Source organism: Leptosomus discolor, chromosome 7 (assembly GCF_034619465.1).
Source record: "Leptosomus discolor isolate bLepDis1 chromosome 7, bLepDis1.hap2, whole genome shotgun sequence".
Taxonomy (NCBI): domain Eukaryota; kingdom Metazoa; phylum Chordata; class Aves; order Leptosomiformes; family Leptosomidae; genus Leptosomus; species Leptosomus discolor.
Genome location: NC_141397.1, coordinates 4,150,640 through 4,285,152, shown reverse-complemented (window position 1 = coordinate 4,285,152; position 134,513 = coordinate 4,150,640). Strand labels below are relative to the sequence as shown.

At 43.1% G+C, this 134,513-nt stretch overlaps 2 protein-coding genes across 2 annotated transcripts; one reads left to right on the top strand and one right to left on the bottom strand.

Moving 5' to 3' along the window:
- The first annotated feature begins 63,462 nt into the window (after window positions 1-63,462).
- On the top strand, window positions 63,463-103,087 carry VWDE (von Willebrand factor D and EGF domains). Its single transcript, XM_086468157.1, has 29 exons — window positions 63,463-63,577; window positions 68,174-68,358; window positions 71,311-71,542; window positions 74,498-74,757; window positions 76,246-76,335; window positions 77,459-77,603; window positions 78,290-78,504; window positions 78,827-78,900; window positions 80,943-81,216; window positions 82,456-82,664; window positions 83,101-84,095; window positions 85,271-85,407; window positions 88,338-88,493; window positions 89,100-89,204; window positions 89,578-89,692; window positions 91,578-91,828; window positions 91,945-92,164; window positions 93,447-93,509; window positions 95,004-95,672; window positions 95,971-96,066; window positions 96,152-96,247; window positions 96,776-96,871; window positions 98,181-98,276; window positions 98,618-98,713; window positions 99,229-99,324; window positions 99,424-99,519; window positions 100,781-100,876; window positions 101,413-101,545; window positions 102,886-103,087. Exons 1-29 carry the CDS (start codon window positions 63,463-63,465, stop codon window positions 103,085-103,087), a joined length of 5,613 nt encoding a protein of 1,870 aa, XP_086324283.1.
- Window positions 103,088-107,901: 4,814 nt separating this feature from the next.
- Window positions 107,902-116,866, bottom strand: LOC104340255 (uncharacterized). Its single transcript, XM_086468390.1, has 5 exons — window positions 116,644-116,866; window positions 113,902-113,997; window positions 110,052-110,156; window positions 109,556-109,651; window positions 107,902-108,011 (listed from the first exon to the last, which is right to left on the bottom strand). The coding sequence occupies exons 1-5, from the start codon at window positions 116,864-116,866 to the stop codon at window positions 107,902-107,904; spliced, it is 630 nt and encodes a 209-aa protein (XP_086324516.1).
- Between the last annotated feature and the right edge of the window lie 17,647 nt (window positions 116,867-134,513).

Sequence of the window (134,513 nt, the reverse complement as noted above, 5' to 3'; positions counted from 1 at the left end):
CTTGCTGCCACGAGCTGCACACTAATGCTGCTTGTTCAGCATTGGCCGTGCCCAGTGTCCCCCACCAATGGACAAAGGTTCAAGACACAAGAACAGTTTATTTTGCTGATAAACTATGGCTTTCTCAGAAGGATGGCAAAGGCCTAGCGCTATTTTAGCCTTTGAGTAACAAAGGGAAATAATTTTGCCTCACCCTCTTTTCTCAGCGGGACAGGGGGATGTAACAGTTGGCTGCTGTTGCAGAGCAGGAGCACAGTCGTGGAGTTGAAGATGCACAAATTTCTGCCTGTTTGACTGCACTGCTTGAGATATGGCCATCTTGCCTGATTTTTCTCCCAAGGCCTGATTGCCATCCTCTAACAAGTCACACAGGAGTGTCAGAAGGTGCTTCTGCTCCTCATCTAGTCCTTACAACAGCAGAGGTTCAAATATATTGAGTTTAAAGCTTTGGTATTTGGACTCAGAGAATTTGAAGACTTATGGAAAACTTTGCCATTTAATTTTGCTAATTTACTTCCAAAGTCTTTTGTTATATCAATTAAGGGATCTTTCTCCCTTAAAGTACCATTGTCCTATACTGCACATATGCAGGGCATGGGTGTGTATACACACGGGAAAAAACAGAAGGCAATGTACTGAGTTCTGGGTTTTGTACCTGTCTGGATTGCAACAAAACAAGGTGGCACTTCCAAGTGATGTGCACAAGGACCCCGAAAGAGCTCCCAGAAGCTGAGCTCCAGCATCCTTCCCAGTAGGAATAATTTTCGGTATGGATTGTTTAAGCCTAAGGTTTAAGTCCTTCTACAAGGCTGATGCCCTGTGTTGAATTGTAACAACGGAAGGAACAAAACGGGAATATGAGGAGAGAATATTTTCAAGTGTCACAAGTGTTTCCTTCTACAAAGCTTATTTCTTCTTTACCACATATGCCAAACACCCCTCTGAACTTTTTGACTCTACCTCAACAATGGGACTACGTTTGGGTTTTCCTCCAGTCTCTCCTTACAAAGTTTGTGTGTACGTGTGTCAAAACACACACTCTCGTCCAAGCTGTTGCAGATATCAACCCCTGTTCTCATCTGGCCTGTTGCTGAATTATGAATCAATAGTTATTTCAGGTTTACCCCAAATACAGTGAGGGAGTTCACAGATCGGAGCTAAATTCTTATTTCCAATATACTTCTAAAAAGAATTAAAAATCACTGATACTGTATGAGCAGGAGAAGAACTAGACCAAGAACTAGAACTAAAAGCCAAGTTATCAAAACCAGGCCATAGAATTATGTTACCACTCGCTAATTCTCTCCATTCTCTCCTCATCCCTCAAACCATCCTGCTCGGTAGCCCAGCTTCAGCAGGAGAGGCTTTAGCAAAGCCAGAACATGCCGAAGAAAGACTGAAAACCTGCTTTCCTCCTTACTGGCAAAGTTTGAGTCACGAGGCTACTAGATCAGAGGTAAGCAGAACCTCAACCAGGCCCCTGACATAAAAGAAGAAAGACTCAAACCCAGCTTTCCTCCTTGCTGGCAAAGTTTTGAGTCACGAGGCTTCCAGATGAGAAGTATGCAGAATCTCAACCAGTCCCCTGACGCAGAAGTAGCAAGTCCTCCTTTACCTTCAAGAGAGGAGCCTGCGTTTAATCCTCCAAGTCCAGAGTGAACAAAGGGCCTCCGCGTGCAGCTTTGAGGGAGGTGTCTAAGGTGCAGAGAGGGCAGGACCACAGCCACGCCATGTGCTCCACTTGGCAACCCGCTGGCCCCTACCGACGCCCCGCTCTGCTGGCGCGAGCGCTCTCTCCCTCACTAGGGCACTGTCGGTCCCCGTACAGGCAAGGAGGGGTCCCTCAGTGGCACCCACCGCTCTCAGCTGCACGGGGAAGGACACCGCAGGCCCAGCAGCTGAGAAGCTCCGACTCTCCCAAATGCCTTCTTCGGCCATGGCGCTGCCTAAGCAGGGCGTGCGGAGGAAGCAATCTGAATGTTGGCTTCAGAGAATCTAGGAAATCATTTTTGACGCCGGGCTAGTGAGAAGTGAAGTGTTAATTATTAAGTATGTTATAGCTCCGTGCATTTTTCTTATGTTCTTACCCTGAAATAGTCAATGAGCAGCATAAAAGTTTAATCAAGAAAATCTGATTATGTGTTTATCCTGAGCCACAGTGTGTTATATCCCAAGGAGTCAGAGAGGGGGAACTGAAGCGCTCCTTCAGCAATCCCCCATCTACCAAGAAACAGAAGGTCTCCTTTGTGTTTATACGACATGGCATTTCACTGCATGGTCATGGGAGTAGACAAGATTCAGAAAACCATTCTCAGACTCACCATTTTACCCACCTTGGCTACCTAGACTGAGATACCGTCTTTATTCACATCAGTGATTTATCAGCCTGTCCGTGTTTCCTTCTCACTTGGTCTGCCATGGGAATAAATCATACCGTTCTCTACAGCTACGTGGCTCAGTAAGTTTCACCAAAATCATCCCACTGATCCTGAAGTTTGCTTCCTTATATCTAGATACAGTGGTCTCAAGGTTGACGGGGGAGATCTCCAGGTCTTTGCAAAGAATTCCAGTTTTCAGTGAATCAGTGTGTCTTGGATGGAAGTAGAACAACAGAAAGGTCGTTCTTTATTAAGAAAGTTTCAGAGGTATTGGTCAGAAATTGTTATTCAGAAGGCTTAATTAAAACAAGACTACTTGATATCAGTTGATAACTTTGATTATTGCTCTTTCACTCTCTTTTATCAATTTTCACAGTACTGCTGGGATCCAACTGCACGCTGCTTTGCGAAACAAGATGCCCCATGAGAAATGGTTGGTTCCATTGTCTTGGTTTGAAAGACAGGTGTCTGTGGAGGAAGGCAGGAGCCTGCCTTGAAATGGAAAGTGCAACCCCCTTCCCTCCAAATTATTATAATTTTGAAATTAACGGGCCTTCAGGCAAAGATATGGGGAATAGGAATAACAGTTCTTTACTAACATATATATATATAACACAAGACAGGGAAAACCAAACACCCCACTGGTTTACACTGACAGAGTCAGGAATACAGCCTGACCCCCTGTTAGGGTGGCAGTAGCAGTCCGATAAGATGCTGGCTGCAGTCCTCCTGAAGCGATGGGTGTAGTTCTGTGGAAGCAGCGATCAGGTAAAAGAGTCTGGTCTTTCCTCCGAAGGTCCAGTGGTAGGTAGGTAGCTCTTGTCTTCTGGAACTCCAGTGGGGGGGAAAACTCCTCTGGGAATCCAGTGGAAGAAGGCTGCTAGGGTGTTGGAGATCTCCGTTTTTATTTGGCATGGACTGCTTGGCTCCTTCCCCCCCCTCCCCGGGCGGAGCATCTCACCATGGGATGGGGAGTCGTGAGGCAGTTCCTCGATGGGCCATGAACAGGAGATAGCCCAGGAGGGAGTTACCGATGGGTCAGGCGATAAGGCATTGTTGTGTCCATTGACAGGAGATAGTCCAGAGGGGGGAGGCAGGGAGCACTGCCCCACCTGGTCTCAACAGCTCCTGAAGATGGTGATAGAATACTTTTTTTTCCTTTTGACACATTTTACACTGTAACCTAGGACATCCATTCACGTCATTTACGTGGTGCGCTACAGGTTATGCCCTGTCCTAACCACAAGCCAGCATCAGCTGATTGCTCCAGCTCATCCATCAGTTTTGCCTAAGTGGAAGCGGCAGTGTGTCAGATCGGTGACTTTTCTCCCATTACAAAAGGTGAACTGACATCGCTTTACATTGCAGAGGACAGAAGGCAGTAGGGAATTAAACCCTGGTTTCTCTATTTATTTACTGTGTAAAGTTCAAATATGGAGCCTGAAAGGGCTGTGTATGAGGTAGTTACAGAATTTGTCTGCATAGATGGACATCCTGCACGTGTCAAAGAGCATTGCTTATCCATTTTGAACTTGAAAATACCGCAACTTTGGCCTGACTATCATTTCAGAAGGATTTTTTGAGTGCCAAGAAGTGATAATTATTCCAAGTGCCAAAAAGTTTCTCATTTGCACGTTGCAGTGTGCAGGCTTTGATGATGGTTTAACTTACTTTTGAACGCTTGGAAAAGAGGGACACGAAAACGGCCACATTCCCACTTATGATCAGTGCAATAATTAAAAATAAAAACATCTAAATAAAACCAAGGAAAAGAGGTTTACCCAAACACAAGTAATCAGCAACAATTTGAAGAAAGCACAATCATCTTCTGGAGCCATTAATTAGATATGCAACACCCATTAAGCTCATAGATCAAGTCTCCAACAACAGAACCTTAAATCCGTGGAAGGAGTGCCTGGAGAATTGGATATGGCCAGCAGGGGAGTGGAGAGGACCCAGGGAAAACCTCCTTCTCCACCTGCCTAAACCAGTGGCTCTTTTAGACATCTGCTCACAAAGGGAGAAGGGGGAACAATCAAATCTGTAGAAAAGTGGTAAAAAAGCAAAGCTGCTGGTAGTTTATGTAAACTGAGGCAGGATTTCAGTTTAATTTATTTCATTGCATTCCTCAAATGGTCAATGTTTCCTTCGTTAATTCCTTGATACTAATTCATCTGAGAGGGTTACTAAATTTAACATAAAAAGGAACAGTCTTTGTGAGACATTAAACTAAAGTCCTAAGGAAAGGGTATTTTCGCCAAGATTCTGATTGCAGGTGTATTTTGGAATAAAGTTATTCGGAGAGAGCTTTGCCCCTGGAGTGAAGACAATGCTTCAATGCCTTTATGCGTTGAAAGGCAGCGTGTGGGAAAAGCAGAGTACTCAGAGCATGCCCCCGTTTAGCAAGTAGTGCCTCTGAACGCTCAGAGAAGGAACAAACTCATTCGTTGTAGCTGATTTCAGTGGTAGATACCCACGGAGTAGGCCATTCTCTGTTCCAGGCAAAACAGTTGTAACATTAATTTAACTATGAATAAAAATAGGGTTTAAGCTTCTTTACATTTTCAGAATAACCCAGATCACTGTAGTGGTATGGCTGCTTTTTAAATACAGACCATTTCCTCATTAAGAGATATCTGCAAGTTTTGAGTACTTAAAACTACATTTTTCATCAAATCTCCCATATAAACTTATTCTGGATTTGGAAACCGTGTTTGAAACTATTTCTTTGAAAACATTCATTGACCTTCATATAAAATTTGAAACACCTAACAATTTTTTTCAGTTTTTAATTCACTGACCCTGGACACCTGAATCACACAAATACCTGCAACAGAAAAGACGGGGAAGGAAATGTGTGAAAGAAAGGGAAAACTTACTGTTTTCTGACGTTCAGAAAAAAAAGTCTGTTTGAAGGTTTCTTGAGTTTGGCACACCAACCTGGGAAAATAGCATTTTCTAGATTGTTCAAAACATCCAGCTCTTGCCAAGCTCATACAGGAGAGTATTTATGCCTCCCACTTGTTTTCTTAAAGCATGAGTGTATTGTTATACTTCAACTAACGAAAGGCTAAGGCGGTTTCAAACTCTCCAAGAATAGCACATTTGAGAATTATGAATTTTGTTACTGTGTCAGCTTTTATGTACTAGGCAAGCTTAATTATACCAACACAAAACTCTAAGATCACTAAGAAGAGTCCTGTCACAGCATTTTAAAATTAATACTCTCAGCATTGCTTCAGCTTGAAGAGGGCAGGAAAGTTTCCTTGATCAGCCTTCCCAAATTAAGTCAGTCGTTTCTAAGATTTATTGGGGATCTGCCCACTGAGTTTAGCAGATCTAAAAGCAAAGCTATGTGAAGGAGCACAAAGGCATCCATAAATTTCTTTCTACATCAGGGTCACCAAATTCATGAAATTAACTTCTTCCTTTTCTCTGAAGTATTGAAAGTACACTGATTTGCTAAAAAGCTGCTGAGAGCTGCAAACCTGCTGGAGGCAGCTTCTCAAATAGTTATCTTTCGATAGCGCAAGTTCAAGATTTGGTCTTGCAACACTTGGCGTTGCTCAAGAGGTCTACAGAAAGATCTGTTTTAAATCAAAGCTTGGGACTGGTTCCTGTTTCAAGAGGCTGAGACATATCTACTGGAAAAGGACCCAACCTTTCGGTTTTCTGATTAGCACTACGCGTAGAAAGCACGGAGGTGCCTCGACATTAAAAGTTGTACTGTCAGCGTAACATTTACTTCAACGTTGACTTCATCCACCTAAGTGACAAGGCAAGACACAGAGCGGTATTTTGTTAGGTTTTTGCCACTCATCAGCACAAGTTTTTCTCATGAGAAAGTCTGAAGCACACACATTTCATATCAGCTCGAGTCTAACTAGCAAATCATGCGACGCCCTCAGCCCTGGACTCCAAGGGAAAAGATAATCTTATGGGAACCAATACCTTTTCTTAATGTCTTGGTTTAAGGAGCCTATTATTCTAGAGAAGGCATGTCCTCAGGGACACAGGGGTATTATCTTTGCAGAGCCTCTTCTCCTGATTCCTCTTCCAATTTGTTTGTCCACTGACAAAGGGCAGGTATCAGATAAAATAGAGTGTGAGGTTAAATGCATAATTGATGTGAGACAGTGAAGCGCACAGATTATTTACACACCCTCAATCCTAGCTAGCATTAGGCACAGTTCCCAGAATAAATGAATCCTCTGCCTGTAAAAAAAAAAAAAAAAAAAAAAAAGAGCTAATGTCTCCAATATTTATCATCCCCTCATTTCCTTCATGCCAATAATACTGTATATGCTTCGGCTCTGAAGCAGAACTACAGCATGCACGCCTTCCAGAATAAAACAGTTGAACGGCTACAAAGCACCCTTTAGCTTCTCCCCCAAAACAGTTGTTCAGGTACCTCATTTTCCTGGGATTTATCAAAAATCCTGGCCCTGGTCCAATGCTCTCAGGTCTCTGACACCATCCTGTCCCATGTCTCCAAGTTCTGCTCCTGAGCCTTCTTGACTAGATCTGTCCGGGAGCCAAACATAAACGTTATCTCTACCCCAACCATTCCCCCTTCCTTGCTTTACATATATATGACTTCTGGGAGCACATTTCTATAATTTCTGCTTTTAAAAATAAAATCCTGAACAGCACCACAAAAGACCAGGGGATGCCCAGTCTTATGGGACCTACAATGTTGTGAAACTGTGATAAACTGTGTGGTGCTAGAAAAAAAAACCACAAAAACCCAACCTTCTCCTCCCCAAAAAACCCCAACCACCCAGATCAATTAAGTCAAAAAATAAATTTGATCAATTTTGTGCTCTTTTTTCTTCAGGGACACAGCAGCACAGCACAACGTGCATGGGCTGTGTGCTTGAAATTCCAGATCTGGAAGTCGCTTAAGGCTTCCTGGATTCAAGAGAAACCTTTTCCTTACTCCACGCAAGGTAGCCAACACGCTGTGGTGACACAGCCTCAGTGGGCTCGGGCTCGTCTTTCACACAGGGCATGCCAGCCAGCTTTGAGAGACGTGATCAAAGGGAAGGGTACGTATCGACACATTATTTTAAAGTACACCAGGCCATTATAGTCCCTTTCCTTCTTTGCCTTTTCCACAAGGCCAGAAAATTTCCTCTGCTGGGAAAAGAAAAATCCCTTTGGTGTGTCCTTGGACTTTCTCGGTTTCCAGTTGTTTTCAACAGTGACACTGTTCGTTATTTACTTTCAAAGGTACATAACCATCAACAAGAACAATTATCCTCTCAGGAAAACACGTACGGGAAGGGATTAGTTTATGGGTCCGTGTTTTGACTTTCCACTGGCTGCCAGGTGATGGCTGTTTCCCTGTCCATCTCTTCAGACGGACATTCCAGGAGTATCATCGCTACTTAGCCACCATCTTCTTCAGCTGTGTAGGAAGCAAGTGAAAATAAACAGTTTCTCTTTGCAAAGTAAAAGACGATGGGTAAAGAGCCAGCCGAGGAACATCCCATTACACGCCAGTTTATTGTGCCCAGTATAATTTTAGTACAACCTACACGACAGGCGCTTCCTGGGTTTATTTTTCCAACTAAGAAAAGGCCTCTGTGGAGGAAAAGTAGCACTTCAATGTTGACAAAGCTTCATGTTTTAAACAGTTACAGAACAGACCTTGTGTGCTTCACGCGCTGCCTGTCGGTAACGTGAGGAAATCCCGTGGTACTAGAACTAACCCGGCTCTTGGTTAACAGAACCTGCAGCCACGGCGGCCTTTCGGGCTGCGCTCCTCCGAGGCCCTCTCCCCACGGCTCCCTACCCCCCTTCTCTCCGGTCTCCTCTCTGCCACGGTGGGTGCAAAATTCAGCCAGAACATCCCCAGCACTTCCCGAGCTGTTACAGCGGTTGATGGCGAAGAAAAAAGGGGGTATTAGTCGTATCTAAATGAGAAAAGAACAATATTCATTTAGGCCTCACGCCTCTACTTAGCATTGCAGAGCTCTCCTATGTGTCTTTTTGGATGGAGTCAGTGCCTTTTTAAAAACAGTCCTTTATTGGTGACAAATTGGTATTTTTCTTCTGTCTATGAACTAAACAGCACAGTGTTAGCTAACTGCAGTTGTGTTATTAAGGTAATAAAATTACCCTACTCCTGCCACCATAACATGATAAGGTATAATGCAACGCTCAAAGGAATGTTTAATGGAGCAGAGAATTATTTGCCAAAAAATGATTCTTTACATTTTTTTCCAGTATGTTAGTTTTAGTTGTGGTCAATAGGAGGTTTTTTAATGGCAAACGAATCTGCTCTCTTTACCCGCTTTTGTAAATCGGGTCTCGGAAAGTTCTTAATAAAAAAGTAATAATTCTTTAAACTTTAGATTATTAACCTATTGTTAGTCAAATGGATTTATTTCATGTCTTTTTATGAATTTGTTCCACAGGAAAGGCACAAAATGTGGTATTTCAAAGGCTTAGTGTGACAAGGATATTTACACTCTCAACACGACCACTATGATCCTGGGACAATTTACAGTACCTAAAATTTGCTGACCACCCGAGTACTCCAGGTGTATGTGCTTAACTTTTCAGATGTATGGCTTTGCAATGGAGGGAGGATATAGAGAAGTGTATTTTAGTTGAACTTGGGCATAAATTCATGGCAAATAAAATACAAACAGAGTTACAGAAATGTTGACAGGTTAGGAGTCCTGTGTATAATTCAAACACTGATTTTAATCTGCATGGTAATCATTCACATGAGTAGGATCTCAGTTCACGAAATCACAGGACCCATGGCTAAATCTAACCCAACGTGCAGCAGCTTTAGAGATAACATTGAATTTGAAGTATATGGGGGACTGGGAGGGCAGAGGATGTCCTGAACAGAGACCTTGAGATCTTTCTGTGTGTTTTATGACGAAGATACGTGGGATAAGGTCTATACATACACAAAACATTAGGATTAATAACTTACAGAATCTACTGATCTGTCTTTATAGAGTCAGTGTGCGTGGGTGGCAGATCTGAACATGCTTTTGTGTAACACTTGCTTCTGCTGGTCCTTTATGCGGTCACGGTATTTACAGTTGACCTGTAACCCTGCTTCTTCCTTTTGGTATTTTAGAAAGAACCCACATTCGCTCTCTGCATTTATGTAAGCTGCAGAGGTTGTTTTCATACAGCAATTCTAAAGGAACAATCCAATAGTGCTGCCTAAAACAAAAGAATTCACCTCCACAGGCCTGTTCCAAAGTGCACTAGAGTCAATGAAAAAATACTGACTGACTGGAACAGATTTTAGATCATCGACATTTTTGGTAATGGATACTGGTCATTTCTCGTAGGCTGGGCTAAGAGGTGTCCACACCACAGCTGAGTACGTGCCCAATGGCTGACATAGCTGCCAGCAAGACTGACGGTGCATTTGCTCCCCCACAATGAGAACGCAAAAGTCAACAGGATGAAGAGATTTTGCACCTTTCTCCAGCTGCTAAGGCACGAGAACACCCCTTTAGCCAGTCCTTGGTACAAAAAACCACATGCTGAGATTTAAGAGCATGTCAGGGGAGGTGGAGACCAGCCTGAACAGCAAATATCTCTGAGGGGGAATCTCCGGCCCCCTTGGGCTCTGAAAGAACTTAAGTGTGCAACAGAGGGAGAAGAGATGCCGAGCTGGGGCCAGCTGGGTGCTGGCGTGCACCAAGGCGACACGGCAGCGGAGGCAGAACTGCTCCCTGGAGAGCACCCACACCTCCAGGCTGCATGGCAGCATCGCCAGCTCCTTCAGACCAAGCCGCTGCACTGTACCGGCAAGCCCGGCGGGGGAAGGGGGGCTCCTGGCTGCACGGCTGCCTGGCGGCACCACAGCTGCCTTTCCCCAAAAGCTGCAGCTGGGTGTCACACCCCTGTGGGAATTTGGAAGCAAGGTATCTGTCCTGACAGCAGCACTAGTGCTCTTCAAGCTGCTTCCTAGCAAGGATGTGGTGGTGGAGGAAAAGAAAACTTTATATTTCTTCATAGTGCTCTTACAGGAACAGTTATTTTTTTCTTATATTCATTGCATATGGGAAAGGTATGTAGTATATGTAATAATTACATCAAAGTGAGTGAACAAACCGAACCAGCGTTTTCAAGTAACTCTTAGTTTAGATTTTTAGGATATCTCATATTGTAAATTTGGCAGTGAAGAGCATTATCCATGCAAACATTTATTGCAGGTACCTTAGCTTCCTTAATAGCCTTTGTACCCTAGAGGCTCTGGCAACTTGCACTCTCCTCACTGCTGAGCAGCCCCATGTTGGTTTTTTTTCCCCCTGGCTCCTCTAATGAAAGAGGGAAGTTGCCCAAGCCAGGAAAGGAGTGTCTGTAACATGCCCCTGTGTCTCACCCCCCCACTGCAAGCAAGGACAAGGGGTACCCCCATCTCGTGGGTCTGAACGAGGCAACACCTGTCATCTACAGTTTTAAAGATGAGGCGTCGTGCACGGAGGTTAAAGACAAGTTCATTTCTCTTTTCCTCAGGAACACTGGAAATGCCTCCACGCGTGTTGCAAGAGATCAATTTTACCGGCAAGAGTTTGTCTGAAACCGACTCTTCCCTCCTGCTTTTGGGGCAATTCATTTACGTGCTCTGTGCCGCCCTTCTCCCGTCTGCAAAAAGACGAAGTCCGCAGCATTCCTCTGAAGCACTGCTACGTGCATCACTTCATTACACTGTCACCCCTATTGCTATGGGGAGGCCCAGCTAGAATTTTATCATTATCCATGATTAGCACAGATACAATGCTATTTTATTCTGATTTCGTCTACCAACAAGTGGTCCAGATCTTAACAGCCTCCGAAATTGAATTTTTCCTAAGTCTTTCATTTGCCACGCACAGAGCGAGTACCATTCACTGGGCTGGGTTTGCCTGGCATTCAGAAAACGAGGAATTTCCAGGCAGGTTGGGGAATTTATTCTTTCGAAATGCAAACTTGGGGAACCCCAAATTTCAAACAAGTGTCTGGAGATGCAATGCAATTGCTCCCTGACTGGTAGGAAGCTCTCTTTAACAAAAATATGCCCTTTTTTAGTGTTAACATCTTACAAATTTTTTCTTTTCCCTAAGGGTTGCATCTGGGAAATCCCGGAGAAACACCGAACTCCACAACAGCATGCAGAGTTATGAGATCATTGCTTAAGGGATCCTTACTACTGTCCCAAATTTTCCGCGGCGGTGCGTAGCTCACTGTCTTTTGGAAAGGGCAAACCACTCCAATATGCAATTTTCTTATGCTAAATCGCTACCTGGGGTGCATCTACTGTGCAGCTTGCTTACAGCTTAAATCTATAGAGATTTGAGTCCAAATCCAGCTCTGGATATGCCTCCAAAGCCCTCAACAATGCAGACTATGACTAAAAAGCTCTTCCCCCTGTTACACTCAACACCCCTCCACACTGTTTATAAAAGGAATTGAAACTACTTGACCATGTCAAGCTTTCAGCAGTCAATCCCGTAGTAATTAGAGCCAAGCCGAAAGAAGAGGAAGCGTGGGAGGGTTCCTTTTGGCACGGCCTGCTGATCACCAGCTCTTGGGTGGAGAGGACAGGGAGTTTCCAAAGTAAGCTCATGATGGCACTCAGCCTCTCTAGTTCTCAGGAGCGTGATTGGGTTGTGCCATTTCTTTTACCTCCAGATGACTGAGGGACTGGTTAGAGAAGAGCCGGTAAGTAACCTTTAGCAATACAGAGAGAGATTTAGAGAGAGGAATTTGTTAAGTAGAAAGAGATCTAATGGTGCCTTCCGTGTTATTTCAGAAATCAGGACCTCAGGGAAAGAGGTCAAATACTCACTAATAAACCAGACAAAGCGTATGTAGCGTGTTTCTGTTCCGTGCTGGTGTTTATAGTGAAAACCAGATATTTTGCTAAAATATTTGAACAGCATTGATAAAGGGAACTAATATAACCTTTAGTAATGTTAATGGGAGGTGTTTTATAAGGAAAATAGAGACATTCTCTTTTTGGAGATCTCTACATTTAAGTGTTTGGTGTGTACACATGAACCAGAAAAGCAGCCACCCAGTACCTGCATATTCTGAAACAGCCTGTGTCTCACAACAGTCTAATAAGGACATCCTAATTCCTACAAATGAATTGCCATGTTCAATGCTGTATAATTTTCCGCTAAAGGCTGAAATAAGAACGTGTTCCCCAAGAGATTGTCTTCCCAGACTCCACCAAAGTCAACAAGACCGGGAAATAGAATTACAGTCTTGAAAAGTTAAAAGAAATTGGTGATTCATGTCCCTAGATCTCCAGTACAGTGACATTTCCCTTAGGACACGCCAGCTATCCCCTCAAGTTCAGCTACTGCATGATCCAAGACACTCTGAAATAAAAGTATATCAAAAGTAATAATAGTAGTAATAATAATAATAGTAATAATACTTATTATTATTCTTTTAAAAGCTTTTGATGCAGAGAAGAGCAGGAAGTTGCCTTTTAATCTGACTAACCGTAAATGAAGCAGATTGAGGTGGCCAGGGATTCTTTGGTAGCAGCAGCCGTGGATCCCACTTGCTTTCACAAGGCTTGTACGTGAGAAATCTCCTACCGGAGTCCTTTTGCTTTCCTTTCAGTGCTTCAGGTCCAGGATCTGACAATATTAAGCAAACAGTATTTATACAATTGATTACAGGACAAACTGCCTGGACTCCAGGATTTGAAAAGCTGTGTTTATTGTTAATCAGACAGGATTCCAAAAAAAGGAGCACCCAGACATACATGGTAAAGATTAGAGGCAAAAAAACATTCTGTCCATGGCCTTGCTGTGAATGTACGAAGAAAGTAGTGGTTTATGCTACATGGGGTGTGTGTGTGCACTTCAGCTCATGTGTAGTCAATGATTTTCAAATAAGCTGTCTTTAGAAGAGGTGAAGCTATAAAAGCTACACTAAAGGCCAGACATCCCATTATGGACTAACCACCACAGTAGGAACGAAGATACGGACTACTGGACCTACAATGAGGACAGCAGACACTGGGCTTGATTCAGTTGCCTGGGAATAAACCACCATCACCAGTTTGAAATTGCAGTCTTACCAGCAAAGCTACGTTGGCACGCAGATTTTTTGAGCCAATAATCCCGCTTGTATCAGGTGTGCTTAAAACTGAGTGGTTTTGCACGAGTGAACTAGCGTACGGTCTGTGATCTGAGTCTGTTATTTAGAGCTAGGAAGCAGCCCTTCTCTGATATTGAAACCTAGGGGAAAACAAAGTTCTGTTTGGTCTTTAAGGCCACTCCTGCCAGCTCCCTGGCGATAGAGGGGTTCTGCTCTTACTCCTGCTCCCTACTCTTCATGTACTGATTCCTAATTGCTTTAACAGCATGAATGTGCATGCTGTCAAGGACTTACCTGCGTTTAAATGCTGTGATTTTAACTTCAGATTTAAAGGATCTCTGGAGTAACTTGTCACAAGATTTGGTAAAGTAGCTTCATGCTGCATTTGAAAAGAAAATAGGCTGTAACATCAGATAAGCCATCATGCCTAGAGCCAAGAACACTGAAGTTAACTGTAGAGTCAACTTTACATGTTGGATTTAGGTAAGGCAAAAAATATACCTGTAACATTTCTGTCCAAAAAATGCAAGATTTAGGAGATTTAATTAATTGTTAATAAGTTAAGCTGCTGAGCTGACAAGAGTTACGGTTTTCTGTTATTACCCTGAAGTTCTTTATTTACACAACTCCTACCACCATAGTCCTGATCTCAAATGAGTCCAGTGGCCTCCTGTTACAACACAAGTGGGGACTAATGACAGAAAAGGAACTCCTCTCTAGAGGAAGGAGGGGTGATACTAAAAACACAGGGGAGGCAACTTCTTGGAATAAATACGTCGCATGCTTCGGAGTTATTTGCACGATTTTTCAAACCTGCCTACTGAATTTAATCATTAACACACCCTGCAGTCATCTGCATTAATGCGAGCTTAAGAGCTTTCTGTTGCAGGAGAACTTGAGAGGGCTAAAAGGAAGGCTGAAACGAGGTGGTCATTTAACATCAATGACGTCGGGTTTTAGTTATGTATCCTCATTGTTTGGAAGCAAATGTGCTTCAAAGTAGATCGGATTTTAAGTAACTTTGCAAGAGGAAACGCTGAGTTTGGCGGCTGGCAGCGCTGCTCTTCACCAAACCACATTCTGCAGAGTCAGATAAGTGTAGGACAAGGTACGACACCAGCACATTGGTCTTAAAATCTTTCCAAGAAAAGGTGTCCTAGAAGAGTTTGCTCCATCAACCCGTGCTTGACAAGCAATTCACTTCTTCGTGTAGATCACTGATCCTAGACTACATTGCCAGGTACACAGATCTGACTGACAATTTCCCCTGATCTTCACAGGTTGAAATGGATATCACAAAACAGTTGAGTTCTTGTGCATTACAAGATAGAAAATCGATTCCCATGATGTTCTGGAGGGATCAGTATCATCTGCATGAATAGGAAGATATGTTTGCTTTGATTAACTGATCAAGATAAAATCAGAATGGCGGGGTTAGGCAGCGGGATGAGTACCCTGCGAAATCAGGGAGGGAACATAAATCGTGGGTGAAGTCACACGGTGAAAACGTGATGGTGATGAACGTTTAACTGTGGATTGATGGGTGTGATGCACCTCAGAAGTGGAGAGCAGAGAATGCCACAAGGAGAAGGAAACACTGTACACTAGTGATTTACATATCTTACTTCTTGTCTTTCTCTTAATGCACCCCTTTTTCTAACTTCTTTCCTGAGTGACTTCTGATTTCCACTCAATGAAGTGGTGACCTTAGGAAGCACAACGTTAGGGTTGTGGGACAAACATGGGGTTTTTTTTCCCTTCCACTGGTTTTACAAATTTACATTACCAGTCAAGACTTGATAAAAAAAATAAGGCACATGTATTTAAAGATAAAGGTTTTGTTTAGCAGGTGTTAAGAGAAATCAGCATTTAATTGCTATTATGAAAACTTGATCATGAAATAAAGCAAATTTTCCTTGAGACAGAATATTACTGGACAAATTTCTTTTGGCTGCAATAGCTAACTAGAAGTTTGCTTTTAATTGCCTTAGGTAAACTCAAAAACAAGGAAGTTAAATTCCTGCTATAGCAGGTGGCAAATAAACAAAGGCAGATTTATACTCTTATGAAGACAGAAGGTGGAAAAAAAATACTGTTTTCCATGGAAATGTAACACTGGCTATATTCCATTTATGTGGTCCTTCAAGAAACTACCTGTCCGGGTATAAAAGTTTGCTTTGGAGAACAGAAAGGGTTTTGTTTGCTGTTTCAGTTTTGTTTCTTATTTTAAAAATAGTAAATTTGCTGAATTGCTTTTTGGGCAAGATTCTCTGCAGGTCTCAGAGGAGAGGAGATAGGAAGTTTTATAATTAAAAGTTGACTGAATATGGATATAATACTGAATTTTAACAAAAGATTCCTCTTTTGTCTGTTTTTATGGCATCTGACTTTAAAAGATATTAAAAAAAAACAAACCAAAAAACCCATGAATGACTCCCCAAAAGAAAAAATAATAAAAATATCTGAACAAAACGCACTTAAGATTGACGATTTCTCTTCCTTAGCAGTTTTAATGATAAATGCACTGATTTTGTGGGATTGCACTGATCCAAGTTGTACCTTGGATTATTTTAATTCTCCTTCCCACTTCTTTGTACTTAAGTTGAATTTTAGCTGTTGTAAAAAAAAAAAAAAAAAAAAAAAAAAAAAAAAGGACAGTTTCTTGCCGTCTATTAAGGACAACAGCTAGCAAAATGAGATGCTGTTCTCAGTTCGGGCTGCTAAATGGAAAAATTACCATAAAATACTTCCATCCAGCTTGTCAAGCAATTCAACTGCTGTCTGTTAATATCTGGGGAAAGCAAAAAGTACAGGCAGGCGTGTCACAGAGAGCAGGGCAAAGATGAACTGATTAGCCCTGATGTCTGCACTTCAGTCTGCTCCGCCAAAACGAAAACCACCCTGTCAGCTACGAAGCGAACGAAAACATAGAGCTCCAAACCTGGATTCATCAGCTTTCCCTGTGGAAGTCTTTTGGGCAAATAACTCCTGACTACAACGGAGTTACCGTTCCAAGTCAGATCCCAGCTGCGGTACAACTGCTGGGTTTTCTCTATTTTTGGCTGGTGAGCCTGACATCTAGTGGCTTCATTTAGGGATCCCCAAGCATCCTCTCTATTTCAGAGTTTGTTTTATAGAAGTGGGGGAGCCAGGCACTTTACCTGCCTATAATCATGAGGTTTGGGGTCTTCATACACCCCTGTCTTGTACCTGCTGTTCTTCACAAACAGTATTTTGGCCTCGTACGAGCTGATCCGTGGAAAGCCAGTGACAAGCTGAGGCAAATCCCTTTTCTGAGAGGGAAAGGAGCAGCCTGGGCCTAAGCCTGGAAAGCTGTTGTGTGACTATGGACTCAGAGGTCACTTTTGGCTTCAGTTCCTTTTTTCCTTTTCCTCATGGCTTCTGAGAAGCGTTGGATGATCTGTAGAACCAGTAGCTAAAACCAGGAGGCTGCTTTAGCCGTACATCTCTATGGGTTTTGGGTTGCTGCACTGAAGGTTTGTTGCCAGGAGAAAAGCCCATCAAGGCTCGTAGAAAATTGTGTTTGACTTGCACGTGAAAACTGTCGCTCGTCTTGGTGGAGGGTGAACATAATGGCCTGATGGTGGATTTTTTTCTTCTCAGATATTGTAAGCCCTGGCAAAAAGAAAAAGAAGAAAACCCAACACACACACATACACCACGGAACTTTTATTACTGATTGTTACCCGCAGTCTGGCTAGCCCTGTCTGTATAACCAATATGTTCATTGAAGATAAATATGTACTGGTACTTTAATATTACTTTGTACCTGTGCTTAGATGAAGAACTATTGCTTCTTGATTCCCTCTTTCTGTCAGTTCTGCAAAGCATCCTGAAGAAGCAAACTCCTAACCCTAGAGAAAGCCCATCTGAAGCCAGAAGCATGGACGGTCAGGAATCTACACGTTCATACCAGCCTGGAGGAACAGGAGCTTGGATTTTTTATTTTGCCTGAAATACCTGTCACTAAGTAGGAACAAAAAAAGATCCTCTCCTTCGTGTGTTTATCCTCGTCTCACTAAACAGCACATCCCTGAGGGGAGAATAAACCTGTGCCCACGCAGCACAGCACGGCGGGGGTGTGGCTGGGCAGCGCTGGATGCACACTAGCCTCACTTTGCACAAGCAGGAGTGACAAAATGAGCCTCGAATCAGGGAAATGTCAAAACTCCCGTCTCCACCCTTCCTGATGCATTTTCACGTTTCTCCACATTCCCGGGCCCACCCAGGCCACAGCATTAATTAGAGCTGCCCCGTTACTGTCCTAATATGTGCCCGGGTGTTATGTCCTGCCCTGGGCTATCTCACCAGCCAGTGCCACTCGAGCTTCGCCTTTTTGCCCAGAGGGAGAGGGAGGCCCTTTCATATACCTCAGGATGCCTCTGGGCAGGGTGGAAGACCAGTGGAGCAGCACTAACGCCCTAATAGGCAGTAAAATATTTAGCTCTGTGCACAAGCTAAATACTGTGCTAGCTCTGTTCTGTCTTAAAGATGCTCCCAAACCCTGTTACCTTTCTTACACTGCATCTGCAATAGCAGCCTTAAAGAGATCCTCGTATGTCCTGCAAAATCCAGAGGAAAGGCATAGACCATAAAGGTGTTGCCACAGGCCCCAACAAAATACAAACCGTTCTTTTCCTACTTCCTTTAACATCCAATGTGTTGGAAACCTGAAGGAAAGCCATAACCTTACAACTTTCTCTTCTTTGTGCTTATTCATTCTAGGACAGGATGGGTTTTTTTTCTGAGAGAAGGTGGTGGTCCACTGAAGGACAAAGGCAAATGGAGATGTGTCCTTACCAACAAGACTGTGTTTCTGAACGAGGATTTGGGTAGGCAGATACTGGGGATAAAGTAAGTTCCCAGAAACTGGTTTTGGAAAGTCACATGTCTGTGCTGCCTCTTTCAGATGATTTTGGTTCCCAAGCCGTGCTCGGCGGTGCTGTGCTGTCAAGCCAGGCTCCTTCCAGTCCAGGACCCCACTGGCTGGAGCGCTCTCCGCCGCAGCACAGCCCCGCTGCAGGACAGGCTCCGGGAAAGGGGCCCAAACTCACCGTCCCTACTCCAGAACTCATCCTTGGGCTATCCAAACACTGGAGCACAGCCTGGCCCTGTTCCTGCTCAGGAGGAGGTGAGCAGCTTGGGTGGGACTGAGGGGGGCACTCGGCTTTTGTCCTCTACAGTGGCCCAGCCTTCCCATCAAGGCTGTGCTGGGGGCAGTCTACAGGCAAGCCAGCTCTCCCACCATGACCAGCTGCTGCGTTTATCTGATCATTTAATAAACTGGGGAGAAAAATTGACAGCTGATAGTTTATAGATTTAAAGCAACCTTTTCTTTGCAGCTAAACAGAGACCCTGGCAGACTCACCAGGACAGCTTTAGGTGCAGGTAAAACAGGGAGATGCCAAGGTCAGCAGAATGAATAGCAAAGGAGCGGCTGCTTTTCTCGTCTGTGCCAAAACGGCAATAACCGGGCCTTTGCATTGCTGCTGCTGCAGTCCTGAAGAGACTAGCTCCGCACTTGCTCCTCCGCAGGCGGCAGGAGCCGAAAAGTTCAGCCCTGCGGAGCTGTGTGTCCTCCTCTGCCTGCTTCCCTCTCCCTAGCACTCCTCTCTCTCCACAGCAATGTCAGTCCCACAGTCTGGAGGCAGCAAAATCCAGATTTTTGCCTATCTTGCCAAGAAGTCTCAAAGCTGTGCAACCCTTTGCAGAGATTGTGTTGAAAGGGCGACTCTTCTCCATTTCATACACTGGGGAACATACAGCACTAATTTACCACCAGTTGTGTGACTACCCATTTTCTCCTTAACTCTCAGTCCTCCACCTATTTGCTCCAGCCCCGGGTTTTTTTCCTAAAGCCAAGGCTTTGCATCCAGAGGAAGTTTCTAAAGCGATGCAATTCTATGATTCTCCGTGAATTTCACCAAAGCAAAAAGTCTGTGTATTTTCACACATCCCACCTCCACCAGCTTTGTTACCATCTATTTTCCACGTGTATGGTTGTATCCTAGAAACAGAGACTCACTGATCCAAAGTCCCTACAGAACCATAGGCACAGTGATGAATAAGGACCCCGAAGAGATGCAGTGAACAGAAAAGACAGGGATATCACTCACCACTCTGCAAAAACAGGGACTTCCTGACAAACTTCATATGCTGTTTCACAGAAGGCTTCTCTTTCCTCTCTTCTAGGGGAAGTTAAGCAAAGGGATGAGCTTACAGCACACCCTTATTGAGGGGATTGTTTATTCTTCCATTGTAGAAAAGAGTTGGAATATACAGTCTACCCATCTCCGTTGCTAAGAAACAGGGCGCTGTTGCCTTGGGACTTGATTCAGAATTCACAAACAAAAAAATAATGTCTCAATAGACAGCATAAATGCAGCTTGAAACCTAGCAACAAGGCCACAAGTTCAATGTGATTCTCTTACATGTTAGAAAACAAGGGTATTAGAAGGAAAATAACAACCGAGGAAAAGAAAACAGTAATCTGAAAACAAAACAGAGCTGTTGTAGCACTGCTTATCCTAAGGGATGGAACTATCTTTTACTAAACACACTTTTATGACCTGTAAGATCTGATGCTTTGCTACCCTGTGCTTTGAGCAGGTTCGTATTTACTACAACAAGCGCATACAAAGCAGCACCAGTATTTACACCGGTATTTCCTGAATGTTCCCCTTGTGCAGTGTGAGTGACAACACGAGTCAGGATAGCAGAATTCATTTCCCCTTTGTGTTCCAATTTTCAAGCACTCTGCCAACAGAATTATTTAATAGTTGTTACACACGTCTTGAAATGATCACTCTTAACCCGGCATGGATGTTATACCGGGGAGCAACTGCATAACTACATACACACAGACCACTTTCTGCATTTGTTTCTGTGCAAGTGAAGTGTAAACAGAACCACAGAATCATCAGGTTGGAAGAGACCTCTAAGATCATCAAGTCCAACCGTCAGCCCAACACCCCCACGCCCACTAAACCGTGTCCCAAAGTGCCACATCTACACGTCTTTTGAACACTTCCAGGGATGGTGACTCCACCACTTCTCTGGGCAGCCTCTTCCAGTGCTTGACCACTCTTTCAGTAAAGAATTTTTTCCTATTATCCCAATAGCCCTAAACCTCCCCTGCCACAACTTGAGGCCAATTCCTCTCGTCCTGTAGAGCACAGTATACATAGACAATTATAAGTACATTATAGCACCCTTCCACCTTAATAAACGGTCGTTATGCACTGTCGGAAACTACACTGGTTCAATCAGCTATTGCACCGTAAAAGCTGTTCCCTCTGGTTGCAGAACTTCATTACACAGCTGAAACTTTGGCCAGTGCTCCAGCAGAGCAGGCCAAATTTGGACTGGGGTACAGTTCTCAGCTCAGTAAACAGTTGTTAGTTTTTCTTTTCCGATGCTTCATCAGAAGATCACAGAGAGCTGTTCATCAGCCGTGTGACGCGGCTGTGCGCACAGCAAAACTCAGTGGTGACAAATCACCTAGAGCCACCTGAACAGTTTTCACGTTCATTTCTCCTTGTTGGTCTTCTTAGAAGGATATTATTTCCAAAAGAAAAGACAAAAAAAGCTTTCTTCCTTAATGATTCTAAGTTTGCAGCACTTCCACGCAGGTCCTTCAACATTTATATAGTTGCAATTGCTCAGATTCAGGGCCAAAAGAGTATCTGGGAACCCGCCTTTGCTTTTTGGTTGGTTGGTTTTGAACGACCCTTTAAGAGGGCACACTGTACACTGATATATTTTTTCTGCATTTTTAAGCAAATTAACATTTCTTCAGGCTTTCAGCTGGAGTTGGAGGGTGTAGCTGAGATTTGTGGTAGGACTTTGTGTTAGTTCAAATACAGAAGGATCTCACAGCGCTCCTAAAGGAAATGATAAGATATACTGGGGTGAGCCTTTGCAAGTTGAGGCGGCTGAGACACCTACTGAAGCAAAAATACCATCAAACAAAATGCCTTAAAAGCACTTAATGACATACAATCATGTCGCATTGCCAGTAGGTGGCAGCAAGTTACTTATTTTACGACGTAAAGGCGTTTTACACCCCAAGAAAGCGAAGGGATCTATCTCTTTGCTCTACCGCAGCACAGCAAGAGGGCTTGAAATTTTCCTACACAAAACCACCTCGTGTTTTCAGCTAAATATAAGCCCTTTATAGACTTAAATAAGATTAAGGAGACCTTAAGAGTACAAGCTGGAAAAGGGAGTAAAGCTAGTTGGGATCCTAGTGTGAGCTGCAGAATCTTCTTAGGGACAAGCAAGCACAGATGGAATATTATACCCAGATTTAAGCTTGAAAACCGTAGCCAACGGTATCTATACTTTCTACCTTGAAAGAAGATATTCCGGGGGGGGAAGGAAAAAAAAGGAACATAAAACCTGCCCATTCACTATGTAAAAATGGTAAAAGAAAATGGGATGAAAAATAAATTTGTTCAATCACCATATCCTACAGAAGCATTATCAGACTATAAGAGAAACAAGTCACTTGACAGCACCGTTAGGATGACCTTTTGAGAGTGTTGTGTTCTCCAGTGTTTTTTAGGATTTTTTAAACTTGAATTGTTCCATACTGTATTGATTCTGAAGAGTCATAAAAAAAAAAAAGGAAAAAGAAAAAAGAGAAAAGGAGATTTACTTTTCATTTTAAAAACAGACAATTTTTATTTCCAGCCTATGTGAGACATAGAATCTTTCCTTTCCTTAGGCTTTCAGCTTTTTGGGAGAGTTTTCCTGTATTTCTGTGGCAGCTAAGCCAAATAGGTGCAGGGCCCTGGTTTGGGGTATATTGTAGCCATGCTCCAGTGATTACTCACGAAAATCAGGAAGGCTCACTAGGTGCTTGTAGCTCCAATTTAGTTCTTTTACATTCATGCAGAATCTGAGGATGGCCTCCAAAGTCGGTGTGAAAGCGGTGTGAATCAGAATTAACTATTTAAAACTACCTCTGGAGTAACAGAAAGAAAGATTAAATTATAGAGGTTTGCATCACTGTGCAAAATGCTGCTCAGTATGTGATAATGGGGTAGTATCTCACTTTTCCTCAACTAGGATACAGAGTGGTGTTTGAGGGCAAATGGTGGCTTAAGTGTCCCTTGCTGTAACTGATGTAAGGAACAAGCCTAGATTTCATAAATCCACTTCTTGCTTCTGAAATCTCATTAGAGACGGAGTAGAATAAATCCTGGTTTACACTTAAATAACTGTTTCATTTCCCTTATTCTGAGTAGTTGTCCATCAAGCCCAGGAATTAGAGGCATGTCTACCCCATGCAGTGCAACTCTGAAATAGCCCAGGATCAATGCCTACAGGTCCAGGTCAAGGTGACACACCCTTTGCAGCTAATTAGTCTTCGTATTCAGCGTCCTGGAGTTGTGAGGATAATTCCTTATCATCCTTCCTTCCACAGAGATGAAGGAAAAAGAGAACAGTCTCAAAGGCGAGGTAGGGGCAAGTACTATTTGTTAAAAATGCGACAGGCGGGAAAAACAGCTGGGATGAAAACAAACCACATGAAAATCTAAAGCAAAACCTGAAAACTAGCTCCCACACTTGTCAAATTTGAGTCCTTATAATATTCTTCTTTTATCTGGTTGTGCCTTCAAACATCTCCATTATACTTGACCTTAAGACATTGTATACACAAAACTAAAAGCTTCACCTGTTTTAGCTGCGAAAATTATCACACAATTACTTTTAATGGAAAATTTAGAAAGTGATTTATTAAAAATAAAATCATAAGAAAATTTATTTTGTCTTTTCTAACGCATTCCAATAGCAGTCTTTCATTCTGCTGTTCCCAAACCACATAAAACTGAAGACAGACACACAATGACGAGTAGTCAGCAGTCGAAATGATAGCACAAAGCTCTACTTAGGATTTACGATGTCCTTTTAAAGCAAAATTAAGCCAGACAGCAATTTTCTTCTCCTCATACGTCTCTTTTGACATAAGAACCACAAAATGTGCGTGCATGTGTATAAAATCAGCTTGTAGATATTTGGTATTCCTATACCTTAAAACAATTATCACCCCATAGTCTCAGTGTAAGCCCAGTTATGGCCTCAGCCTTTATCACCAAATTCTAAATCCCTCACTGACAGGATTTAATTTACCCAAATTGCTGACAAAACTAAAACAAGGAATTTACATCGCTGTGGATGTGAGTCATTACATTAGCTGCTGCTGAAGTAACAGTGTTCCCTTTTCCAAGTCTGAGTCCAGTGGGATTGGATTCCCTGAATTTTGAATTAATCCAAATCCAGAAACTACAGCAGATAGGCACAGTGGCTCAACACACATAGATTACATTTATTTGGTTAATTTTTCTTACTAGGTAGCTAACTTTATCATCATGCATTTGGCTTTTATTTTCCTTTTCCCACTCCTCAAGGGTTTTAGGTTGGTCTTCTTTTGTTTTAGTTTTTTCAGACAGCCTTTTTCAGACATTTCCATGATCTCCATAAGGCTGGAAACCATCCCCCAGGAGGCTGGAAAATAACCACCAGAACTAGGGCCTTTACAGATATATTTCCATGAGGTTATGAAATTGTTCTGCATTGCCCTGAGTAGAAATGCAGTGTAGATGAGTTACGTGGAATAAAGTACCTCAGGTTGAAGGAACAGACACATCCAATATCTGCTAGAAAAAAAAAAAAAAAAAGGAGGTTCACAAATTATTTTCTAAACAACTTGTACAAGACTGTTTCTGTCACGAATGACAATTTTCAGTGGCTATAATTCCATTTTATGACACTTAAAACGTTGTTTGGAGTCAAAAAGTCGCACAAATGATACCTAAAAATAAACATTTACTGGTAGCTGTTTATTGCTGCCTCGTTTAAAGTATTTCAGTCTTCCAGCCGGGGCGCACACATTCTCCCAATAAGGCCGTGCCTTTTTATTCTGTACTTGCACAGTTCCTACCGACCAAATCCTGCTTCAGGACCGCAGCTTTTATGCTCTACTACACCGGAGGCAAACACCTACGTCACAGCGGCAGCGAAGTAGGAAACCGAAACACTTGAAGTTACCCATCTGAAGTTATCAAGTCAGATTGTTCAGTCATTGGGAGCCACCTGCAGAAAAGGTATGTGTCTTATTAAAGAAGTGCTGGGAGAGTTCACTTAGGAAAAAAGTCTTGACTGAGGAAAAAGGTCTCACGGAGATATAGGAGGAAAACCCCTGGGAACAGCTTCTTTTGGGACGAGAAGAGGGCAGCCCCGGCCACTCCCCACAGAGACCACCCTGCAGCCCCCACCCAGCACCTGGGCACCCACACCTGGTACAGCTTTTTATATAAAACCTCACATATTCTGATGATCTTGGGCCTAACGGTAAAATGCACCATGTAACCCCGTACACCAAAACACACCAAAAGACCCCCTTGTCTCCCAGTGCTAGCAAGCCACTGAACCGAACTCAAGTAGACCACTGTTACATCAAGATAGTGGTGGGAAGTGTACGCTCTGATCCAGTTATACACTGGAAAATATCTGCCATAAATTAATCAGTACCATAAATTTGGGGGCCTGCAGTTTCTACGTTTCTGTTCATAGAAGTCCTCTTGACGGATGAGAGAGGAGGACTCAAGCTTCATCTCAACATCCACACACAACAGATAGTTTAACGAGTTCATGTACAACATATGAACTGTGTGTAAAAAATAATAAACACTCTGAAAACCTGCAATTCTGTGAGGGTTGTATATTAGTGAAAGCTATAACGCCATTCGCAGTCCCTGAGCTAAGTAGGGGAGGGGTGGGAAATAATGTCCTTAAGTATGTAGGAATACAAGGGTCTGACCTCTCCTTACACACCTTGGTTTCTTAAACTGTACAGAAGTGTATATCTGTATCTGAGCTTTATGATTCAGGCCAAATTCTACAAATCAAGAGCAATGCAGAACAATTTCATAATCTCATGGAAATAGATCTGAGAACGGCATTTCCTTCAAAAAGAAGAAACAACACACCAGAAGAAATGGATAATCCTCTTGCTGGAATTAGATGTTCATACTACCCACTGGATTGTTGCAGATTGAATCCTGGAGATGCTCTACCTCAGTCTCATGAATCACTTTTGTAGGCAGGTACGTAACCTGGAGGCATTACAGCGGTGTGTAATACAGTTCCTATAACATTATTTTGGATACATCCTGCTGACTCTTCAATATTGATAAAACACATACAGTAGTATTTTCCTGCATCCACAAAGGCATGCAGTTTTGATGGAGGGATGTCTGGATACCAAGCCCTATGACAGGGACACACGATGGTGTCCTCACAGGTTGTAAACTGAGGAGAGGAAAAAGTGAGCTGCAAGAGAAGGGAGGGGGAGCGAACCAGTCCCAGGGAGCACCGTAGGCATGGACGTATGGTATGGAAGGAGGAACTGAGACCAGTCTTGATAAGCACGGCACTCAGACTTCTTGCCGATGGTGAACAAGAGAAAACCCAACTGGTTCTGTCCACTGTGAATAAGTAGGGACCTAATAATCGCTCCCTGCAAATGGCTTTGAAAGACAGTTTCAGATCATTACCTTGTCCTCATTTGCTAAATACAGATGAAAGCAATTTTCTGCAGGACGTTTTGCCTAGTAGGAAACTAATTTCTTAAACAGCAGACAAAATCTACTAGAATTCAATAATTGCTTAATAAAGACAATTCTTCAATTATATAATAAGTCCTTTACTCTTTCAAATTAATTTTCCAGTAATCCTTATATTTCTCTAACAGATGAGAATAATTATATTGGCTCTACTGAATACCTTTAAGCCGTTACATTCCTTTCGCTGAGCAGAGTTGTGTGAAAGGGCCAAACGAACATTGTCTTTGTAATGAAGATCTGCAATCCCGAATGCCTGATAGTCCAAACACAAAATTCTACCCTTAGAGCCTGGACATTATTTCAATCAGCCAGGACTCTTTCGGGTGACTTGACTAATCATTTTTTAACACACTCAATTGTAAGCTGTACAATAAGGAGTTAAAAGTTCTGAATTCCCAAGATTCTTGGTTCAGTGTTTCAGAAGCCAAGTCCTGTATAATTTGCATTACTACAGAGGTGCTAATAAATATACACTGCTTCCAAAGGCTTAATATCAACTCAAATAGATTGTGTATATGCACAGCTCTAAATCACGGATCCATTTATAAATTGAAATCATTAATTCAACAGCTATATTACAATAATGTGTCATATTGTAGGACTTACAATATATTCACATGAAGGTGGATGGAGTGTGCCTTCATTACTCAAGATGCTTACCCCCAAAAAATAAATGGAAAGCTGTAATGAGTCAGATTGATGTAGGTAGATCAGTGCATGAAGAAGCCTGGCTTATATTTATTTAGCAATAAAATAAATTTTAAAAGAAAATTCTTATCTAACAACACTCAAATGTTCTTTTTGTTCTCTTAATTACCCCTGCCTTTTATTCACAATCTTGTGAAAAGAGTGTTTGGTGAAAACACCCTCTCACTTATGAACTAGAACTTTGTATTGGAGCTCCCTTGTAAAAGAACCATGAAAACAGGTAGCCTCTACCATTCTTTGCTGAAATACCAATTTTGACCGGTTTCTTTATTCATTCTTTATGTTTTTCTTTCTCCTTCTGTCTCAGTTTTAGGCCCTATGCTTTTTTCTCCTTTCACCTTATCCTCTCCCACCACAGGGCAGGCAGGATGCTGTAGCATCTGTCAATGTCTTTGCAGAGGTTGGGCACCTTTTTTCTTGGCTAAACGGAATGTTCAGAAATTAGATGTACAGTTTTGCTTAGTGAACTGCTCCTGAGTGCACGTCTTGATGGCCCACTGTGCAGGGACTGCTGCAGATGCGGGAAGGGAAAGCAAGTTTTGGTACTTTGTCCTATTCAACGCGGGTTTTTTCAAAGAAAATCCCAGATTCTACAATTTTGCCAAGTGAACTTTGTTCTCTGTTCAATTCTGATCCTTTCTTGTATCATCTCAAAGATGTTGATGTCACATGGAACTGGTACATACTGCGTTGCACACAGAACTGTGCATCCACCACACCTTCACGTTGTATTTCTGTCCTCCTGACTTTGCTCCTTCAAATGTCTCACGTGGTTCTCATTGAAAGGAGGTCCCACCTCTTAGAGTGATCTGTAATTTGATTATAGCAGCAATACACTCAAAAAGACTTTGTTACTATCCACTGGTTTAGCTAAGGCTCGTTCAGCAATTAGTCGCTAATATGAGAAAGGAGATGTCAACTCCATTGCTTGGGAAATGTCAGCATCTATTTAAGACATTGTCTGAATAAATAGAAGTTCAGTTCCATAGCTAGGAGCCTTACTGAATCGAGTTGCTTGCCCTGAAACATGAACTATGAGTGGTACGTTATTAAAACCTAACAGTGCCCAGTATTTGGTGTGCCAAAGCTGACAACAGCATTCTGTACATGGTATCTGCGTACGTGCTCTGGTTCCAAATTAAACTCTTCTAATGCAAGTGCAAAAACACACATCTGAGCTTGACTCTTAGTTCTCTTGGCCAAAAGGTAGTGAAAAATTGGAAGTAAGAGCTGTCCAGTGAGCATCTTTATTTCCACAATTTTATGTAATCTATTTAAATAAAAAGAAACCAGGACGTCATCTTTGGCACTCACAATACTGCATATTTATAGTCCAAAAAGTAAAGTTAAAATCTTCCACTGCAAACTAAGTGGTGAGACATGCTCACGCTAATAGAGATCAAATAAAAATCAAGATTCTTTTGCAGCAAGAAGGTTTAGATCTTATGGCCGACTGACTGACAAACTCCCCTTAATAAGGGCTGATGCAGAGGGTTAGATGTTAAAGGCCAGGGCAGTGCAGCAGAGTTCAGTGAAACCTTAGGAGTGAAACCACAGAGATTAAGTCCTAAATCCAGACTGGGATGTGTCATCTGGCAGGCAAGGCTTATCTGGGTGTATATCCCTCACTAGACATAATTTGAGCTGCCCAGAATAGCCAGGATAAAGCCACAGAAAAATCTTTTCTTTTTTTTTTTTTTGTCTCTTAACCTGCATAACTCATTATGACAATAAATTAATTTGCTGATATGACTGATATTGTTTTAATTTCAGTATGGTCAGATATTTACACCTCAGAAAATTCCTTTTACTGTTTGCTCAATGCAGTATTCCTGCAGATCTGCTTCAGTCAGGCTGACTGAAAGAGACTTTGCTCTGCATGGTATCGCTCTGCCTACAGCTGCCCCCCAGAGTTACCGCTGGCATTTTCCTCACAGGGAACAACAGAGATGTAAATATCGAAAAACAAATTACGGATGGACCAAGTTTCCACATCGGCTGCTACCATTTCAAGAGAGGCACCAAAAGGCCTTGTAATCACTTCCCATCTCTGTCTGTAGACAGTAAAATACCTGCTTTCTGCCCAATTTTGCCTTGGTGTCTAGGTCTCAGAACGTAATTCTGACCTCTAACAAAACTGAAAAAAACTTAGCAGAATAAAAGAAATGTTTCTCCACTTTGGGGTAAGAGTATTGTCTCATTTCCTCACCCCATGTATGCTGCAGAACACCCAGGTCTGGAGACATATTTCATTGGGGTGCTGAGTGAAGCTGGACCACTGAGAAATCAGGAATGGAAGAACCAGGAATGAGAGAATGAAAAAGTAGCGGGCTGACTCCATCACTCAGTGAAGGTCACTGTCCTGCGAGATGGAGCTGTGAGTCCTTTTATGAAGACCATTTCTCCATATGGGTCACTGGGGTAATCTCTTTCCTATCCTATTACTCAGCCTCACTAGACGGCACGACTTCCCCTGTGCTCTTCCTGCTGCGTCTGTCCCAACCAGGCAGTAAAAAGAACATGGGATAGGTCACTGAAACTCTTCACAGATTTATGTTCAAGCAAAGCCAGTTTATTCCTGGTCCAAGGCTTAAGACTTCGCGTTACATCTAAGTCAAATGTGCTTCCCACACAACTACTCAGTGACAGGCAGGAATCCAACAAGACTGTCTATCAGATCCCACACACAGAGGTCTTGACACAACTGAATAGATAGGATCTTCTTAAGTCAACAGATCGTGACATTATGGTTTACCGTGTCAGGAATTAATAGAATTACACGAAAAAAAGAGCACAACTTGTTTCCTGTCACATAACTCTTGCAGCTTTGCATTCTGTTGGCTAATCAATCCAGAATTTCACACAGAATGGATTTCAGTTGAATACTCAAATGGACAAGTTACATGCATAAAGCTGGGTAGGACTGTGCTCTTCGGTTCTGTGGCAAAACCCAAGTCCTGAAAGATATATTAATCAAGCTGGAAATCACAACACAATCTTTACTCTCCTTTTGAATTCACGACTGGTTTTACGCTACGTGAATTTAATTGAAAATTTTGAAATGGATCGACTATCCATCCCTCTTTCAAAATTAGAAAGTTTTCTAGGTGTACCAGGATCACTGGAATAGTCAAAGCTTCCCTGTGTCAAGGACCTTAAAATGAATTAAATTTTTCAAAAAGATTTACAGCAGGTCATTGGTTCACAACTGACTTCAGTTCACAGCTGAATTGTTCCTGTTCTTGAGAATCTGTGTACAAAGCTGAAATCCACCTAACTAAGCCCTGTGAACACCAGAAAGCTTTTTACAGCTCCATGGCAAAGGGCACTTCAAAAGTTAGTCCTCAGTAAGCAACACCTCTGCCTGTTCTGACCCGGGACACCCGTGAAAATGAACCTCGGTTGTGATGACAATGATGTAGCTGTGATTTGCTTTTTCAACTTCCTGAGGCCACTTTTTGATTTGTTAGCAAAGTGGCAGACAGATAGTACACCAAGAAAAATACGGTTTAAGATATAAAATAGTCCCGTTTAGTTTTGTGTGAAAGAAGTAGTAATTTACTGTGCTGTGGTTTAAGTCCAGCCAGCGACTAAGCACCACGCAGCCGCTCGCTCGCTCGTCCCCGCTCCCAGTGGGATGGAGAGAATCAGAAAAAAAAGTAAAACTCATGGGCTGAGATAAGAACAGTTGAATAACTAAAATAAAATTTAAAAAAAATAACAATAATAATAATAAAAATCAATTGCAACGAAAAGGAATATAAGGAAAAGAGAGAAATAAACCCCACGAAAAGACCAGTGATGCACAATGCAATTGCTCTCCACCTGCTGACCGATGCCCAAACAGCGACCCGCCCCTCCTGGCCAGCTTCCCCCAGTTTATACACTGGGCATGATGTTCTAAGGTATGGAATATCCCTTTGGCTGCTTCAGGTCAGCTGTCTTGGCTATGCTCCCTCCCAAATTCTTGTGCAACTGCTCACTGGCAAAACACAGGAAGTTGAAAAGTCCTTGATTTCCCATCAAGAACTAAAAACATCAATATATTATCAACATTCTTCTCATACCAATGCCCATACTGAGTCCAAAACACAGCATTATTCTAGCTGCTAAGAGGGAAAATTAGCTCCATCCCAGCCTAAACCAGGACGTACTAAAAAATCGTCTTTGACACATCCCAAATTCTATCCAAATTATGTAGTGTAACAATATACTTTGCTTTTTATAATGGCTATTTTTCCAACTTTGTTTACAGTCTGTATGTTAACACATGGAGAAGCCACTCTGATTTGGCCTGTTAGACGAATAGGTCTCAAGAACTTCCTTGTTTTCTTACTGCCTATTAAAGCAAAGGGTTAATAAAATTATTTTACACTGCTTGTTAGAGAATTTTGGTGTTTGTTGTAAGGTGAGCTGCCTTAAAAAACATAGTATCCTCCTTCATAAATGGTGCAAATGAAGTAAATAAAATACAGATCGGATTAGCACAAATTCATGTAGCAAGCCTGAGAAAGAACTGGGAATTTTAAATTTAATTTTCGAGATGAAAGCAGCTGTTGGATTTAAGAGTAAAGGGCACATTGCAGAGGGAGCACAGGTGCCTGACTTACCAGCACCAAAACCCAGATTGAGCAGAGCCTCACACCAATGCCACCGCGGGGTCTCCAGAACTAGACTCACTTGTTTGCAGTTCTCTCTAACATTTCGGCACACGGACATTTCTAACGCCTCAGTAAGACATCTACGACAAGTGCTGTTGGGATTAAAATCTGCACTTTCTCACCGAAGCTCGTCTGAAGCAAAGCCTGGATCCCGACTAGCACAAAACCACAAGGGCAGCCATATGGGGTTGCTCATTCACTGTTTCGTGTTTCTACCTGCAGTGCCGGACTGTCTTACACCTTATTGCCTTAAGGTGCCCCGAATTCAGGGTGTAATTGCCTACATTTTACGTAAAAGCATTCGAGACACAGAATGCATTGGTCAGATAATGTGATTAGAAGCATACATTGAGGTTAAGGCTAAAGTGAGTTTTCAGCAAAACTAGGGATATATGCAGAAAAGCCTTGTTTCTAGCAGGAATAATAAGTTGTGTTTAAAAAAAAAAAAAAGTGAAAGAATGGGATGAGCCTAAACTGGCACTTTCCTTAGTGTATCCTCCTAGTTTTGGCAGTCTTAACACTGGGTGCTGCAGACGTCTTTCAAATCTCTGTCTTTAATGGTCCTCAGGTAACTCTTTCTTTGATTAACTTCAAATTTATTTTTTTGAACTATTTAAACATTTGGTATGCCAAACATTCATTTTAATTACGCAGTCTGAAAAAAGACTTTTTTTTTTTTTAAACTGGAAACTTGATTATTTTACCAAATGCTGTCTCATCCTTGTTTTATGAGCAATATTTTTTTTTTCCTATTTGTTTTCTTCATCCCACTCAAGTTTGAGAAACCCCTATCATAATCTTCACCCAAGTCACTTCTTCTCCAAGCAGAAGAGTCCTAGCTTCACAGGGACTCTCTCCTGAGCTGGAAGCCATTCCTTACCATGAGTGTCTTCACTACCCTTCACCGTCCATGAATGCACACAGACCCATGCAGGATCATAGCAGTGTTTTCTGCTCCTTTCTCAGTAAAGCCAACCATCCTGCTCGCTGCTTTGTGACTGCAGCTGAGCATTAACAGCATGTTTTCAGAGAACCATCTACAATAACATGTTCTCTTTTCTGAGTGGCAGTAACTGATAAGAGCCCTTCACGTAGTTAACGTTATTGCCTTGTCCCACGTTCATTATTTGCATTCATCAAAGCAAGATTTCATCTGCCAGTTTACCACCCAGACGTTCCCCAGACTTCTTCATGGTCCATTTCATTTTGACTACCCTGAATTATCTGGATCATCAGCAAACTGTCATCTTCCTATTCACTTTTTTTTTTTTTCCAGCTCATTTATGCCTATATTGAAACCTGTGATACAGGTGCAGATTTCTGTGTTTCTTACTGAGAACAGTTCTTTCTTATAATAACTACTAATTTCTGCCCAGTGTTTTTTCAAATATTTTAAACAGTTGTTATCCCGTAAAAACTCCATTCCTGCAGGAACATCTGGAGCTAAGACCAGGACATCAATCACAAGAACCCCGTCCTCAGCTTCGATTGCCACACACTCCCAGGTGCCCAAGAAAATCCAAGGAGCAATAAGTCTACAAATTTATGTCAGCATTTTCCCAGTCCTTTGGGAAATGAACAGCTTGGCATCCAAATCATGTCATCAGAGTCCAAAGACACAGAACCATTACACCTAAGATACCGGTAGGCTTTATCTGCTGGATACTCTTGCATGTGCCTAATAATCTTCTGTGACACATTTCCTTTGAAAATTCAGTATCAGCTTCCACTTTCCTTCCCAGTGCAAGGTCCAGGGCAAGGACTAGGTGCTTTCAAGTCAGTGTTCACATAAACATCGGCAGTAAACCCGGGCTTGGACCTAATCCCTAAAATCATAAGGTTTTTCAGAGAAAGTCCAGCTTTCAGTGTTTCTCAGTGTCTCTAAGCTCAATGCATTTCTCCCATGTAGAAGAGTCAACGTGTCTTTTTTGCTTTCAGGCATCTCAGGCACAGCTCCACAGTCAGCCCTGTAACAGTATTCAGCGGCATTCCAGGGTTACCTCTATGTTACTGATTTCCAGCAGTTTAGCCTATATCTTCTACCCGTACACCATTGAGAAAGGGAAATGTTTTTGATGGAAATAAGAGATATTCCCGGCCAAAAGTTTGCTCTCCTGCTGGCATCACACTAAACGAAACATGAAACCAATACTGAAGTAATGAGCGATAGAGACTGTCAGAGTTTCAAGGGGCTGGTTTTCATTAAATGTTCAAAAAAATGTTACATTTCACATTTGCATTTCAAATGTTTAAATTTTGCATTGGATGAGCCTGGTCCAGTGGAACAAACACTGTCTGTCTAACAGGATGCAGACTCCTCTTGTAAAGTGTTCTGGTAAAACAGACCCATTATCTGAGAACCATGGGGTCCACCTACTTTGCGAATCCCTCGTTCTTTCGTCTGCAACCAGAGAGACTGATTTTGCCCAGCGAACACTATTCATTCAATGACCCTTCTCTTTGGGAGAGAGATTATACAAAAGGAAAAAACACCTTAATCCAAACCAAACATTCTTACTCTACCAAGTTCCTTCCTGCCCTTGGTGTCAATGGCTGTTTTCACCAAATAAAAATGAGATATTACTTATATAGGGTAAGTGCAGAACTGCAGAAATGTTTTCAATAAAGCCAGTGTATTTGGCATTCCAGAAAAGAAACTTACTCTTCTCCTTATTTCAGTACAATTCTTCCAACTAAACTGTTGGAGCTGGGGAGCCAAGTTGTACGATACACCTGACACACTATCAAAACTCTTCAATTTGTAGATAATACATGCAATTTGTAGATCAGCTTCTCTTAAATATGGGAGAACTGACCAGTATTGCAGAAGCTTTAGAGAATTTACAGATCAGTACCACAACAACAAACATTTAAAGATCAGGTGCTGTGAGTCTAGGAGGAAACCAAGCTCAACCTACCGAGACCTTGGGTCCCAGTGAGAGGAAAAAATGTGTATTTTCTTTCCTCAGCAGTGACAGAGAAGGTGCAGAGGCAGGTGCTGCTCCACTCTGGCTGACAAACACACTCAAGAAGAAGCCAGCGGTATATTATTTACCTTTGGAGGGGGAAGGCTGCAAATGTCTCTCATGATTTACTACTGCTTCTGAACGAATGTGATTCTCACCACCGCTACAGTCGGTGTCAGGTCTTGGTCCACAATGGAGTTCATTTTTTTCTAAAGATGGTGCACAAATGACACCATAGCTTCTCTGTGGTTACAGCTTGTGATGTTACGAGACTGTGCTGCCTTTCAGACGCCGCCAATTAGCACGTATCAGGGAAATACATTGCACGTCAATTAACTATAGGAAAGTATCGTTTGTTGGAAAAGAAAGCCGGACAATTAACGCTACAGAAACCCAGCCATAAAGGAAATTATTCTAGCTTAGGTGTCCCTGACTCAGACAAGCAATTATTGAGTAACAGACCCTAATCAGCTGCTATGCTGGAGTCAAAAGGCTACACCTCAGCAGTGATCTGATGCGGCAATTTGGCGGGGTTTCTTTCCCACATCTCTAGCCACCCCCCTTACCGCAGTACCTGCTTGCCACCTTGTCACCTACCTTTCTTTCCAACGAAACACAATGGCCCCTACCTCCCTTCCCTGCAGCAGCAACCTCTTCATCTACAGAGACCACCCAGCCCTGACGTCCGCGTGTCACGCAGCACGCAGGGACAGAGCTGGGCTGACCCTCGGCTGCTCGGCCGCCCAGGCAGGCTGCCTGGTGAGCAGCAGCGCGGACCCTTGCCGGCCGCTCCTGCCTACGTTGTCTGCTCACAGTAAGTGAGAGAAAATGCTCAGCAGGACATATGAGGCCCATCTGCCATATATCCTACCGATATGTTCTAAGGGAACGTGCAAAAACTATACATTATGCACACAAACAAAAAGACTTCCTCCTAGGCAGCTTTCCATAGTTCCACAATCCATTCGATTTCGGGTTTTTTTCCCTTTTCTTTGCAAGGTAAAACTTCCAAGAGTGTAAGGACTTCAGAAATAGGCTAAAACATCCAGACGGCTTTGGAAGCAATTACTCAGTAGGAACTGCAAAGCTGAGGAGACTTCTTTATAGTATTTCAGGTTTATACTGTAAATGAAATACAGTACCTTATGTGTTGTTCTGCATATACGAACAGATGTGTTACCACAGTTTAAACACTACAATAGGTCACTCAGATGAATTAAAATACACTTGGAAAAACAGAAGGTCTGTCATTCAGTTTCTGTTTACAAATAGTGCCAATACAGTGTTAATCTGTATTTCTTTGTTTCCACATACCCCCCCTCCCATAACGGTTTCGCATTAATCTTATGATTATATTTTCTGACTCTTTGTAAAGAGGAATAAAAGGCGCAAAGCATCACACACATCCAGTGATACAGACTCATGTTCCAACACTTTTACTTAGATTTAGTACAATCTTATTTTGGAAGAAGGTACGTTAAAAAAATAGTACAACTTGGTTCTTCACAACTGACTAATCACACACAAGCATCAGCTACAATTATAGTTACAAAGCATTATGTGCAAAAGCATGAAAGAAAATGGACAATAAAGAAATACTCCAGGAAAAATTATAAAGTAAGTCCTCAAGCACCTCCAAATAAAATTTGCTCTATATACACTTATTAAAAGGTGATGACAAGAGGCACACGCCTTTCACAACATTACCATCCTTTAGGTCTACAATCCATATGAGATGCAATCCAAAAGGTTTGTGTGCTCCATATACATGCCACATACCACTTCACCACCGGTTAGATACTCTCTTCATGTCTGCTATGCAACCAACAGAAGATAAAACAACTTCCAAGGCTACTAGACAGGCATCAGCCTCTCCTCCTACAGCGCAGAGCCACTCCTCCCGGCAGATCCATTCTTCATTCCCAACCCAAATGCCATCTCACTATTTTTCAGTCTTCCACTTCCACGCCACAGAGGCAGTCTCCATCTTGCATAGTTCAGCACACCCCACCCTTGCAGGACGGTGTCAGTGCAAGATCTACCATCCATTTCACACTTTTCTATGTCCTTTTACCTCTGAAACCTTTCCCACCCATAACTAAGGACTTCCTCTGTCGTTAGTAGGGATCTATGAACAAAATCACGCAGAAGGCATGAAAAGTAGGATTGGCACTCAGTCCCGTCCCCGCTGCACTCTATGGTAAAACTCACTTGGACTTTAATGTGCTCAAACTTCTTTTGCCATAGTTTGAGGCATAGAAGAAAATAATAGGAGGGTCTGAAGTGATCCAGGATTTCAGAAAACTGAGAAGTCATACAGAGTGGCAGAGATCAAGGTGATGGAACTGATGTTCTCTCTAAATACGAGCCCATTGCTAAGAGCTACAGCGAGCAACTTCTCCCATGAATTTTAGAACAGCCTTGTGCTGTTTGTACTGTTGCTGTAAGAAATTGCCTAGCCAACAAAAGAAATTGTGACAGAAATCTCATGCTTAAAGAGATTATAGATGAGGTATTTAACATGCATAGCACCTGGGATCCAGTTAAATGAGGAATGTAGACTGCAAATGCTCGAGGGGATCCATTAGCAACAATGTCCTGCAGTGAGAGTACCCAGCAAGGTAACAAAATCATTTGTGATAAGGGTATTCCCTAGAAAAAATCAATCATTAATGTGTTCCTGCTGTGCTAGGAGTATTCATGACTTATGGAGAGACAGCGGTGGGTAACTAGGCTGGAGGAGGAAAACAAGGGGTCCTTTTTACAAGATTGATGGTGTTATTTTATACCAACCAGGTACAGAGAGGAAGTAAAACCAATACGTCTAATGACAGCTCACTAGAGAGGTTATTTATGCTGTGCCAAAAAATTTCAGATGCTGAATTTAAACAGCCACCCACCAAGGAAGTGTGGAGTAAGAACAGTAAGTTATAAGACTGAAGACTTAGTTTAGTTTCCAGGCTAAAAAGATGCTTATTGTTTTTATATAAACAGTGAGATTTGATGGGTGTTTGATCTTTGAGTTTCTCTCTTAACCAGTACCTGACCATGGTGTAAAGACTGGAGTTCAGCAGAGGCTTGGCACATGACCCAGAGACCTCAGAACCCTGGAAGGCTCCTACCTTACAGTCACTACTCCACTGTATATGACCAAGGGTAAGATTCCAGTTCTAGATTCAAAGAATGCCACCATTTGAGCTGCTCTTGCTGTAACGATCAGGCCAAATATCAGAACTCTTTCTGAATGTGGGAGTCAAGTCCCATGAAAATGAACGAGAGGATTCCTCCCAACACTAACGAGCACTTAATCAGAACCTAAAAGGAAAGGAAACCAACTGCATACATCAGCTCTTTCTCAAGTTATACTCTTTTGACAGTAAGAGTCTGTGTAATCTGTGACTGACTTTCTTCTAACGTACTCCATTTTTCATGGGCTTACTCTGGGATGCTCTTTGATAACAGAGAGTTAATGGAATTCCTGGCACTTACAGGCTTTTGAAAATTCTGACTATCTGCTTCACAGAGAATTACTTAAATTTGCTAATGTTTTCTGACTGGTTTTGAATCCTCTGAAGGAAAGCTTTAGATAAGGCAATGGTATTGTGGTGTTCTTCATCTCTGATAGCTTAACTTGGGATTTGCCTTGATGCTGAACAGAACATTCAGCATATAGCTATAAAGCTTCCAGACTTTGGAAAGATTCAATCTTACTTCTTAAGCAAAAGAAGGAAAAAAAGTTGGTATTCATTATTTTTAACCCCCTGACAACATATGCAGTTATAAAGAGTTTCATTTTTAAGTTCTGAGAAACCAAACATTCAAGTTTGACAGCATCTCTCAATAGTGTCCTTTGAAAATGGTCCTGGGCGGGGGGAACAAAGTATTATTGATTTATTCCAGAAGCTCAGCATTTACATGAACAGGAAATACACCCCACGATGGTCCCTTACGAGCAGCTGCCTACAGCCAGGAGACTGAATGCATTACTTCATGCTTTTCAACCTGGGATTTAGGAACTTAGAAAAAGAGTGATTCTCTTTATGGAAGAACATGAAAACTTCTCATTCCCCATTCCTCTTGAGATTTTAGTTTCCTTTTTTCCAGTGCACTAATGTTGTTGGTTTTCCTATTCATTCATTCCATCATGTCAAAATATATTAGCATTCTTTTGAAAAATTATAGAGAGAATGAAAAGACAGATGCTTTCAGCATGCTCATTAACTCGTTCAATAACTTTGCTTTATTCCTCTCTCAGGTTTTGCTCCCAGAGTACAGCAGGTTAGCCATTGTCTTCCCCTCCAACAGAAAAAGAGAAAATATTGAGTAAAAAGATTGATTTTTTTTTTTTTTTTCAGCAGCAGCAGCACCATGACGGTACAGCATCATTTCTAAACCTTTCTGTTCCAAAGATGATCCCAAATGTTCAATGTTAAAATGTTTAGTGCAGCTCTGAAGATTCTAAAACAGTTTCCCACCAACACCTTCTGCTATTTTTTGACTGCTCTGTGTTTAAGCCACTCTCCATTCTGAAAAATCCAAGACCCTGTGTCAGGATAGTTGCACTGAAAACTTTAATATAATCATTTAGCCATAAACAAAGCAAACACTGTCTCCACGAGACTATGAGTTAAGGAATGTCTGTGAGCTGTGCTCGTGAACTAACGTCCTGCAAAGTCATGCAAATCCCACCAGAAGAGTGGAGACAAATGTAATTGAACCATATAGGCTGGGGAAAGAAAGAAAGAAAAAGAAAAGAAAGAAAAAGAAAGAAAAGAAAGAAAAAGAAAGAAAGAAAGAAAGAAAGAAAGAAAGAAAGAAAGAAAGAAAGAAAGAAAGAAAGAAAGAAAGAAAGAAAGAAAGAAAGAAAGAAAGAAAGAAAGAAAGAAAGAAAGAAAGAAAGAAAGAAAGAAAGAAAGAAAGAAAGAAAGAAAGAAAGAAAGAAAAGAAAGAAAGAAAAGAAAAGAAAACTGTTAAATGCTCATTTTCTGTCTTACAGCTTCACTTCATTTTAGAGAAAGCATAAGTGTTTTCCAGACAGCTATATCCTTCTTATTCTTATGATATATGTATTACAGGAACCAGAGATCAGGTGAGAATCTGTAGGCTAAGCGTCTTCTTTTGTGTGACACTTTCAGCAACCCACTTGTTTACGGCTGTATTTGCAACCGTATTTCTACAGACCATTTGTAGAATGGTAGAATGGTAGAATTACAAACCTTCTGTAATCTGGATGCACGTTCAGGGACTTCAATGGAAATTCTGTTCATAAGCAATTGCAGAATTAAGTCCCAGATGATAAAGTTGGAACACACCTATCAAAAAAATTACCATTATATACAGAGCTGAGACTGAACTCTGGACTGCCTTGTACTATGCAAGGCATAAACCAGACAGCAAAATCATGGCTATTTCAGAATCTATCCAAGTTATCCGCTATTCAGTTTTCTTCTGCTTTTCATCTAATTTCTTAACCTTTTGGACCAGAAAGCGGACTGACACTATGCCTAAGAAGTAAGTAATGATCTATATCGTAACAGTTATAGAAGCAATTACAGTTCTACATGGAAGATTCTGCAATGAATATTGTTTATTAAAGTTTCAGAATTGCATCACAGGTACCACTGAAGAAATAAGAATAAGGAGGAAACTGCAAAATGTTAGGAACAAGAGAAGAGGACTGAAAACAGCTGTGAAAATAAACACTATCTCTACAAATAATATTTTTAATGTCATCTTCCCGTTCTTTTATGTATGGCAGTATCTGCTTGAGGCAGTGCAGAAGGGTGCAAATGAATCTATCCCCAGCATGCCAGCTGCTGCTCTACAGTCAGAGATGCTATTTTATGTCAGGCAATATTGAGGTTGATAAGAAAGCTCTACGCATTGTTTTGGAATAGGTGGCTCAATGGGATTCCATCGCCAGGAGCAGCAAGATCAAATGTACTATCCCGGATTACAATTACCAACTCCTATTGCCGAAGCAGGAATGAAACCCACAGTCAAGAACAACAGGACGCAGAGGCAATAATCCCACCCAATGGAGCCACCCCGCTGGTTCTTATTAAGCAAAATTAAATGGGTAGATATGCATTAAACTGTTCGGAACGTGGTAACCTGCCAGGTCCACTGACCACACTTGATTTGGGTGGGTGGGCACCTCTGTGAGAAATCTGATTAGCAGGAGATAGCTCAAAAGCCTCAATGAAATGTTTTGTGAAGAGAGACAGCCCTGCTGTGCAAGATTGTTATATGTCAGCCATGCCCCGCTGGGATAACAAATAAAGCAGGAGCAGTTATAGCTATAAAAATTTACCATATGACTATAACGCAGCAAAAGGATTAAACTTCTTTAGCAACGGCACTCAACTTTCCTTGTACCGACATCACCAGAAGGCGGAAAGGCTGCTGAACGGTGAAAAGAGCCACAGTTTTCACACCGTCTTCAACGTGGCTACCAAATAGGTGGCCCCACTCTGGTGTAACCAAGTTCTTGGCTATTTGGGGGTTTTATACCTGGGAAATTATTTGTTGCATATGAAGATGGTTACCTGGGTAGTATGGGTATGGCAGAATTCAGAGTGCAAAAGAGTACAAACTTTTGAATATGCACACTGACGTAAAACTACGTCTTACGCACTTTCACCTGCAGTGTGCTTTTTTGTCCTAGGACAGGGTACATTAGGGTGCAGATGAACAACTTCCACTCATCGTGTCAAATGCTTTGGCTCAATCTCTTTGAACAATGTCACTTGTACTCCTGTGCTGTCAAACCTGAGGGCTTTTGGCACTCACTTTTGTAAATTTTTAGGGAAAACGGGACAAAAATACCTCTGTGAAAAGCTATTTTAAACCCTAGTGTCCCTTAGTGTCCCTCCTGCAACTGCTGATATGACAGTAAGAAAGATAAAAGCATAACCAAGAGAAAAAGTGCCTTAAGCTCCTAAGACAAATTTTACCTGTCAACATGCAGCATCTGGGAATATCAGTAACTCGGCGAGCCCTGTCCAAGTTTCCTTCCTCCTTTAACCATCGCGGCAGTCTAAGAAATGTCAGACTCTCAAATTAGATCCAGACTAGATAGGGCCAGTTCTACATTCACGGCTTTGTTAGGTTCACTCTGAAGGAAATCACAGCAGCGACGAAAGCTTGAGTGAACACTACTTCATTATGGAAACCCAAACAGCTGCACGAAGGCAAAAACCAGCAACCGGACAACACTCTTAGATGTGTCCGTACGGGAAATTTGCCATGCACTGAAGTGTTGGAGCTTCGATTGCCTCAGGTTGCCTGAGCAAAGCTGCTGAGAAAAATCAGGTTCTACAGAAGTCCTGTTGGAATTTAGCCCCCTCCAAACATCCTGTTTAACAGTTTTTCTACATCATTTGTGAGACAGGGCTCTAAACCGCAGCTTGTAAGGGTTAACTTTTTTGTCTCTAGTTTCTTCTTGCAGGAAATGAAAGTACAGAGGTTTTTTAGCAAGATACAAAATACACTTGCAGACGCACAGAGGAGAAATGTTAGAAATGTTGTCTTTAATAAGATGTGGAAGGTGACCTTAAGATCTGGGAACTCACTTTCCTCCTGAAGACCTAGGATAAATCAGCAATGAAGAAAAAGTCCAAGACTGTAATCCCTAGGGAGACTGCTGAGTTTTCAGCTTAAATCAGGAATTGTCTTACCTCTAGTTTGGGAACCTAACGAAGTATTTAAGCCACACTTTCCCTGCAGCAATTAGACCTGTAAGGGAACTCTGTTCTAAAAAAAGGAGCCCACTCTGTAAGCACTAAAACCTACATGATCTAAACACTGCAAATCAGAAAGTCTTAACCAAATGGAACTCAAATGTACTTGGTTGAGGCTCCAGGTGAAATAATGTCCTCATTTCATGTTTAATGTCTATAAAAAAATGTTCTCATATTTCTTCAAACACCCAGAATCGATGATGTTATATCTGTTATGTATGCAGTCAAAGAGAGGATATGGATTATTGTATTAAAACCAACAGAGATCCTCCTTTGGAATATGAAAACTGGCTTTTTAAGAACCCTGTCTGGGAGACTCCATTTCAGGACTGATTACTTCAAATGTGTTTATGCCATTTACATGTAGATGTAATGTTAGATTGGTAGAAGCCCTAGGCATTAAGTTAAAACACATCCCATCTTCCTTCTAGCCACACCGTAAACATCATACGTAGTGCTGCTATCTAGTTGTTCCTGAGAACCCTCTCTTCTTCCCTGGGTCTTATGATTTGGTAGCTTGTTTCTAAATGCAACCTCAGCTTTTGTACATACATGAAATGAGATTGTGATTTGGCACTGAGTTGGCACTCAGGGCAAAGTCAACAGGGAAACTGCTGAATCTTTTATTTGCCCCTTGTTCCGCCCAACTGTAGAGCTGGGCAACTGGAGAGCTTCGAATGTAAGAACTGCAGACAGGAAACCATCACAGATTGAAGAGTTGTGGGGCCATGAAAACACTTTGTCTTCTCCACGCCAACACCTCCTTGGGACTCTGGAAATTCAACCACGTGTAATACGAGTTTCAGCAGAAGATTCAGCTGTACGCACAGGCGGTTCCTTGCAAAAGCGGGGCCCTACTTTCCTCTTTACCCCGTTCTGATGTCTACATGAGAAGGCGAAACCCAGGGGACTTCCCACAGAAAATAGATGTGACATCAAATTAGACGGTAGTGAAGGAGGTATTTTTGCGTGGTACGTTTCTTTCCCCCTCATTCAACAACTTGCGCTGTATTGGCATCTATGGCTAGTACACTAGAGGGTTTACAATACTCTTACCAAACTTGAGATAGACAGCTCTATTTCCACTTTCGAGAACCAAGAAATAATTTTATTCTCCTTCAGGAGAATAACTCTGATACTGTTTATAGTGATAAAATAGCTGTTCTGTTCATTGTAAGGGATCTGAGGGATCATCATAAATGTCATTCTATGTATTATATTAGCTTATTTTTGTGATAGTACTTGTTTAAGTCTGCTCCTCATGCTGTATTTTTTCCATCAAGGTTAGCTCACATGCTACTAATTATACTTTTTAATTAAGTTAAATTTTTAACTGTGTCATCCATCAATTCTGAGAAATTTAATTTTCTGTAACAATGGCTTTAGGAAACTGGTACCATCTACAGACAGAATAGCCATTAGCATATGTAAATGGAAAAACATGGAAAAGAAGATGAGACCTGTCTGTGGGCTCTGAAATTATCAATCTCCAAGACAAGATAAAAGAACAGCTTCCCTGTGGGAGACAATGACTGACTTCTTCATGATAGTTATTTAATGTCAATGTACTTTATTCAGATAATAAATAAGAGGAGTTCCCTTGAGCCTGATTGCTTGTGTAATGTGTTCGCATTTATAATTACACAGAGAATGAAAAGCCAAGCTGGTGTGTGAGGAAGCAAACTAACGCCACCACCCACCAGCTCTTCCCATGTCGTTGGCTGCTCACCTGGGCAACTGGCAACGAGTCTGTGGCTGATAGAGAGTTTGTCACCTGCAGGCTGTATTACGACACATCTGTGAACTTCATTTCTTTAACAGAACAATCTTTAAAAAAAACCCATGAATTTGTTCCTAATAGAAGTTATTAGTACATACCTTAAAAGGGTGCAATAACCCCTAATTCGGGAAACTAAAAGAACCTTTAAGGCCTGAGCCTACACTACAAGTTAGATAACCACCACTGCCATCAGCAGAGTTCAAGTGGGATTGATTCCGCTTGAAGATAAGAACATAATAATCTTAACATCCCAATTCTGAAAGCCACATAGTACCAGATGTTTAAGACACACAAAAATAAAACAGATGCTAACATCCCCCCAAGCTGTTTAACTTCCAGTGAACAGCTAGGTATTTATATTCAGCTAGAAAGTCAAAATTTTAAAAGGCCTGGCCCACAGTCCACACTGTGTGAAAGTCAGTACAAAGCTACTGCATCATTTAAGTCCTATTAAACCATCCGTCTGTAACTTCAATGATACACAAGCCTCACGCCGACTTCTCCTGCAGAAATAACTCTCATGCTGCATTCCTTCCCTTCCTACACTACCAAATTAGGCAGGTACACATCAAATATGCAAAAAAAAAAGGGGTTGGATACTCAGGCAGGGGAAAAAATAGTGAACAGTCTCTAACATCTAAATTTAAAAGCTGTAAATAAGGGATCCTTTTCCTAACTTCTCCCTTCTTTGGGAAACACGCATGAGAAGGAGAAGTTATGACTGACAAAGAAGTTATTTGCGAATACGAAGCCATTACTGTTTGCGAGCAACCACCACTTCCTAGTGAAAACTGGGCAAATTGGCAATATCCTAGTATTTTCCTCGGGAGCTGGGATGTTAGTACGGAGCAAAAGTAACTCCCCTAGAAAACAGTTACAACTGACACAGCTTTTTGGCGGAATGCAGGGCCAAACACTTATTAAAAATCGTATTGTACAGGAGCTCGTCAGGATGGAGCTAATTTTCTTCCTAGCAGCCCACGGGGTGCTGTGTTCCACCAGACCAGTGTTTTGGCTGCTGCTGCAGGGTGCTTGCAGAGCGTCAAGGCTGTTTCTCCAACCACCCCACCAAAGGCCAGTAGGCTGGGGCTGGGCAAGAGGTTGGGAGGGGACACAGCCGGGACAGCTGACCCCAACCGGCCAGAGGGTCCATATAATGTCACGTTCACCAATAAAACCTGGGAGGAGTTTTTCCAAAGCAGCCTTCGCACAGAGAACGTCTGGGCACGGGCCAGCTGGTGGTGAGTGATTGCTTTTTTTTCCCTCTTTTTCCTCTTTGCTTACTAAGCTGTCTCTATCTCGACCCACAAGTTTTCTCACTTTTGCTCTTCTGATTGTCTCCCCCAACCCACTGGTGGGGGCTTAGCTGCCAGCTGGGGTCAACCCACCACACTTAGCTAAAAGTCTTCTGTTCTTCCAGCTTCCCTGGTTGCTGCTTGGGAATCTCAGCCTCAGAAGGAGTCACGATGGAGCCGTCAGGGCCCGCCCTGACTTAGGAAACCTGGTCTCCTCAGCAGCCTGCCAGGCAAAGAACCAGATTATTGCTTCACTGAAAATTTCAGAGGAACGAAGGTATTTTTCACCAGGACAAACTGCTTTGTTGGAACTTTTGCCAACCTGCTCTAATTTGGACTAGATGATTCTCATGCTATGCATTCACAGACCTCCTGGTAGGAAAAGGAAAGAGCTGAAAATAGGCACAGTTGGGGACCTAATTACAGCATAATTGCAGCCCTGTCCACGTTGGTATTTTGGAAAGCCTTAGAATGAACACAGCATAATTACCTGTACCCCAATGGAATTTTATGTCATTCCCTCAGAATATTTCATCTGGCTTTTTGGCCAATAAAACCCTGAGCCCACTGCCATCCCGCCCACACCAGATACAAAGCAGCACACAGTGATGTCCTGTGGTTCGATTTTTTCCCCTTCCTTACGTTTCTGGATATGAAAGGCAGTAACATGTCTAACAAAGGAGTCACGACGTATTCATCTCCTCATGAACCACATGCAGCAACAATTAACGAAGCTCCTTCCGAAACAGCAATGCATGTGAGAATATGCATTCATTACTAACAACATGACGACAGATGCATGTTTAAAATGACTGAGCAGAATTAAATACGTATATCCAAAGCTGAAGTCAGGGATATAACCAAAAGATTTCAGACAGAGAAGTACATAGCTCTTTGCATACAAAGGTACAAATCAGGTTCCAATAAAGGTATTTTATTTTTACCACGCAACTAAAAACCAGAGAGAGAAGCTTTGGCTGAGACAACAGAAAACTTGACAGCTGCTTCTAGCCCCAAAGCACTTCAGATGCAGCAATACTCACTGGAAGATTTGAGCTTTGTTCTGAGACCTGCTAGAAGCGCTATCTCACAGGTACGACACTTAGAGCCAATAACCAGGGGACCAGGACACCAGGGTTTGCTGGGGAGATGAATTCTTGTGACAATGTTTGTGAAAAAATCGTAACAGTGTGGTTTAGTACTAACACTTTTCAAAAGGCAAAAAAATCTATTCTTGCTCTCATCAAAGGTAATCCCAAAATTACCATTAATTTTAGCAGAGACAAAAGGGTATTTTAACTAATGGAGAAGTCAGTGGTACATTCGCAGTATGGTTCAACCAAGACACTACAAGAATAATCAACTACCAAAAGAACCAACAGTTTACAAATCTTGAATCCTCTTAAACCTTTGTTGTTCAATTTATAATAATTCCTTCAAAAATAAGAGTATCTCAAACTAGACGTAAAAGTGTATAAGCCTGTCAGTTTAGGATATATTTTTCTTCATCTAGAAGAACCCTTGAAAATCTTTTTTTCGGTCTTTCATCCAACAACTGGAGAATTCCAAGTATTTTCTATAACATCAAAGCATTTAAAGATTTCCAAACTTAATTGTGAGTTTTTAACCAATGTTTTAGATTTTCCCTGAAATCCCAACCTAAATGCAACCCCAGATTTCAATAATGAAACTGTTCAGTGTAGCATATTAACAAGTCAAAGACAATGCACGGGCCCAATCCTTCCTGGAAGGTACCTTTGTTACTTAGCTGCCCATTTTATCCCAAGAGGACAGTGAGCCCTTCAGCTATTTCCAGTTTCACTCCAAGCCATTTTTTTTTGGCATATCTAAGCAATGTGAAGATGTGTTTTGCACAACTTTGCCTTTTCTTATAGGTATGTGTTTGTGTGGTTGTGCCTCTTCTTCTATGCATAGGTAAAAGATATTCTCACACTTATATAGCAGATCAAGGACTTCACTTGCCAATTGCTATTTCTAAGGTAATATTTGCTGCAATATTTAAATTAAGCCTATCACATCCATAAACGGCACAACAGGAGAACAGTTCCTTTTACAGGCACTCCATAAAAGGTAGAGGCGAGATGACTGCAGTGTAGACTCCTCGAACAGGAGCACCAGAGGCTGAATAAAATTTTGTCCCCAGTAAATTCAGTTGCTGCTGGTGTTGTTGTAAAGACAAGCAGCGACAAAGACACACATTTCCTTTGGAGTGGTAAGAGCTGAATAGCAAGATCAGCTGTGAGGGATCACATTGCTCCACTCAGTAAGCAGGTTCGCCCTTTTGTTGAGCCCTGTGTTAGAATCCTTCATCAACACCGCCTTTCATCAGTGCTGGAAGCAACCCCCCACTCTGTGCTCATGGCTGAAAGAAAAGATGATCAGGAAAACATCTACCCTGGAGCAACACTCTGCGTTTGGCTTGGTCAAGAAAACAAGCCAGTTTCAAAGCCATCATTATTGTCTAAAGATTGTCATTAAAGCTGCTTTTTAAATTGCATCCTTCACAAGAAGCTACTTGTGCTCCAAATCCTTACAGCATTCTTCATGCTTTCTGCACTTCTTCGTAGTCCCATTTAGAAAGAACTTCTGAAATATGTGAAAAGTTGTTATAGAACTTTGATTGTCTGGTTGGTTTTTTTTTTAAGTATGAGGTCCTCATCTAGTTAAATACTGCCATCTAAGTAAAAGCATGCTGTAATACGTAAGGAATGATTTTCCCATCTAAGAAGTATTCAGACTTTAATTAAAGTCAATTCCAACTATAGCAATTCAGCATATTACAATTTTGCTTTCTAGCAAAATGAAACAACCACATGGGGTGACCTCCACGCCCAGTCATTGCCTTCACCTAGATCTAGTTTAGAAAGTCACACAAAGTTAGAGCTTTTCCTATATATATAACAAAGGAGGTCTGGTCTGCGTGACTTCAAAAAAACTGTCTTCAAACTGAGGCAGAAAATTAAAAAAAAAAAAAATCTTGTATTTCATGCGGGATTTTCATTTAATGGGATCTGTAGTCTCAAAGATTCTTTCAAATGTGCCATTCTTTAAACGGTGGTAATGCTTCACTCCATAATTCCTCATGGTGAAATCTTCTAAATACCAAAGTGTGGGTGGGTGAAACACGTTGATACTGTTCCAGGTTTGTGGCAGCTCTTTAAAGAGCCTGAGGATCCTCCAGGAGATGGTGTTTAGAAGGGAGCAAGAATTATTTCATGGCAGGTTGCTGCCGCAGCTCTGAACACCATCTACACGAATGAGACAGTTTGTAATCAAAATGTTTATTCTTACATTTTTGTAGATTTTGGGCCTAAAGCTCTCTGTCTACTGGAGAAAACACGACAGAATCTGTCCTTGAGGTATTTTGTTTGCAACTACTTCTAGAGACCACGAAGCTTTCTGACTGAAAGGTTCTCTTAGCTTCTGCATTTTTACAGAGGGATATACCCAAGAGACAAACACGTTAATAGGAGGAAAACCCTATCCTACCAACGGCAAAAAGGTAGCTTTTATTTTGTTATCATGCTGCTACGAGCGTACACACCCAGTTTTTTGGTTTCTGCTGTTTTGGTTTGGTTTTCTGGAGTGTATGTTTGAAAGATCCATGATAGCAGGGCTTTTAAAAAACCCCAACAGATGTTTTTATTTTCTAGTGCAAATGAGCCTCAGTGGCTTACAGCTCTCTCATCTAGGGTTTTTAAAACGGCTTTAATGTTTATTGGCTAAGCTTTTATGGAACGCTTCTTCACTGAAAACCACCCCCAGAGCTACCACTGAAACAACCACCAACACGCATGCACCCATGCACACCTGCAGCCCTCTCAGTCCTGCGGAGTTCCAGTGCGGGACATCTTCAATCACGTCTTTGTACCGAGCTGCTGACAAAACACGCCGTTCCCAAGCAGCTGGGAAACGTTTCTCTAAAGAGTTTTGATCATTTCTATTAATCACTTGACTTCTCGAGAGCCCGTGGGTTATAGCAAGGTAAAACAGCATATTCTTTGTGCCTATATTAGTGAAGATCTATAAAACCTACTTACTGATTTATGATCAGTTTATTTAAAAATGAGCACTTTGCAGGAATATTCCAGTACTTTGTCTCCATTCATGGAGATATGCCTAGACAGCTATTGCTATCCTGCAAGCTTTAGGAAAAATCAATCAAATTCATAAATATCGTTAAAACTAATGATTTTGCACTTATACACGAAGCTCACAGTAAAGTGGAAGCAATTTCTTGATGTGAATTTTGTCCTGGAACAAGACACAAAGTCTCAGACGTGAACCCCGATTATCATATTTACACCTAGCAATGTTTTGCACCATTTGACACCGCTAATGTGCCCTATTAGACTGACAATATCTTGTTCGCTACATTTTAATTTTACTTAGATAAATTTCCACAGATTGGAAATGCAGCCTGTACAGAGAATAGCTCCAGAGAGAAGGAAAGCTGAAACAGCTGAAAGAAAGGGCCTCTGGCTCAAGAGGTTTAATGTTTTTATCCCAGTGGGCAGTGCAACTGCAGTGTTTGCAGAAACTTGAAGATTTTCGTAGAACATTATTAAGATTGCTTTACAATAACTGATAAAGCTTTATTCAAGCTACCAAAAAGCCCAGAAATAATTGTAGAAAGTACCAAAGGTGCTAAATTTTCAAAATCTAACAAATAAAGCCAGTTAAATCATTTGGATTTAACGCTCTTTGAGAGAGGAAGATCAGGTTAGGGAACATTTAAACAGACTGGACATAAACAAATGTTTGGGACTGAGTGGGATGCAGCCACGTTTTAAAATTTCCACAAAGTGGGGGGGGGGGAATCTTTTAAGGAACATTTGGCAATTCCTTCCCCTGCTTTCTTTTTTCCCCAGCAAGCTTATTCTGGTCATTACCACGTCTACATATCTGAGTACACACGTACACACTAAGGAGATTAGATCACCCACACCAGATGAGAAATCCCAGATGCAAGCCATGGATGTTCTCTATTTATACATAAAAGACACCCCCTTGGGGAATCTAACCACTCTTCAACTGCAAAACATTTAATGGTGCAGAGAGGATGTGGATCTTGATCCTGCCAGCGCTTAAACATGTGCTGCAGTGTAAGCTGTTAAACAGTCCCAAGAAGTCAAGTGTGTAAAGCTAAGTATATCATTTAGTTGCAAATTGAAGGTCTTAAAACACTGCAGAATGTATTGCTTTTAAAACTTCCCGTATTTTTTTTTTTCCTTCGCAATGCACGGAAAGTTAGGAAGCGATGCAAAGCAGGGAGAGATAATCACAGCTTGAAAATCTTTTAGCAGAGTTCTTGTAAAACCAAAGATTACACTTAGAAGGGGCAACTGTCATAACCTTTATGTTCACAGATGCCGAAAAGATGCTGGTGGTCGAGGGATTATCTTCAAATACACAATGCTAAGGCTCCAGGCGAACAGCAGGATGTCTGTTCTCAGCACAGCAGCAAGTCTGGAAACAGAGGTAAGAGCGTCACTAAGAGTCACAGATCTACAGAAAGGGAATTCCTAGTTTTACAAATCAGCAAATGCCCGATCTCTAGATTAAGTCTGTGTCATCAAAGAGGAAAGATGTGAAATAAGGACTGACTGATCATATTGCCTTTGAAGGCGGCTTAGAGACTGGATGTTTTAACTTCAGTAAGCCTGCTGTTGATGGGTTGTGGAGTTTAAAATGACCCTTCATCTGCAAAATACAGATGAGCTGGCTTCTACATATGCAGGGGTGCTTTGAAAAGAGAAGCCAAGGAGGTTATCAAGGACTGAGTGCGAAAGAAATGCTACAGAAGACATCTCCTGCTTAAAAATATCAGTTTAGTTCCAAGACTGTCATTATACAGAAGGCAAATAATCATCTTTTTTGCCTCCTCTGCATAATCTTTCTTCCTCTTGATTGAGAGTCCCTTTTCCTATGACCAAGTCTATGTCTCCACGTAGACAAAAATGAACAGATTTTAAACAACCTGTTCCTTTAGAATATATCTAAGCTCAGACCAGTCTAAACACAGCAGAAGGACAGAAAGGAAACGTTTCATTGTATTGATCGCTTTTACTTCTAAATATCTTCACTCCCGAGCCATAATCACTTTAGGTTAGGAACTAAACAGATCCCATTTGCCTTCCGACAGCTAAAGAACAGCTTTGACCAGGATAATTATTCTTTTCACCTCAACGCAGAGGGCATCAGCTCGGAATAGCCCTGGTGGGACACAGTATAGAGGTGTTTGAGACACGTGTTATCCGTGGATCTGTATGTGAAGATTTGCACTCCGATATTTTACATTTTCACAAGGGACTTGGGCATTAATCTCCATCACATTTCAGGGCAGGCTACAAAACAAATTTTTAACAGGTGTTTGAGGACTGCTGAAGACACGGGAAGTTTTATCATCCAGTGTTTTTCATCAGCGCTTCATTTGATTTTATATTTGTGAACTGTAGTTTGATCCATGACAGTAGATCCTGCAAAAGTATTACATGTAATGGAAAATTAAACCCACACGGGCAGGACTGAAAGGAAACCCACTTAAATGCAAAGCCTTCTCTCCCTAATTACTAGAATTGTACTAAAACCATATCATTTCCATGACCAACTTTTACCAGCACAAATTCATGTAGCTCACTGGGGCCCCACCAATGTGACTGGGACTACTACAACACCCACCATTTTCCATTCTTTTCAACCTTTCTCCCCCAACTTGCATTCAGACATTGCTGTAGTAGAACAGCAGAATTCGGCTCTGCTTTTCACAGTTTTTTTCTGTTTTTTTTTTACGTTGATTTCATCTGACAGTTTCAGCAATGACCTGCTAGAAGCATTCTCCAAGCTCATGGGTGGTCTCTGAACCATACAACAAAGGAGCCAAAAACTGAACAGTATTACAGACCAACAGGCTTAACAGGAGATTACTAATAACAAGATACATATATTTGATTTTATATTTTCATACCTCAGGCTCATAAAGAAGAACCCTTAGTAGGATGCTCTGCTCCTGACAGTAACACAGTATTTCCGTAGCTCCTTAAAGCACAGCAGCTCAAAGCTCTTCCAGCTGATGAATTTCAGTTAATTGAAAACTGAGATACAGCAGGAAATAGGACTGTGTTTTACCAGCACTAGCCTTTCTTCTGCTGACAGAAAAGACACGGAGGTTCATGGCTTTGTTCTGCCAAATCCTTCAGTTATTTGTCAAAAACAATTTTCTGCGTCAGAAAGAGCATGAGCTGCTGGCATGTCTTCTGAATATTTTCAGGTTTGAAGGAGTGTTGTATGATGCTAAGAGGACGAGGACTCGAATTTAGTAATTACGCCAAGACAGCAATACTGAAACTTAAAAGTATTACACTTCTAGCAGCAGCACTCAGTATCTTTCTATCAGGTATATATCCTCATGTGTATGTCGTTTAATACATCCAGTTATTTAACAATTAGTTTAATTTAACTAATACTTCCCTATTTCCAGGTAGAAATCAGAGGTTTTTATATCCTTACAAAATATTCAGTGCACCATAAAAGTAACACCTATGAAGTCAGATTAAAGATAGTATCTTCCTTACTGCAAAGGAGATCAGTTGCCCCAACAGGTTGGAAAAATGAGTCTTTGCTTAAGGAATGCAAAGAAGGGGTTCACTCTTAACTCACCCGCTTACCTGTTTGCTCAAACACAAACCATACCCTACCAAAGGCAACAAGTTAATCATGACTGTCCTTTGGCAGGACCACAGATAGAAGCAGAGCAGCTCTGAAGCCAGACAGCTATGATACAGAAAGGGTGCATTTTTAACTGGAAAAAAATAAGAAATTATTGTTATAATCATGGGGTTTGGGGAAAGATTAAGGCAGAGACAAATGTCTACAGATAGTCTGTGTAGGAGAGGCAGCCTCAGGGAAGCTGATACGCCACAGTCTTGTTCTGGAGAAATGAAGTAGCTGGTTTGTTGGGGTTTTTTAAGCAGTACTACCTCTGTCTAAATTTTATTGCTGAAGTTATCATTGGAACAAAACTTGTATGATAAAGATGCTACAAGGATTTATTTTTTCGCCATTAACCGTCTGGCTTTGATTCTCAGATCTACTTACGATCTATTTCTGAAATGACAAAACTGAGTTTATTAACAATACGAAACATTAGAATACAGCAGTTACATTTTCTTTATCCCTTCCCAAACCTCTGTCTCCATAAACCACTTCATTATCTCACACAGTTCATATCAAAATTCCTAACCATAAAGGAAGAAAGGTAATGGATCAGAAACTTCAAATCACAGTAACACCGAAGAGAGTACTTACTTAAATCAACGTTATGCCAGAAAGATATTAAATTAAAAAGATAGCATAGCATTTACCATAGTTCCTTATACTACCAATAAAACAAGAATTAATCTTTTAAACTAATTGAACTAGATTAGTTTCTCCCTTCCATTTCCAATCGTAGGTAACCGAAGCTTACATACAATGTGTGCTGTTGTGCCCAGAGATCACCAAGCAGACCGCCTTCCGGCACTTGATTCATACAAATGGTGACACCTCATTAAGAAAAGCTACCTTTTAACATTTTAGTTATAAAATTTAACAATAATTACATCATACAGGGAAACCACATAACAATCTCTTTTTTTGTCAGAGTAAGATTTTCCTTGAAACATATTCCTGACTGCAGTTCCAGCCCTCTATTTAAATGGCTTAACTGAGGCTTTTGCACTTCCATCCTAAGAATTTTCTAGATTTTTCCCACTCTCCCTTTCAGAACCTTTCCTAGAGCTTTCCTTTCTTGACTTTGCTGCTTCTTCCTACTGTTCGCTTCAAAACTTGAGGTTCTCTTGAAATGTAATGTTAAATGCACATTGACAACGCGGATCTACTCCCTTCACTTTTTGAAAGAGGTGTGCCACGAATAAAGCCACTGCCCTGAACAAACCTGCCAACAGAGCGTTTCAGTCCGGAGGGATCCACTGAACACTCAAGGGCTGCTTTCCAACCCTCGCTAACAAACTCATGATCTGAAGCAACAGCCAAAACTCTAATGTTCCCCAAGAAGGGAAGAGAATGAGAGACACAGAGAAACCAAACCAAACCAAACCAAACCTAACCAAACCTAACCAAACCAAACCTAACCAAACCAAACCAAACCTAACCTAACCAAACCTAACCTAACCTAACCAAATCTAACCAAACCAAACCAAACCTGACCAAACCAACCCAAACCAAACCAAACAAAACCTAACCAAACCTAACCTAACCTAACCTAACCAAATCTAACCAAACCAAACCAAACCTAACCAAACCAAACCAAATCTAACCAAACCAAACCTAACCTAACCAAACCAAACCAAACCAAACCTAACCAAACCAAACCTAACCCAAACCAAACCAAACCTAACCAAACCTAATGTAACCAAACCAAACCTAACCAAACCTAACGTAACCAAACCAAATCTAACCAAACCAAACCTAACCAAACCAAACCAAACCTACCCAAAGAGCATTAATGATTCCTTGCAGTAGGGGATTGGTTGAGACCATTGCTCCCTATTTCTCTGCTGTGTGGGTCACGTCTATGCCCTAGGCTTCCTCGTTAACAATGTGACTCAAAGAAAAAAACCTTTCCTAACCTCAAATATTGTGATTTGTTTAATATTGAAAGTATGAGCAAAACACCCCAAGCCAGATCTTGGACCACCTTGCCTCTTTATCATCAGTTTCTACAGAGATTCTAGTAAATAAATCTTCTGTGTAGTGTTTATGAAATCTACCTTCTGGAATTATTTTTTTTTCAATTATGAAGCACTTTGCATGGGTAAACTTACCCAGTTTAGTCAGAAAATGTGGGAATGTAAACCAGGTATAAATCTGACAAACTTGTAAAATGCTCAACAGACCTGACGCCGGAGGCTTAGCTGTGACTCCAGTGCTCTGAGCAGCTGGATGGTCCTCCTTTCCCTGGATACAAAATTGTGAATACACAGATGTATGTACTTTGGAAAGATCTGGATGTCAGCATCAAATTCAGTCTCGGGCAAAGCCTCGGCAAAGACTGTCACCTCTCCCGGGCACGCTGAAACAAGCCAGAGGAGCTACAAATGTTGATCCCAACCTGCACTGGTTTGATTGGGGATGCTGTTAGGAGCTCGGCTTTGTTTCTCTCCCTTCGGATGCCCATAACTGACCTGACTTACAAATATGAAGCTGAAATTTTCAGGCTGACACTTCTCTCCATTTTCCCCCTGTAATACTTCCTAGGATTACCTGGCCAGACTTCTCTTCCCATCCCATTTAGATCACAGCTTCTCCAGCCTTGCACCTACATCCCCTCACCATTTTAAGACACATTTTTACAACTCCAAAGTAGTTAAGGCTGCGGTCCTGAAAATTCATGTGCACGCTTAACCTTAAATTCAATGTCTGCCATTATTTATCTGTCAACCAAACCACGAACTTGTTCGCAAGACAGGGGCAGTGAGACAGAGAAAAGTTAGATCCACAAGCCATCTAAGGTTTCCCAAGTAAATTTGGCGGTGGTTAGGTAGCTGTTGCTGCCTTGTTATTTTGTGTTTCCCTTTTTTCTATAGGACCACCCCTTGCTAAAGATTAAGAACAGAAGGAAACTCAAACCACACAGCTCAGTGCCAGTGCCTGAGAGTGACCAACACCATATTGCTTAGAGAAAACAGAACACACAAGTTAAATAATTCCTTGTCCTGTTCTCAATTTTCTCCAGTCTGCTGCTTAGGGCTTCCTGAGCCAGACACTGTAGCTGCATCATGTTTAAGATTTCTTGCAATTAATAGCCCTCAATATAGTTCAGTGTAATTAATTTAGCATGAGGCTTTTCAATCTGTTCTACTACTGAAAGAACACTGCAGTGGATTTTCACAGTGTTTCGTTTTTTAGAAATCCAGCCAGCAACACTACCTTGCACAATTTTGTAAAATAGTTTTTGAACTTTTTATTTCTGCTTCAAAACGAGGTCTGTGCTTTGTTCCTGTGTCAACAGAGGTCACTTCAAGTCATGCTCTGTTCTTTTAAGCATTTTAAAAAGCAATGGTGTTAACCTCAAAATTCAGATGGCCAAACTATCAGAGAGGGAAGTTAACAGGGCACCAGACAGAGATTGTCCTTCCTGTTTCTTCCAACTGCAGATGACAAAAACTATTTTCATAATTTGCTGTGCCAAGAAAGTGCTATCTGCAGTGAGATATCTTACTCCTATTCAAGAAAAATACATAATTTTATCTGAGGAACAGACAGAAAACCTAATTTCCATTAGTGCAAGGCAGGGGGAATCTGTATTCCTCTAAATAAACAGAGCAATAAGCCTTAACAAAGCCCAGTGGAAAACTGGGAGCGGAAAAAAAAGTCACATCTGCTTCTCTCTGTGAGGATTTATTTCTCAGTTTCTTCTTCCTGTATAAAGATACACATGATTTTTTTCCTTGTCGAGCTAGCCACTGTTTCTTTATTTGCATGTTCAGTGCTGTCAGATACTGAGTGTGGGTAGGATGCACCTCTCATCAGGGGTGCCGGGTCAGTATTTGGACACAGCCAGAGCTGGCTGCTCAGTAATCTCACCGACTTACAACCCAGCGAGCTGGTCCCGCACAGAAGGCGAAAGCCAGGAACAATAGGCCCAGGAAGAAAAAACACAGCTTTTAGCACTAGGATGTGGGAGGTTTGGTTTTAAATCCCTCTTCTGGAGGGATTTCACTAAAACATGTTTTAGCCTTTACTCGACCAAAGCCTTCGATTCCAGCAAAGGTAATCCAACAATTTGAGAAAAGTATTTCATTATTCGTTCATCATCTGAAAAGGGTATGTATTTTAAGAATATTTTTTCTCACCTGCATTTTAGCAGAGCACCTAATCTAGCCAAGAGTTTTACCCAGTAATGTTAATTTTTATTCGACTCATATCAAAACTAGCAGCGCAAATACAAACAGGCTAAAGTCAGTGAGACTTGTATGAAGTACATGGTCACCTACAAGATCAATGCTTTGGACCTTACTCAGGTATTCTTTATTCTACTTAGGCTAAAGAATTAATTCCGGGGTTTTTTTTTCTACTTTTTTAAAATTACAACTTACTAAGCTGTACACACACAAAAACCAAGAGAAGAGATAATACTTGACAGCTGGATCACATGCAAGTGGTCAGTGTAATGACACCTCAGTGCCACAGTTCAGCATGGGTAAAACAAAGATTATGGCATTCATATTCCACCAGCCAAGGCACTTCCCACACTTCAAAATATTCTGGCACATTCTGAGTAATTAGAGCTGCCAGACCTTTGAGTGAAGTTTTTCAAGCCACTACGTAACAAAGAATATAAAAACACTTGAGAACCATAAAAGAGTAAGGAGCTGATCCAAAGACAATTGAAGTTAATGGAAAGCTTACCACTGATTTTATTTGCCTGTTAATAACCCCTGGAGATAGATTTCCTACGATTTATATTAAACCTCATACTGCTTATCCAAGCCAAATTACGTTAGATTTTTATACTGAAGTCCTTTACTACATCAGTCAAATATAGTATATACAAGAGGTCAAATATGAAAGAGAATTAGGAGCTAAAACATTCTAAAGATGTCATTACGTCTGAAAGCTAAACAGGCTGTCAGCGCTGAGTACATTTACGTGGCAGTTTAAAAAATACCCTCTACAAATTTTAAAAGCATTCTGAAAAACAAATGCCACTCAAAAGTTATGCAGTTTTCAGAAAAAGCCGCCAGCAGAATAAACATGAGCAAATTGAACCTCTTGTAATGCTGTAACGTCAGCCACAGAATGCCTGAAATAAATAAACGCAAATGACCATTACTGACGGTCTGTTTCTATTTATTTGGTGTCAAAGACAGGGATGGGGGATAGATTCGAGTATCTCATTCTGAACTGGAACAGGCAATGTGTCTTAGTGTGTCTTCCTGTGTCTTAGTGAGGTTTCGGGACATTAGTTTCAGAGTTGTTAAACCATGTTTTTAAATCAAATGAACCGTAGCTAAGTCAAAAGTCACACAACCCACAGTTTGAAGGGAAGACTGGAATTTGACTTTAAGGACAGAATTGATTAGATTAGACAAAGAATGTTAACAATTTATTGTTTCAGAAAGGACAAGTTCACTTACCGTTCACATACACAAACTGGTACAATCTAAACAAAATTATTTTCACAAACTGAAAGAACTAAAAACATTAAAGGGCAAGTGCAAGAGAACTCATCCCTCTCTGAATTTTTGGATCTGCCCAGAGCTGTGGGCTATCTCTCAGCCATCTGCTCCTTACTGGAGGGGTGTTATCTGCTGAAGGCAACTCTTTCCAAACATTCAGCACTTGGCATTAGTACAATGACCCTTTGAAGCTTTGCAGGGAAATTTCTCCCAGCTTCCAAGCTCTGCTCACAGCCTGATTTGGATTTATCATCCATGTTCCATCTCTGCACAGATAACAAATACAGCAACAGAGCTCTAAAGGGCTCATTCAGATTCACCTTGCCTACCACACAGACAGGCTTACTGCTACAGCACAGAGGATCCATTTCAGAAAGACTTCCATTCATACTCTTAGCTAGGGAGTTCGAAAGAAAAGGCTCATAATAAATCACATGTAGTGGGCAATTTTAGCTTAAACTTCATCAGATTCTTCACTTAATTGTTTACCTTAGTTGACAAAACATTGCTAAGAACCTCTAAGTGCCAGAGCTGGGGGATTCATTGTTCAGGACAGCATCCCCCCACCCAGCTGCTGCCCGCAGCTCTCAACCCCTGCTCCCCCTCTCCTGTGCACCAGCATCCACACTAATTACTTGGTATTCCAAGTAGCCGACCACAGGCACCGCCTTTGTTCTAGGTGATCCCCTTCTTACCTTTGAGTTTAGGGCTTGGATACAGCTACAAAAAACATTGTGGCTTTGTCTGGAACCAAATGCCTTTAAAACTCAAAGGTGGTTTCTCACTTCCAGTTCACCCCTGAACAGCTACTCGCACCTCCGCGGGAGTGCAGGCATTTTGGCCAGCACTGCTCATTGTTCTTCCTGACTTAGGTACCTAAAATACTTAAAGCTATTACTCCTTTATCTATCTTTAATCACCCTGCTACCCACTTGCTGGCTGCCCACTCCGGACTGCTCCCCCAAACGCAATTTGAGGTAAATTGTTAAATACTGTACCCCACTGGCAAGTTGGCAATAGAAGTGGCAGCTGAAACAAGAAGTTGCTATGTTGGCTGAGTTTATGAGAAAGTTCCTTTTTTTCTCTTTCACATTTTTCCTAGGGTTCCTGTTACACACACACACCCCCCGGAGCTGCACAGCCACGAACTTAGGCAGACAACCGTTACACCAGAACAATCTAGTCACGGCACCAAGGACTTAGCATCACCAGAGCCACCTTCTTTTTCATCTGAATCTTTAAACTTGTGCAATGACTCTATTTTCAGCATTGCCCAAATCCCTGCTCCTTGTCACCCAACACGTCCGTTTGCTCCGGTTTATCACTCTGCTCTGCCCTCCCTAATAAGTCAGCCCTGAGTCAGCAAAAGCCCTTCTACCCAGGCTTCGTTCAAACAAATGACTGAGTTCATTCATAGATGAAACTTCAGAGCCCACCTTATACTAAATACATATTTAAAAGCTTTGCTGAACAGATTGAGATTACTAAACTGGAAGTTACCCTTGGGATAATTTTCAAAACCAACCTGACATCTCTCTTTCTTCATTGTTATTCATAAAATCCGCTCTGGGAAATGCTGCTCTGTGCTGCGACGTCGAAACGCTCCCTAGCATTGATACCCTTGCTCCCTGTGTCGTGTTTGCAGTCAAACTTTAAACTGTTTACAACAGTAATGACTTGGACTACATAAGCATTTATAGTCTCTTAAAATCTTCCTGCATTCAACAGTCTGGGGTTTTCCTCCCAAACATCCTGCTACTTAATAATGAACACGTACAAAATTGTAGCTTGACTTCATAGTCCATCGTAAGTGAAGATGTTTCCGTAGTCCAAACCGCTTTCACTAATTAATTAAAACTATCTAAATTACTGTCTAAAGCTTTCTGAAACTGCAACCTGCTGGAAAGACCTATACTCCTACTACAAGCATGAGGCTGCCCTGGAATTGCTTCCATTCTCCGTAAGTTCACTGTCACTGACACAACTCTCTCACCGTGAGCGCCAAGTACCACTTTTGGCAAGCTGTCAGCTCTTTCAACCGCAACGTGCTCTTGCTCGGCCGTCGCTGTAAGAGGCTACAAGGCTGATAGTAGCAGAGGGAGCCGGGAGAGGGAAAGCAGGGCAGGAAAGATGAAAGGTATCTTTACTCTAGCAGCTGTTATTGCCACCTCTTTCAGTCTCCTGCATGATCCCTGATGAAAGGTGTTAATCTTCCTGTAAATATCACTCCATCATGACTAGCAGGGCTCAAAGAATTAGCTCTGTGTTTAAATTTTGTCCAAGCTTCTCATGTCTCTCTAGGTCCTAATTTTGTAACTTGTTTTGTAAAAACACCTCTTTCTTTCATCTTGTTTATAAACATGCAGTTTGGGAAAAAATAAAAATAATTTCAGGTGTGTGCAGCTTTTCATGGTACAAGTTCATCATATCTGGTAACAAATAACCCAGACAGTTGACTAAACAATTAACAAAACTCATCCTGAATGCTTAGAAGAAAAGTATCTGCCTCAGAGAACCGACAAGACTCTGAATTCAACCCTCAGGCTGTGCCAGTGAGTCCTTTTACAAACTCTGCTGCTGTCATGGAGCTGAACTGCTTCTCGCAGCAAAGAGGCTCAGGGTGTGTGAGCAAAAGGGGATCTAGGTTACTCACACAACCCTGCTGTGTCTCTGCCTCGACTCCGAGCCCCGCTACCTCCTTCTGCAGGGAAACCTGCTCTGCAAAGAGCCACCCAGGTCACTGCCTGTCCTCACTGAACATTTCACCCTTGTAGATGTTCGGTGGACAGCAGTAAGGTCTGTTTTAGTGTCAGCAACATTTATGGGTTTGATTTAGGTCTACATATCCTACAGAGACTGTGGAACATTCCTGTGGACTGCTGTGCACCCTGGTGTGTGCACGGCAGTTCAGTGCCTACTCTTGAGGCCTACAAAGAAAAATACCAGCATTACCAAACTTTAAACACTGAGATTTGTTGTCTTCTTTGTGCTCTGCTAGACTTCTAAAGAGCAGCATCTCCCAGCAAGCCTTGAAACTTGGGTGCCTGAAGCTGTTCAAATATTTGCTGAACTCATTCTGCATTAATAGTATCAAACACAGCAGGTTGTAATTACTACTAAAGCAGAAGTATAGAAAACTCTTCGTGATCTAAGGAAATGACCAAAGGATTCACAGCAAACAGTTTGAAACCACCTCCTTTTCAGCATTTTACTGTATGTTACAAAATAAATACAATTAGGAGTCAGAGGACAGTAAGACATTGCTCTTTGATGATGCCGACCAGCTTTGGGTCTGTCTGGGATACAGAAAAGCATCTTCATAAAACTGCTGACAAGCATCACTGTTTTGTTTGTTTTCATAGAATCACAGAATAGTTTGGGTTGGAAGGCACCTTAAAGATCCTCCAGTTCCAACCCCCTGCCCTGGGCAGGGACATCTCCCACCAGACCAGGTTGCTCCCAGCCCCATCCAGCCTGGCCCTGAGCACTGCCAGGGAGGGGGCAGCCACAGCTCCTCTGGGCAGCCTGGGCCAGGGCCTCGCCACCCTCACAGGGAAGAATTTCTTCCCAATATCTCATCTAAATCTCCCCTCTTTCAGCTTAGTTACTACCCCTCATCCAGTCACTACCCTCCTCAATAAAGATTTCTTCCTCACCTCTCCTGTAGCCCCCTTTCAGCACTGGAAGCTGCTGTAAGGTCTCCCCGGAGCCTTCTCTTCTCCAGGCTGAACAACCCCAACTCTCTCAGCCTGTCCTCACAGGGGAGCTGCTCCAGCCCCCTCAGCATCTTCATGGCCTCCTCTGGACCCGCTCAAGCAGGTCCATGTCTGTCTTGTGCTGGGGTCCCCAGAGCTGGACACAGCACTGCAGGGGGGGTCTCACCAGAGCGGAGTAGAGGGGCAGAATCCCCTCCCTCGACCTGCTGGCCGGGTTCTCTGGATGCAGCCCAGGATGCAGTCGGCTTTCTGGGCCGCAAGGGCACATTGCTGGGTCATATTTAGTTTTTCATCCACCAGCACCCCCAAGCCCTTCTCTGCAGGGCCATCCACCCATCGCCCAGCGGTGCTGGGGTTGCCCTGACCCACGTGCAGGACCTCGCACTTGGCCTTGTGGAACTTCATGAGGTTCTCACGGGCCCACCTCTCCAGCCTGCCAAGGTCCCCCTGGATGGTCTCCCTTCCCTCCAGCGTGTCGACCGCCCCACACAGCTTGGTGCCATCGGCAAACTTGCTGAGGGTGCACTCATCCCACCGTCCATTAAACAGCACCCGTCCCCACCCCGACCCCTGAGGAAGGCTCTTGCTGAAAATCCCCGCCGTGGAGCACCCGGGCAGGCGACACCCAGGCCCAAACCCCCCTCGCCATGCCCGGGCACAGGCCGTCGCCGCCTGCCCCTGAGCGGACACCGCCACCGCGACCCCCGGCGGGGCCGGGCCGGGCCGGGCCGGGGGCCGGCAGGGAGGCGGGCGGAGGGGCCGGGCCCCGCCGAGGACCCCCCGAGGGAGGAGCTGCACTGAGGCGGTGGTTGAGCCCACCGGAGCCTCCAGAAGAACGCGGAGACACCGCACCGACCCGGGAGAGCACGGCGGCAAAGCCTCCCGACCGCGGGGCGACGGAAAGGAGCAGCGGAGCGGTGAGGCGAAACCATGGCGGGAACCGCCCCCGCAGCCCGGCGCCTCTGGCTCTGCGCCGCCCTGCTGGGGTGCCTGGCGGCGGCGAGACCCCCCCGGCGAGGTAAGCGGCGCCGGGCCGGGGCACCGGGAAGGGGGCGAACGGCTGGAGGCGGGGGGCACCGCGGCCCGCAGGTGAACGGGAGGGCGCGGAGGCGGGCGGCTGGTGCGGGGCAGGGCGGGCAGCGGGGGCCACCGCGAAGGGAGCGTCGGCCTTGTGCGGTGCTGGGGAGCGACGCGGGTCGGGCCCTTGCCCTGCCCGCACGTCGCTGGGCTTGGGGCGAGCTTCCCTGGGAGAGGCTCAGCGTGGCGAAGGGGCGCCATGGGCATGGTCGTCGCTGTCACAGCGCACCTGCGGGGACAACCTGCGGAGGGGAGAGCGGGCGGCGGGCGCGTTGGTTCTCCCGCTCGCTCTGCCCGGGCTCGCCTCGACCCGGGTGCGTGGGACACCCGCACCGGGGCCTCGGCGTCTTCCTGGGCAGGCCCTGGCCGTGTGGCTTCGCGTTTCTGAGTGAAAAGCCACAGAAAGGGTAGATGAGATAGCGTATTGCACTGAGAACGGATGGAAAATATTCTATTTTTTTTTTAAAGCGGCGATTTACGACCTTTACCAGGCACCCCTGAGGGTGGACGTGAGTGGTTGAAAAGCGTTTTAACACCCATTCGAACGAGGTTGTTTATCAAAGTGTCTTAATGTGTGTATGTGGATTCTGTTTTCTTCGTGGTTCCGTGTGTGTAGGAGTCTTCCCATTGCTGTTCCATTGCATTGCGGTACTGTCATTGCTGCAGCCACGTTTGTGATCCCGTTCTTTTGTGAGTCTCATCCAAGCAGATGGTATCTTTTAGACTATTTATTTACTTTAAAAAAATCAAATAGTTACAGCCATTTCTAAATTTTGCTTCAGAAGTGTAACCCTAAATAATTATTCCAGGGTAACTTCTTCCAAAAAGTGAACTTCTTCCTATTTCAGTAGTTTGGAAGAGTTTAAATGCACAAATACATCAGAGGGCTTTTGGTAGATGCAGTCCTGGTTCTCAATTTCTGCCTCGGGATGTTGGTATGCTGCATCCTTTGGGGTCAGTAGATGCAAGAAAAAGCACATTGAGGATCAGAGTGGGCACTGACTAATGGCACTGTTTGTTCTATCTGTAGTCATTTGCCAAACCCTGGCCTTTGGACAGCGGGAGATACAAACTGATAAGCTATTCCTACGTGAGGAGCTGAGTTGCCAGTCCTGCCACTGTGCCCTGGCCTGCCTGTACTCTGCGAGTAGCTCCTTTTCCCGTCGCTCCCTGGTTTGCACCCAGCAGTCCTCAGCCCTGGACTGCTCCATAAGGCTGGAAATGTTACGGACCGGTGGAAAAACATCGGCCCCTCTCTGCACGTGGATTGGAACAGAGATGAGAACAGGGAATTGAAAAGCCCTTCCCTTGTGGAACCTGTTTTCCACCCGAGTGCCCCAGAGGCAGCCCACGGGAGCCACTCAAGTATCTTTCTGTGGAAAACGAGCTCCTGCGTTGATTTCAAGAACCTCTTCGACTTTTAGTTAACGTGTGTGGGTCAGCGTACCTGTTACCTGACCCAGTTTGCAGCAGTCGTGGTACAAACCCCAGTGTGTTTGCAGAGATATCATCTCTATCTCTTCCAAAAGGCTTATCCGCCAGCACAATGCTGTCCTTGTGTTCAAGATGTTGCAAATGTTGAATTCTTTTCTGGCTTAGGGTCACGTTTCTCAGTATCTGGCAGGACCACGTAGGTCTGGGGTGGATCCAGGCAAAGCTCACGGAATTAATCCTGAAGGCAGTCAGGAAAAGGCAAATAGGGAATGAAATTCTTCTTGGCATGCAGAGACCTCAGTTAAAGAACTAGAGAGCCATACACGGTATCTAGGGTGTTTGTGGAAAGAAGCACAGAGTATGAAAAGTAAACTCAAATTCTAGGGAAACAGCTGCTTATTTTCCCAGGAAGGACTGCTTTTTCAGCAGACTCTATGTAGTATCTGGTCCTCCAAGAAAAAATGGGAGAGTTCGACTTTCTAGAAAGAAATCTCTCCTCATAGCTGGGGTAAATTAAACCAATGCTGCACAATCTACAAAGGAGGCTGGATTTCATGGTCTTAATTCTCAAGTATTCATTTGTGTATTTCATAATTAGAATTCCATTCTTCTAAAGGGAATATTTAAAGTTAATAAAGCACTAATACATTTAAAGATTTAAAAAGAATATTCCCGTATATATGGAAAAGATTTCCATCAAGAAGAGTCGTGCTTAAATGATAAATTCAGTTAAAACTAACACGAGTTTTGCATTTTGTGTCGGAGCGGGTCAGAATATGTTGTGATTGTGGATGGAGTCGAGTCAGCAGTAGCACATACATCTTCCCGTGTGTTAATGTTCCTCCCGTAGCAGGCAGAGCTGGTAGGTCAGCGTGCCCTGTGGCTGGGCTTCCTTAGCACTTCCAAGTTATTAGACCCTGTTTTCAGTTCCTGATTATTTTGACAGACTTGACTCATTGGGCTGAAAATTGCTGGGTGTTAGACACAGGCAAAGCTTTTCCAGAGCACTACAGCAAAATCAGTATTCATCATGCTGAGAATAAAGTTCGAAAGAATGCTCATATCAAAATTATTTTTTTAATACATCCTGAATAAGGAAATCGTTATTTCAGTCGAAAATTTAGCCAAGTCCCTGCTGAAATGCCTGTGATTTGAGCTCTGCAGGGGTAGCTTTTTCACAGCAAACACCACGTTCATTTCTTGTGTATGTGTCCATAAATAGGAGAGTTTTGTTTCTGCTGTTGCTCGAGTTGGACGGCACATCAGTTGCACCCAGATGTGTAATAAAATATTTTAATTTGCATAATTGATGGTGACAGTTATTTTCAGTTGTTTTGCAGAATGGGTAAGGAAGAGAAAAGAAAGGAAAAAACAAAAGTCAACCCGTGTTATGCAACATGAGATTTCCAAGCAACAGCTATGGAAATAATAGCATACGTCTAAAAACGACGGAAGAACACCCGGAGAGCTGGGTGACATTTTAAAGTGATGTGCATTATAATAAGAAATGTATAATTTGATCTTTAGTAGGATTTATAACCCTATTACAAGTGAGTACAGTCAGCTCTTTTGAAGATCTATCAGATGATGATCTAATTAAACTGGAGGAAAAGAAAATAAAGGCTTGTCTCATGTCTAGCTTGATTTATTAATGGAAAAGGTAACAGATATTAATTGTTTCAGGAGTGATTCAGTTACAGGAAACTAACGCGGGTGCTGTATGAAAGGGAGAATTCCTATAAAAAATAGAAGGCAGGAAGAAACTTTCACCATGGTTCATAAACTGCTTGTGCTGTAGCTTGCTTGGAAAACATTTCAATAACACACATGACTGACCTGTGATTCTTCAAGGGCTTGTCTTCAAATTCCAGTGAAGGATAAACTCTCAATAAGGTCAGCTTGTATGGACACGAATAGCCTACAGGTACTGCAAGCAACTCAGAAGCAGAGTGGTGGCACAGTCAATCACAGTGACTTCCATCTGCCCTTAAAGGACAGAAGATAAAGCTATTGTTACCTGCCTGGGTAGCCTAAAGCCATATCAGATTAGATCTTCAGGCTTTGAAAGACTATAGGATTCTCATACTGTGCTTGAGAGAAATGAAGTCTGTTCTTTCACTGGGGCATCTTCTTTAAAGGAGGGGAATTACCTGATTTTGAAACTGTTTTGTAATTGTGGTTATCTAGAGAATGACCTGAAAAAATGTGGAAGATAGTGCATTATTGCGTGATTTGAACCGAAATATGCTTGTGACCAGTGACACAATTACACCACTGCAAAATACGGGACAAATACAGAAAAACAACCTGGGAGGGAAAACTGGAGATCAGAGTATTGATATTCAAAATGTAAGATTATAGAGCTTTGCTAACAGCTGCATTTTTTTAATTCATTGGTAACATAGCAGAGGCAGGAATTAGGATTAACTGCCTCGTTCGCTATAACCTGAAATTCCATTCACGGTCAGCATCAGTTGGTATCCATTTTTAAAAGCAAGGTAAATAGATAGATGTATTTTAAATATCGTTTGTTTATAAACATTCTCGTACTTTATTTTCCCCTGCTTTCACTTCCCAAGCACATTCCTGAGCAAGAATGGCCATTCAGGATGTTGCATGCAGATACGGCATTAGCCAGAGCTTTTATTGCCACCGTCTTTGGCAGGAGTCAGCTCAGCTGCCAGGTTAGACTCAGAAATTCTGGCATTCTGCTTTATTTCTGAGTGAGTCTGCATTTAAAAAAAGCTGTCCTAAAGACTTCTTCAGACTCTGATCCTTCATTCTACCTATCAGCAATTTTTTTGAGGCCACAAGGTCAGACTTAGATGTCCAAAAATATGTTTGTCAGTTGTATTTGCTTCATTAAAATTCACACGTCGGTCATGCAAATTGACTTAAAATGTGTAACTAAGCGCCTGCCTGTTTCCATACGCACTTTTGCTGTGCAGACGTGCAAACTGTCTGCAGCTACATCTCATCCGCTTGAGGGGATTCTTTATTTCATATGTAGGAGCCCTGTAAATATTGGTAGCCTATTTACAAAAGACCTTTGGGATAATCCTTACTCCTCCTGAGGTAAGATTTTGATCCTCTCATGTATCTGACACTCCATTTGTATTCGGCTTGTTACGTTTCATAAACGTTAGTGGAGCTAGAAAGTCAAAAGCCAGAGAAGGTATAAACATACTCCTTTCTGCTGTTTTAACATCTAGAGTAAATGCCTAATGTGGTTATTAATTTGCATTTATTGTCCACTTAAAGAAGGGGAAGTTGCCACATGATGAATTCTGTTGAGTTTCAGAGTGCTAACAGACCTGTTTGTTGTTGTTCCTAAGACTTCAATGTGTTTTTCAGTAAAAGTAGCTTCACATCATATGGCGATATATCCATATTTTCCTGTTAAAAATGCTTAACGTCTTTTCTAACACACTTGTCAAGGATTCTCTCTTGATATTTGGAATACTCTTGCTCCACAGCTCTTGAATGCTCTCCTGGTGGACATCAGATCCTGCAGAGCCCTTACCGAAGCGTTGAGTTTGATTCATCCCGCCTCCAGCAATCAGCTATCCAGGATTTGATCTGTGACCATTCCCTAACACCAGGATGGTATCGCTTCATGGTTTTTGAGAAGCCTGCTGAGATGCCCACCAAGTGCGTGGAGGTACCGTTACAACTCATTTGATTATGAGAAATACGTATTTTTTCTTAAGAATTTTTCAGTAGGATAGGTATAAAAAAAGAATACGGTTGTGGAGACTGGTGTGGAGGAATGCAGAGTACCTGTTCTCTCTAAATACTTGAGTAAATTAGAATGTGTTAATTGGGAAATTAAGTCGTAAGCGTTGAAAATTTTACACTGAATGGGGGGTAGCAGAGGGTGATAAATGGCATCGCTTTGCTTTTAGAGCCCTCAAAGCCTGTCGTTTGCGGTCAGGCTAAAGCAGATTTTCTCAGTGGCAGCCTAGCAGGGGTGTCGTGTTGTAAAGCCGCAGCCCTGTGGTGGTCCCTCTGGTGGGAAGGCCGCGGGAAAGCGGTGGAAAGACTTGCAGCCACTTCAGTCCCGTAATTGTGGAGCTTTCAAAGTGGTCGGGTTAGAGAGAAGAGATTCTTCTTAAAATGGCTTGACCTGATAGAGCTAACCGAAGATTAGTTGCCTTGTCATTGGCAAGTCCCCTAAGACTCAAAAATTACTTGGAATATTTAATATTTTAGGCTTGTAATGCTTTATGTTGGAGTGTACCAACATCTCTGCAGTTGTTATGTTCTAAGGAGATATATCTTTGGAGTTTCCTGTTCTAAACCATTTTTTTTTTTGTTAAAAAATTAAAATGTCATTAGAATACTTTACCCGTGGTTTTTCTAATGAACTGAAATTGCCTGGTCACAGTCTCTTAAAGAAAAGAAAGAAAAGCCCAACAATGAAACACATTTAAAGGAATACAAAACAGTTTAAACATGCTAATAAAATTAAATCGAGTTTATAGCAGTCCCTCTTATTTTTATTTATTTAATTAATTCATTTTTAGTTAAATCTTTACAGCAGTGTGAAGGCACTGAAGCACCTTTAATGTGCAACTGACTCAAGGACTCAGAGGGCTGTGTTGCAGAGGCTACTGTTATCCAAGCTTTTATGCTGAAAAAAACAAGCAAAAAGTGTGATTCCTGAAGGACTTTCTTTCAGTTACATTTCATACAAACAATAGTGGTATTTTCTCAAGTATATCTCTCTGTATATCTCCCAAAACGAATACTTTCGTGCAAAGAACCAGCATGATAAACCAGAGGAAAAAACAAAGTTTTTTTCAGAACAGGGGTTAGACTCGCAAGATACCTGCTCAGACAATCTAGGAAGGCTTTAGAAATCTGACCAAAGTTCTCAGAGCTTAGTAAATATTTGCTAAAAATAGGCTACCATCTTAGCATAGGAGAGTCCAGATAATGTCAGCTGGAAAGAGATTGATTCAGAACTTATTCAGCAAATGACTCTTCGGCGTTGACAGCTGCTTCTTTTCATCTGTTGACAAAACCAAGACATTTATTTTAAAGTCTCAAAGTCAAACCATTCAAACCAAACTGAAATGGATGTCTTGTTTGGGAAGTTTCCCTCCTTTCTCTCCCTTCAGGAGAACTTTATTACAGCTATATTTAATCCTTGTCGAAGATTCGGACTCTGTTAAACAATCCATCCCATTTGTGTCTACTTCTCATTAATTCTAACTGTCTGATGGATTGATGGTGGGCTCAGATATTCTAGATTAAGGAAGAAAATTGCACTTCTAAGATGAGCAATTGCTCAATGAGTCTGCAGTCATCTTTAGAGCAAGAGGTCTAAAGTCAGGATGATCCGAGACCTTATTTCACCATCGGGTCAAAGAAAGGAATACTTGAGGCAACGTGTGAAGGAGAAGAGGTTCTCAAAGTCTCACGATTTCAGATTGAGAGTTCCCATGTAAATATTTTCCAAATGCTGGCTTTATCACTCTGTGTCATGGAATCATAGAATGGTTTGGGTTGGACCTCAGAGATCACCTAGTGTGTCCTTCTAGGTGTTTCTCTTCAGTTTCCTTTCTGCAGCACCTGAAAGACAGGAGGTGATCTTTAACTCGCTCTGGAAACCCATGAACCAGATTCCTTCTCTGTCTCCTTTTCTCAGGATTCGTTTTTTTCTGAATTCCCCTGGTAGATTGGTGTCTGCTAAATCAAACTTGCACTTTGGTTACCGTGACCGATGCTGCTGTTCAGTGGTGGCCTGCATGGCAGCTGCCTTGACCTGAAGACCTCACATAGCCACAGTGGGGAGGGGTGGAGGAGACTATTCCACAGCACAGTTCTCACTCCATGAGGAGAAGCACTGAACAAGGCTTTTGTTTGCGAGAGAGGGAGCAACAGCCCTCTTAAATCACCTGTTGAATCAGCATCTGAGCCGCAGACCTTGTGAAGCCGGCTGCTTTGTAAACACCGAAGGATTTAGGGTTGCTGCGGAGTCACTGTGGTTGTGCTACAAGTGTTACCTATTTCCAAAGGTGGGGAATTGAAAGGCAGAGAGGGCTTATCGGGTGTCTTGCATTTTTTGGCTGGGGCTGCAAGTTAGTAACGTTGCCTCAGCTGTCCGCATCTCTTAGAAGAAATCCAGGAGGTTCGTTGAGCCTTCAGTCCGCGGCAAAGGGCAGAGAAAACGTGTCGGCTTTAGCACCTTCAGTTGATACTCAGTGTGTGTATGTTCTGCCCTGTGTTTGCTGTGCTCTGATGACGTTCACGCAGTCAGGTACTGTAGGTAAACGGGTGTAGCATAACTCACTAAGCCATAATGCAACTGTTTTTTTTCGGGCAAAACACTCAGGTGTGGCTCCCAGTTAAGTTCTTCAGGCACTAAATTATAGCCTGTCTTTAGGAACACAAATTCGTTAGACTCAGAGAAGGACTTAAGCCTCTTTTGTGTGTGTTTGTATCCGACCTTGAGGAGGAAAGTGAGCAAGCCCTTGATTATACTGGCTAAACTTTGCTAAAAGCTCATGCAGGAAATTAGCTGAATACATACATACCTCACGTTAAAGCACAGCAACAGCTTGATCTAGCATTAACCATTTTCTGATGTTTTTCTCTGGTGCTGAAGATGAATCACTGTGGTACTCAAGCCCCTGTCTGGTTGTCTCTGAGGGAGTCGGAATCCATGCCTCGCCCCGGTGAGATCAAGCAGTTAACAGCTTGTGCTACATGGCAGTTTTTCTTCAGCGCTTCAAAAGACTGCTGTCTTTTCCGAATCCCTGTCAGTGTGAGGAACTGCGGAGATTTCTTTGTTTACTTGCTGCAGCCCACCCAGGGGTGCATGGGGTATTGTGCAGAAGGTGAGAAAATGCATGCTCTGACTCAACGGCGCGCGAGGGTGCGCGTGAATGTGTTCCCCTGATATTTGGCTGAGTGGGAATGTCTGGAAATAGTTACAGCTGCTAAAATTTCTTGCAGTCCTTAGTTTTAATATTGATACGATAGAAAAACGAGTTGGTATGGTAAGGGGGGTTCACACCACCGCTTTTTAAATTACATTTGCACTCAGATATTGTTCAAAGCCCAGGAACTTAAGAATTAAAATTTTCCATATGATGAGGTGCGGATATAAGACACGTCTAGAAGTCAAAATTCAGAGTACCGACAGTGGCACTCGTGTCTGCAAATACCCATCACTGAATGGGCATAGAATTACGTGTCAGTAAATTCCATTTAACAACTTGACCAAACTGTATTTATATCAATTGTTGTTTAGCATTATTAGGAGCATTTTTCTTACTGTCACTCTTTTTATCATCTTTCTGGAGGGTATACGTGTTCTTTCTAAGAGAAAATTCAACACAGGAATGTTCTGCAGACTTTATTACTACTGTGAGAACGAACTGGAGTCCTTTTGCAATTTGTGTTGTCTTGGACCCTTGTGCTGCAAAAGCGTGTCAGTGTTCACAGCTCAAAACTACAGTATTTCATTATTCAGGCCAGATGTTTTATATAACTTAAGGAAGGTGTTACAAATACTGTGAAAGAGTGGCAAATTAGTGTAGTAGGAAATTCTTATCTTGTATAACACCGCTGTGAAAATGCCAGCAATGTTTTTACACATCATATACTGTATTGCTCTAAGTCATGTTCTCTATTACTGACTGCTTTCAAAAGCTTAATAGCAAAAACGAGCGGTGGGTTTTCTGGTGCTTTATTGGCCTAACATTATACCTTGAGGACCAATTGTTAAGGAATTCTCCAAAGGTTTACTGACAGCAAAAAAATGCCAGAAATGGGACTTTGAGCATGCAGGTGACTGAAGCGATGAAGAGCTCCTGCACTATAGGACTTTGCGTTTACTTTGGGTGTTGGCCGATGATCGTAAGAACCATAGGCAGGGAGCTAGCAAAGTTTTACTGCCTCAAAACAAAGCGGGCAAGAAACATAACTCTGGTTTGGCTCTGCTGAATAGTGTAAATCTGAAACACGTTTTGAGTTTAAAAGCCTTCTTTTAAGATGATGTTTTCAGGCAAAGCACATTGTGCTTTTGTGCTGCTTTTCATACCTGGTTGCCACGTGTACTGTGTTTTCTCTTTAACACTTGATAGCTGTGGACACTTGATGCAGATCTTGAACATCTCTCAAACACGCTAAGGAATTCAAACGTGGTATCACTGAAGCGGGGAACGTCAAAACCTGCTCTTCATTCTTTTTTGGTGAATGGGGTTTTCAGTGTTGCTGCTGCCATTTTGACTTAGTTTGAGCGGAGTGACTAACCTCTTTCTACCCCTGTTACAAATGCTCTGGTATTTTCATGTTTAATATCGTATCATAGAATCATTTCATAGGCTGGTTTGGGTTGGAAGGGACCTTAAAGATCATGTCGTTCCACCCCCTTGCCCTGGGCAGGGACACCTCCCACCAGACCAGGTCGCTCCCAGCCCCATCCAGCCTGGCCTTGAGCCCTGCCAGGGAGCAGGAAGGTTGGATGAGGCTTTGAGCAACCTGGTTCTGCTTGGAAGTTCCACTTTTTTTTTTTTTTTTTTCCCCTAACATGCAAAATACCAAACAAACCACTGTGCACAAGCACTTAGGCCTCTGTAGGAAAGGTGATTTTTTTTCACAGCAGGCCTGCACTGAGTTTGGCTGTCCAGGGTTACAGATAACGAGCAAGCATTTGGGGAGACAAAATACATATTCAAGAGAATAGTTTAATTCCTTTTTTTGTTCAGTAGCAACATCTGTAAGTATTGGCTGGGCACTTCTGCAGTAAAAGATGTAGAGGTAGCATATTCTGTACCCTTCCTGCCTAGTGTAGCCAATCTACTGCTGATTTCCAGCACAAAGCTTTGTACTGACGGCCACCGTAATTGTGTATGGATTGGATTACAGAATTGCTTCTGTTCTGCTAATCTACACTTCAGTTAGTGTCTTGTGATACTTGGTGCGTTTTTAACATAGGGCAACAATTTCAGAGTGTTGGTGTAAATACTCTGTGTGTGAATATATGATTTAAGACCAATTTATAGTTGTTTCAGATGCAAAGCCACAGACCTGTGATCCTGAGGGAATGGAAATTCAAGGTGTCTGTAGCAGTGAGTATTTCATTTTGTTTTTCAAGCTTTTCTGTGCATCTGTGACCCAATAATGTCAACATTTAGTCATATTCTGTCTAGAATAAAAACATGTTCATGTTATCTACAATATTGCTGGGTCTGTTGCAAAATGAGTGGTTTGGGGGTAATTTCAGACCTTGGATTACAAAAGCACTTTCTCAGCATAATGTTCAGAGTAAGTACTGAAATGTTAAAAAGTAATTTTCATAATGCTGATTTACAGATTACTTTGATTCTTTGGGAGTCACATATAAGATGAAGCTACAAATCATACTGTTGCTTATTCTGTTCCTTTTTACATAGCCTCTTTTTTTTTTTTTTTCCTCCATAAATGCAGAAAATATTCTTCTATCAGGCAAATTCCTTTGCATGTTGCTCTCTCCTGTCTGGAAAAAAAAATTAATTGTATTTTATTCCCTTTTTTGATGTTTTTTGTTTGTTTGTTTTCCACCCTCTTCAGCACCTTCCAATTGGCTAGGATATAATCAAAGGCTGGTAGTTTTTCGCTTCTAAAAATGGATAAAAAGAACATACACATGTTCTCTGATTCTCTAAGCAATTATGTAATATTTCCACATATGAAAAAAGGTCAATATTTTTGGTGTATCAATTGGCAAGATACATGTCAATGTAATTTCATCTGAGAGTTATTTTATTGCAGTCTAAAAAGCACGAACCCCACTTCTGTTTGACTAGATAACCCGGCTCCTTCCTCATCTCCATCCGTGTCGCCGCCGCTACCGGCCGTTCCTGAGGTTGCAGCGGAGCTGGCGGCGGGCAGCGCTTCCCTGCGGTGTACCTTCGGTGTCCCTTCCGCAAACGGCTCGCTCGGCTTCCGTGTGACTTGGTCAAGACTTTCTCCTGAAGGTATCAAAGAAGAACTGAAACATGAAACAGCCTTTCGTACGTTCTCACTTCTAGAAGTAGACGGGGTAAACGTCAGACTTGGAGACAGGGTATGTTAAAACGTGATTATAATCTCCTTGTGTCTTTGTAAATACAGCTCGTAGGCACTTAGCAGTTGTTAGAGACGCAGTTCCAGCACCTTGCTGTGTCATTTTTCTTGGCAGAAACCTTCTGCCTCTAGTTGTTATTTACACCATCAGTGCCCATGTGAACGTAACAGTAATTATCACTTCCATCAAGGTTTTGAGAGGGACTATCTCAGTACAGCATAGTGTGCCTCCAGGAGGTAGATGATTATTCAAGTTGCGTCTTCTTCACCTTCTACTGTGATTTTGTTTGACACTGTAAATGAAGAAGCTTTTTGGATGCAACTGCATCGAAATGAGAGGCTGTAAGAGCCCGAGGTTGTGAGAATCTGTGTGGTTGATTCGTTAGCTAGATTTCTTTTCTCTGAATCAATAATGAGCTGCGGCTTGATGGTTCTGTCTCTAGGACTGGATTTAAATGGTTTCACCTCTGCCATCAAAAGCACTGGGAGTACCTGCATTACCGTCCGTGGTAGCAGAATCAAGACCTAGGCTCTCATGGTAACTTTGAGAAGCCTAAGCATCGGAAAATCAATAAGCTTTCTACTTGTATATGCTGAAATACAGGTTAATTTTTCCTGGCTGAAATAAAAAAACCCAAAACCCCACGTGGTTGGTGTGCATGTGCATGTGTGCTCAAGCCAAAGCCATGGCTTACGGGCAACAATAACATTTGCTAATCCTCAAAAATCCTTTGGGGACTTTGTGAAAGTTGCCTGACAGTGTTAGCTCGTTGACAGTCAAAGGAAAGGCACAGTTATAGACTACCTGCTGCTGCTGAGAACCCTTGGTTTTCTCAGGGTCCGAAATACTGCACGTGTGGTCAACACATCTCAAAAGGGATGCAACGAAATAAAGAAAAAATACAAAACCAAAGCAAAACCACAGTGTCTAGTAGCCTGGTGATTCAGTGAAGGGAAATCACAGTAAACTCTTGGGCTTGAAAAAGATTATCCAGGCCCATAACACCAGGAAAAAAGTATAGTAAGAAGAGGAGGAGGAGGGGCTGGTTGTTTTACATCATCTAATATTAACGGGCACTCGGAATTAAAAGGCAAAACATGTGAATCAGACCAAAGGCAGTAAATGACGTGTAAGAAAGTCTAGAATTCATTTCCACAAGACATCATGTAGTGCAGAAACGCTCCAGAAGGGATTTGTTGAATCCCTGCAGGCTTCGGTGCTTGTTAAACATGAGGGTTCACGTGTGGCCTTTAGTTCAAGAGGTCTCTGCCCCCCTGGTGGAGTGTGCCAGGAAAAGGTCTCAGGATGCTCAATCTGTTCCTGTGTTTTTCTTAGCAGCGCCGCTGGCCATTGCTGCCTTCTGGTGCGAACAGAAGCGCGGGCCTGATGGATCCATCAAACTGACCTGTGGTGGCTGGGCTTCGTCTTCCTGTCCTGTGACCACTTCATGCCAAAAATGTGTTCCATTGTGCTGGTTTTGCCTTACAGGTCTACTGTAGCAGTTCTGCTTTTTTCGTGGAGAATCCAGATATACAAAGCTCTTCTGTGGAGAGCAAGGAATTTTTTGCTGGCATTAAGGTAAAATTGAAAGAAAACAATGTTTTACTTTATCGTAGCAGGAATCTTTCTGAGTGTTGCTACAGCCATCAGCCCTCTGACTAGAAGGCGCTCAAAATGTATTAACTGTGAATTAATAGGGCATGTTGTTGGCTCTAGTGAACTTAAATTTGTCAAGAAGCAGAAGAGTCAAAGTTGTTTCTATGCTCCCCACGCACTCAAGGCGCAGGACGGCTGAATTGGCAGCTCACAGGTATAGTGAAGGTCTTGGTTTCCAGCAGCTGGGGTCAACTCTGTCGCTGTATTGGTAAACTGGGAGGGCCACAGCTCAGACCTGAGCCTTGGCACACCGTTGTCCGTTACATTTAACTGCTGCTGCCTTTTCTGGCATGATTTTGGCCTATGCCAACAAGCTTTCCCAGCACACGGCTCACGGGACAGCAGAAAGGTGTCCTGCATGTCATTACATGTTGGGGATAGTCCTGTTGACTTAAGGATTTGCCCTTCAGGAAGTTCAGCCTGAGTTTACCTTTCTGCAGGATCAGGGCCCAGATTTATCCCATGTAAGTGCAGGTCTGTCGTGCACACGGCAAGGTGTGAAGGCGTGACTTCTGTTTTCCCGTGGGGCTGCGTTCGGGATTTCACCCGATGTGTCGGCCTCTGTTACTGATCTCGTTCCGTTTCGGATTATGCCTCTGTGCTGAGTCGTGTTGTAAGTTTACGGAGAAGGATCCCAGGTGAAATGTGGTGCTTCCAAATTCTTTTGGGACATTGTGGCCTATAGGTAGCTTCCCCCTCCCTTCCCCCTCCCCCAGACAATACACCAAACTGTATTTTCACTTCCAGAAGTTACCCAGAGAATACATTTTTGTGGCGTTAATGTGGTTTGCTAATTCCTTACCTTTCTAGCTAGCCTTTACTCTTGCCTTTTCCTTATCCTTGCCCCTCATTCGTAACTCTTGAGGACTCTTGTTGCTGTGTCCTCATCTTCTCCCCAGTATAAATAAGGCTGATCAAGTGGAGCAGGCCATGCACCGTGCCATTCCATCTCTAGTTTTTCATACTGTACTCCTGCCTGGTTAGTGAACAGTGCTGTAGTTTACTCACAAAGCTTGCATTTTAAGTACAATTTCTTCTGTGCTAGATATATCCGGAAACATATGACATATCAGAAGATGGGAAGGAATACAGACTGGTGATAGAAAGTAGCATTCCTATTCCCTGTCCTGAGTTTAGCCAGCTTGAAAAGGACTGCCAGATCTCACTGACATTAAATACTGTTGAGGAAGGTAAGTATTATCCTGATTTTTGTTGCATTTTTTATGTTTAATTGTTTTTTCTAAGTATTGCCGCTGGCCTCTTTCTTTGGAGAAGCTGTTACGTTGTAAAAGACTTTCTAAAATGTTAAAACAAAATGTTCACAAGCCGCATGTGCTGCTGCTAAGCATGGAAGAATGTGTCCATAACCCGTTACTTGTTGAAGTTAGCCGGTGGTTTTGGCAGCTGTGGATATCGGAGCCATATTCTTTAACTTGAATAGACAGAATACCCTAATAGTTGCAGAGTTGAAAATTCAGCTCATTTTGTTGACCTGCTGTGTTGCAAGTATTGTTTACGCGGTCATGAAGTCCTCATTTTTTACTACCGTTGCCGTTTTCTGTAGTACTCTCTCAAGCACAAGTCCTGGGAGCCCCAGGAGGAGCCTTGCCGATGCAGACACCCATTTTTATGTCACATTAGCAAGCGTGTCGTGACTTCCATTTGTCTGTCAAACGGGAAAAATCAAACCGTTCTCTTGGGTGTGTGTATGAAGATGTAGAGAGCGGGGTTTGCGTGACCAAACCCAAGAAAAATGCATCATTATTTTAATTTATGAAAATGTTTGTAAATAAGTTAGTGTCTGTATTAACAGTAGTATACAAAATGTGACTTATTTAGAAGGAAACTCACTAATGATGTGTTTTCATTAAAACAGGTAAAGAGCAGTTAGGTTTAAACTTGGCTCTTTCTTCTTGTCATGTGGATCTTCCCCAGAAACCCTGCAAAAATGGAATCTGTAGTCAAGCTGTAATTTATTTCACTGCTGTGACAGACTTTGTGCAGGATGGAGACAGAATTACCAGAATTGCAGTGGAACCTATATCCAGTGAGAATTTCCTGTGGAATGGCTATGCTCCAGAAAGCACCCAGGTTGAAACTCTTCTTGCTAAGCTCTGTAAAGTGGCCAGAAACGTGGCTGATGTTAATGAAGCTTCTCTTTCAGTTCTGACTGGCTAACTTACACCAAAAGTTCTAAGGGGTCAATTTTATGTTGTTTTATTTTCATTGAAATGCTGCGTTTTCATTCAAATTAATTTTTTATATATTTTAATATTGATCTAACTACTCGGGTTGATTAAAAATATAATATAATATATTTATTAGAATGAAAACTAGTATCATAAGTTAAATAATGTGCCTGAGTCTGTGTCCTAATCTGTCACTGCTTACTGTGTGCTTCTTTGTTTTGAAGATTACAGTAAAGGATCTACCCACTGCCTACTGCTACTCATTTACTGACCCTCATATAATTACATTTGATGGAAGGTAATCGCTGGGTTGCTGCTCTTAATTTTAAGGATGTTGGGATTTTTTTGTGGGTGTTTTTTGTGGGGTTTATTTATTTACTTATAATCTCTGCTGGTGACACCAGTTAGCTGTAGTTTTCCACAGCTGCACTCCTTATTTTACATTTCTTGCTTGGGCAATAAGGATAAGCATGCTTTATTTAGTAAAAGCTTGCCAGTCATGCTGATGTTTGTAATATTTGTATCTCTAAGCACAAGTTTGGGGGTTAGGGCAAAAGAGGGAAGCAAATGGACTGTTTTCCCTTTTAGAGGGTTATGCCAAGAGAGGAGTGGTTCCTGTGCAATCTGTTGACTAGGAAAGATAGAAACAACGTGAAAGATATGAACAATAATAAAATGACTGATTAGGCAAAACTGGTTTAATGCAGAGGTGTTTCCGACCTACAGCGTAGCTTCCCTGTTTCTGGGTGTCAGTATCTGAACCCTTGTAAGGATCAAGTTTGTGGAGACTCTCTGCTCTCTGTGTAACATTGTGCTGAGTTCATTAATGGCAGTGAAAGCTACTTAACCTACTGCTGTCACGTGCACATCACCGACCTTCTTTCTAAAGTGAAGACAGCTTCCCTGGGCGCAGTTGGCATGGTTTTGGTACGCTTCTGTCTTTCAGAGTGTTTTTAATTCATGGAAGGTGTCAAAACAAACACAGGTTCCACACCTGGGACTTATGTGTGCTCTGCTCAGCAGAAGCACGTTTATCCAAGTGGCAGGGTGAGGAGAAGAGGATGTGTTGCCTCCAAATAGGGATGTTCAGCCCACAGCCCCACTCTTCTTGTGAAGGGAAAAGACAAGTTGTAATTGCTTCTCTGATAGCACTGTGACTAGTAGTAGTAGTAGTAGTAGTAGTAATAATAATAATAATAATAATAATAATAAAGTCACTGGGGTTATCCTGGTCTTCCTCCTTCAGTGGAAGTGACAGGAATGGCCTCACTGGGCATTTTAACCGTCGATGCGTTGTGATCAAGCGTTCTTAGGAAGCAGGGATTTACTGTGATACGGTCTGGCTGGAAGCACGATGCTGCAGGGAAAGAACTTTGGTTTTAAGGATAAAGTCTGTTGCTACTTTATTTTACAGATTGAGGAAACAAATAGGTAAGGAGCTGGCCTTACTGCATCACGGGTAATCCTGTGCAGTCCCAGCAGGGTAGCCATCTGCAGCTTGTCTGCTGGCCCATGATACACAAAGCAAATCACCATTCTGCAATTAACTGTCAAATGCCATTTATAGCCGAGAGGCTGTTAAACTTGCAGCAGAAGTTCAGGGGAGGTTTTTTTCTTTTATTTTTTTCCCCCCCTTCTCGCCACTGACTCATTAAATTGGCTATTTTAACCTTGCTTCAGGGAACAGATGGCAAACCCTAAGGAAAAAAAAAAGGAATTAGCTATTTATGGGTTTTATCTTAAATAATTTCCAAATCTTTTGGAACAAGCACTCCCCATCTCCGTCTTAATAAAGCAGAGCTTTTTAAATGCATGTGACCTTCTGGATCATTTTATCGAGGGTACTTGGCCGTTTTCAGCAGCTGCCCCCCACATGCACACTGCTGTGCATCTTCCTGCTCTGGCTGCATCGCTGTACTGCTGGAGAGACACAAAGGCTGAGAAGTACCCTCCAGTTCCCCGTCATAAGCCCTGTTTGAAACAAACCCATTGAAGAATGGCAGTGGCTTCATGGTTGTGTTCTCCCATTCACATCCATTATCTACGTATACTCCACTCACGATCCTTCTTTTATTCCTTATTTTTTCTGCTGCTGTGAAACAGGTTTCATTTTTTTGACTTAGAGCTGCACAGAGGAAGATACGATGGTGTTTGTTCCAAACAAAGTTGTGTGTTGGTTTGTGGGCTGTGCTGCGTGGTTTTTTCTGATGCAGGAAAACGAGTTGCAGTATCAAAGTTCATCAAATATTAGAAATGTTCTTTATGATAAAGTTGCCGACGTGTGCTGATACAGTTACTTTATAACCAAAGCGATACCACGCGCTATTCTTTTGATTCCAGACTCTATGACAATTTTAAAACAGGAACATTTGTTCTCTACAAGAGTACCTCTCGAGATTTTGAAGTGCATGTTCGCCAGTGGGACTGTGGAAGTCTTCACTACCCAGCGTCCTGTAACTGTGGCTTTGTTGCCAAAGAAGGGGGTGATATAATTGCATTTGACATGTGCAGTGGTCAGCTACGTCAGTCGCAGCCGCACTTCTCTGTCATGAGTAGAGACACGACAGGAAGCAATGTCAGAATCACCGAATCCTACCTAGGGAGAAAAGTAACAGTAAGTAGTAACTACTTGCTTGCGGATGTGATGGTTTTCTCAGCAATTATTTTTACCAATTCACACCAACTTCAGAACTAAAACATGTTTTATTTTTACGATTAAGCCGTAGCATAATGTTTATTTTACAGCCGTAGTCCTTTGGCCAGTGTTTTCCTTGTGAGTGAAGGATGTTGTCCTTAAAACCAAGGAGGTGTCAACGTGCATACCTTTCCGGAACCATGTTGTCAGTCACAGTATACAACCCTTGTGTGCCGTTTTCAGGTTCAGGATGCCCTTATTTAGCAGCCCTGATGCTCCAAAACGAGATCTCCGTGTGCTCTGTTCCACTCATTTCAGTGTTGTAGAGGAAGGCTGGGCATGCAGATAATTAACTATGCCGAACGGCATCCGCCGAATTAGAAGTGTAGATGGTTTCTCTAGAGAATGTGGCCCTCAGATAAAGCATTCACATCTGCTTTTATAATTTCCTGTAGCTTTTCTTTTGTGGATAGAACTTCAAATGAAGCAGAATGTAAAAAGGAAGCCCTCAACTGCTCTTTAATCGCTCTGTTGGGCTCGAAGGCAAGCCATAAAAACGGATGTGCCTTTTCAACTTGGGTTTAACAGCTATTGGTATGAGAGTATTTTAACTATTTAACTTCTATCTGAAGACTTCAGGTATGAGATGTTAAGACAACATTAAGCAATAGAGAAATTAAAACCATACTGAGGAACCAGAAAAATTGACTTGCTCAGATTTGTACAGCAAGTCAGTAACAGCAACAGCATTTAAACTGGCGGTGGGTTTTGTTCTTGAGACTTCTGATATTTCTTTCAAGAGATTGTAAAGTTCCCTACAATTAAATAGCAAATATTTGAGACTATTTGGAGAATCATCCCTTTCCATATGCTAGCACGTGAAGAGTGAGCAGCCCAGCTGATCTTTGATTCTCTGTGGTTTTGCAGTCGCTGACCTTCCACAATATACCTGCTAATGATGGATGAAGCCTGTGGACCTGTCGTGCACCATCTAGCTGCCTGCTAAGGCTGAGACCTGTAGGGGTTTTATTTACAGGGCTTCACGAGACGAAGAAATGGTGAAATTTGTCTGATCCAGAATAGAGCAAGAATTTAATGGGATGTCTTTATATGCCTGCCCTTTTCCAATTGTTCCTTGCTAATAGACATGCCTGGTTTCATAAAACAGGTAAAATAAAAATCGTGCTTCTCATCGTGGTATCATCAATCTCTTTTTAGGTTTTGTTTTCCTCTGGAGCTTTCATTCGTGCTGATGTCAGCGAATGGGGAATGAGCATAACACTTAGGGCACCCAGTTCAGATTACAGACATACGGTGGGACTCTGCGGCACCTTTGATGGAAGTGCCGAGAATGACTATCACACTGCAAGCGGGGTGGAAATCCCAAACCATGATGATGTTCCTGTTTCTTTTATTAACGAGTGGAGGTAATAAAATATTTCTGTTTGAATCAAATGTCATCATTTTTGCTTCAGCCTTTCCTTCACACTCTTAAAAACTTGTCAAAATAATTAAAAAAAAAATCTTCCTAAGTGTGTATGTTAATGTTAGAATGCCATCATGACATTCCGTAATTAATTTCAGCAAAAATTGAAACTGAAGTGCCAAATTAGTATTTAAGTAGTATGATGTAAGATTAGTTAGAGTAGGTGTTGAACAAAGTATCAAGGTAAATATCCACTCTTCCCAATTCTTCTGTCATAAGTTACTCTCGTGGTTTTGTGATTTGCCTGGTCTTCAACTGCAGCTGTACGCTGCAGATGCTGTGATCTTTGCTATAGAAGTATGAAGTGACAAGCAAAACAAACACGAATGCTTTTCTAAACCAATGAAAATAGTTTCATCTTTTCCTTTTTTCTCTAGAATTTCACCAGGAGATAGCTTGTTTGACAAGACACCTGCTTCTTTAACATCTTCTAGAAGAAGAGTCTTCTGTGACTGCGCTCACGAAGATGCTGGGTTGTATCGATCAGTGAATAAGCTAGAGACAGCTGCTCCGTCAGAGCTTTCTCGGTCTTGTAAAGAAAGTGAAAATGGCAGATTTCTTTCTTTGATACCAGGACTGGATGTCACTGCTGAGTATCTCGGTCCTCTTGATCTTGTCAGAGGCTTAAAGAAGCGTTCGTCTGCACGTGAAATGGATTCGGCTACACTTCTGCAGAGGGAGGGTAATCAAACCAAACTTCACAGAACATCGCTAGTAAACATAGTAAACACACGTGTCTCTGCAGCCTCAGTGGGAAATACTGGTGTCGAAAGAGAAGGAAATTCAGGCTCAGGCGTTAGAAGAAATTCCCACCGTTACAGCAGTCACCATCACAAAAGTCAGCCCGTTACAAGTAGGAGGAAGCGCCAAAATTACTACGAATACCATCCGGTATTTTTATTCCAAAGTCTTAGCCAAACGGACTTGGAGGGATATAGTTATTTTTTCCCAGAGGACCATGCTACTGACACGGACCAAACGTTTCAGCCTTCTTGGCCCACACCTTCCGGCCTCACCAAGCCTAGCGCTCTGTTCCTGTGCCAGCAGGCCATAGCTAATTCCAGTGTCGGAAGGTCTTGTGGTGGCCTTCTTGGCCGGCGAACAGAGGATGCGGTCAAGATGTGTGTTAAAGATTTGCTGCTGAAGGATGACCTCAGTTGGGCAGAAGCTTCCTTAGCTCTGCTAGAGAATGAATGTGAGAAAAGGGTTTTAGAGGAAATAAATTACAACCGACAGGAGCTTGAAGGGTCGGTTGAGAGCCTGCTGACGGCGTTAAAGTGTCCCAGTCTCTGCAGCGGGAACGGGGAGTGTACGGAATGGGGCTGTGCCTGTTTTCAAGGCTACAGCTCCTACGACTGCAGCGTACTGTCCGGTAAGTGGGGATAAAAAATGAGATTTACTTAAATAACGTTCTCAGTCTTCCTGCAACATACATTTGTTTTACTGCCTTTCCCTCCTGCTTTTGGACACTGCCAAGGGTTCCCTACGGTGGCCCTGTTCGTGATGCAGCAATTTAGTTCCCGTTTAATACATAATTGTTTTCTGTTCAGCCTTCTTGTTTCCAAAGGGCAAAACATGGGCTTAGTTTCTGGTGTGTCAGATTTAGAAGATTTACCACTGCAGTGAGTTTGCAATCCAGAGTATTGCCCCGAGAGATTAGCAATGTTTCCACACGCTGTCTTCTTCAGGGAGGATCTGCCACATCCATCCGTTCCCTAATTTTTTATAGTCTGTGTGAGCCTGTTCAGTAACTGTGAGTGGGATGTGTTTGCCTTTGGTGATGTTACATCTCTGTAAGCTGCTAGATGTGGTGGGAGCAGAATTGATGGTGAAGAAAAAAGAGGCAGAGCAAATAGAGCTGGGCAGGGTTGGGTTTTTTTTTTTCAGCAAACGAGACATTCAGTTAAGCAAGTACACTGGAAAAATATGAAAAGACCTTCAAAAGTCAAAACCCTTTCAAAACAAAATGTGTTACTGTTGTTTTGCAATGGTGTTTTTGTTTTAGTGACCTATTTAAAAGCAAATAGAGGAAGAGGTAAGAGAATAATAAAAAGAAATATTTTATTCCTCTTGAAGTCAAGTAAACCGGTTTTGCTTCATAAAACCTTTTTTTGAGTGTTCTAATCTTTGTCATTTTATTTCCTGAAATAAATCCGTTCTTTAAACAAAAAATTCCCATTATAAATTATTGCATAACTGTAACCTTCCCAGATCCTGTTACAAGGGCCTGAGTTTCATTTTCTGCAAGTGTGATGTAAAGGACCATAGATGAGAAAGCAAAACACATATTCACAAGTGTTTGTTATCAGATGAATATTTTCTCTGCTTCAAAACATTCAAGTTCCAAGAGAAGGCAAACGCCTAGCTTTAAAGTTAAGGTTCCTTTGAACAATAAACAGTGCTTCTGCTTATGCCTTTCTTCAGCTAGGTCCAGATTTTGATTATTTACATAGTTTTCTTAGTTGGATAGAGAAATAAACATATTGCTTAACGTAACTGCATATGGATGAGTTAATATACTGACATTGTCTTATCTCTGCTTCAAAGACCAGGCTCCAGAGATTACAGAGCTGGAGAATGCTGGGCTGTGCGATATTCGACAGTATGACTGCACATCGGTGAGGGCTTTTGGACATGGCTTCAGGGAGTCACTGAGTCTGAAGTGTGAAATTACCAAATTACAGGTCAGTCTCCCCAAATAGGAGCAATTACATTCAAAACTACTCAGAGAACGAGGGAAAAAATGCCCCCCCACTCCATTCACCCATGTGGGTACAACCCAGTGCTTTAGCAGAAGCTAAAAGCAAAGGCGCTCAGCACTTTGCAGCAGACACTCCAGTCTGTGCGAGGTGGCCATTTCCTCCGTGGTAAGAGAAAGAGAAAACATAATGGGAATGTTCAGCAGCCGGGAGGGAGATGAGAGCGTACAGCAGCTATCCATCAGCAGAGGGCAAGGGCAGCCCTGTTAGTAACAACCCGTACATCATCGTTGGGGTTTTTAAGTGCTTATGGAGAGGAATTGAAGTGCCAGCGCTTTGAAAAAGGACAGCGAGGTTAAAGACGTTACTAGGTTTCTGTCTCGAATCTAATGCTTGAAATAGCCCTTTTATAAACATAATAAATCTGTTACGAAAAGAGAAAGGCATTTCTGATGCATTGTCCATTTCCCCGGCGGAGAATACCGCGGCTGTTTAGTGATAGATGTCAGCCCTCCACCCCGGGTTTGAACAGGAGATTAAAAACGTTGCAGGGTAAACTAAGAGGAATCTGTAGAGAGAGGCTGTTGTTACTCAGACCTGGAATTTGCTCAAAGCAGATTTATAAGCAGTTTACAAGTATTAGCCTGGAATAAACGATCGGCAATTACAAGTTTTTATGTCATGTTAGACACGAAGGATAAAAAAAGCTTCAGAGTAAAGCGTGGCTTCATTGATGTGATGGTGGGGTGGGGGGGGAGAAGGCGAAAGCGGAACCATTCCATGGGAAAATGTTGTTCTTGAGACAGAAGTTCTCCTTTGCTAGTTCCAGCAGGTGCTAAAATTATTTTGACAGATTAAGCCATGCTGGCCATAGATTTTTCTTAAACACAACATGTATCCACTCATCTGCAAGTTGACTTGAAATGATAAAGTCGAGAGTAAGTTTACACTCCATTAGGTTGAAAGACTTTCAGACCAAGCTCACAGCAAGACAGTTATTGGGAGTTCACTTATCACAGTTTGAAGTGCCTCGGTTTTAACTCACGGCAAGATATTCTGCTGTCACACTCTTTGCGGTGGTGTGTTTGGCTCCCAACTCCGAAAACTTTCTGTTTAATCACTTTTATTGATGATCTTCTCACTGACAGGAGCCAGGTTAGAAAATGAACACTACTGCTGTTACCTGCTGTTGAGGAGCAAGCTGAGAATTTTTTCCTTGAAATACAAAACAAAGGATGTTTGAGGGGTTTTTTGGTTTGGTTTGGTTTGGTTTGTTCAATTTTCAGGCTGGAATAATAGTGACCTTATGCAAAGGTCAGAGGACGTGCAGCAGTACAGAAGTCTACGTATTTTAAGATTAAACTGAAATGATCAAAATTTCATAGACGAGCCGTTTTGGCAGAATTTAGAGCTAATACACACCGAATTTCTTGTTTTCTTATTTTTTTATATTTTCACTTTTGAAAGGTTAAATCAAATCCATTGTGCATGGGTGGTCCTACCATGTTAGGAAGGATGTAGCTCTTGTGCAGGATGCTAGAAGAGGTGATTCAGAGAATTCTGTATTGAAGTACCTCACGGTCAGGGCTACAGCACATCTCTTGATAGAGATTTGGGTAGCACATGGCCAAGGAACCTATGATTACACAGAGCCAGCATTTACTAACATTTTTGTAAAGGATAAGAGTGTGTTTTACCTCCCCAAAACGAAAATACAGTTTTAGTTCCTTCTTGTTTACATTGGACTGCAGAAGAGAGTTTTTCTGTGAACCTAACAAGCTAGAATGCTCGTAGATCTGAAGGTTTCTTAATTGCTTTTTGAAAGGTTAATCTGTTTCTGAAAAAATTATCTGAACTTGCCTCCAGCTAATAACAAAAGGTTTCTGGAGAAATAGACTGCATCACTTTGCAAAGGTTATGGTACTAAATGTGCTGAAAATGACGTATTTAGAAGTATCAAGCTGTTACACTTTTACTCACCCTGGCTGTGAATTCCTTAGCTGAGTATAGGGTGAAAGAGAAACAAAACGGTTGGTTGGAACAAAAATAGCTCATATGTCTTTTCAGCAAAAGTTGTTATTTTTCTGTTATTTTTTCTGTTTGTAAAAAAAAAAAACCGTGCAAGGCCTTACCAGCAGATGATTCCCCATGTCAGGACTGGGATTGAATAACTGTCTCGACTGGCTCCAGTAACTGAAAAAATATGCCAGCTCAGTAGAACCTAGTCAAGCTCATAATGGTTTTGATCGTTCTGTTCTCTTGATTCTTAGTCTGTCTGGATTTTTACTTCCCACTAACTTTATTTTCAGGATGCTTATCCCTGCTTCCACATCAGTTCTTCAGTCAAACACTATTATCATCCCTATTCTGCTACCTTGACCTCGCAGGATAGATCCGTGGATGACTTGCCTCACTGCAGTTTACAAGAAAAGTCTACAGGGTTAATGGTGTAATCTACTGGTTTGTGCAAGGGCTTAATGGCTACCTGCCAGTATTCCCCCAGCACCCAGAAGGAGGCCTGAGCCCTGCCAAAAACCTCATCTGTTCCTTCGACTGAAGCTTGTCCTCTCGTGGGAGCGGAGATGGAGAGGGGTAGAGGCACTTGTGCGTCAGATCAGTGCTTTTAGAGGATCACCCACTGCTTAACCCTCCCATTGCTCTCCAGCTGGAAGCACTGTGTGTCCTTGGCAATGCCGTGCCAAGGGGCTGTGCGGCAGGGAAGGCTCCTCTGCCTTTTCTTCCGCAGTAGCAGGCTTAGTCTGTGTGCAAATAATGGCATTTAATATTTCCCACTGCATTCTAATCCAGAGGCTCGGGCTTGTTCAAACACTGTGCCATACATGTGTTTTTTCTCTGATAAAAATATTTTCATCATGTATTTCACTGAAAACCAGATTTTCTGTCTTAACCTTTAGTATAGTGATAGACAGTGGATTCCCGGAGAACCTCTGACTACGCCAGCTGCCTTCCGAAACGCCGGGACTGTTGACTGCCAGTTACCCAATGACGGCCAGCAGTCTGATGTCATGGATCTGGTTGATGATAAACCCATTGCCAGGTGGCAAATAAAGGTACCTGCAGGAATTTCGAATATGCACTTACAGATATTCCTATTAAGATGAAAAGATATTACGTAGGTGTGATCCTTATTTCAATGGCCCTAAAGGTGGAACTCAGCTTGCTTGACTTGGGGGTCTCAGTTTCATCCCCTAAGCTTGTGTTGAGTGCCATTTGAGAGTGCTCTCCTGCAAGGGCACTGGTAGATACGACCTAGGACCTACAGAGGCACAAGTTCTTCAAGAGTAGAAGTTAAAGGCCAGGTAGTTACCCTAGAGCATTTCAAATGACGTTAGACATACGTATGGGAGTGGAGCCCAGCGTGCATGTACAAACCCCTGTGTGAGGCAGATACCTGAGCTGTCCTACAGATTGAGTCAGTAAGGTCAGTAGAGCCTGCAGGCTATTCAGTTTACCCTGAAGCAGACACCTACATGTTGTTGGTCAAATATCTGCCTAGACCTGTTGGCAGGTTTGGTTAGATTTCTGATGGCTGTTATGAGAGTTTAAACAGGGAAATGTAGGTGGCTGTCAGTGAGTTGGAGCTCGTGCTAGCAGTCCACGCTGGCGATACGTTGATACCTGTATGGGTTAATCCATCTTTACTGTACATCTTGCAGATTTCTAATGATGGGTTCATTTATAGCAACTCTAAAACAATGATATTGTATGATGGAGCCTGTCAGACATGTGAACCACAAGAATCTGGGTTATGTACGTTAAAGGTATGTATTTCGTTACTCTTTATGTTTATTATGAAAATACGCACCTTTTCAGACAGAAAAACATCTAGAAAAATCAGCAGAACATACCCTGTTCTGTTTCCAACAGGGATTTTCCATGCACAGAAATGATAAACACTGAAAGACAAGCTGGGATGAGGCAATTTTGGGTTAAAAAAAAAATCCAACCAAAAGCACTTCGTATAATTAGCAAATGAAACCAAACATGCTGTCAGTTGTTTAGATTTAAAAACAACCTTAGTTGTTTAGTGGAACTGCAGAACAGGTTAGATTTGATTTGCTGCTTTACAAATTCATTCAGATTTACTGTTTGATAACCGAAAATTAATGAATCGCTTTGTCATTTCTCTGAAAGGAGAAAACATGCAACATAGATGGTCTCTGTTACGGTGAAGGTGACACAAATCCAACCAGCCCTTGCTTACTCTGCAGACCTGACATATCGAAGTTAACGTGGTCAGTTGTTGAAAGTAAGTTCTAAATAGGTTTTTTTTTAATAGCATGAAGTTGAAAATCTGCTAAGTTTTTAAACTGATGGAAACAGTGAAGTTTTAAGTTTAGCTAGTTAAGTGTTTCATTTAAAGCTTAGTACCCACTGCTTTAGCTTGTGATTTGATCTTGGTTTTCATCTGACATTTCTCCTGATTTCTGAAAATGATACTTTGTTTTCTCAACCATACATGTAAAAGTCAAAAAGTCAGGCTTTTCTTTTTTTCTTGCCCTGCCCGCCCCCCAGTAGCCATTACAGATAGCTAATGGAAATTAACGACTTGCAGCCTCATTGGCCCTTTGAAGTCTTTTGATATTTGGCCCAGCTACGTCCACAAGTGTTTGTCTTCAACATTTAGAAATAAAAGAGATTTTCCAACAAATGACTGATCCCAAACAAGAGGAGAACACAAACTGGATTAAGTGGCCTGTCGTATTTATTAGCCACTTAATATTTGGACATAATCCACATCAATGGATTGATGGCCTAAACAATACTTGAAAGTATATCCAAGGCTGTCATACTTCAGTCCAGTTAGAAACCACACTATGAAAAGAAGACTCACATTTAGATCCTTCGTTTTCCTTCTCCATAGTTCTAGCCTAGAAGTTCTAGCTCTTTTAGCTCAGATCTTAGTCTTGGGATATACAAATCGGACTGGTCCCTTCATCAGATGGGCTGTCTCTTGGGGCTTTGCTAGTAGCCACCCAGCCTGCCCCATCAACCCAAGTCGGTACCAGCTCAAATACGAGCGTTCCATCAGTGTTTTCATGGGTGAATGTGCTGGCAGGACTCTGCCTGGGTTGGGAAGGGGTCCTGTGAGTGGGACAGAATCCAGGTGCTGAATCTTTTCCCAGTTCAAACTTGTACTGAAAGCCAGGGTAGTTACACCTGTTCCAGAAGAATGAGACCTGAATGAGGTGAATGAAATGAAACTCATCCAGCAGTCAGGGGGTCAAGGGATTTCCATCTTACGGCCATCTTACAAAGTCAGAAATGGGAGAAGGAGGTAAACCAGAGGAGATTCCCCCAAACCCAAGGAGCACAGCCCCTTCTCCAGACTGGATGACGTTAGAAGCAGCGTGTCCGAATCTTAACTGCTGAGACACTGGTTACAGCTTCTCCCTTCTGGTTTCTGCCACAGTGGGTGGGTTCCTGCTTGGAGCGGTCGCTTCATTGTAACCCAGAACTTCACAGTCTTAAATCACCTTCCTGTGTCGCAGCTTCATGGCCTGCACTCTCCCCAGGGCTTCTGCTTCTCTCTTCTGCAGAACTTGTCCTGGTGCTGGGCTTCTGTTTGTTTGTTTTCTCCTGGTGTCTCTAGGAATCTAATTATTCCTGCCAAATAGGTTAGAGCTCAACAGTGCAGGCATCTAAAATAGACTGAGAGCTGTTGGGTGGTTGAAACGCTTCCTAGGAACAAGGAGTGAATGACTTATTCCATCACCTCATGCTCAGTTTTGCCCAGATACTCACTGCAGCCCATTCCCAAGTATTGCTTAACAATGTCCGTTCATTCGTTAAAGGAAACACCAGTCACCTCTGAGTTCTGTGTCTTCCTCTACTTTCATCTGCAAACTTCCTCTGCATCGTTAAAATAGAGTGGTTAAACTCGATAAATGCTGAGTTCTTTCTGTGTATAGGTGCACTGGATCTTTACAAGCTTTTGCACAGTGTAAGTACTTACGTTGTTACAGGTAGAATGAAAATACCTTGTGTTTTTCCTGTGCCATTCAAATGACATTAGAATTTAAGAGAAGTAATTTTGTGTGACTTCCTTAATAGAAAGATATGCTCCTTTTAATTTTTATAAGAAGTATATTGCAAATTTTGCTCAAAAGAGGAAAATATCTCCTTTGTTACAGACAACCAGCCTCCAGTGCTTGAAAATTTTCAGGGTATGCTACAGACTTTTTATGGAGAAGATTTTGTGTATCAGTTTTTGGCTTCAGATCCAGAGGGCTCTGCTATTCATTTCACATTGGATTCTGGTCCAGAAGGTGCCAGTCTTTCCCCATCAGGTCTCCTTTTGTGGAAAGCTGTGTCAATGAATCTCCATAAATTAACATTTTCTTTGACAGATGACTGCAATGCAAAGACTAAGGTAGAAATAGAGGTAATGAATATTACAGTAAAATGACACCTACTAGTAAGATGTCTAAGATATCTAATGGCAAAACTCCTGGCTAGTTCATTGAAAAGGAAAACTGTCTTATTGGGCATGTCTCGTAGGTGAGTGTAAAACCATGCGGTTGCCTAAATAACGGCTCATGTGTGACAAACCTTAATTTCCCGCCTGGAAGCGGAAGATACCTCTGTGTGTGTGTGGCTGGCTTCGAAGGTGATCTCTGTCAAGTGAATACTGACGACTGTAGACTTAACCGGTGTGGTATTGGCAGGTGTGTGGATGGAGTAAACAGCTATTACTGTGAATGTCCACCTGAACTTCAAGGTAAATTGCTACTTTATTTACACACGTTTATCATGATTGGTGATAAATAGGAGTTTCTAATTTTATGTCTCCAACTATTTTTTTTTAATTTTTGACTGTAAATACCTTACTGTTGGAGTATGAAGAAATATTACGGTCTTGGCATAAAGTTATACGATACACTTCAAGATTGCGTGACTACAATGGTTGTTTTTATTGTCGGAGCAAATTTCCATTGTTTTCCTCTGCAGAGGTAAACTCAGCAACGTGGTGAAGCGTAGGAGTGATGAGTTTGGTTACAGTGCAGTTCCTCCTGTGCCTGCAGATAAACACGTAGTCCCTGCAGCCCGTCTTCTCCGTATTCTGCCATAAGCAAGATACTTGATAGATGGTGAAAAAACGTGAATAGCAGACCTAGTCAGCTCTGCTCGTTAGATGTCCTGAAATGCTTTGTTGCGCTGGAGAGATGCCCTTTTTGTATTTCAGCACCTGCATGCGTTCTGCTTTTGTCTTTTACAAATGCACTGTCAAAGTCTAGTGACATGACACTATAAAAAACCCCTGTATTTCAATGCAGGTAAAAATTGTCAAGATGATGTAGATGAATGTGTATCCAGTCCTTGCTTCCCTGGAGTATTTTGCTTCAATACTTTTGGTTCTTACTATTGTGGTCCGTGTCCAAATAACCTGCAAGGAGATGGGAAGTCATGTTACGGTAAAATGATTTGTTTTTCAGAAGAATGCTATTATCTGATTGTTGGTCGGATAAAATACCCGTGGTTGTGCTTCACGTTTCTCACAGTAACTCAGAACTCCTTTCAGCAGTCAGCAAAACAGGACTGTGTCTCTGGCTGTTGATGGCTGGCACAGAATCTCAGTTGATGACAACATCAGACTGCACTGGGTCACACAGTTGTAAAACACTTTTTCAGGTGACTGGGAAAAATAGATATGAAATAACCCAGTTCTTTTATATCCAAGTAGAATACAGTGTATTGTATTTTTTTAGCATTATTTTCATAATATGAGCAACTATTGACAATCATTTTCTGTCAGATTGCTTGACGTAGAACTATTTACCCAAATCAAGGCCTTTGCCAAATAAGGTGCCCAAACATTTATGTACTGCAATTACTGATTAACTTGTATTTTTAAAAATACTCTGTTGAAGACTTTTAAGAAACAATTTTTACTCTTTTATCTGCTTTCTGAATTTTGAGTTATTTTTAAGTACTAAAACCTAATTTATTTGCAGTTGAAATAAAAGTAACTACTAATGCACCTTTGCATCTTTTGTTTTCAGAAAGCTTTGGAGACACTAATGTTGACAGAAAGGATTCCACAGGAGAAAGTGGAGGGAATAAAGGTGATTTTTTTCATGAAGCAAATGGAATTTCTCATTCGCATACTGATAAGCATATAGCTGGCAAATAAAGGTTCCAGTCATTTTTATGTTACTCGCTTTAATTTTTCAGTTTGTCTCAGTTTAATTTATTACGAGGGCTGTATTCTGCCCTGAAAAATGAGACTGAAATGTCAATATCAACAAATCCCTTGGGTCAGTCAAGTCATTTTATTGACAGTGTGATGTATGACATTCTTACCGTTGCCTTTTGTTTTTGTGACTAACCACTGACATAAAACAGGTAACATGGGGATAGGGACATCTGTTATGGGAGATCCGCAGAAGTTTATGGCATTATGTTGAATGCCATTTTCCTACTTTAACTCCAAGGAAAGGTGAAGGATATGGCAAGTGAGTGTCTTCATTCCAAAACTCCGTAAAGGCTGTTGCTGGCATTTCCAGCTCTGTGCCTGCTGGGGCTTTCTGTGCGGGAAATCCTTGTGTGTCTTTTCCCTTTGTCTCTGAATTGTTAGTGGGGGAGGAGGAGAACTCACTCCGCTGCCAGTGCTGGGTAATCCTTCATCGGCTGCAAGATGGTTTGCTTTTCAGCACTGGGAGACAGCACTCTCTAGTAAGGTCCAGTACAGTTTAACCTTTTGTAGACCATGTTTGAGTACCGTTCTAAATGAGGTTAGGGACAGAGCTTCAGTTGGGTTGGATGGTCTCCAGTTTCCATAAAGCCCCTGTATGGCTTTCTCCCTTCTGGGATTCCCGTGCCGTACTCCTTTCCACAACCCCCCACACCACCCGCTTTCGCTGGGCAGGATATGAAGGACTTTCACTCACTTTGCCCTCTTTGCGGTATCTGTGGTTTATAAAATACATGAAACATCCCACTAATGAAACCCATGCAGAAACTTCAAGAAAGTTGATTAAAAAAATTGGGGAGTAAAACCTGGTAATACTTTTGCTACAAGGTGGTGGATTATTCACCTAAAATACTGTGAATGGTGTATCAGTAAGTACAAGCATGTACCTACTTGTGATTAAATACTTGCTTCTGGACTCCAGGCTTATTACTAGCTCTTAGGCACACTGGTGAAGCATAAGCAGGATCTTTTCTTTAAACTCTAGTTTAGAAGTTGGAAGCAGTGTATGGAGCTGGTCATTTGCTCTGAAGTAAAGCTGTTTATTGGCCCGGTATGGGAAAATCTCTGCTGTCTGCCTCATATATGCGGTGCTTTCTCCTTATCTTCCAGCCAAGAAAAGGCCATGGTGAGGGTGGGAAAGGACGTAGCCAGAATACCTTGATCTTCTCCAATTCTGCCAGTTAGGAGTTAGGTTGTACTGCATACATGTATTCCGATGCAGCCCATGGAGAGAATTCCTGAAGCACAGACTAAATGGGCCGTAGGTTTTTCTGTTCAGAAGACATTCTGCACCCTCAGTAGGAAAAAAAAAAAGCCTTATGATAGCCCGTGCTTTTTTCTCCCCTTTCTTTCTAACATGCTGTAGGTTTTCAGCAGTCATCCTTTGAGAAGGTTTTAAGCGTCTCGAGCTATATTGCCAGGTCAACAGATGCCCCTAAGAGATTGATTTCTACGGGAATGGGCAGTAGCAGCACTCCACCAGCCTCCACAGTGAAAACAACCACCGCTGGGAAGCCGCTTAATTCTCAGAGAAGTGCTTCTGTACAACCTGCTGTTACTGGAAACATTGCTCACGCTCTCAGCCCCGCCGCTGGTCACCTTGCTAAGGTGGAAGAGAGTTCAGTATATGCTGTGATGACTGCATCTTCAAGGAGCCATGCTGTATCACCTGAGAAGAGTACAAGAGCACGAGCTGAGGCCTCCAGCTATTTTGAGACCGGCAGGAAGACCTCTCCCAGCAGCAGAACAAAGACAAGCAAAGGGCGTTCTTTGCCAAGCAGAGGTGGAGATGCTCGCCGAGTTCAGCCCCTATTGGCCAAGCACAAAGCGAGTCCTTTACCCTTTGTCCTTGTTGAGGTCACTGTCCCACCAAAAACGCTTCCTGAAGAACTGAGCGAATTAGTGATTCCGAGGGCAGGAACTTGTGCCGATTTACCCTGTTTTCCTGGCGTACCTTGTGAGCCAGGTCAGGATGGAAGGGTCAAGTGCGGTCGTTGTCCTTACGGTTATTACGGAGATGGCTTCACTTGCAGAGGTATTACACATAACTGCACTAAGGGCTTTGCAGGAAAGAATCTTGTGACATCTTTATAACTTGAAAGTATATTGCATTTTCTCATTTTCATTATTAATATTGGCAGAGCCTACCGGCTTTTAGTTGTGTGGATGCACTTAAAAATATTTTTCTGATGTCTCTCAGGCTCCCCACTTCTGGGCAGGGACCTAATGGGTTCTGCGTGATCTGTTCATTATGTTAGGCAAGACACAGTTGTGCTGAAATGCTGCTTTCATTCCTCTTTTTCCCTTTCTTTGGTTTTTTCATTGCCTTTCAGCAAGGTGTCGACAAACATGTGGTAAAAATATGGAGTGTGTGGCTCCCAATATTTGCAAATGCAAGCCTGGTTATGCTGGTTATCACTGTCAGGCTGGTGAGTATGGCCTTTTGATTTAGCCTGTGGTAACTGATACCCCTAAATTAATGATTTGAAGATCAGTGTTGATTTTTTTGCACAGCTCTATGCAGACCTGATTGCAAAAACCATGGGAAGTGCATTAAGCCCAATGTCTGTGAATGTCTACCAGGCTACAGTGGCTCCGCTTGTGAGGAAGGTAAATAGAGTATTTTTTGCTTTTGAATTCCTAAGTACCTGAAGGGTGCTGTAAAAATAACTTCCGTGACTGTTCGTTCTGACAGCAGAGAGGTGTGTTCATTTTACTGCTGCTTTAACAGAACTCTTTGAGTAACGTGTTGGTATGTACCCTCCTTTTTTTGATATACGCTGTAAATGTTGCTCATGATTGGATATCCCTAACTTTAGCTCTCACAGTAAGTAGAGGCGTTCACCAGTGACTGTAGATGCCTCTAAGCTAAACAGTCCCAAAGAGTGAGAAGTCCTGTCTGGAAACTGTCTCTGCTTTCTTCAGGGTGACCACGACTGTTGGCACTCGGTGTACTCTGTTGGAATTCAATTCTTCTTGTTACTTATTCTTGACAAAAGGCATTGCATGTGTCTCCTTATTTTATTTCCAGTTCTTTGCTCGCTGTCAGTGATTAACATTTCCCTTTTTCTAAAGCATAACCAGTCCATGCATCTTTTTAGAAGCGGTTTCTTCAACAACACAATTCTGTATCTGCAGCACATTGTAAACCACCCTGTCAAAATGGAGGCACGTGCTTGGCCAGGAATCTCTGCACCTGCCCGTACGGTTTTGTGGGACCAAGATGTGACACAAGTAAGCAAAAGAGCCTAAGGGAAGAATGGAGAACGTTTCTCCTGTTCTCCAGGAGCAAGAAAGCAAATTATGGTTTAAATGGTTGATGTACTGTCACTAAAGCTAACAAATGACATAATACCTGTGCCTCTTCGAAGGCTCCCATACTTGGGCTTTTTGAACATTAGTTAGGTAGTATTTGCACATAACTTTGAAAACAAAACATTGCAAATAGTTTATCATTTATGATTCATGACCGTGGAAACACTGAGCACGTGGTGCATGTGAGACTACGTTCAGAACAAAGAAAGATGTTGAGTATGTCCCTACAGCTTTTTAACTTCTGTCATCTTAAATGGGTTCTAGAGGCTGGGGTACACTCTGAAGTTGGATTCAGTGAATGACAGGTCAGAAAAACTGGGATACAGGAAAACTGAATTCAGAACCACATTATGGGTTTGTTTTTTTTTTTTACCTGGTGTGAAAATTGGAAAATTTGCTGTGATCACAGCTGAAAAAAATTGGAATTAGTCTCACATAAATTATCTTTTACATATCGAATTCTACATGCTGCCATTTGGCAACTCCAAATTTTGGGTAGATTTCATACTGGTAGTTTTTGTCATTCAGAGAGTCCAAATTTAGACCTGCTGTTTATATATCCTTCACCTGGATGTGCCACTGCATTACTGACCCCGAATCGAGAGAGTGCTTCATTCATCTCCTCCTCAAATCCCAGGACTCCTCATTCTCAGTTGTTCTTGTTTTAGTTTCAATTGTGACACGCAAAAAAAAATGCTGCTCTTTCTTAAGCAGTACTCAAGAGAATGAGATGTTGTCCTGGAGAAGTGATTCATGGTTTTCCACAGCCATGGGATTTTAGTGTCTTTGCTCGTTAGTCTTCTGTCACTCTGTGCACGCAGCTGCACTCTTTGAAGTGATGGAGGACACTTGAGTGAACTTTCTGGGAAGCCATCAAATCCGTCGTGTAACATGGTCCAGTTGTCTCTTAGTATTGAAATTCCCCTGGTTTTTAGAATTTATTTGAAATTTTCTAGATTTTGAACACTGAATATAACCAGACCATGGATAATTTATTTAATTTAGCTTTATAGTCTGGTGCTAGCTTTTTATGGCTTTGAGACTGGATTAATCTGCTCAGCAATTCCTCTTGAACTAGTGGAATTGTGTGTTCTTTCCAGTGTTAATATGTGGGAAAGGACTGAAAAATGGATCAAGCAGAATTTGTAACACGTCTCTTTCTCTCTCTACACCCCTCCCCATCTCCTCCCACTCCTCCTTTGTTTTTGCCCAACTTCTTGGCTGGTAGTGGTTTGCAACAGACACTGTGAAAACGGTGGTGAATGTCTCGCTCCAGACATCTGCCAGTGTAAACCTGGGTGGTTCGGACCTACGTGCAGTACAGGTAACACTCCTGAGCTTCCGTGTTCCTGGGAGAGCGTCCGTAGGACCTCCCATAGTTGGAAATTTGGAATTTCATTCCAGATTTGCGTGGCTCAGACAGCAGCGACGGGCGGCTGCTTACTGCCGCAGAGCCCCCGCACTCCCCCTTGGCTCTGCGCGATAGTTCTGCTGCTGCTGGCAGCACCTCTACAAATCGTAAAATTTTGGGTCAAGATTTTATGTGAATGGTGTCACCTGCAGTTATCGTGGGTGTTTAATTCCTGTCCTTGCAACAGAAGCACCTGTTTTATAGACTTTATTTGGATGTCCTGCTTCCCACTCTTCCTGACCCTGTTTCTGCAGCCGTGTGCGACCCTGTGTGTCTCAATGGAGGTTCCTGTGCTAAGCCAGATGTTTGCCTCTGTCCACACGGATTCTTTGGTGCCCAGTGTCAAAATGGTAATCTTTGAATATTTTTTTTTTAGTTCTTTTTTCTTCCCCTCCTCTCTTAGCTGCCATTATGAAGAAATCTGTGAGAAAACGTTGTCGTCTTAAGGCAGAAAATTCACAACCAAGTCACCTACCTGAGAAGTGGTGCAACACGGGGATTACATTATCTTTCAGATTTTATGGCTGATTCCATGAATGTCCAAGGAGAAGGGAGACTCAAAATTTGCCTGGTCTTCCACTCAACTTTTGAGCAGTGTTTAACCAGTTCCATTGTGCATCCTGTAGTCTGGTTACTCATGTACATGTACATTTGCCAACCTTGACCCCTTTTTGTCTGATTTTGTCTTTACTGTTGACATAGGCAGCAATCCACTTCCATATAATTTTTCCAAGACAGGCCTGGTAGTGCTGCGGGCCTGTGTAAGCTGTCAGAATGTCAGTGTTGCACTCCTGTTGCGTAGAAGTGTACCGTGAAGACAACAACATGCAAACTACAGCCTTTCCCTCCTGTTTGTATCTTTTAGCTGTCTGCACCCCGCCTTGTAAGAATGGTGGTCATTGCATGAGAAATAACGTCTGTGCTTGTCCAGATGGGTACACGGGCAGAAGGTGTGAAAAAAGTAAGCCAGTGTTCAAATCCTTCCAGGATCCAAAAATAACCAATAGATTGTTCTGTAATCAGTTAAATGTATTAAAAAGCAGATGGTTTTGATTTTAAGGTGTCTGTGAGCCAAGGTGCATGAACGGAGGAAGGTGTGTAGGGCCAAACGTTTGCTCTTGTCCTTCTGGATGGAGAGGAAGAAGATGTAACACTCGTAAGTATCTTGTAGTTAACAGGAGAATCATACCTGAAGAGTAATACATGACTAAAGGACAACTCTGTCCACACAAGTAACATGCAGTTAGTGCCAAAGAACTCGAGAACATACACACCTTGAAAAAATAATGGTCTGTAACTTGGCAGCAAAATTTAGGATGGAGAATACCGTACAGTTCTTAGGCTAAATCATGAGACCAAGATACCTTTTTTAATTCTTACATAGCAAATAATGTTTCTTAATTCTTGTCTAAATAAGAAACGTCTGTATTTCTGCAAAGCGCTGGGTCAACGAAGTGAAAGAATTTCAATTTGTGCTGCAGGACATAAAACCAGATCTAATAAGTCCAGTGAAAGACTGGAAAACTGTGGAAACACAGTGGGAAGTGATCGGAATAGAAGATGCAGTGGGCATGAGCTCTTTGGGAAAGGTAGAAATGGGATCATGATGGTAGCACAGCTGGGGGTCACATCGTATCTTAATGAAGATATTGATGGGGCATAAATAAAACGTGGCAGCGTGGAAAAAAGCACAGTCTGCAGGAGAATCAGCATGAGGATGAGTGGTAGAAATCCAATAGATAAAGTGTTGGTGTCTGTCCTAGTGCCCGCCCGAGGCTCAGATATTGATATGGCCAATGAGCTCTCTAATGGCATGGAGGAAAAACAATTTTCTCTGTATTACTTTCTGTAATTATTGGGAAGTTTTATTGAAAAACATATTACCCATATTGACAGGGGTGAGGTATTCTCAGACACTGTGGAAGAGAGATTTGATTATCGAATAGTCCGTTAACGAATGAGAAATAATAGTGGTTTAGATTATGGCTTAATAAGCAGGGACGAATATGCAGAGAAATGGGTCATAGAAGGTCACTTTGGATCAAATGTTCATGAGTTGATTCCCTGTGTGTTAAGTTGCAGGACAGACAAAAGATCTCTCACTAAAGTGTGAGGTTTCGAAAGATAAATTTGGAAAAAAAACAAAGCTATTTAGTGGAGCTGACTTAATTCAGTATTTCGGGCTTTTGTAGCAATCTGTGACGCATCAGAGCATCTCAATGCATGCTTTGGCTGTAGGGCTTTTTGTTTCCAGTTGCCTCTTAATATCCTGTTGATCTTAGACAGATTTTCAGTGAAGATGATGTGACTCTTGTGTATGGAAAGCACTCAGCCTCTCGTGGGCACCTTGAAATGTAAATAATAAGTCAAAGTAATCAGTTGGGATATGATGGAACTTTATGATGGTGTTTGTGCAGCAATCTGTCTTCAGGAATGTAAGAACGGTGGGGAGTGTATTGGACCGAGTACGTGTCACTGTCCTCTGCAGTGGGAAGGAACCCAGTGTCAAACTGGTAAGAACAATGTGACCTGAAACCTCTTGCTTCAGCAATAAGTAGTGCCTGGAAGTCCTATATCTCAGCTGTGTTTTAACCCAAATCCGTGTCAACGGCAGGATAAAGAGTAGGGATTCCTCTGCCCGATCTGAAGCCCTCCGGAATCCGACGGCGGTCTGGGACCATGGCAGAGTGCAGCGGCCTGCTCCAGCACTGCGAGCTGCTGCAGCAGCCCCGAGGGGCCACCGTAATACCTCGAAATAGCAGTAGGATGCGTTAAAATCCACCTTCCTCACGTCCCTGTCTCAGTTTCATTCGTGCCCCTCAGCCTGCTTCCCTATTAAATCTGCATCTTTGCGTAAGGGGGGTGGGACAGGCATAAAAGCATCGTTGGCTCCGCAGGACTGTGGCACCTCCTCGCACTGAGGGGTGTTGCCCTGTGAAAATACCAAGGTCTCGGCTCCTGTAAGCAGGCGGAGTAAGTTTACTGAGGAAGTCGTTGCTTTTCCTTCACCAAGTTGTTTCCATGAACACAGCCACCTCTCTCGTTTCAGCCGTGTGCAGCCAGAAGTGTCTGTTCGGAGGCAAGTGCGTATCGCCCAACGTATGCTCCTGTCGACCTGGTTATACTGGAGTCCTCTGTGGGAAGAAAGTTCAGGTACACCTAGAGCCCAGACACCGTCACAGGCGCAGCCGTTTGGGAGTCATTGCCTAGTCCACCCTTGTCCAGGGAAGCAGCACAAAATACACCAGATGTGTTTGTCTAATTTCTTCCTCTCGCTTCTCCAGGGAGGAAAATGTCATAAAATTCCTAAGAGCTGTTTCAGTGACTGGTAGGCTCTAATAGTTACGGAATTGCTCTCCGCGCCTAGAGTAAATTTCCTTTGTTCCAAATTAAGCCGATTATTAGTCATTCCCTAAATAGCTGCAGCAGGAATTGGTAACTGTCCTCTTCAGAACAACCCCTCCTCTCTTTTCCAGCCTCTGGCCCCGTTTTGGGGAAGAGTATCCCACAGTTGACTTTCTGAGCTTGCGTTAAGTCAAGCCCGGATCTTTTTCAGCGAACTAACTACGCTGTCACTCCGTTCATCCCTGTCCGTCTTGCAGCATCTGTGATGTTTCTCTTCTCTTAATTTCAGTATGTTTAGACGGTTTTCTGGTGCCAGCAGAGTTCCTTTGGTGGAGCTGGGACACAGCCCAGCTGATTTGAGCACTGCACGCTGGTGCTGTTCCTTTACGTTAATCCTTACTTACGTGCTGCTGCTCCCACCCACACTTTGTTTTCTTTTAGAAGGAGTTTAGATCTTTGGTCTCCTGCTGCAGCCAAACGAGCATCTCCTGTCCTTCCCACCCTGCCTTGCTTCTTAGGACTTGGCCACATTATGTCTTTTAATGTAAAACCTATAATGTGAGTGGTAGGTGTGCTGGCACTTTTAGTGAGAAATGGGTAAAAACCAGGGAAGACAACAGTGGTTTAACTTTCATCCAGCCTCGCTTTCTCCCAGTTGAAACTACTGGGAGTTCAGATCTTTTTTCTGCTTTATTAAGTCCAATATACAACGCCAATGCCGTTTGTGGTCGGACAGCAGATCACTTCCTGGAGATGGGCCATGTTTAAGAAACTGAAACAATAAATGCTCATACACATTTGAAAATACAAAGAAAAACACATATCCTGTAAAGATAAGACTACAATGTTTGCAATATGGATTTCCAAAATGTGACCTAAAAAGAAGGAAATCGTTTTGATTTAAATTTTTACATAAATATGTCCTGCAAAGCATTAGGATATTTTTAATCTAGAAAATACATGGCTGATCAGGCAGACAGGGCTGTATCATACACTGACCAAAATGGCACATTTTCTCAAAGAAATAAACTGTGTGCACAAATTTAACTTAATGTCGTGATTCTGCGTATCAGGAAAGCAGAGATTCATTAAAATTGTTTCTTACACTTTTATCGTAAAAATGGGCTGTGTCATTAAAGTCTCTTTTTACATTTATTTCTTTCTTTTTCTCTCCAAGGTACAAAGGCGGCGTGGTTGAAGACAGGAAGCGTGTCAATCCGATTGCAGTGCTGCGTGGATGTATGAGACTTGAAAACAGCAAGAGGGTTGAAGGCAATTACAGAGTTTATTTAAGTGAAAGGGATATCCAGAAACATTACTTTAAAAGATCCCTATTACAGTCACGAATTTTGGCGAGATTCAAAACAACAATCGTGTAGCCGTTAACACTTAACGTACGTTTCTACCATTTTTTGCTACCTCATGCACGAACCCCACAGCCTCTGATTCTCCACTGGGCTCGCAGGTTTGATAATGACCTGAACCCCAAACTCTGTTGGTGTAGTCAGCTGCCCTGGGAGGTTTCCTTGGTGGGAACACGAGTGTCAGAGCTGCCGAGTGTCTCTAGGAGAGAAGGCAGCACTGCCTCACCGGTGAACGGCACCTGCTGGTTTTCAGCATTGTCTTCATACGTGGTTTTTGGCTGCACACAGAGGACAAAGAACTAAATTTTCCTTCGTTATGTTGTATTGGCGTCAGATGAGCTCGTAGCGAGGAAGGAGGGGGAACCTAGACCAAGGCTTGGCTACTAGCCCTGGGGGCAAGGCCACCTGTCTTGTTAACAGTCAACCAGATGCAGCATAATTCTGGTTATCTATGGCCAGCCTTTGTGGCCAGGAGCCCGATGCCCACTCTTCTGTTTTCCCTTCATTACTGACGCTCCCGAAGTGGAGTACCCAGCTACTGAATGATTTCTGTGTCTGCAGGACTCTTACACCTCTGTTTTGAGATGGCACTCAGTAATATGAGGAAATTTTGTCCCTGAGTCTCGTAGATCAATTTGGCAACTCTTCTAGCCATGCTGAATCTTAAAGTAGGAATAAGAGGAGGAATTTGCATGTATCAAATCAGGAAGCATTTGTAAAAGCGTCATAGAGGAGTTTTTTCCATTACCTGTCACTCCAGTGAACTGTTAGCGCCCACCAGCTGCCAGATAGTTTTGGAACAAATAAAATTCCACCGTTTCTGAAGCTTCCTGCAGGGCACCACCATCTCCTTCCCCTAGTTCCTCCCGCAACCAACCGAGCTCTGGCAATAGATACAAACGTCCCTTTAGCTAAACGATTGAAGCTTCCTGGTTTGGGGTTTTTTAAAACCAAAAATAAACGTCATGACTTCCTCTTCTCCTGAGCAATGTTCGGTTTGCATACGCTAATTCTGAACGGGAAGAAAATGGAGCTGATTTTGCCACTTAGTGCCCCGGTGGGCTGCTGATTGCCGCAGCGTAGCTGTTAGCGCCGCAGTGCCTGGATTCCTCCTCACCTTTCCATAGTCCTTTGCAAAGTGCGCTGGCGTTGTGAGAGCTCAGCATCATTCCAGAATGACACCTGATGGATTTCCAAGCGCCTGACTGGTGTATTTAAAAAATGTTCTCAATTTCCCACTTGCATTTGAAGTTCCAGTGTTTCTTTGAGTCGAGCATCCAAGCGCTGGTAGCCTGATCTTCTGGGAGCTGTTCCACCATGTACAACCTACCCTCCTTGAACCAGTTCCTTTCTCACAAAGATCTCTGTGAACAAAACCTGACTGGCTGTCGGACCCGAGGCCTCCGGGTGCTGCTTTGAATACGCAAAGTTCTGAAAACCTTTTTAAAAAAACCCAAAACGCACCGATTCCGCACAGTCTGGAATTGTACCGGCCCCCACTCCACGCGACAGCTGCGGAGGCGGTGTGCTGAAGGGAGAGAGAACATCTGCCAGGAGCACTCTTAATGGGACTTTGGTTAAGGGGTTTGTGCAACTCTCCATTCACAAAACTGAATTAATACATATCTGCGCTTTTCTAGGATTCCAGGTTGAATAAAGGGGTTTTTTATAACCTAGTAGTTCTAGAGTTTTGTATAATTTAGTATTTCCCGTTTATTTTCAGTGGTTCTAAAGGCAAAGATTATTTATTTTACATTTCCCAGATGCAAGCTGGGCGAGCAAAAGCGCATCCAGAGTCCTGCTGCAGTTGTTAGGAATGCTCAGTGCTAAGCCAGGCTGTCTTCCAGCAGGCACATGGCGCACAAGTTACTAGTACACACGTGCTGCTTCGGAACTGCCCAGTAACGATGTGACTAGTTGAAACTGGTTTGTTACTGGATCGTCCCATCATACACAACAAACAGAACTCACTGTAATTAGAAAGCAGAGGAAAAAAAATGTGAAAGGCCATGTGAAAGGCTCTTTCTTTTAACGAAAGTTAATTACGACATTCTCGTAGATGAGAATAGAAAGCGAGTTAACATTTCCTCTACCAAAAGCAAACCCGTGAAGAAGAATCAGCACAAACCCTGAAATAAATCAGCATAAAAGCAGATTTTCCAACTGGCTACATCCACTCCGTTGTTTGCCCAAATGGGAAAACCCAAGGTTTACATTCTCAGTAAAACCTAGCGCCCAGGTACATACACACAAGCAAACCCAGAGGCCAGAAAGGGTTGGGAACGGCTGAAGCAGTTTGTGCTGTTTCTCTCGTATAAGATTATCACGTGGCAATGTTGGGTCATTTTACTCAGCTTCCACCCACAGCTCAGTTTAGCCAGTAAAGGATATTTCACAGATAAACCAAGTAACTACAGTCACTTTTACAGTAGCAGAGAAAATAGAAATGGTAAAATGGGCACGGGAGTAAATTAAAAAGAAGAAACACTTTGCACCTTTCCACGCTTTTTTCCTACTAGAAAATTTACTTTTAAACTCACGTAAAAATACTGCGGAGCTTTAGATGTTATTTCTTCAAAATAAAGGCAGGACACCCCAACCCTGTAGCCAGTAGATGGTGCTGCATTCAAGCAGTAGTTCTAAAGCACGCCAGCCCGTCCTGCGTGCCATCCGATTCCCGCTTCCTTCCAGCATTTCTAAACGGGGAACGATTTAAATGAGCATTTGTTCTGGCCGGCTCAGACGCGCCAGTTACAGATCTCTCTCACTGACTGCTCCTGGGCCATGCTCCTAGCGGTGCTGATACCTCTTTTGGCTTCTAAGCACCATTTTTGTGGCTTTTGGCTTTATTGGTGGAAGTCAAGTCTTTTCGGGAACGATGCTGAGATGTGATGCTTCTTGTATTTACATCCTTCCGCTCATTTACTCTGAAATCTTGGGTCTGAGACAATTAAGTTTTGGGTTTTTTTTCCATTCACTTCCTTGCAACCAGTATGTCATCTAGGGTATTAAAATTAACTCCTGGATTTCTAAATTGTGGCGTGAATATTGTAGTGAACCGTGACACAGAATTTCATCCCCATAAAACCAGAACCGCTGATGAACTCTTGTTCCACGCCTGGAAACCACATTTTTCACCGGCATGTCTGAAATACGCGGTGTATCAAGGCGGCACAGCACCCATACGCTCCTCTCACTCTGGCCCCTGCCCCTGGCACCACCACCTGCACACCACAGGTCCGCCCGTAGCAGGTTTCATCTGAACCGAACGCAACAGCCTCCGAAGCGCGGGCAGAGGGAGGCTCACACCACCGCGACTGCTCATAACGGAAACCAGGAGTCTCGTGGAGGACACCGTGGTCTTTCATTCGCCCTTGGGTTCTCTCTTTTGGAGAAGGTTGGGAACAGAGGAGCCCATTGCCTTTGCTTCTCGTCAGTGCTCGGTGGCTGGAGAAACATGTCCGTGTAAGTCACTCTGCCTACACGTTCTGGTGAGGAGCTTATATGCAGAAGTTTGATGTTATTCCGTCAAACGGATTAAAGTCATGCACAGGCACATGGATTCAAGTAAAGCGTAGTTAAAATGCTCCCACCAAAAATTCCAGTTTCACCTAGAAGACCATGAAAATCAATCTAGCTCTCAAAAAAAAAAACCCAGATTTGGGCATATTCAGAAAGTTAACTGATTCAACTTGCAGGTTTTAGCAAAATCTTTAAGGTCGCTTCCAACCCAAACCAGCCTATGATTCTACAGCTGCAGCCCTCACCAAACAGCACAGATGAGACGTGGAACAAGGAACGTAGGAGTCTCTGTCTAACCTGCAACCCCTTCCAAAGGCTACGGAACCAAAATGAGGCCAAACTGGGACCCGTCTGGAAGACGAGCCCCAGCATCCTCCACACAGGTGATTTGTGACAGACACGGCTTTTCCTGTAGCCTCCCATCCTATTGCTCCTGTAACAACAACACAGGCTTGAAGAGGAATGAACCAGCGATGTCTCCACCTCCAGAAGGGAGATGATAAACACGTTTCCCTGTCTTCCTGGGACAGGCAAAAGAAGTAATGGGAAGTTGAGAGATGATCAGACAATATGATTGTAGAAAGTCAAGATAAGGCCTCTTCCAAGTACCAGCATGGATTAAGCTTTTAGCAAGTTACAGCAGAAGTGTCAGAACAAGTGCTGTGTTTTGGGCTTTTTTAATACTGCTTAACTGATCGAGATCCAAATCTCCCTGGGGGCAGGGGCAGGAAGCATATGTAAAGCGATAACCAGGATTTTGATAAGATGCTTTGCGGTTTGCTGATGTTCCAGAAAGATGCAAACTCTGCACGTTTCCTCTTGCAACTGTGTCATCTTACCGAAGTAAATTATACTTCAGCTAACATCCACTTCCGATGACCTGAATTAAGGACGTTTTATGTGCTTTTTAAAAACACATCATTAATATAACGCAATAATTCTAGTCAAAGGGGGGAAAATCAACAAGAAGAGCATAGATCTATTCTGAAGTACTTTATTTGAAGAGTAAATTTTATTTCAAACTCATTTGTATCAACCAAGACATGATACTTCTGGTTAGGAAGAAGAAACAAGAACAGAAGGAAACGTGTGCCATACGCTACACACCCTTGGATTCTCACAACAGCTTTGTTACAATCAGCAATACTTTTCTTTCATACAGAAATTTACTGAATATACTGAAGACAAAAAGCTACCCGAAATCAATTGGTTACCATGTTTGTTCTAAGGTCCCCCACCGCTGCCGACTTCGTCTCTGCGGGAAGAGCTACAGGAAGAAAATGCAGCTTTTCTTTGCTGAAGTCGCTTCACTCCTTCCTTTTCTTTGTACACTGCAGCCCAGAGTACGGCAGTCGACACCTGCACACGTTCGGGGCGATGCATTTGCCTCCATGGTGACAAGGCAGTTTACATACAGCTGGAACGAGACAGCAGATACACAGCACGTCTTCAGCGCAGCACAGGATCGTTTTTCTTCTTTGTCTCACTGTGCTAGCAGAATTGTTCCCTGGTGACCGCACTGGGACAGTATAAATAAAAGCATAATGGAGGAACTGGAAAGCAATGCCTCTCAATTTACGGCATCGTGGCCTTCACTGGAATACAGCCACAGTACGTCTAGTCTTATTCGTGCTCCATTCCCCTTTTAAAATACTATCATTTCTGTTGTTCTTTAAGGCACAGGCTATTTCTGAGATGGATGCCTCCAGGAAAGTGAGGGAACAATACAAATTCCTGCTGAAACTTACTCAAGCCGGTTCTTGGCTCCACATCCGTGAGGAAACAGTTGGTTCTCACACACTGCCCTCCTGTTCCCCCAGGAGAAGGGCAGAGGAGGACTGAGCGGGCACAGCTTTAGTTGTCCCCCAGTTACCCACCAGATCCGTTCACAAGCCAGGGGCTGCCATTGGCTTACGAGCACTCGCACCAACAGAAGTCACACCGGACGCAGATCTAGGTACTTCGGGAACAGCGACAACTTTGGCGTTAGGAACCGGAACACTTCTACCGTGGTCGTTGGTGCAGGGAATGGAGCTAAGCACCCTCCTCACCTTTTAGCATCGCCCTCTATCTCGATACACTGATGGGTACAAAGGATAAGCACGTTGCTGGTCGAGCGGCAATGTTAAAGCATCGCTGGCTTGGCTGCAGAAGAACTAACACTAGCTGCTTCGGGCTCCCACAGCCACACAAAAATTTCAGCTGCAGAGGGCTTCATCTGAAGACCTTGCAGCCACAATATCCAGTTCCAAAGCAACGTTTAAATGTGCTTTCTCTCCGTCCCTGAGACAGCCAACAAAAAGCCTTTCCTTTTTACATCGGGGGATTATGGCCTTTAGCAGCAGGGCAGTGCTGTTAGCAGCATACAGGGCCCTGCCGGGGAGGGTAGATTAAAGTCTTCACGATCATCATCTGCTTTTGTGAATCCAAATTTGGGAAAATTCAAGTGGCTGTTCAGCAGGAGTGTCAGTCAGTACTAACCCCGATTACAGCCAGCTTCCTCTTACTCCTCTAAGAGACCTGGAGCTGGTTCTGCTGACTTACCCTCAAAGAGAGAAGCAAGTTTGAGTTTTCCATGTCCATAAAATTTAATGACGCTTCTAACCCACATCAGCAGTGACAGTGATTCTGTAACGGCCATTTTCGGTTCTTTACACTGGGGTCTCGGGTAGCAGAAAATATCTCAGAAATACTGACAGGACAGACCAGGTAATGAATTTGGGGACAACCAAAATCTGAACCTGAATTTATTTAAAGTGGAAAAGTTCTTTCTGACCCAATTGAAAAGCCACCTCCTCCTTATGCATACTTGTAAGGTCCCCAGGACACACAAGCAGCTCTCATTTCTTCATCTGAGACACCTCCCTAGCAGCTTGGTTAGGCACTGAGGATTTGAACACTATATTGGTAAATCAAACAAGTAGAGAAAAGGATAAATGAAAAATGTCAGAAGTCATTTACCTAAGTGACACGCTCCACCGACCCACCCAGCCGGACAGCTGCAAATCCCAGGAGCCACACAAGCTCCGTTGTTGCGACAACCTTGAGGACAAATGGCTAGAAGAAAAAAAAATGGGGAAGTCAGCAGGATTTATAAAACTGATATAAAAGAATCCTGACAGAATGAAAGATTCAGGATGATACAAATCAAAACGGCAAAGCACATTTTCTTCCAGGCCAGATACTCAACTGGTGTAACTCTGAAGGCATTTCCAGGACCAAAGAAATGGAAAAAAATACTTCTGTACTGTGTGAAGAATTCTGGTTTAAATGTTAACACATGTACACTTTAATGAAAATAATTCGACACTATTTTATCTGAGTACGTACCAATAATTTCTGTAGTAATGCAATGACATTTCCATAGTTATCGGCCTCTTAATACTTCTAAAATGTTTTTATTGCTGCACTTACACTTTTAATCAATATAAACATTTTCATGAATGTAGGTACCCACCTTCTTGGCATCTTGATCCTGTCCAACCAGAAGCACAAAGGCACTTCACAACTCCACTGACAGAGATGCACTCCCCGCCGTTTTGACAGCCTCCCTCACAGCTCACTGCAGAAGAACAGCATATGCAGTGCATTTCAGAAGCAGCACAGGACTTCAAATCGTTATCTTTAAACAGCTGACCCACCATCAACTACTTGTTTTATCACAGCTCCAAAGACTAAAATTTCAACTCTTCAGAGCAAGGCACAGTTCTACAAGGAAAAAGTGAGGGGGACAGAACCACGTCTGCAAATGCCACCTCAAAATGCAGTTAAATTTAAGCCTGTGCTTAAAAGCTGGCTGAGCGTTTAGCCTGAGCGTACCAACAGGCCCACGCGATGATGGCTGTGGCACAGCTCCTCTCCAGCTGCGAACCAGCTGTTCTTCAGCCACCCCACAGCAGCTACTTGAAGCCCAGAAAACTCACTAACAGCTCAGTGTTACTCAGCAGGAATTCCTTATTGCAGCGCCGGGCAGCACAGGGGATGGCTCCTTCCACACGTGCGTGCCCAAGCGTTGGGATTCTTGCCTTATATTTACAGCTTTCCTGTTTATTCATTACATTTCTAAGAAAAGGTTGGGTTATTCTAATCATTTCCAGGAATTCATTAACATAAGTTCCTCCCATAGTCCCGCCTCAGTCCGCCCAAGTTACGCCCCCGTCGGGGGTCCTTGGTGGTCGTTGGGGATGAAGGTCCGAGTCTTCCTCATGGTTGAACTGTTGAACTTGTCCTGTGGCCATGCCCTGTACCATTCCGGGGCTTTTCCAGTTCACAGAACCAGCTCTTGCTAGCTGCCCTCCCTATCTCTGCTGCTCAGTCTTTTGTGTTCCTTGAGCCCCACAGTCTGACTGGAGGATCCCACCCGGTGTCCTTCGCTTGGCGGCTGCTGCTTCATTCTTATCTTTAAAGCGTTTGTTAGTCAGCAATGGATCTATGCCTAAGGGTTTGTACAAATCGGCCTCCCTCCCTATCTCTAAAGGCTGGTCAGCAGTTCTTTTCTAAAAGCTAGTTTTCTAAAAGCTAGTTTTCTAAAAGCTAGTTTTCTAAAAGCTAGTTTTCTAAAGGCTAGTTAGCCATTCTTTATTACATACTAACATGCATATTCTTATCGATCTCGCCAGATCACAGCTGGTGAGCCCCTAACATGTGGTCAAGGATTCACATCTTTCCTCACCTGCCAGGACCTACGCATAACAAGAGGAAGAAGAGAAGGGGATATTACTGTGGCAAATGAACCTATGACTATAGTCGAGTGGTGCCTTCCCAAAGGCCAACGGAGTCAGCCTCCTCACTCCAGAATCGTTCTACACATCAAAGCCCTGAAGGCCTCCTTAATGAAGCATTATTTATGCCAGACATATGATTGGTATCAACTGTGATGTGGACCGTGTTTGAAAGACGGCATAATCACTGCTCTGCACAATCAAATCCATCCTTCCACAAGCGTGAATGCAAACGTATACACCACCTTCACTGTATGGAAGAGAAACAACTATCCTTCATTACAGCGATGGAGAGTTGGGATGTCTGCATGACACTCGGTAGGAAAAAGTCCAAATCTCTGCTCTAGAACAAGACTGGAGCATGATTTCAGCTAACAGATTTTTGGCACAAACGCTGAACATGCAAGGACGCACAAGTCAACTCCAGCGCAGCTAGAAAAGCTCTTCAAAGCTTGTCTGCATATTTCTTTGTCATGCAGGATAAGTTAATGTATTTAATATTGATTGTATTTGATTGATCGTGGTGACTGGGAGAAGTGCCTGAAGACTGGAGGAAAGCAAATATCACTCCAGTCTTCAAGAAGGGCAAGGAGGACTCAGGGAACTACAGGCCGGTCAGCCTCACCTCAATCCCTGGTAAGGTAATAGAACAACTGACCCTGGAAACCATTTCCAGGCACATTAAGGACAAGAAAGTCACCAGGAACAGTCAGTATGGCTTCACAGCGAGGGTGACCAAGCACTGGCACAGGTTGCTCTGGGAAGCTGTGGAGTCTCCATCCTTGGAGATACTCAAAAGGTGCCTGGACACGGTCTTTGGCAAACGGTTCTAGGTGGCCCTGCTTGAGCAGGAGGGTTGGACGAGGTGACCTCCAGTGGTCCCTTCCAGCCTCACCCATTCTGTGATTCTGTGCCATTCCGCAATAGCACGTTGCACCGCACTGCAAGTTCATACACATGGGCTCCGTACGCCACAGCACTGCACGTTAAAGGTGAGCACAAGCACACCCTTTTGCCTTCCAGGGATAACAAACACAAGCAGGACCTTCACTCAGACACGTATCCAACTCTAGACTGTAGTATCAGCATAAACTGAACCTTTGCTCCCCTTTTTCTGTTTAAGTAGTACTTCTCACCTTGCTTCTGATTTAGGCTCTTCTGAGAACGTCGAGTTCCCCTTTCCTGTCCCTGTCAAGACCCCACAAACCCGTACTTTCAGTTGGCTTTTAAGAAATTCAGAAAAACTCAAAAGTCCTTTCGCTGGAAGATGAAGCTGACCGTGCTCCAGTTTACCTCATTGCTGTCAACACCACTATGTCTACTCAAAACGAGTAATATTTTCCAGTGCATTACACAACAGTACTGTGTTACACAGATCTCCATTAGAAGATACTTCCTCATCTTTTTTCTTCCTCTGTAATGTTAACAATTTTGATAGCAAATCATTACCGCTGGCAGCTGAATTCCCACTCAGCCTAAGTAACAGCCCAGAGCTACCGCTTAAGCTCCTGCAAACCCAGACAGATGTTACCATGTTAGGTACACTCAGGTCATGCTTGCTTCACACAATACCAAATACAGCTTTTTTAAAAAATAAAACAAAACAAATCCAAACCCAGACAACCCAAGAACAAGCAGACTCCAGGGAGCTGCAGAAGCTAGCCGAGTTCTTTCCCCAAGCACCCATTAGGTTAGAGTAATCTCTCGTAGCTATTTCACATTTGAAATAGCCTGCAGAATAAACATCAAGCATAACCAGAGAATCCTGTGAGGTGTTGTTAAGCTGCTGTGACCACACTCAGACAGGATGCTTATTAAGCCTCAGCACAGTGACGACTGCCCAAGTAATTCACCAGCGTCTCTTCAAAAAGATCTAGAAATTTTTTAAAAGTGCCAGGTTGAGGCTTTTCTTGTGAAAGGAAAATAATGCATTCTTCTCCTTACCTCTCTGGGGATATCTTCCCTACTACATCCTTTTCCTCTCAAACTACTTCAAGTGTGCTTCCCCTTTTATCCCAGAACTCAAGTTATCATCAGCAGTCTGATCGGTTCGTAACAACATAACAGTGTTTTCTTGGATTGCCTTCTCCAATCCATGCATATATTCAACAGGCTTCACAAACCCATAAAAATTGGTCTTTGCTGCTCCTCATCTCTGTCATCTCCCCTCACCTATCAACAACGCACTGCCAGGCGTACCATTAGCCCCTTGCCCTCAATGTTACCAGCGTGCAGACACACACAAGTTTCAACCACCTAATCCAGAAATAGGTGTCTATGCAAGTCATCGCATTAAATCATTTAGAAGCAGTCTGTTACAGAGCTAAACAGAATATTTACATAACATAAACAAGGTGTTTTCCAAGCAACAGAACTCTCTCAGCTTCTCACAACACATTTCACTACATATACTCCACCCTGTCCTCCTGCAAGCATGCAGATTCTCTAGGCCATTCGTTTTTTGACACGGTCATTATTTCAAAAAGGGCATTAGATCCTGGACTTGAGGAGTCCCAAATTAATTTATTTAATCTGTTTTCAAACTCCTTGTCCTTCCAAGCTATCGCACGTTTGGGTCTTACTCACCTTTGTGACAGTATCTACCCCCATAGCCAGGCGGGCACCTGCATTTTCCAGGTCGGAGGCACTCCCCACCGTTTTTGCATTTTGGATAGCAGGTTGCTGTAAGACAGACCACAAGCAAAGCTTGGATAAATATTGGTGAAGCTTACCAAAATTACTACTTAAGTACACCAGAAATTCTCATTATTTTAGTCTCCGAGTACTCAGTTTGTCTTCACATTTCCTAAGAGATATTTGCTCTGCCATCCTACGCTGCCCACCGGGTGAAACAGTTTCCCTGCAGAGAGCACTCCACCATTTTAAGCTTTTAAACACTCAAAACTAAGGAAGTTTTTGGATCCTAGACAGAACAGGCAGAAGAGCGAGCCATATTAAAAAGCAACAGAGGAACACAGCTGGACTGCTAAAGAAGCTTTTGGTAACTGAAGTCAAGAAAGGACAGGTGAGAAAAGAGGCGTCAAGAAGAAATTATTTAGTATAAAATGCTGCAGCTTCTGATTCTTCAGATGAAATACCAGACTTCACTCTTTACTGGATTCTTACATACCTCTCCAGAAAAACTACAGGCTCGTTTCCTCATACCTCTTCTCTAAAATGTCTGCAGAAGTCAGCCAGCACTCCCTTTCATTGCCTCAGCTGGCCTCTCAGAGACCTTTCTGAAATGTACAGCGTTTGTTTAGAAATCACCCGAGATAAATGTAACTTTTGTCGTAACTGTAATTACCTATTGGGAGAAAAGAATCTATGATCATCACAGATTCTGCAATTTTTTCATTGCTGACAGCTTGGACGGGTTGGATAAAGCACAAATAAAAATCTTCATTTTGCAAAATTCTGGGTAAATCCAGGCAGACTGAAAATAAATTACCTATCAAATAGACCTCCTTGCTACTCATAAATCATTTCTGAATCAGCCCTGGTGTCTGAGAAAACATTTGTTTATTCACACACAGGTTTTAGAAAGCCATGTGTTTCAGAGAGTCTCATCTGGATCAACTGCAGGTGTGAGATGAGCTCTCTACACCCCACTGCTTTATCCTTTGACTGGATGGGTGAAAAGTCTGAAAGAGAGGGAAGAAAAGGGAAGAGACGAGCAGTGAGTAACACCACACTGATGAAAGAACCATTCAGCACTCCGCTCTGCCTAACTGTTCTACCAGATGCTTTCAGTTCATTGGAAATGCCATACAAGAGCTCTCAATTCAAGACAAATTATATTGCTGTGTTATTTCACATAGATTTCAGTTCAGCTTTCTTGACAGAACGAGGGATGAAGCTTCATTTATCCAAATATTTTTCTACGTTGATGACCGTATCAGACCAAGCATCCAGCAGTTCCCTTAACAATTCCAGACAGTTCACCTCTCTAGTTGAAAAACGGATCTGCATCTCCAACAATCTTTCACATCTCCCCTAAACCCAAAAACGTCTAGGGTCCAAGAGTTGTTTGGAACCATGCGTACAGCACAGTTATTCATCCCCACCGCGCAGCACGCCAGCTATACATCATTCATCACCCCCTGCTAACCTGAGCTTCTACATAGACCAACGATCCATGAATGATTAGAGTGCTGAATGAAATTTTCAGCATGCCATTTCAGAGTTTTAAAAATTAAATAAATCACGTTTTAATTGAAGGGCACTGAGAACTAGGAACGAATATTGTACAAATTATATCACCTCTTCACACAGGACAAGACGTAAAGCAGAAGAACTCCTAATATTGACTGATTTTTAGCAATTAATAGCCACAATGCTCTGCAGTTAAATTTTTGAAGAAAGGAATTAGAAATCAGGCATGTTACATTAAAGAGGGTGTAAATTAAAACTCTTCTCCCCAGTGTTTACTTTGGCATATTGGGCAATGTTTTCAAAAATACTTTGTCTCCCCTTGGAAACCAACAAGAACAGAGTTCAGTTCATCCCTAGGTTTACGCCTCCTACCACGGAAATGGGATGTACAAGTGACTCTGTGGGTCAGTTAACATCCAGGAAGAAAATTCCAGTATTTTTACAAGTACAATGTATTCTAAATAAACAAGAGATCCAGAAAGTAACCTACTTTCTACACACTGTTGCTCTTTTCATTAGTACTACTCTCACTAATCGCACCTAGAAATACCAGTTTAACGTTTCTGAGGCTTGGAAAGCTGTCAAGCCTCTACAAGCATCATTCCTTACTCAGGCCAGTATTTAAATATGCACAGAGAAAATGACAAAAGGAAGCCGATGCAGAAGCCCGTCCAGTAAGTGAAGCTTTACCCAACGCTCAAGTGATAAAACGCGATCTACTGACCGTACCACCTTTTCTGATGGCTGGCTCTACTCACCTACGTGAGGCTCTTCACGAAGGAGCTGGCTCTTGGTGGTGCTCTATCGATTTGCTAGTATTGCCATTTCTCCTCACCAAAAACTGGTGAGGAGAAAACCAAACGCCTTCTTCCACCGCGCCTTACCAATGCCCTCCCCGCCATCTTACCGACGCCCTCCCCGCCATCTCACCACCAACCTCGCACGCCACATCCAAACCCTTCGCACCTTCCCGCAGGGATTACCAGCAGGATGGCTGACGGGTCAGAGCGCTAACACAGGGACCTGTGCCCAGATGCACCCCTCGGGGACCGCCACCAACGAAGAGGTCCCCACAGCCCCTGCCCTCTCCCCGCCCGCCATCTCCCCAAGCCGAGGGACCCCACCGCAACCCGCCGCCGCCTTCCCGCCCACCGGCACCCTCCGGGCCGTTACCGTGCTGGCAGAGCTCGCCCTCGTAGCCCTTGGAGCAGAGGCAGGTGCCGTTGCCGAGGCAGAGCCCGCCGTGCTGGCAGCGCGGGCTGCAGGCCGCCGGCGGCCCCGCACCGAAGGGCCGGCCGCCAGCCTCCCCGCCGCCCCACAGCCCCCACAGCGCCAGCCACAGCAGCAGCAGCAGCCGGGGCGCCGTCCCGCCGCCGCCGCCGTCCCGCCGCGCCATGGCCCGGCCGGCAGCCGCTGGCTCGGGCAGCTCGCCGCCCTCCCGGCTCGGCTCCCCGCGGCCGCCTTCTCTCCGCTCGCTCCCCTTTCACCACCCCGCTCCTTCACGCCCCCTTCGCTTTTCCCCCCTCTCAGCTTCTTTTTCCACTCCTCCTCCTCCTCCTCCTCACCCCCACTGCAGCGCCGGCCTCCCCCCCGCCCCGCCGCCTCACCGCCCCCCGTGTCACGGCGGGTGGAAGCCCCACCCGGGGGTCGGTGACAGGGCGCGGGCAGGGCCAGGGCCGCCGACGGCCGCAGCAGCGGCTGAAATAAACCGTACCCGAGGGGGGGTCTGCAGGCCCAGAGCCTGCCGCCGGCGGAGGTCCCCCCCCCCAGGGAGACATTTCCCAGGGTTTTTCTGAGGGGTTGGCCTCGGCACCCAGCCCGGCGGTGGGCCACGCCGGCGGTGGGCCCTCCGCCCGTTTGCAGGGTGGCACAACGGCACCCGCCTGGGGAGGAATAACCCCGCGCACCAGTACAGGTTGGGGGTTGACCCGCTGGAGAGCAGCTCTGCAGAGAGGGACCTGGGTGTTGTGGTGGGCAGCGAGTTAGCCATGAGCCAGCCATGTGCCCTCATGGCCAAGAAGGCCAGTGGTATCCTGGGGTGCGTTAAGAAGAGCGTGGCCAGCAGGTCCAGGGAGGTCATCCTCCTGCTCTACTCTGCCCTGGTGAGGCCGCATCTGGACTGCTGTGTCCAGTTCTGGGCCTCCCAGTTCAAGAGGGACAGGGAACTACTGGGGAGAGTCCAGACAAGGGCTAGGAAGATGATGAGGGGGCTGGAGCATCTTTCCTACGAGGAGAGGCTGAGAGACCTGGGGCTCTTTAGCCTGGAGAAGAGAAGGCTGAGAGGGGACCTTATCAACACTTATCAATATCTAAAGGGTGGGTGTCAAGAGCTTGGAGCCAGGCTCTTGTCAGTGGTGCCCAGTGACAGGACAAGGAGCAACGGGCACAAACTGGAGCATGGGAAGTTCTGCCTGAACATGAGGAAAAACTTCTTTACTCTGAGGGTGGCAGAGCACTGGAACAGGCTGCCCAGGGAGGCTGTGGCGTCTCCTTCCCTGGAGATCCTCAAAACCACCCTGGATGTAGTCCTGTGTAACCTGCTCTAGGTGAACCTGCTTTAGCAGGGGGGTTGGACTAGATGATCTCCAGGAGTCCCTTCCGACCCCTACCAGTCTGTGATTCTGTGATCTTCAAGGTCTTTTCCAACCTAAACAATTCTATGATTCTAAACTATTCTATGATCAGAAAACATTTCCCCCTTCATTATTTCCCATCTTTCACAAGCATTTCCTATCATTTTAAATGTTTCCCAGAGAAAGCACACACTTCCAATGCCAAGGCTGAGCCCAAGGGAATTTTTTCAGATGAGTTTGATCGACCAATAGTGATGAAAGGACAGTATAAGCGCCTATACAAAGCGTCTACAGAAAAGTGAAATAAACCCCATGCCTTTTGAAAACCTAAGGAAAAAACCAAGTCTGTCTTCAACAGCGAGAGCTGACTTTGAATTAGTTTTGCAAGTGGCATAAAACAGCTTAATTTGTGTCTAGATGAAGCAGTAGTATGAGCTGGTGACTGCATTCACTTTGACTGGAGATTAAATTTTGTGTAACTGCCTGATAGAACAAAAGGCAAAAGTACTTTTGTGGGAAAGCTGCCTTTGATCCCTTTTTACACCTCCAGAGCGTGGAACATACGGTTCGTAGTGGGAGTAGAAGACAAGGGAAATCTGTTACAGGTAGCGTGAGGTGCTGCCTGGCTTCTTGCAAAGGTTAGGGCACATGTAAAGCGGCCTTTGAAGGAGCAAAGTATTGTGTTAAATGATTAAACGAGAGAAGCCTAGAGGTGCAATGCTAAATAATTGCCTAAAATGGGCACAGTTCCCCTCTTGCTTGTGCCTAGGCAGCCAAAGCAACTTTTGGATGATACATACGTACAATTACATTCTGCCTATGCAAACCCACGTTGCAAATATCCTTTCTTGTAGCACGGATGGTGAAAAAAACCCACCAAAAAAAACCAACCAAAAAAACCCAAACCAGCAAACCAGTGATCTAATCTAATTTGCCATAGTCTGTTAATTTGCTATCTGGAACAAAACCATCCAAACCCCATTCATATCGCAGTTCCAGTTGTGGCGGGGAGAACAGGGTCCGCTGTTTGAGCGTACGGTATTCCCTCTTGCAAGTACAAGGGTAATTGGATTGTGCAGTGAGAGTACTCGTGATAAAATTGCTTGCCAGAAATATGTTGGGGAATAAATTCTCCCCAAAAGGAATAGCTTTCTTTATGCCAACCCCACAACCGCAAAAGGAGAGAAGAAAAGAACGGCGAGGCTGACTCCGGGCCGTATTGTTCACTGGGTGTATCATAATTTTACACTTCTGTGACTTCTGCCAATAATTTTGACCATAATGCGCTCTTCACAGAATTATTTTTTTCTATTTTCTCCGTGAGACAGTTTAACGTGTAAGTGTGCCTTTCTGATATTAATGCCTAGCCACAATTCGTTCATATGGAATTGTTTTCAGGTTTTAACAGCTATTATTCATTATTTGTATAGAGCGTCTGAGTTTTAAAGTAGTATTTATTTTCAGCCCCATATCCCAGCTTCCCTGTAACAAAAAAGATGACTTCTGGTGGCTCAGGTTAATTAAGAGCCCTTTTTTTTTCATTTTCTCTCCAGGTTTCCTTTGAGGATCTTAAAATAATTACTAAGAAAGAAAAGAATCATATTTTGAAATATGGCAAGTGCCCCTTCAGCGGCGGTAATTAAATGCAAAGACTGTATTAAATAAGCTTGCCCAGGTGTTTCATTGAATGAAATAAATTTGTTTAAACATTATATTCTGTAGGAGGGATTAGGCTGCTTCACCATCTCTGTGTATCTAAATTCATCTCAGGGCTTATCAAATTTGCTGAGTGCGTGTCTGCATTTTCAAGGGATTGTGTCATGTTAACAGAGGTTCTCGCTGAAAACAGAAATGCTTCCAGGCATCCAACATGCTTTAGCCTTAGAAGCACAATCTGATTAAAAAAGGAAAAGGAAAAAAAAAAAAAAAGAAGAGCTGTTAATGGAGTTGCTAAGCAGAGAGTTAGGCAAAGAGAATTCACATTCGTTCATTGATGTTTAGTGGCTGTATTTGATATTTGGTTTTGAACTAAAAGCAAAATAAAGCAGTTTTAGGACTAGGACATTCACAGGCTCATTTTTTGGCCCAGTAGAGGAAGGGGTGTCAACAACCTTCTGCTACCCTGGCTGCCTGTATCCTAGACAGCAACGTGTAACAGCCTCTTGAGGGGCACTGCTGTCCCGTCTGGAGAAGAAGACAGGGAAGAAGTGAACCCTGCATTATAATCAGAGCCCCGGTCTGTGGCGATACAGTGTGGGGATGAGGATGCTGACCTGCAGTTTGGGATTCTGCTCCCTGTAAGGCAGAGCAGGTACAAGGGCTGGGCTCTCCCACAGCTCCGTGGGAATACCCCACTTCTGGCCACCCTAGAGCGTGCACATGTGTCTCTTGCCTATTTCAATGACTTTAGTTTTGTTACAGCGTGGAAAATGTTCAGGATGTATAAGCCCGGCTCTTCCTGTGCCATGGGATTTTGTGAGTCAGCCAGCCGTCGTGCAGCACGACCTGCTCTCGGAAGTACGGACTGGTAAGAAAACGGTAAGCCTGGGAATCAGGAAACGACATTTCAGAGGGTGCTTGTGCAGCGGTGACGCACAATAACCTAATAAGATGTCGGCAGGTCATTAATCAAGCTGGGGTGGGAGGTAACGCCAGGAGGTGCGTGGTGGCACAGCTGGCCTCTGTCCTAGCACTGTGCCGCACGTGCGGTTCCAAGCTGTGACGTTCACAGCTGCGCTGTTGCTGCGGGACTCGGTGCTGTACCTAATGGCATCTAATAACGCGTCATCCAGAGCTGCCACTTTCTTTGTCAGTGCAGCATCACAATCAGCACCCGCAGTTATAAGTACTTCTCAGATAATTCTCTCTCTCCGTCCTATCACGTGCAGATGAGCCATCAGGTAATGAAAGAGTTAAGTAGCGTTGATCAAAGCCGCATCCCAACTCGAGCCCGCGTCAGATCTTTCAGATAATGGGGACTTATGACCAACATCAGTCTTCTCTGTTGACAGTTTGAATACTGAGGTGTCTTCCAGTGCAATTGGGCTACGGTGGCACTTGAGAAATAGGTATGAAAGTCACTATAATTCTGCTAAAAGAAGGAAAATGATATATGGGTTTATTTCCAAACGTGCCTGTGTGCAAATTAGGTGAGCAGAAATATTACATATGTACGGGCTGTGTACACACATTCATCCACCGCTGCCAAGCCCGTCTCTTGTTGGTGTCCGAAATTAAGGGTCTCTATGGACTGCATGTGCAGATTGTCCCCATTAGTGCATCGTAATATGAAACCCTATTCCAATTTATCTGAAACAAATATATTCATCCGAAGGATCCCAGCCCTGTATGCAACTTCCAAAACCATTATTCTAAAAAGTAATTTTCTTCCCATAACAGCAAACTCTCAATATGTGACGTTTAGTCAACAAGACTGATGTGCACTGAAGTCCTTGTTCACAGATTTATCTTGCTTACTAGATAGAAGCATGAAAATGGTATATGTTAGTGAGAATGTTCAGAATTAACACTTTAATCATTGCAATTAATTATAACTCTCTCAGATCGTCACCTTTCCTAGGCATTTGCAATTACAGTGCCGAATAAATCTGTGCCTGGGGACTCTGGGCATCCCAAAGCAACACAAGAGTATTGTCAAAAGACCAGCCAGGCTCACTACAAACGGTTTAGCTCCGTTTGAAACTCTGTTTTATGCCAGCCAAGGTCACCCAGTCACTGCTCCCTTTTTTGAATCCTGGATGTAAATTACCTGACAGGAAAAGAAATGATGTTTCTTTTGCCCATTAAAAGATTAACTGAGCAAAAAGATCAAGGCTTGTCTTACTCCCTGGCAAACAGCTCAGCTTTCAGCGGTAACCTTAATTCCTTGTTGGATTTGATTCTGTCTTTTGGGAGCGCTTGGTGATGTCTAAGCTAAGGAGCCTTCCATTTCGACAAAGCGGGGAGGCCAGTGACCCTTTATCTGATTTCACAAACGTAAAGCGCTACTTCAAAGCTGCAATTGTATAAAACGAGGCCCCCATCTTCCAGTGCAGATCACCTTGCTTAGTTGCTGCCAACGAGGAGGGACCAAAGGTTTACACAAAGATTGCCCAATGCAATTTTGAAAGCTGAGGCCCGTCTCACCATAACTAAGGAACTTGCTGCTCGTGCTATAGGTCTTAACTCAGCTTTGTTCTATAGATGCGCTGTCTGAAAGACGCTGAGCCGATACTCATCAGCAGAAACCAAATCTGTGATTCATATACAAAAACGACTCTTAAGGGCCAAAGTCCAGGTAAAGAAAGTCTGTGAGACACTTTTAAGTATCACATCCAGCTTCCTTTACAGCCATCTGGAAACCTCCTTATTTTCTTCAGCCCTGTGGTGTCAGGCCCTACATCCTGGCAGATAAAGGTAGGCAGATTAAGGCACCTGCTGGGTGCCAGGGACCTTAAATTTTTGTTTGGCCTGGAGTTTAAAGGGCTCGGTACCTCACAATGCCACTGAAGTCACACGGAAAGAGTCCTTTTCCCATCCTCTTTTCTTTCTGCACTGTATTCTGCTGAGTTGCAGAAGTGGGCTTGCAAGCAAATGAAAAGAATTTGATTTCCTCGCTACTCGTCGGCTCTCAACCGTGTCCCTCATAAATAAATGATTTTTTTTGGTCACTGAATCTTATATTTTGCCCTCGAAGAAATTTGGCATAATATCCAATGAAAAGAATAATTGAGTAGCACTTGGTATAACTATTGACTATAACTCAGATACCACACCACTGCACACAGTATAAATACCAGGGGCCTAATGTTCTGTAAATTAATTGAAGTGGAAAGTCCGTATTCACAATTCATCTGGATGAACTCGAGGAAAAAACCCAAGAGGGTAAATACTAAAAACCCCCTATCTTAGAATTAGTATTGAGTAGTGAATTTTATGTTGTTCTAGTAGTTAAATCTCTGTCTCACAGGATTCAGCTTTATATCTATCAACTGTCCACAGTATCAAATATTATTAATCATTTGATATTTACATAGTTATTATTGTAGCATAGTCCCTACGCACACTTATGCTGCTGTAAGCCAAAGCAACGCTACTCAGGCTGCCCCAGAGCAAACCCAGTGTCTGTGGAAGCATTCAGAGAATCATCCTTGAGACATAAAGATATCACTTTGTCTGCCACAAAAATGTTGCCAACTTTAGGGTGAATGTGGCTACTATTCAACAGGGCACAGCAGCGCAACCCAGCCATGTGGAACAGGAAATGAGTAAAAAAAAGACCACATCTAATTGATATTTAGATATAGTAGGATGTAATTACTCATGCTGGAATTCATTCAAAGCATCAGCACTCTGAATGCTCCCTTATTACAAAAAAAAAAAAAAAAAAAAAGTACAATCAGTTCTTTACTGTCCGCCAACAGAGAAGACTTTAGTTTGGCAGCCGATGGTTAAAAAATTGATTTAATACTTATGTCTATGTTTTTCATGTCTTTGTTATGTTTGTCGAGTTCTACTACCTCAATTCTACCTCTCAACAAAGAAAGTGGTAGCTCAAGTCAACAGTAAATAATCCTTAGAAGTTTAGCAGCACTTCACAAGTTTAAAGTTCATTCTCAGTGCTGCTTCTGCTAATTTTCACAGCCCTGCTGAGGGAAGAGTAAACAGCAGAACCACTCTGCGAATGGTGAGGCAGCAGAAAGTCATTAGGCCGCTCACATTTAGCGCTAATAGCAAAGCTGGAGTGTACATGGTGTTATTTGTTTGGTCAACGTTTCAAACCATGACAGCATGTCTGATACAAATGTGCCTTCGCGTGAGCTGTGCAAGTCTGGCCAGGAAATGAATACCAAAAAAAAGTAGGAAGCTGGGTGACAGTTTATTTTGTTCATCTGAAAACCACTGGTAGATTCCATCTTTCCAAAATGCACAGGTATGATCATGCCAAGGGATCCCGCCTCTGATTTAAATAGGGCTGTAATCTAAGTCCAAGAAACTTAAAAATTGAGAGTCGCTAACAGAAGTCCTTAACACAGAACCACAGAATCATCAGGTTGGAAGAGACCTCTAAGATCATCAAGTCCAGCTGTCAACCCAACACCCCCACGCCCACTAAACCGTGTCCCGGAGTGCCACATCTACACGTTTTTTGAACACTTCCAGGAACGGTGACTCCACCACTTCCCTGGGCAGCCTGTTCCTATGCTTGACAGCCCTTTCAGTGAAGACGTTTCTCCTAATAAACAACAGAGTTGACACTGAATCAAGATTAGCCGATAAAAGTGAAAATGATCATTGGAAGCTACCTCTGACTCGTGTGTGCATGGGTAACACGTGGAGGATATTAATATATCCAGGCCATTTCAACATTTGTGCAGAAAAGCAGCACCTTTGTCATTGCCATCTGTCTCTCTAAACATCCCGTCAAACAGGCGATCTCCAGTGGATCAGCTCAGCGCTCTCTGCCACTTATGAGCTGTGCTCCCGTTGAAACTCAGCCTCTTGATGGACGGCTCTGGTGGACGCTTTTGTCTGCCCTGACTGTGAAGGCTTTGCATGTTGTATTGGGCCATTGGCAGTGTTACCAATTGTGAAGGGTTTTCACAGTTTGTGGTCGGTTTGGTATTTTGCCTCTAAATCTTCAGATTCTGGAATCCTCTGAGTTGTTTCAATACTCAGTTTTAATTTTAAAAAGCAGTGAAAAAGAGCTAAGAATGTGATCCCAGAAAACTCAAGCAGGTAAACTTCTTACCTTCTGCCAACTACTTAAAAATATTTCTTTTTTTTTTTTTTTAACCTAATATTTTTTTGTGTCTCTCTTTTGAGTTCCTAAGGTGGGTAATACTGTCCCTAATTTCCCGTTTTATAAATGTGAAATGGCAACTTTGTACATACACGCCCACCTCAAAACACACGTTCATGAAAACAGAGCCTGAGGTGGCCTGGCATTCTAGCTCAGTCCCACTCCGAAAATCCTGAAAATCGGACTTCCAAGACTTAAGATTCCCCATTTGCTAATTTAAACATCCCATCTGCAGGCATTACTTATGCAATCCCTTGCATTACCCGAGGTGATTTTCATATTTGACATTTTTTTAATCCAATTTCTTAGTCTGTGGCTGTTCTGGAAAGCTTCCTTCTCCTTGTTACAAGGCAATTCTATCTGAATCTCAAGTGTGGACAGAGGACATTCACGCTTTCTCATTTTGTCACCGAATTATTCCAAGCAGGATTAAATCCAGCCCTGACAAAGGTGGCAGTTGCCAAAGTCCTGACCGCCACAACTGGTAATTCCATGTAAAGAAGATATCTTTCTGCACCTAGTGTGGTGGATGTTGCACCACATGTATGGGACTTGGATGCCGAACAGTGGAGAGCAGAGCTGCTGCAACCACTCTGGCTTGAAGCATGGTAGAAATAAGCTCAGTAGAAATGTTTCAGGCAGTTGAAAACAAAACACTGACTGTATAAATTTAATTGAGTATACTTGATGAAGACGAGCGTAATAAAAGCCCAGCTGCTTGGCGCTTTAGACTTTCAGCTCACTCTGCTTGTGTGCAAGATGATTTTGCTTCCAGATTGAATGTTGCTGGCTGAGGATTTATAGGATACGCTGAACATGTGCACTATGTGTTATTTTAGGAGAAAAGAATAACAACCGTTAAAGAGAAATCTGAAACACAGCCTCAATAATGCAAATGAATTGTAAGACAGCCTCTTCCTCTTTGCAGTGGTAAATATTAATTGAAATCTTTCATTTTGACTGATTTCAGTGGTGAAAAAGACCAGTCCTGCATTACTTGGTCTCTCCTGTGCCTTACACAAGACAACCAGACAGTGCCAAAACAGACCTTCCCCTTTTTAACGGTTTTTTGTCAAACTTTCATTAAGAGTCTTAGCAATTTTTTCTGAGGCAAAATGGACTGAAACAGCATACATACAATTTAATTAATACTGTCAGATTATAATATCTCCATCCCCTCTTTGGAATTTTGCCCAGTGGCAGCAGTTTCCATTTCTAAAAATAATTTCTAATCCATAATTTTATTTTTGCCACAGCGACAACTAGTAACAAACGTGCCACCGACAATATTTACCAGCAACATCTTTCCAGAGGTATCATATCTGCATAAACAATTGCATGACATTCTTCTCATATATTTGCTCATTTTTGGAGACACGCGGTTCTGTTTTAGGACCCTATATGGGTTGGCTACAGAGGCTGGCAAAAATACTTCGGTAGAGGGTGTCGAATGTTGCTCGGCAAAGTCATGGAAAGGGCCGGTTAGCGTGGATCACCGGGATCTGCACAGGCTGCAGGACCCTGTGTAAAGGCAGATCGTGGTTAGAAGGTGCTTGACTTCATTTTTCCAGGGCTGGTGTTTTCATGCTCTGTACTGTTTATGGGCTAAAATGAACTGCATGGCTTGTGAAGTAAAGGATGAAACTTCTGTCTTCTGCTGCCTACTAGAACTCCTAAAGTTGGCTGCTTGCTGTGGTAGAGTTGGTGTCCTACTGCCCTGACACCTTAAAATAAGCCTGCCCTGCAAGTGCAGATCAATACGTGTTCACAAGGAGGAAGGTGACAAAACAGTCATGCTTGTTTCTACAAATCGTACACCCTCCGTTTCACTTCCCTTTTAATGGCACTCAGAGGAGCAGATGGGCTGACGATCACAAAAGCAGGGCCGTCGCTTCCCTCCTCAGCCAGCTCAGGGGTGGCATTCGAGCGTTCCAGGCATGGTTTGTACTGACCTTTGCACTCAGTAATCGATAGGAAACATCAGTAATGTTGGACTCACCGTTAAAAGTGCTATTTTTGTGGCAGTGCTGAAAGAAGACGAGCCTGACGGGAATCTGCACCATCCCAATGGCTCCAAGGACACCTGCACCCCTCCTTAACACCCCGAGCCATCCAGTACCAACACCCTGCGCCAGCTAAAACTCCCGATGCGTAACCTCAGCCTCTTCAGTGTGTTCTTCCTCAGAAAGAAGGCAAAAGATATGGAAGACATCGCCAAAGCTTTATTTCCTTAAACTTGCATGGAATCTTCTTACTGAAAACGCAGATAAGCCAAATAACCCTAAGAAGGAAACATTTCCCATCATAAAAAAATACCCCACCAGTGGCTCCCTGCCAGCCCGGTCTGCGAGAAGAAAAGGAGGACACCAGCCGCTCTTGAGCAGCACAGTCACAGTCAGGTATCAACCGTTTTGCCGACGCAGGAGTCATCCCTCTGGAGTCTACCCAGTGCAAAACCAGCGTTACTGCCGCGGTGCTGGCCAGCGCTGCTCTTCCTGGGTGTACTCACGGACGTTGTTGTTGTGAGTTAACTTTCATTGCTGCAAAGGCAACGAGGTTCATCACAGAAGTGAAATAAGCGGTAGATAGTCAAAGCCGAGCAAGACTGATTGTAAAGTAGTAGCAAGCAAGGGAAGTTGCAAAAGTTACCGTTGAAAAAGCTTGGGTTATATTTCTGTTTCATAACAAGAATAAAAATAATCTAACAGCGGCTTGGAAAAAGGAAGTTTTATTCCCTATTCTTGGTACTAAGAACACCTACACGGAATAATACCATATTCATCGCTAATTTTCCTCTGCCGCTATTATCTGTAGGCTGACATGGGAGTCCACAGACAATGCAGTCTGGCGCAGTGAATGGAGTTATTATGAGCCTGTACGAATTTGTGTCCCCTTCGCAACCCCCGCGGTCGCTATTGGCCCTTAGGGATTTGCCGCAGAAGGAGATGACCCAGCAATGCCCGTAGAGTGCATCGCCTTGTCGCACTGGCACTTGCTGAGTTTTCACATCGAAGCTGCAGCACGGAGCTAAAAGGGTGTGTAAACACCTTAATGTCTTCCTTGCGCGTGTCGCCCCTGAGCATTAGCTCTCCGGCTGGAGAATACTGTCCAAGCTGCTACAGATACAGCTATTCAAACGTGCCTTCATTTTCAGCTGACTGTGCCTTTTTGACGTGTTCCATCAAAGAGCCAATAATGATCTATATTTTTGGCATTCCTAAAACTGCTTCCCGTGTCTCTCAATGGCTTGCCCCCAGCAGAACGGCTGCAGTTATTAGCTTGGGCTTCACTGGGTCAGTGGTGTTACTCTAGTTCCCTGTGAAGTATGACTTCCTGCCATTCCTTTGCTGATGGCCACTAGCTGCCTTTTCCCCCCGAGGTTTTTTTTTTTCCCCAATGTACTAAATTATTTGCTGGCCAGAAGCATCATTATTCTTCATTGTCAGTACATTTCTCAGTTTCTTTAGGTTCTGTTCACATCCGGCAATATAGGCGCTAGAACTATTTAGCAGCGATTAAACTTCTGGAGTATAATTAAAAGGTATTTTCAAAGTACCAAATCCAAACAGCATATAACAGATTATACAACATGGACAAAAAATACAGCCTAGAAAAATGCCTTGGGACTTCGGGTTTTTTGTTATTTTTTTGGTGATCATCTTTGATTATAGTCTTTAATTCTGAAATGCAATTCTGTATTAGCATATGCACAGTAATGATACTTGGCAGGGTTTTTTAATTTGGTTTTGTGAAGAAGAAGGAGTGTTTAATTTAATCTGCTGGCATCAGCCAAAACTAAAGCCCCCTGAAATCCACCCCTCCCTGTGTTATTTCTGTTTGCCAGAAGAAAATCACAATTTTGTAGATTTGTTTACTCAACCTCCATTAAATACTAGTTACTGAAAAAAGGCTTTTGTGCATTTCTGGGCATCACAGATTGCTAACCTGGAGTTTGCTGATGAACTGCTGGTGGGGGATTGTGAGGACTGGGAACCTCTAGCAAGGAATGGAAATAAAAATAAACAGAAAAAAAAAAAAAAGCTGAAGCCAGGACAGAAGGCAGGCAAAGCACAGAGACAACAAAGGAGTGCATATCCTATACAATCCCCTGGTCTGGGCTGCTTCATTGTTCCTTTCCCTGTTTGGTGGGTGCTCTTTCCAAACTGTGCATTTAGAGGAGGCTCTGGCACAGTTTGTGTACATCATAGGTGGGGCTTTCGTGTCCTGGTGTTTGCTGGTCTGTTCCAACAATGAAGTGTGCCCAATGAAGCGCTTGGTGTTCAGCCCCGAGTCCCCCTGCCCCGACCAGCCAGCCTTCCCCTCCACACTCTACTGGGGAAAGGGACACCTTTAATTTTTCAAATCACTAATGGGTTGGCCAAGATGAATTTGGGATGCGGTGAACCAAGTCTACAGCAAGACCCAGCATGAAACCAGCGTGAAAACCGTGCTAAACGTGTAGTGCTGCACTGAACAGTGCCAGGGACTATTGCTGGGAAACTGGTAAATTCTGGGTTGGTAAACTCTTCGCATGACCTGCCTCGCCCTTGGTCGTACCAGCCAGCACTCTCCCAGGTCACCCCTAAGGGCACTTACAGAGTCTGAACTCCTGGAGGACCCTTCCCAGCAGGCAGGTTGTGCCCAGCAGTGCTGTTTGGTAGGGTACATCATGCCTGGTGGTCTCTTTACCAGCAAACAGACCTGGATGCTTTTAATACCCTAATCTAGATGGAGCTTTACAGCCCGAGCATCCCCCAGTGCACCATGGGGGTATCTGCTCTATGACCAAGCAGATTCACAGTTACGCAGCATGTCACCATATTAGGAGGTGGAAACAGAGGAAAATCCCAATTGTGACCCGTCTCTGACCAAAAAAGCCTTTTAATTCAGCAGAATAGCAGCCAGCAGTTTAATTATATGTCAAATGCTATTATATTTCGACCTTGAATACACAGGCACAGCATCGGGTTAGATGTGTAAAGGACTGACTCCACATTATGTTGTCAAGGAAGAATTGCTCAGCATTCGGATGGCAAAGTGATTTATAAAATACTAAAGTTAAAAGGTTAATGATGAGAACTGTGAGACAAAGTGCTCAGGCTAATAGAGAACTGTTTAGAATCATTTGTATTAAGTGTAGCATCCACACGGATATTTGCTTTAATACCACTGCAGGCAATATACTCCTCTCAGCCTAATAGCTACAAATATTCTACTTCTGGCTGGTCTGTCTATTGCAGACTAGATAGTAGGAAAAACCATTCAAAATACATTTTCTTTATTACTATGACAGCTTTGAGAGGGACTTCATGGTTTGGGGAAAAGAAGGCATCCACAAGAAAGCTCGTGGAAGAACGAGGGACCTGTGATTTCCCAGCTATTAACTTGATAATAGAGGCAGGAGGAAAGCACTGTTGGACTGTCTATCACAGCTTTTTAATTTCCAGTCTACCCTCACAGTGACTCATTTTCTACCTATGCTTTGCTCCTAGCATCAGGTTGACACTCTGCAACCTAACATATAAGCAACACAGATATAGTTGCAACCTTTACAAAAGAACACAAATTACTACTCACAACATTAATCAATTGTCCTACGTTTTATTGGGGGAAAGTAATCAGCGCAGACAATAACTGTTAAAAAAAAAAGAAAACAAATCTGTCTCTCCAGCAGGTTCAATATCGCTAAAAAGCACAGAAATGAGCAAACGAAACCAAACATTGTGGCAAGTGTTTGAGACCAAGATAGTTGGGAAAAATGAGCAATTTGAATACACTCTGGAGGCAGTAGATGTCCCTCTGAATTGTGTGCATCTGAGGGTTCACGTGTACAGCCAGTTCAGATAGATCCATGTAAAGCTCTAACTGTACTTTCTATTGCTCAGCAGCTCGAAGAACCTCAGCACAAGTCTCACAGAAAACAAAGACCAGCCAATACTTCTACCTAGGAGCCTGCAATTTAATGTAGGCGGTGAACAAAACGGGTGTATTGTTAAATGTTTTATTTGTTCCAGTCACATCCGAAGAGGAAATGTTGTAGACCTCAGTTTGAGTTCAGTCCTGCTAAGTGTTAAGAAAGAAATCCTGGTGTCACCGCGCGGAACAACCCTCATCTGCAGGAAAGCTGGCACCACCACCACTTACCCCACTCTTTCCAGGACGAGGCCATAGAACTCCTGAAGTGAAGCGAACGCGGCACAACGTGGCTTCACTTGTAACACACGCGACAAGAACACGCTGTAGGACAAAACTCACCCTCCTGACCTGTAAGCAGCTGGTTTGGCCCCACTTAGACCCAGGGCGAGCCCCAGAGCTTCGAGCATTTCCATGGAATGGTACCGGGGAGTAGCTGTTGGTAAGTGCTTCTGAACAAGCACCTCTGGCTGCAGCCTGCGGAAAGCTAATTCCAAGCCATACAAAGTGAAGAGGATCAGATGGTAAAGTGGGGAGAGGTTAAATCACTTTAAAGCTACGATGGTAAGTTTTCCCAGTTCCTAAAAAGTTCCCATCTCTAACGCTGCAAGGGATGGAAAAATCTCCTTTTCTCTTGGCGAATGACTTCAGCTGTTAATTAACATCATGAGCAAAATTTGGCGTCTTTTACTGTGATTTTTTGGGGTCTTAAATATCTTTGTGTGAAAAGAGTATTTCGGAGTCCTTTTTGCAGCTAGAATAAAGCCAAACAATATCTGATTTCAAACTGATATAGGCCTTGAAACTAGAACTAGGCAAAGCGCCTACTTAGTTACGCAGCTGGTGTACATGTAGCCTTTAAAGTCAGGGCATCTGGCTGCGAGGATCGCTCCTGTTTCTAAAAGAAACACTTAATTAAACAAAAGGTTTAGGGCTGGGCATGAAATAATGCAAGAACTAGAATCCCTGGCGTAGCTCTGTTGCAAACAGACGTTTCAGACAAGAAAATGTACCACGGTACCGACGGTAAGAGGGAAGGGTGGTTGGAAGGAGGCTGAGAGCTGCCCCTGACTGATGGGTAAAGCACTTAGGAGGCCAGCAGGGATCGAGATGTTAACCCTGAACATCGACAGTGTCTGTGAAATGGCTACAGCTCCTCGCCCGTGCAGAGGAGGGCTCTTGTATCCCACGGCGTGACAGGATGCCCTCGGCAAGCCAGCGCGCCCCTTGGCCTTATTAATGCTCTTTGGGCACCTGATAATGGAAGGGCCACGCCAACGTGAAAGCGAGAGTAGGAAACGAGTATCCCAGCGTTCACTGCCAGAGCACAGGATTTACGCTGCCTGCCACTGGCGTTTTGACTCGCCGCCCGTGTGGCTTTGGTACGGCTGTGACGTGGTTACGCGTGACGATCTCACCGGGAGGCGACGGAAACGCGCTGGGGGGGGAGATGGGACCTGGTTACGAACACCACAAGCTCTCTGGGGGAGCGGGAGGGTGTTTTGCAGAGGGTTCCTCAGCTTTACAGCCCGTAGGTCTGGACCTTAACCTAACCCACATATGCAGCTGTGGTATCCCGAGGGGACTCAGTTATCTGAGAAGATGGGCGAGAAAATTACACACGTGTAAACTGGTGAAACAGTGGGATTTTATGTGTCTGGTTGAATTTAAAATAAATAAATGAATGGTGGTTTTGCTTGGGTTGTGTGGTTTGGCTGATGTAGAAGCACATCCAGCAGCTCCTGACGCTGCAGAAACAGCCCCTGTAATCCTACAGCAGTGTCCAGGTGATCGCGGGTGAGAGCAGTGACAGACTGGTAGGGGTTGGGAGGGACCTCTGGAGATCATCTAGCCCAACCTCCTGCTCAAGCAGATTCATCTACAGCAGGTCACACAGGACTGCATCCAGACAGGTTTTGAATGTCTCCAGAGCAGGAGACTCCACAGCCTCCCTGGGCAGCCTGTTCCAGTGCTCTGCCACCCCCAGAATAAAGCAGTTTTTCCTCGTGTTCAGATGGGAAAAGTGCAAGCGGAGCACATTTTAGAAGCCTGCTTATGCTGCCCTTGGGACTGCTGACTGCTTCGGTACGGATTCGCAACAGCACAGCTATGCCTTACGGCCACCTTGGCCCATTTTCCTTGAATCTCACCCACACGTCCCAAGGAATCTACTCAGTCCTTCCCCTCTTCATACCGAAATTAGGATGAGACCTGATTAACCCGCTCCTGGTGGATATTCCCCCTCGTTTCAGTGATTCAAAACAGGTCCAGCAGCTGGGGCTTGCCCAGTGAGGAGGGAGCAGGCAGTATCTTTCACGTTTAAGGGAGACTGTAGGTTTGTTCCTCTGAAGCAGCTGATATTTCTGAACTTAAAAACAAGATGCCGTGAAAAATGTGCATGTCCCACGTACCTTGATAGCTTTTTCCATCACTCTATGAATACAGGAAACACTTCCAGCCCATTTGCACCTTTGTGGCTCAGTAATGAAAGTCTAGGTGAAGGGGACAAAAAAAAAAAAAGCCTAGAAGAGTTAAGCCTAGAAGCTAGTCATTACTCTTTTTGTCAGTGGTTGTATCTCAGTGAACTTTATAAGTAATTCATGATATTCCCCTTTCTTTTTTTTTGTCTTACTCCACAGCATAGTGAGACTATCCATTGAGACTGTGATTCCTTGTTGGGCTTCACAAAGAGTCAATGGTTGACCAAGGAGGGACAAAGGAGGTTTGTGAATCTGTGTCGAACTGAGGGGCTATTACATTTTTAGCTGCGTTTGAGAGGAGGAAAACGTCATCTAGAAACACAAGGAGCATACTCAATCCATATGTCAAAGCCTAATAAATCCTGTCTTTGATTTTGTGATTGTGAATAGATCAATTAAGTGGATGTTACATCCTGAATGAACCCTTGTAGTTTTTATCCGTTTGTGGCACGAACACGCTTTCCTGAGTGGGAACGAGGGGTTCAGGAAACAAAGGTCTCTTGAACCCCCTTTCATTTCCTTTTCCCAAAGAGCCCAAGTCTGAAATGGTGTTCAGATGAAACCAGAAATCAGGACTCCACGCTTAGGCGAAGTAAGAAGCCTCTCCACCACAGTTGCACATCTGGCTGAATGATAAAAAATTGTGACAAAAGCTTTTCATTTGGAGCGTTTCATGAGAGTATTTCTGAGAGGTAAGAGCACTTCAGAAGTTGAGAACCGTTTATCTCCTCCCTCTCACAAGCTACAGTTCTTTTGTAGCATATGGAAAACTGGCCAGGTACATCGTTTTCCTTCCCGCCCTTGGGAAAGGCGGTAGCCACAGAGCCGGGAAGATGGGTGACGCCAAACGCTGACAAGGTGCCTGCAGCTCCCCTTCACCATCACACCATAAACTGGGCAGTCACAATGGCCAGAGGAGATGAGCATGCTGGGACCAGCATGGCTTCCCCTTCAGCTGATCCAGTTGGAAGAGGAGGCTCCAACCGCTGCACCCTTGGCCAGTGGTGAAAAGGCGGGAGCAGCGGGTGTCGCAGCGAGGCTCTGCCGAGACGCCCGGCGCCGTGAGCCAGCGAGCGGGGCGCTCTGCCCCGGCAGCCGCCCTGTGCAGCAGGTCGGGGAGCTCCGGTTTGCTGAAACCACCCGGGAGTGCAACGGTCCCCAAAGAAATATGTGGTTCAGGACAGCGACCGCACTTCTGGAGCCGTTGCATGTCTCGCTCCTCTCCGCTGCCGATGCTATCACACCTCACAGGCAGAGCTTGCAGTTCCTGCCAGT

What these genes read in the sequence shown, in the direction of transcription:
- LOC104340255 (XM_086468390.1), bottom strand. Translation starts at nt 116,866, where the DNA reads ATGGCGCGGCGGGACGGCGGCGGCGGCGGGACGGCGCCCCGGCTGCTG. An exon ending in GGGCGAGCTCTGCCAGCACG is followed by an intron (nt 113,998 to 116,643) that starts GTAACGGCCCGG and finishes TCTGTCTTACAG; the next exon opens with CAACCTGCTATCCAAAATGC. An exon ending in GGGTAGATACTGTCACAAAG is followed by an intron (nt 110,157 to 113,901) that starts GTGAGTAAGACC and finishes GTTCTTCTGCAG; the next exon opens with TGAGCTGTGAGGGAGGCTGT.
- VWDE (XM_086468157.1), top strand. Translation starts at nt 63,463, where the DNA reads ATGGGCATGGTCGTCGCTGTCACAGCGCACCTGCGGGGACAACCTGCG. An exon ending in TCTTTTATTAACGAGTGGAG is followed by an intron (nt 82,665 to 83,100) that starts GTAATAAAATAT and finishes TTTTTTCTCTAG; the next exon opens with AATTTCACCAGGAGATAGCT. An exon ending in AGGAACCCAGTGTCAAACTG is followed by an intron (nt 100,877 to 101,412) that starts GTAAGAACAATG and finishes CTCTCGTTTCAG; the next exon opens with CCGTGTGCAGCCAGAAGTGT.